This window comes from Dryobates pubescens, chromosome 19, assembly GCF_014839835.1.
Source record: "Dryobates pubescens isolate bDryPub1 chromosome 19, bDryPub1.pri, whole genome shotgun sequence".
Classification (NCBI taxonomy): Eukaryota; Metazoa; Chordata; class Aves; order Piciformes; family Picidae; genus Dryobates; species Dryobates pubescens.
In genome coordinates, this window is record NC_071630.1 from 2,626,163 (window position 1) to 2,758,821 (window position 132,659).

The 132,659-nt window shown below is 62.8% G+C and overlaps 5 protein-coding genes across 6 annotated transcripts in view; 3 read left to right on the forward strand and 2 right to left on the reverse strand.

The window, feature by feature from the left end:
- Positions 1 to 5,873: 5,873 nt before the first annotated feature.
- On the reverse strand, positions 5,874 to 13,090 carry MMP15 (matrix metallopeptidase 15). Its single transcript, XM_054170051.1, has 10 exons — positions 12,950 to 13,090; positions 11,686 to 11,834; positions 10,898 to 11,020; positions 9,756 to 10,063; positions 9,419 to 9,580; positions 9,065 to 9,288; positions 8,801 to 8,939; positions 7,898 to 8,048; positions 7,665 to 7,780; positions 5,874 to 6,368 (listed from the first exon to the last, which is right to left on the reverse strand). Exons 1-10 carry the CDS (start codon positions 13,076 to 13,078, stop codon positions 5,890 to 5,892), a joined length of 1,980 nt encoding a protein of 659 aa, XP_054026026.1. The 5' UTR covers positions 13,079 to 13,090; the 3' UTR covers positions 5,874 to 5,889.
- Positions 13,091 to 16,293: 3,203 nt separating this feature from the next.
- On the reverse strand, positions 16,294 to 22,455 carry USB1 (U6 snRNA biogenesis phosphodiesterase 1). The gene is made up of 6 exons (XM_054170288.1): positions 21,971 to 22,455; positions 21,622 to 21,805; positions 21,007 to 21,060; positions 18,257 to 18,362; positions 17,384 to 17,467; positions 16,294 to 16,743 (listed from the first exon to the last, which is right to left on the reverse strand). Exons 1-6 carry the CDS (start codon positions 22,350 to 22,352, stop codon positions 16,639 to 16,641), a joined length of 915 nt encoding a protein of 304 aa, XP_054026263.1. The 5' UTR covers positions 22,353 to 22,455; the 3' UTR covers positions 16,294 to 16,638.
- Positions 22,456 to 22,821: 366 nt separating this feature from the next.
- On the forward strand, positions 22,822 to 27,392 carry ZNF319 (zinc finger protein 319). Its single transcript, XM_054170228.1, has 2 exons — positions 22,822 to 23,298; positions 25,258 to 27,392. Exon 2 carries the CDS (start codon positions 25,689 to 25,691, stop codon positions 27,384 to 27,386), a length of 1,698 nt encoding a protein of 565 aa, XP_054026203.1. The 5' UTR covers positions 22,822 to 23,298; positions 25,258 to 25,688; the 3' UTR covers positions 27,387 to 27,392.
- Positions 27,393 to 37,684: 10,292 nt separating this feature from the next.
- Positions 37,685 to 84,344, forward strand: CNGB1 (cyclic nucleotide gated channel subunit beta 1). Its single transcript, XM_054170289.1, has 35 exons — positions 37,685 to 37,783; positions 38,004 to 38,061; positions 38,614 to 38,746; positions 38,844 to 38,973; positions 39,199 to 39,241; positions 39,398 to 39,482; positions 39,565 to 39,625; positions 40,115 to 40,172; positions 40,295 to 40,378; positions 41,396 to 41,522; positions 41,637 to 41,712; positions 42,554 to 42,590; positions 49,461 to 49,632; positions 51,022 to 51,082; positions 52,282 to 52,403; positions 53,915 to 54,047; positions 55,454 to 55,496; positions 56,313 to 56,424; positions 56,641 to 56,780; positions 60,597 to 60,723; positions 64,619 to 64,776; positions 65,552 to 65,737; positions 67,987 to 68,195; positions 70,171 to 70,221; positions 70,321 to 70,407; positions 70,745 to 70,809; positions 72,228 to 72,350; positions 72,665 to 72,806; positions 74,083 to 74,242; positions 76,722 to 76,819; positions 78,226 to 78,309; positions 80,372 to 80,490; positions 82,339 to 82,485; positions 82,771 to 82,966; positions 84,138 to 84,344. Exons 1-35 carry the CDS (start codon positions 37,685 to 37,687, stop codon positions 84,342 to 84,344), a joined length of 3,933 nt encoding a protein of 1,310 aa, XP_054026264.1.
- A 33,222-nt stretch (positions 84,345 to 117,566) lies between these two features.
- The window catches only part of KIFC3 (kinesin family member C3), a 20,533-nt gene continuing 5,440 nt past the window's right edge, over positions 117,567 to 132,659 (forward strand). The window contains exons 1-12 of one of the 2 annotated variants that reach the window (XM_054169846.1): positions 117,567 to 117,651; positions 120,790 to 120,986; positions 125,352 to 125,417; positions 126,021 to 126,164; positions 126,315 to 126,515; positions 127,021 to 127,194; positions 127,317 to 127,464; positions 129,099 to 129,229; positions 129,695 to 129,806; positions 131,098 to 131,279; positions 131,698 to 131,802; positions 132,051 to 132,181. In XM_054169846.1, the coding sequence (XP_054025821.1) occupies positions 117,633 to 117,651; positions 120,790 to 120,986; positions 125,352 to 125,417; positions 126,021 to 126,164; positions 126,315 to 126,515; positions 127,021 to 127,194; positions 127,317 to 127,464; positions 129,099 to 129,229; positions 129,695 to 129,806; positions 131,098 to 131,279; positions 131,698 to 131,802; positions 132,051 to 132,181 (1,610 nt within the window). In that variant the 5' untranslated portion in view covers positions 117,567 to 117,632. Of the gene's footprint in view, positions 117,652 to 120,789; positions 120,987 to 122,355; positions 122,622 to 125,351; positions 125,418 to 126,020; positions 126,165 to 126,275; positions 126,516 to 127,020; positions 127,195 to 127,316; positions 127,465 to 129,098; positions 129,230 to 129,694; positions 129,807 to 131,097; positions 131,280 to 131,697; positions 131,803 to 132,050; positions 132,182 to 132,659 lie in introns of those variants that run through there. The other variant, XM_054169847.1, reaches the window with a different exon arrangement.

Here is a 132,659-nt window from a genome sequence, read left to right on the forward strand (position 1 = left end):
CTAGTGGGAGAGAAAAGAACCATTCTTCAACTGGGAGCCCTGGGTTCAGCCTGGCATGGAGCAGAGCCTGCCCCCAGATGAGTTCTCCCTGCCCCCACCAGCTTTCCACCTTCCTCTTCCACTGCCTGGCTCAGGACTCTGCTTTGATCAGGCTGGAGAGGGGAAGGCTCCAGGGAGACCACCTTGCAGATCTGCAGGGGGCTGCAAGAAAGCTGGGGAGGGACTTCTGAGGGTGTCAGGGAGGGCCAGGACTGGGGGGGATGGAGCAAAAGGAGAGGTGGGGAGCTGGAGGGAAACTTCCCCTCCCCCAGGTTAGAGTTTTGCTCTGATTTCACCTGAGAGAAGCCTTCAGGGATTCCTGACCCAGGGCTGCAGTGTTGACTCTCTGCAACTCTTATCAGAGAGCCATGGAATGGGTTGGGTTGGAAGGGACCTCCAAGCTCAGCCAGCTCCAACCCCCTGCCATGGGGCAGGGACCCCTCCCCCCAGCCCAGGCTGCTCAAGGCCTCATCCAGCCTGGCCTGGAACACCTCCAGGCAGGGGGCAGCCACAGCCTCCCTGGGCAGCCTGTGCCAGGCTCTCCCCAGCCTTGTGCTGAAGAGCTTCTTCCTAAGGAAAACCAGAAGTGGGGAGCTGGAGATTGGCTGTGAGGAAGAAGTTGTTGGGCAGGAGGGTGGTGAGAGCCTGGCCCAGGCTGCCCAGGGAGGTGGTGGAAGCCTCCTGCTCAGCCCTGGAGGTGTTTGCAGCCAGGCTGGAGGTGGCTGTGAGCAACATGCTGTGGGGTGAGGCAGTAGTGTAGACCCTGGCACAGGCTCCTGTCCCCTGCCTGTGGCCTTCCCCTTGCTCTTTGTCTCCTTCCTGGATGGTGACAACAAAGCACAGAGCTCTGATGACAGAGGTGATGTGCAGGAGGCTGACATAAAACCCTGGGGCAACCTCTCTGCCTCTGCCTGGATGTCTTGGGGGGTGGTTGGAGAGGGCTTTGTACCTCCAGGGTGATGCTCATCCTCTGCAGCTGCTGCCTCCCGTGGGGTGGGGAAGTGCTGGAGGAAGAGAGGGAAATATTTATGTTGGGTTTTGCTCCTTGGCCACTGCCCAGGGGAAAAAAATGGAGTAACCAGCCTGGGGCCTTGGACAACCTACTGCAGGCAGGGAAAAAGTGAGCTTCCTGCCTTGCTGCTGCCCTGGGGGACAAGGAGGGAGGGAGGGAGGGAGGGAGAAAGATATGGAGGGAGGCAGAAAGATAGGGAGGGAGGGAGAAAGATATGGAGGGAGGCAGAAAGATAGGGAGGGAGGGAGAGACAGAGGGAGGAATGGAGGGAGGGAGGGAGGGAGGGAGAGACAGAGGGAGGAATGGAGGGAGGGAGAGAGAGACGGAGGAAGGGAGGGAGGGAAAGAGAAGGAGGGAGGGAGGGAGAAAGAGGGAGGAATGGAGGGAGAGAGAGAGAAGGAGGGAGGGAGAAAGAGGGAGGAATGGAGGGAGGGAGAGAGAGAGAAGGAGGGAGGGAGAAAGAGGGAGGAAGGGAGGGAGGGAGGGAGAGAGAAGGAGGAAGGGAGGGAGGGAGGGAGAGAGAAGGAGGGAGGGAGAAAGAGACAGGGAGGAATGGAGGGAGGGAGAGGGAGGGAGGGAGAAAGAGCCAGAGGGAGGAATGGAGGGAGGGAGAGAGAGGGAGGGAGGGAGAAAGAGCCAGAGGGAGGAATGGAGGGAGGGAGAGAGAGGGAGGGAGGGAGAAAGAGACAGAGGGAGGAATGGAGGGAGGGAGAGAGAGGGAGGGAGGGAGAAAGAGACAGAGGGAGGAATGGAGGGAGGGAGAGGGAGGGAGGGAGAAAGAGCCAGAGGGAGAGAGAGGGAGGGAGGGAGAAAGAGACAGAGGGAGGAATGGAGGGAGGGAGAGAGAGGGAGGGAGGGAGAAGGAGAGCTCCCCCTGGCAGGCTGCATGCTGGCAGCACCCCCACCCAGCCTTCTTTGGGGTGAGGGGAGAGGGGCTGGTTGTGCACCCTGAGAGGTCCCCTGGGATGTGCTGGGGACAGCCTGAGGGCCTGCAGAGGTGTGAGGACGCTGGATGCCAGACCCTCTACTGCTCCAGGGCTGCCTCCTGCCCTGTCCCTGTGGCCACAGAGGTGTTGGTTTGGGGTTTTTTATGTCCTTCTGCAGCACCCCAAAGCTGCTGGGGCTGAGGCAAGGCGCTGGGCCATGAGCAGAGCATCCCACCCACGGCAGGGCTCTGCTGGCACCCAGCCTTCGCCCAGGCGGCACCCAGAGCCTCAGCCCCGGCTGCAGGGCAGCAGGTTCCGCCCCTCCCAGGGCCCCGCGGCGCTTCCCTCTGCTCCCCAGCATCGTTTCCTCCGGCCTTGGGGACGGCCAGGGGCTGCCCAGCACCTCCCAGCCCCAGCTCTTCCTCCGCGGGGAGCGCTGCTTCCCCTCTGCTTTCCGGCTCCAAGCCTCGGCAGTGCCAAGGGGAATAGGCAGGCAGCGCCCTGGCTGCAGGAGGCAGCGCAGCGTCTCCTGCGACGGTGCCAAGCGGGCAGGGAGCCTCTGCCAGCCCCGGTCCCCCCTTCCCCCCCAGCAGTGTGCGGAGCCCCAGCCCCGCCCCGGCAGGGCACTGCGCTCCCCGCGGGCTTTTCCAGGTCGGGCTTCTCCAGCCTATTTTTGGGAAGCTGGGAGCTGCCCGGGTGTGGGGGTGGATCCTGGCAGGGCTGCCCGGTGCCAGGCCGAGCACCCAAAGCCGCTGCCCCCCCCCCCCCCCCCCTGCAGCGCTGCATCCCTGGGCGGCTGGAGGTGAGCTCCCCCACCCCCCACCCCCCCCCCCCGGGCATTGCGGGGGGCAGAGGGGGAGCCCCCAGCGCACAGCCTGGGCCCTGCCGAAGCGCTGGGGACCCTCGCCGCTGGCCGGGAGCCGTCCCAGATGGCTGCGGGCTCCTGGCACCGGCCCTGCTGCGGCATCCGGGGAAGGGGGGGTGGGGGTGGGAAGCGATGTCCCCGGCTCGGCAAACCCGGGCGGGCCTGGGCCGCTGCTCCCAGCGCTGCCGATTCACCCTGGGGATCTGCTCCCAGATCCTGTCCCACCCCTCAGCAGCAAGGACCTCCTCCCCTTCCCCCCCCCCGGCCCCGACCTCCCTTGCCGCGGCAGGGCTGGTGGCCCCTGGGCATCGCGGGCCGGCTCCGCTGCTGCCCCTCCGAGCCTGGCATCTCGGGGTGGGTACCAGGCTTCAGGGGCTGCAGCCCTGGGCAGAGGGGGAAGCCCAGAGCTGGCGTGGGAAATGAAGCTGCCGTCGGCCGTGCAGCTGCCACGGGAGATGCAGCGGGGTGTGGGAAATGCAGCTGCCGTGGGAAATGCAGCTGCAGCCCTCCGCCGCCGCCTCCTCCTCCTCCAGAGCTGCCTGCGCCGGGGCTGGGGGCAGCCAACCAGGGGCCACTTCCCCCCCTGCCTCATCTTCTGGCCAGCTTCATGCCTGCTGGTAGCTCCGCAGTGAGAGTTTGCCCCCAGGCTGGGACAGGTCCCAGGCTCGGGATGGTCTCAGGGCAGCAGAGCTGGGCGGGGGGGGGGGGGGGGGGGGAGGGTACCCACGCAGGCAAAATGGTCCAAACCAAATTGCAAGGTGCTAAGAGCTGGAGAATGTGACCCAGCAGGGCCTGGCTGATGGAATTCACAACCCAGAGCCCATCTGGAGAGCTCCTTCTGCACCTCAGCTCTTTAGGGCTTTGGTTTTATCCCTCCCCCCACCCCCCCAGCTTTGTCTCCTTGCTTGGCTGCAGCAATGCCCCTGAGCCCAGCAGGTCCCAGGGAATCAGCTCATGGCTGGGCAGGGATGGAAGCCAGGGCAGGAGATGGGTAGCAACCAGTGGGGAGGCAGCTCAGGGCCACTTAGTGCTGGGAAGTGGCTGGAGCAGAGCCCTGGGGGCTCACCTGGTGCCTCTGAAGGATGAGGTGGGGAGAGTGGGGCACAGAGGCTTCACCTCTACCCCTGAAGCAGGGCAGAGATGGAGGCAGAGGGGCAGCTGGAGGCCCAGGGAAGTGGGGACAGGTCAGGGCTGGGTTGATGCTCTCCACAAGCCCTGTGTCAGAGCCAGCAGCCCCATGGGGAAGGGAGGCAGCACTATGCTGGCCCCCTCCTGCTGCAGGGGCTGCTGGAGGAAGCCTGAGGAGGGGTGGGAAGGGGCTGCTGGCTGCAGTCCAGTCCCAGAGGGGAGAGCTCCTCTCACTCCCCAGGCTTGTCCCCACAGGTATGGGTCAGACCCTGCTGGTGCCAGGCCATGCCCACAGCCCCAGAGCCAACCTGGCCTCAGCTCACCACCCCCACCCTGAGCACAGAGCTGGCAGGCTTGGAAGGGACCCCAAGGCTCAGCCAGCTCCAAGCCCCCTGCCACGGGCAGGGACACCTCACCTCACAGCAGGTTGCTCACAGCCACCTCCAGCCTGGCTGCAAACACCTCCAGGGCTGAGCAGGAGGCTTCCACCACCTCCCTGGGCAGCCTGGGCCAGGCTCTCACCACCCTCCTGGCCAACAACTTCTTCCTCACAGCCAATCTCCAGCTCCCCACTTCTCCTTTTGCTCCATCCCCCCCAGTCCTGGCCCTCCCCAGCACCACCAGCAAGGGCAGGGAAGCCACTCTCAGCCCCATGCCACCTCTGCCCATGCCTGGGGTCTGGTTCCTCTGCTCCTGGAAGGCTGAAAGCCAATTTCCTCCACACACTCCCCCTGCCCCGGGGTCGACCTTTCCCACTCCCACCACCACTTCCTTGCCCCTTGCAGTGGTGCTGACTCCCCCTGCAGAGGCAGGATTCAGCCAGCCAGGGAAGCAGCCAGGGGGTTGGGGGGCAGGGATGACAGGAACCCTGCAAAGCAGCTTCCAGAGGGTCCCCCCCAGTGTCCCCAGGCTGCCCCAGGGAGAACAAGGCAGCTGTGTTCCCTGCCAGGCCCCTGCCCCTGCTCTGCCAGCTGCTGAAAGGCAGCTCTGTCTGTGCCCAGGGCTAGGGGGGGGGGGGTGGCAGCTTCTGCTGACCCTCCTCTCTCCACCAGCAACCTCCCAAAGCAGCAGCAGCAGCTGTGAGGACATCACCAGCACTGCTGCCCCCTCCCCCCCTCCTGCGAATGGCACCCAGCACCCGTGGGTGCCAGGCAGGGTGGCACACCCTCACCCCCCCCTCAACTCAGCAAAACCTTTTCTTGCCCCAGCCTGGCAGGGGGTCCTGCTCCAGCTGCAGCACAAAGCATGGCACCAGGGCTCTCCACACACCCCACCCCTTTAATACACGTACAAGGCTGCCCTGCCCCCCAGGCCAGGCATCCCACAGTGCCCACAGCGAGGGCAGGTCACAAAGGTGGCGTCCCCACCCCTCCCCAAGCCCCTCCCCACGCCCTCTGCAGGTGGCACATCCCTTTCTCCCCCCCCCCAGTTCAGCCTGGGCACCGAGCTTGGCCCTCCCTGCCCCCTGGCAGGTGCCAGTTCTGGTAGCACTTGTGAGCAGCCCCCAGCCTGCCCCCTCCAGCAGCACCAAGCATGGCCGGGGGGGGGGGGGGGTCACAGCAGGGTGGAGGTGGGGGGAGGAGACCCTGCTGGGGGCTCCTTGGCAGAGGGGGGGTACAATGTGATGGGGTAAGGAGCAAGGCAGGACCTGGATGCCCTCCAGCCCTGCTCAGTGACCACTCCCCAGGCCCAGCCCAGCTGGTGGGGGGGGGGCCAAGGGGGGGGTGGGCATTGCCCCCCTCCCCCCCTGCCTTTCTTTCTGAAGCTGGAGCCACAGCAAGCAACAAGGAGGCAGAAGGGTTGAGGCTGGAGGCAGGGGAGGGGGGGAGGGGAGGTGAGGTCCATCGTTAGCACCATGGTGGGAGGGGGCGGGGGAGGGGCAGGGCAGCGCGGGCCGGGGGCAGGGGGCGCCCCGGGGGTCAGACCCACTCCTGCAAGGAGCGCTTGCAGTAGAGCAGCATCCGGGGGGCTCCCTTCCTCTGCATCTGGACGATGACGTAGATGAGGCCCAGGATGCAGAGCAGCAGCACCAGCAGCACCAGCACCATCACCACGCTCATGGTCCTCGTGTACTCGTCGATCTGCACCACCACGTCCACGTCCCCGCCCCCGGGGCGCCGCCCTGCCTCCCCGTAATCCTCCTCCTCCTCTTGCTCCGCCTCCTCCTCCTCCTCTTCTTGCTCCTCCTCCTCCTCCTCCTCGCCCCCGGCCCGCCCGTCGCCGTCGGGGTTGAAGGGAGGTCGGTCGGCGTCGGGCCAGCGGGGGTGGGGGTCCGGGGCCAGCTCGGAGTGGCAGCCCATGAAGTCCCGCAGGATGGATTTGGGGTAGCCTGGCTCCGTCTTCAGCCGCTCGTTGTCGAACTTCCAGTACTTGGTGCCGCGGTAGAAGAAGGTGGAGGCTGTGGGGGGGGGAGGTGGAAGCAGCAGAGGCACAGAAGCTTAGAGGCACAGAGGCACAGAACCCAGAGCTGGCAGGGCTGGAAGGGACCCCAAGGCTCAGCCAGCTCCAAGCCCCTGCCCTGGGCAGGGACACCTCACCCCACAGCAGGTTGCTCACAGCCACCTCCAGCCTGGCTGCAAACACCTCCAGGGCTGAGCAGGAGGCTTCCACCACCTCCCTGGGCAGCCTGGGCCAGGCTCTCACCACCCTCCTGCCCAACAACTTCTTCCTCACAGCCAATCTCCAGCTCCCCACTTCTCCTTCTGCTCCATCCCCCCCAGTCCTGGCCCTCCCTCACCCCCTCCAAAGTCCCTCCCCAGCTTTCCTGCAGCCCCCTGCAGCTCCTGGAAGGCCACCAGAAGGTCTCCCTGGAGCCTTCTCCCCTGCAGCCTGCACAACTCCAACTCTCTCAGGCTGTGCTCAGAGCAGAGCAGCTCCAGCCCACTGCTCAGCCTCCTGGCCCTGCTCTGGACACCTTCCAGCCCCTCCAGAGCCTTCCTGGCACAGAGGCTGCAGAGCTGGGCACAAGGCTGCAGCTGTGGGCTCAGCAGAGTGGAGCAGAGAGGCAGAATCCCCTCCCTGGCCCTGCTGGCCACACTTCTGCTGCTGCAGCCCAGGCTCTGCTTGGCTCTCTGGGCTGCAAGTGCTCCTTGCTGGCTGCTGCTCAGCTTCTCCTGCCCCAGCACCCCCAAGGCCTTTCCTCCAGGGCTGCTCTCTCTCCAGCCAGTCCCTGCCCAGCCTCTAGCAGTGCCTGGAATTGCCCTGCCCCAGCTGCAGGACCTTGCCCTTGGCCTTGCTGAACCTCATGAGGTTTTCACAGAATTATAGGATCATAGAACGGTCCAGGCCAGAAGGAACCTCCAAAGCTCATCCAGTCCAAGCTCCCCCTGCAGCAAGCACCTGGATCAGGTTGCCTCATCAAGCCTCACCTTGAGTATCTCCAGGGATGAGGCCTCAAGCACCTCCCTGGGCAACCTGTTGGAGTTCCACCACCCTTATAGTGAAGAACTTCTTCCTGATACCCAATGCAAACCTGCCCTTCTCTAGGTGGGAGGTATGGGGGTAAGCAGGGAGGCACAGGGCCACCCCACAACCTCTGCAGGTTGTGCTCTGGGACTTGGTGAAACCACTCCAGAAGAGATCTTCACCCCTGCCTTCCAGACGCCTCCTGGCCTCCCTCCCACCTGCCCAGGCCACCACAGAGGTGACCCAAACCCTCCTGTGGTCCCCCTTGCTTTTTTCCTCCCCTACTTACAGGCATCTGGACTGAGGAAAGCGCCCTTGGGTGAGGGAGGGATGCCTGCCCAGACAGAGATAGGCTTCGGGTACCCGGGGTCCACCGAGCGGGTGTCCTCGTTGAAGCGCCAGTATCTGGTGAGGGGCAGAGGGAGGCGGTGGGGAGCAGTCTCTGCCACCTCTGCCATGCCCAGGGGGCCAGCAGGTGGCAGAGCTGGGGGGGAGGAGGAGGAGGAGCCCAGAGCCACTCACCTGTCCCCACGGAAGAAGAAGGTGTGCCCCGTGGGCTCCCACCAGACGGCCGTGTCGATGCCGTCGTAGGGGATGCCCTGCCCGTAGGTGACCAGCGGCTGCGGGTACCCAGGCTCCAGGTTGGCCTCCCGGAAGAGCCAGTAGCGGTCCCCTGGGGGCAGAGGGGGTGGAGAAGGGGAGTGAGGGGCAAGGGGGTGGAGAAGGGGAGTGAGGGGGAAGGGGATGGAGAAGGGGAGTGGGGGAGAAGGGGACGGAGAAGGGGAGTGAGGGGGAAGGGGATGGAGATGGGGAGTGAGGGGGAAGGGGATGGAGAAGGGGAGTGGGGGAGAAGGGGATGGAGAAGGGGAGTGGGGGAGAAGGGGAGTGAGGGGGAAGGGGATGGAGATGGGGAGTGGGGGAGAAGGGGATGGAGAAGGGGAGTGGGGGAGAAGGGGAGTGAGGGGGAAGGGGACGGAGAAGGGGAGTGAGGGGGAAGGGGACAGAGAAGGGGAGTGAGGGGGAAGGGGACAGAGAAGGGGAGTGAGGGGGAAGGGGACGGAGAAGGGGAGTGGGGGAGAAGGGGATGGAGAAGGGGAGTGGGGGAGAAGGGGATGGAGAAGGGGAGTGAGGCAGGGAGGGGGAAGGGGATGGAGAAGGGGAGTGAGGCAGCGAGGGGGAAAGGGATGGAGAAGGCGAGTGAGGCAGCGAGGGGGAAGGGGATGGAGAAGGGGAGTGAGGCAGCGAGGCCCAGCTGCTGTGGACAGGGAGGGTGGGATGATGCCTGCAGTCCCTTGGGCGTGAGGCAGCAGCTCCAGCTAGGGAGGAGGGGCAAGACAAGGACCAAGCTCTCAGGAGCTCGGAGGGGCGGCCCTGGGCTGGGATCTTCTCTCTGCCTCAGCCCTCCCAGCCAGCCTGCCTGCTTACCTTTGAAGAAGACGAACCTCCCGTCGTGCCTCTCGTAGGCAGCATCGATGTCCCCAGGCAGGCCCCTCCAGAAGTGCCCAATGGGCATGGGGTAGTTGTCCAGCACCCGGTTGTGCCGGACCCTCCAGAACCACTGGCCCTGGTGGGAAACGGGGTGTTGGCAGAGGATGGGGGCAGGGAGAAGGACACGCTCCCATCTTGCCAGGGGGTCCTCTGAGCCAGGAAAAGGGGCAGGAGGATGGGGGGGGTTGGGCAGCAGGTTACCTTGAAGACAAACATCTCCCCACGCAGCACGGCCACGGTGTCGAAGTCGCCGTCGCAGATGTCGGGGCCGTACTGGTCGGGCCGGTCCGGGCCGCCAGGTTTCGGGGGTCGCTCTGGTTTCCCCCGGGGGGGTGCTTTAGGGGGTCTCTGATCTGGCCTGCCAGGTCTTCGGGGTGTCACAGTGGGCAAAGGCTTGGTGGGCTGAGGATGCCCATCCACGGTACCTGCACGGGGAACGGGGGAGGCGATGGGAGCGAGCGAGAGCGGCGGCGCCCAGGCCGCAGCCTCCCGAGGCTCTGTGCCCGCCCCGGCATCCCAACCCCCCCCCCCGGCCTCGGTGCCCACCCTGCTCACCATACAGCTGCTGGATGCCCTTCAGGTCGTCCTCAGGCAGCTGGAAGTTCTCCGTGTCCATCCACTGGTAGAAGGGAGCCATGATGGCGCTGGGGTTGCTGGAGTGCTCCAGGCCCAGCGAGTGCCCCAGCTCGTGCACGGCCACCAGGAACAGGTTGTTGCCTGCAGAGAAGGGCGCAGGCTGGAGGAGAGGACGCGGCGCAGCTCCCCGGCCCCAGCACCCCGGGAGGTGGGCGCTCAAGCTGGGGGCTCCCACACCTTACAGCCGCTCTCCCTGCCCCCCTCCGCCCTCAGACCCTTGCCCGGGCTGCCCTCCCCCGTCCCGCCGGGCACCCACCGGACACGTCGGCGTTCTCCAGCGTCCAGGGCTCGTCGGAGTCGAAGTGAGCGTCGCCGCCCATGCCGGGGCCGGGGAAGTAGGCGTGAGCCAAGAAGCCGCCGGCGCCGTCGAAGGGGGAGCTGTCCCCGTGGAAGCCGGAGGCGAAGAGCACCATGATGTCGGCCTCCTTCCTCCGCTGCTGCCGGATGTCCTCGTAGGGCACCTCGCGGAAGGCCAGCGGCGTGGCCGCCTCCCACACCCGGAACGCCTGCCGGACCGCCTCGGCCGACTGGTACCGGCCCAGCTTCTCCGTGTAGTTCTGGATGCTGGAGGGGACGCGAGAGCTGGCTGGGGGTTGGGTCCCCGGGGGACAGGATGCGGCCCCGCCCCCTTCCCCTCCTCCTTCCCCTTACCTTCCCTCCTCCCCCATCCCAAGGGAGTCCTGGGCTCTACCTAAAAGGAAGCCGTAGTCGGGGGCGGGGGGGTCAGGCTCTCCTCCCAGGACAAAAGGGCATTGGCCTGAAGCTGTGCCAGGGGAGGGTTAGGTTGGATGTTGGGAAGCAGTTCCTCACATCAAGGGGAAGTAGGCACTGGGGTGTCCAGTGGGAGGTGTCCCTGCTCATGGCAGCGGGGCTGGAACTTGGATAAGCCTCAAGGTCCCTCCCAAACCCTGCCACTTCTGCCATCCCATGAATGGACTGCCCCAGGGAGGTGGTGGAAGCCTCATCCCTGGAGCTTTTGAAGGCCAGGCTGGAAGTGGCTGACAGCAAGCTGCTGGCAGGGGGGTTGGAGCTGGCTGAGCCCTGAGGTCCCTTCCAACCCTGCCACTTCTGCCATCCCATGAATGGACTGCCCCAGGGAGGTGGTGGAAGCCTCATCCCTGGAGCTTTTGAAGGCCAGGCTGGAAGTGGCTGTGAGCAAGCTGCTGGCAGGGGGGGTTGGAGCTGGCTGAGCCCTGAGGTCCCTTCCAACCCTGCCACTTCTGCCATCCCATGAATGGAGGTGGTGAAGTCACCGTCCTCGGGAGGGCACGGTTTGGCTGACGTGGTGCTGTCAGGTCACAGGCCGCGCTGGATGACCCAAGAGGTCTTTTCCAGCCTCAGGAATTGACTGTGTGGTGATTGCCTGGGGGTGGGAAGGGCTGGGGAGGAGCTGGGTACCTGAAGGTGAGCTGGCTCTGGCTCCAGCGCCGCCCCGTCAGCGCGTACCGCTTCCGACGCATGTTGGACTTCATCCGCGCCCCAAACTGGTCCGGGACCCCGCAGCGGGGCCGCTTCATCCACCTGCCAGGAGGGCAGAGAGCCAGGGCTCAGCACCCTGCAGACAGAGAGCCCCCCCCTCCCCCAGCCTGACAGCAGGGAGGGAGACAGCATCCACAGGTGCAGGTGCGGGCAGGGCTCCGGCGCTGGCAGGCAAAGCCAACGATGCCAAGGAGCCACCTGGCACCAAGGGCCAGGAGGATGAGCAGAGGGCTGCAGCACCTCTCTGATGCCTGAGTTCCATCTGTTTGTTTCTTCCTTGCTGCCTAGTTCTGGGACAGACTGAGGGAGCTGGGGTTGTGCAGGCTGCAGAGGAGAAGGCTCCAGGGAGACCTCCTGGTGGCCTTCCAGGAGCTGCAGGGGGCTGCAGGAAAGCTGGGGAGGGACTTTGGAGGGTGCCAGGGAGGGCCAGGACTGGGGGGGATGGAGCAAAAGGAGAAGTGGGGAGCTGGAGATTGGCTGTGAGGAAGAAGTTGTTGGGCAGGAGGGTGGTGAGAGCCTGGCCCAGGCTGCCCAGGGAGGTGGTGGAAGCCTCCTGCTCAGCCCTGGAGGTGTTTGCAGCCAGGCTGGAGGTGGCTGTGAGCAACCTGCTGTGGGGTGAGGTGTCCCTGCCCGTGGCTGGGGGTTGGAGCTGGCTGAGCCTTGAGGGCCTTTCCCAGCCTGCCTGTGAGCGACAGAGGGGAACTCACGCCTTGGTCTCCTCGTCCAGGACGCCGGTGACAGGGATGCCGTAGAACTTCTGCATCTCGGCGAGGGCGGCGGCGAAGGTCTGCGCCGAGCGCATGGTGGACATCTGCCGGCTGGGCTGCGGCAGGTAGCCGTAGAGCCGCAGCCATGCCTGTGCCAGCAGAGCCGGGCGTGAGGTGGGGCAGGGAGCAGCCCAACGGGGGCAAACCTGCAGCTCCCTTGAGACCCCCCCCCAAGCCGTTCAAGAGCTAGCAGACTGCCCCCCGCCCCCAGCCCTGCCCTTCACCCCTGCCGGCTGGCTGGCTGTGCCGGCTGCCAGGGGGCAGAGCGGGCGAGGAGGCAGGGCACAGAGCCCCGGCATTGGGGAGCCACCGACTCGGGGAGGGCTGCACCCCCACCCTGACCCCAGGCAGAAGGTGGCTGGCACAGGGCCCGGCCTGCCCGCGGGCTGCCCGCCTGCCCCGGGACCTGCCCGCCCCCGGCAGCCCCGGACCTCCGCCCGGCCTCCACCCACAAAGGGTCTTCTGTCCTGCGGGGCCGGCAGCCCCCCGGGGGGTGGGGGCCATGCGAGGGGCAGCGGGCAGGAGGGTGCCGGGGCGCGCCGGGGCTCTTCCTTCCTGCACCAGCCCCCACCCCCCTCTCCCGTCTCCTCTAATCGCTGCTCTTGGTCAGTTTTCTCATCTCACGGTTGCTTTACGCATTTCAACCTTCACTTTTTTACCTCTTTTCCACCTTTTACTTCTTCCTTTTAATTAGCACCAATTCCCTTTCCGTTTTCCCAACTCTTTCCTACTATTTCCTCAATTCCCTTTAACTCCCCCCCCCCCCCATTTCCCAGTTTCTTTCACTTCCCTAACACCCATTTCACTGCCTTGAAATTTCAAACCTTTCCCCCCCCCCTTTTATTATAAATATTTTTCTATTCTTTTTTCTTTCCTTTTTTTTTTTCTTGTTACCCTTTTTTTACACACACCCCACCCCCAGGCAGGGTGAGAGCAGAGGCTTTATCAAAGCCCTTTTTCACCGCCGCCCTCCCCCCCCGCCCCGTCGCGGGCACAAAGCGCTTCCTCCCGCCGCACCCGGGAGGGCTGGGGAAGGGGCGACCCGGCTTCCCCGGTTCTCCCCCCCCCTCCCCCGCCACCCCTCTGCCTGCACCTGCGGCCCAGCCCGGGCAGCCGCAGGTGCAGGCAGGGGTGTCCCGGGGTGCTCCCCGCCGCCGCCACCACCACCACCACGATCGCCGCCGCCGCCGCCGCCGCCGCTCACCTCGGCGTTGATCTCCTCGGCCGCCGCCGCCGCCACCAGCAGCACCACCAGCAGCAGTACCGGCAGGGGACACCGGCTCTCCCGCAGCGCCCCGCCCGCCCGGCAGGGGGCGCCGTCACCTCCTGCCATACCGGGCCGCGCCGCCGCCGCCGCTTGGCGGCTGCCCCCACCCCCCCCCCCCCCCCGCCCCGGGGCCGCGCCGGGCCGGGCCGGGCCTAGCGCGGCGGTGTCGGAGCTACGCCGCCCTCATGGCCCGGGTCCGGGCCGCCGCGGGGGGCTGCTCACGGTACATGGGCGGTGCTGCCAGGCGCGGCCCGTCGCCCCCCGACCCGCCTTTGTGTGTGCGTGTGAGATCAGGCCGGCGGCTCACGACACATGGGCGGTCACGGCGGAGCGGAGCGGCGCGGCGCGGCTCAGCTTCCCGGCGCGGCACGGCCCGGCCCTGTCCGGAGCGGCGAAGCGCAGCGGCGGCGAGCGGGGCGCAGGGACGCGGGCGCGGCGGCGGCGAGGCGGGCAGCGGGCGAGGCGGGGCGGGGCCGCGGCTCGGGGGCGGAGCGGCCGCGGCTGTGGGCGGGGCCGCGGGGGGCGAGGCGGAGCCGTGCGCGGCCTGACCCCGCCGGCGGCGGCGGAGTCCTGCGGTGCTCCCCCCCGCCCCGGCTCCACACCTGCTCCGGGAGTGTGCGCGGTGGCCACGGCCGGGCCCCGCCGCGACACCTCTCCCCCGTTGTCACGGCTCGGCCCGGCCCGGCAGCCGCTCTCTCCGGTGTGCACGGACACCGCCAAGCCCGCGCAGACCAGGCCCTGCCCGTGTACGCCCTGCCTGCCACCCCAGCCCGCACCGGCAGCTGCTCTGCACTTTGTCCCCGCGGTCCTGCTTGCCTCCCCGCGTTGCCGGGAGTGGAGTCCCTAACCCGGGACAAAAAGAGGGCAGCGTGCCAAGCTGGGCGCTGCCAGGGCCACTGGTTGAGCATTAACCTGGCCTCGCTGGACAGGCTGCACGGTGAAACCGGTCGTGCTGGGGCTAGTTTCACTGGAAGTCCCCCCCAGCCCCCCCGGGGCTAAATATCTGTTGTTGTCTTCCCTTCCCCAAAAGCGAGCTCGGGCTGTGCTCGCACGCCAGCCACCCACACCCTCCGCCCTGAAACTGGCCACATCCTCATCCCTGAAACCGGCATCGGGTTGCAAAGGCACCCTCCGAGGGCACCTTGTGCAACCCCCCTGCACTCAGCAGGGACACCTCCAACTCCAGCAGGCTGCTCAGAGCCGCAGCAAGTTTGACCTTGAATGTCTCCACCACTTCCCTGGGCAGCCTGGGCCAGGCTCTCCCCAGCCTCCCTCTGCAGAACATCCTCCTCAGCGCCAACCTAACTCTGCCCTGCTCTAGCTCCAAACCATTGCCCCTGGGCCTATCCCCACAGCCCCTTCTCAGCAGTCCCTCCCCAGCCTGCCTGCAGCCCCTTCAGATATTTAAATGCAGCTGTGAGCTCTCCCTGCAGCCTTCTCTTCCCCAGGCTGCACAGCCCCAACTCTCTCAGCCTCTCCCCATAGGGGAAGGTTCTGCAGCTCTCTGAGCATCTTGGTGGCCTCCTCTGGACCCTCTCCAGCAGGTCCAGGTCCTTCTTGTGTTGAGAGCCCCAGAGCTGAACACAGCACCCCAGGGGAGGTCCCAGCAGAGCGGCAGAATCTTTCCTCTTGATCTGGTGGCCGGACCCAGGGCTTCATCCCCTGCCCTGCTCCGGGAGCAAGGAGGACACCTTCAGGAGGTCTCTTTTCAGCACCACCTAACTGCAGCCGAGCTGGGCTCCAGGGGCAAAGTGAGCACCAGCCCCCTGCAGAGCACACTGCTTGTGTCCAAAGCCCTCAGGCTCCCTGGTGTGCAGGGACAGGCAGCACAGCTTCCACCTCCCAGAGGTGCCCGTGGGCATCACCTCCTCTGATGCCTGTGGGAACTCAGCAGGTCTGAAATGAGATGGCTAAAATATCCCACAGGGAGAGTTCCATCACATTGAGGAGACAGATCTTTACTGCTCAGAAGTCCTGAAGTCCATCATCAGACAGAGGTAGGGTGAAAGATTCAAGGTGGGACAGCAGCAGCCTGCTCTGAAGAGCTGAGAGGCTTGCAGCAGCCCTGCCCCCAGGAGCAGCAGGACTGGAAAAGTTTCTCCCAAGGCCCTCAGGGCCCCAGGGCTTGGAACAGGCTGCCCAGGGAGGTGGTGAACTCACCATCCCTGCAGGTGTTCAAGTAGATCTGGCACTTGGGGGACGGTCTAGTGGTCAATGGAGGACTTGAGGTCTTTCCCAACCTTAATGGCTCTGGGAGTCTCACAGGGACACAGCTTGGAGCCTGCCACTCCTTGGGCACTGCCCTCCCAGGTCAGGCAGCAGCTGACACTGCCCTCCCTTGGCACACAGCAGCACACTTCTGAGGAGCAGCAGCTCAGCAAAACCACCCAGGGCTCCTGGCATGCACACCTCTCTTCCCTCCTGGCACACTCCTCTGAGGCCCAGCCCGGGGCACCGAAACACGAGGAGCTTCTAAAGCCTCCCCTCCAGATTTCCTCTTTCCCTGTGTGCACATTGGTCACAGAATTGCAAAATGGGAGGGGATGGAAGGGACCTCTGGAGGTCATCCACCCCAAGCCCCCTGCCAGAGCAGGGTCACCCAGGGCAGGGCACACAGGAACACCCCCAGGTGGGGTTGGAGTCTCTCCAGAGCAGGAGACTCCACAACCTCTCTGGGCAGCCTGCTCCAGGCTTCCAGCACCCTCAACAAAGAAGTTTCTCCTCCTGTTGAGGTGGAAGTTCCTGGGTTCCAGTTTGTCTCCATTGCCCCTTGTCCTGTCACTGGGCACCACCCAAAGGAGCCTGGCCCCTTCATGCTGACCCCCCCCATCCCTCAGGTGTTGACAGACATTGACCTCAGCCTCCTCCTCCCCAGACCAAACAGCCCCAGGGCTTCTCAGCCTTTCTTCACAGAAGAGATGTTCCAGTCCCTTCATCCTCCTCCTCCTCGGCTCAAGACACTGAGATTCCTCTACCAGAGGCAGCTGCAGTGAGAGAGGGCACAGAGGACACGACCCAGGAAGCAGTCTTGAGCTGGCTTGCAGCAGGGAGATGCCTGGGGAGGGAGTCCAGCCCCACGTCCTCACCTCCTTCCCCACTCCAGGCACGCTCGGAGCTCCCCTGACAATCAGGCACTGCTATTTCCAGCCACGTGAGACACTCTCCCCTTCAGCAACAGCTTCCCACGCTGCCTTCTTCCTCCTTCCCACCAGGCAACTGTTGGCTTCTCACAGAGATTGGCTTTTCTGGAGCTTTGTTGCAGGGTTTTTTTTTCACCCCCCCCCCCAGCTCAGCAGAAAAAACAAACCCCCAACAAATCGGTGTCCGTGGGTTGGTTGGAAGCAGCTGGCTGCAGCCAGGATGGAAACTACTCCAAACACCAATTCCTCCCAGCCAGCCAGCAGCTCCCAGCTTGGAAGCAGCCCCACTGGAGGCCACGAGACCTTCCCCCAGCCCCAGAGGTGGTGCTGAGCCAGCCAGAGGAGCCGGGGAGGGGCGGGATGGCCCTCAGCCCCGCTGAGCTGCTGCGCTCCCGGAGCACGGGCCTTTGTTGAGCAGCACAAGCTTAGGGGGGAGAAGGTGGGGAGTGTGGGGGCTCTGAAAGGCACAGCCCCCACCCCTGGCCTCTACCTCAAGGGGAAGGAGAAGTGCTTGTTCCCCGACTTGCAGCGGATCTCCTCCCACGGGAGACGCAGCAGCAGCGCCGAATCCTCAAAGCCGTCCACGATCCCCTGGGAAAGAGATGCAGGGAGTCAGGGAGCAGGAGGCTGGCTTCCCAGAGAGCAGGGCCCTGGAGGGGGAGTGATTTAACTCACCCTCTCCCCACAAGCTGCTCTTCTTTCCACTCAGAGAACCGTCTGGGCTGGAAAAGCCCTTTGAGGTCATCCAGTCCAAGCAGCAGCCCAACCCCACCCTGGGCACCAAACCCTGGCCCCAAGGGCCATGGCCACAGGGCTCTGCAACACCTCCAGGCAAGGGGACTCCACCACCTCCCTGGGCAGCTGCTGGAGCAGCACAGACATTGCTGTAGCCCTTCCACCACCCACAGTTAAGGGATGCAGCCTTGTCTCAGCAGCTTGGACCTTCACAGCCCTCCTTCAGGCCTCGAGATGCAACTAACCAGGCCAGAGGCAACCTGCAGCTCCAGAGGGGCTGCAAGCAGCAGGAGGCTGCTCCTATCTCACCAGCCAGGGGACAAGCAGGAGCCTGACTGTGGGTGCAGCCTCTTCCAGTGCCTGACCCCTCTTGCAGCCAAGACATTTGTCCTAACATCAAATCTCAGCTCACTCTCCACCCTCAGCAGGAAGAAGTGGCTGGACCCCAGCTCAGCAACTCCCCTGCTCTCCACACTTTGGGGGGGGACACACACACCTGGAGCTCCTGCAGACACTGCCCTTCCAGCTTGCCAGACAGGTCCCCAACACACCAGGCCAAGCTGATATGGAACGATGGATCCTGAAGGCAAACCAGGGAGCAGATCATGAGGGCTGAAGGAGGCTGTGATCAAAGCTTGGGGCCACAAGGGGAGGGAAGAAGGATCCTGAAGCTAGGAGCCCCCTCTGCCAGGTCAGCAGTTGCAGAGAGAATGCTGGAGGCAAGAGGAGTCCTGGGCTCCCCATCCCAGCCTGTTTGGACACCAGTGGGCAAGGCTGCCTGGCTCCCAGCCTCCCTGTGGTCAGCTCAGCAGAAGTCTTTCCAGCTGCACAGAGAACTTCTCATGGGCAGTCCTGGAGTGGAGAGGGGGAGGTCACTTGTGCCTAAGCCACAGGACATCCCCCATTCAGCTTTGGAGGGGAAGGAATCAGGGTTTGGCCCTTCCAAATGCAAAAGCTGGTGGCAAGCAGAGAGGCTGGGCAGATGGCCCAGGACACTGCCCAAGCAAGAGGAAGAAGCATCACTCCCAGCCCATTCTAGCCCTGTGTAAGCCTGCTTCCATGCATGGGGGGGGGAGGGGGTCAGTGCCTCTGCCTGGCCCCTCACCCCAGGAACCTGGCTTCCAAGAGGCCACTCTCAGGCATGGGACATGATGCAGAAGCCACTGACTTGGGCTAGTTCCACTCCTGCCAACATCACACTCAGGGTGTTTAGGAAGAACATCACTGGGCAGCCAGAAGAGACCACCCCAGAGTCTTAAGCTCCCTGCTCCTGTCTCTTTGAGGTGTGCATTTGAAGGGCCTCTAACAAGGAACCAGCTGGCACCTTAGGACCAGCAAGGAAGCTTATTTCCCCTGGCAGACCTCTCACCTTATAGAATGTAGGAAGGTCAAACTCCTCCAGGACTCTGTCCACCTCTGAGACCAGCTCCAGCAGCTGGAAATGCCCAGCAGAGACCTCCAGGCCGAGGAAGGTCCTAAAGGAGAGACACAAGAGACACATGGAGACACCATAGAATGGTCCAGGCTGGAAGGGAGCTCCAAAGCTCATCCAGTCCAACCTCCCCTGCACCCAGCAGGGACATCCCCAACTGCATCAGGTTGCCCAGAGCCCTGTCCAGCCTCACCTTGAATATCTCCAGGGCTGGGGCCTCAACCACCTCCCTGGGCAACCTGTTCCAGTGCTCCACCACCCTCAGAGTAAAGAACTTGCTCCTCACATCCAAGCTCAATCTGCTCTGCTCTACTTTGAAGCCATTGCCCCTGGTCCTGGCCCTGCAGGCCTTTGCAAACAGTCTCTCTCCATCCTTCTTGTAGCTCCCTTCAGGTGCTGGAAGGCAGCTCTAAGGTCACTTCTCTTCTCCAGCTCCTTCAGCCTGGCCTCACAGCAGAAAGCAGGATGTGGCAGCAGGGAGAAGCAGCAGTGGATGCTATACTCCATGAACTCAGCACCCCTGGGGGTCAGGAAACCTCCTTTTCCATGCAGAGGATGCACTTGATGGGTAGGGCACACAACCACTGAGTGCCAGGGGTTGGAAAGGATCTCTGGAGGTCATCCACCCCAAGCCCCCTGCCAGAGCAGGGTCACCCAGGGCAGGTCACACAGGAACACAGCCAGGTGGGGCTTGAAAGGCTCCAGGGAAGGAGACTCCACAACCTCTCTGGGCAGCCTGCTCCAGGCCTCCAGCAGCCTCACACCAAATGCAGTTTCTCCTCATGGTGAGGTAGAAGTTCCTGGCTTCCAGTTTGTGTCCATTGCCCCTTGTCCAGGGCACCACCAAAAGGAGCCTGGCCCCTTCCTCACCCCCACCCCTCAGGTGTTTATAGACATTGATCAAATCCCCTCTCAGCCTTCTCCTCTCCAGGCAAAACAGCCCCAGGGCTCTCAGCCTTTCCTCCTCAGTTCCTTCCAGTCCCTTCATCACCCTCACAGTCCCTGTTGGGCTCTCTCCAGTAGTTCCCTGTCCTTCTTCAAGTGGGGAGCCTGGAACTGGACACTCCAGAGGAGGCCTCACTAGGGCAGAGCAGAGGGGCAGGGGAAGCTCCCTCAACCTGCTGGCCACACTCTTTTGAATGCCCTGAGGGGGAGAGCAGAGCACTGAGCAGGGCAGGAGCTGCATGCAGAAAGCAGAAGCTGCTGGAGGGGTGTTATGGCAGGAGAGGAAGCAGAGCAGGGGAAGTCCTAGAGCTGGAGAGACATGACAAATAGATACCTCCCCAAGGACTGCCTGGATGATGCTTTCCAGACTCCAGGAGGGCAGGGGAAGCCAAAGCCCCACCCAGGATCCACTTCATCCTGCTCATGGCTGTCATGGGTGGCCACTCCTGCTACACTCCAGCAACTTCCCCCAGTTTGGATCAGCTTTGCTTTGACACTGCAACTCCTTCAAGCTGTGCCAGGGGAGGTTTAGGCTGGAGGTGAGGAGAAAGTTCTTCACAGAAAGAGGAATTGGCCACTGAAATGTGCTGCCCAGGGAGGTGGTGGAGTCCCCATCCCTGGAGGTGTTCAGGAAAGGCTTGGATGAGGCACTTGGAGCCATGGTTGAGTGGTCAGGAGGTGTTGGGCATTAGGTGCTAGGTTGGACTTGATGAGCTCTGAGGTCTTTTGCAACCTGGTGGATTCTGTGATCCACAAAAACACACAATCACAGCATGCCCTGGGCTGGAGAGGACCTCTTGGAGGCCATCCAGTCCAACCCCCTCCCCTTCATTGTGTTCAACTGGGACCAGGCTCCTGAGCTGGCAGCCAGGAGAATTAGCACCCTCTGAGCCACTTCCCTCCAGCTCTTGGAGCAATGTCACAGCTGCTGCCACAAGAGGTGGCCCCCAGCTCTGCCTGCCCCAGGCTGCAGGAGAGTCTCCAGAACAAAAACAGGTGGGAGATGGCAGCAAACTCAGCTGCCTGCCCCAGCTGCTGTGAAACTCCAACCTCAACCTAACCCTAAGAGAAAGGTCTGCCTCAGGTCATCCTGTGAACAGATCACAAGATGAGGTTTGGCCACCAATGGCTTGCAGAGAATCAGGGTCTTTTACCTGCTGAGATACTGTGTTAGTATCAGTAGAACATCTGAGAGAGAAACAGCTTGGAGAGAATGTGGCCAGGGAAGGGCCAGGAGGGTGAGCAGAGGGCTGGAGCTGCTCTGCTCTGAGCACAGCCTGAGAGAGTTGGGGTTGTGCAGGCTGCAGAGGAGAAGGCTCCAGGGAGACCTTCTGGTGGCCTTCCAGGAGCTGCAGGGGGCTGCAGGAAAGCTGGGGAGGGACTTTGGAGGGGGTGAGGGAGGGCCAGGACTGGGGGGGATGGAGCAAAAGGAGAAGTGGGGAGCTGGAGATTGGCTGTGAGGAAGAAGTTGTTGGCCAGAAGGGTGGGGAGAGCCTGGCCCAGGCTGCCCAGGGAGGTGGTGGAAGCCTCCTGCTGATGCCTGGAGGTGTTTGCAGCCAGGCTGGAGGTGGCTGTGAGCAAGCTGCTGTGGGGTGAGGTGTCCCTGCCCACGGCAGGGGGGTTGGAGCTGGCTGAGCCTCGAGCTCCCTTCCAACCCTGACAATTCCATGACTCTATGACACTTCCCATGCACCCAGCACCTTGCCCAGCCCTCTCCCCAGGCTGCCATGCTGCTGGCTCACCTGGTTTTGTTTTCATTGGTATAAACCTTCACTTGGTCAGCCACACAGAAAAACCTGAAGTGAAGAAAAACAAGAGAGAGATCTTATTTCAGCTGTTAAGGAAGCAAAACCACCCCAGAAGATGGGGAGAGGGCCAAGATTGCCCCCAAGCTGGGGAAAGCAAAGGCAAAAGTGTGCTGCAGTTGGTGCACCCAGAACCTTCCTGGGGTCAAGATGAATCCATTGCCCCCCCTGGAGCTGCCAGCCCTCCAAAGCCCAGATGGCAACTGAAGCCCTGAAGGAGCTGAGCCAGATGCAAGCAATGAAACCAGCCCCGCTTCAGAGGATGGCACATCTCTGCTCTCATCCTTGAGGGCTGAGACTTGACTTGTGCAGTGCTAGATGCTGAGGCAGTGAGGAAAACCCCACGAGGGCTTTACCGGGGCAGCATCAGCTCTCCAGGTGACTTGAGGAGTGGAAGGTGGTGAAGCACAGACCCCCGAAGGCAAGGGAAGGAAGGGTGTGAGGCACAGACCCAGAGAGCAAGCTAAAGGTCGAAAGAAGGGACCCGGGGGGGGGGAGGGTTGGGGCTCGGAGCCCCGGGCAAGTGGAGGAGTGCTGTCCTGGGCTCCCCACCTGTGGAAGGCAGCCAGGCGCTCCTTGAGGCGGCGGACGAAGGGCTCTATCCAGTGGTAGCGCAGCACCACGCACTGCGAGAGGCTGAGGTGGAACTCCTCCATGGCAGCCAGCGAGGAGACGTGGGTGCGGGCGTGCGAGACCAGCAGCTCCAGCAGCTCCAGGAACTCCTCCCGGGCCCTGTCTGCGGGGGCCCCGGGCCGGGTCAGAGCCGGCCGGCTCCCCCCACCGCCGCGCACCGGCGGCTGCCCGCCCCGGGCCGCCGCGCACCGGCCGGCCCCGAGGGCTCGGCGGGCCTCGGCCGCCGGGCTCTCCCGTGCCGCCCTCACCCCGCGGCGCCGTTACCTACAGGGCAGGTAGACGTGCGTGGCCCAGCTGCCCCGCTCGTGGGGGAAGCTGCGGACGCGGCCGCCGTGCCGAGAGCTGTCCTCGCTGAACAGCTCCTCCGGTCCCGGATCGCCCGGCAGCCCGGCGGGGACGGGCAGGCGGGGGCGGCCGCCGCCGCCGCCGCCGCTGCTGCTGCAAGAACCGTGGAGAAGCATGAGGATGAGGAGGAGGAGAAGGAAGAGGAGGAGGAAGGCCGCTCGCTCCCGCTGCCCCCCGCGCCACGGGCCCGTCCCGCCGCTCCGCTCCCACCTGGCCTCGGGGCCAGGACACTGCGCGCCGCCGCTCCGCTGCTCCCCGTCCTCCTCCTCTTCCGAGCTGCTGTACCCTACCAGCGCGGCCTTCATGGCCGGCCCGGCGCCGCCGGCCCCTTCCGGGTCGCTGTTGGCGGCGCCTTTTCCCCGGCCCCCCGCGGCAGCGCCGGTGCCGGCGGCGGCAGGCGGCGCTGCTGTTCCCGGCGCTGCCCGGCAGGGGGCAGCCTTCGCGCCCCGCCCCGCCGCCGCCGCCTCCTCCTCCTCCTCCTCCGCCGCCGCTGCGGCCGGCCCGGCCCGGCCCGCTCCGCTCCCTCCCGCACCCCGCGGCCGCCGCCCGCCCGCCTCCGCCACCGGCGCCGCCGCTTTTCGTTCCCTTCTTCCCGGCTCCCGCCGCCACGCCAGCGCGGGGCTCGGCCGGAGCGAGCAGGCCGCGGCGCTCCCCGCGGGCTGACAGGGGCCTCCCGCCGCCGGTCGGGGTCCCGGCCGCCGCCGCCCTTTGTGTGGGCCTCGCCGGGGTGGGAGCGGCCCCGGACGGGTACAGGACCTCCCCCTCCCCCCCGCCCCAGCTCCTTCCCACGCCACCGCGGGGCCCCCCGGCGCGGCGGCGAAGGCCTCGGGGCGCCGCTTGCGGCGGGCCGGCGGGGCCGTCCCATGGGGAGCGGCGAGCGGCGGGCCGGGCCTGGCCGCGGGCTGCGGCGGCGGCCGCTGCTGCTGCTGCTCCTCTCCGCGCTCCCCGGCCGCCCCCGCGTCCCGCCGCCGCGCCGCGCCGCTCCCTGAGGCGGCCTCCGGCCCCGGCGCTGCCAGGCGAGGCCCAGGCGGGCGGCGAGCCCCGGGCGCGGGCGGGAGGCTGACCGGACCATGCCGGAGCAGGCCGTGCCGGGGGCCGCTTCTCCAGTTTGAAAGTACCTCTCTTCCCTCTCTCCCGCTGCTCTCCCGGCTGCTCTCCTTACATGGTTGTCGCTTCCCACCTCCCACGGAGCGATGAGTTAGGCTCGGAGCCGGCGCCGGGACCCGCGCGGAGCCCTCGCCGAGAGCCAAGGTTGGTGTTGGTTAACTCTTCCCTGCCGGCGGCAGGAGCCCTCCCCGGCCCCGTTAGGCCGGCTGCCGCGGGATGCCGTCGCCGCGGATAACGTTGCCTGGGGGAGCAGGGTGGTGTCTGGGCCGCGCCGGAGTTGTGTCTCCCGCGGAGCTGCTCGGGGGCCGGGGAGGTGCAAGCCCTCAACAGCCCGGGTGAGCCGCAGGAGAAAAGAGGAGGTGCTGCGTACTGCTGGGGGGGACGGTGGAGGATTTGGGGCACTTTGCTGCCCCCCAGACGTGCCAGGGGACAAAGGAGTGCGGTGTCCCCTTAGGGCAGGAGTGTGGTCTGGTGCTCTCCAAGCTGTGCAGCGTGGCTGGGTCTCAGGTGAGCGCAGGAGGAGGTGGGGACGTGGAGAACTGGGCTTCTGTGGTGCTCCTTACAACTCAGTTTCGAATATGACAAACACTGGCCTGCAAGACCGAAGTTGTCCTTACCCTGGGTGAGGACAGGTGGTTTGAGACAGGAGTGGATGGAGCGTGGTCAGAAGGGCTACAAGGGTGAGGCTGGAGCTGCTCTGCTCTGAGCACAGCCTGAGAGAGTTGGGGTTGTGCAGGCTGCAGAGGAGAAGGCTCCAGGGAGACCTTCTGGTGGCCTTCCAGGAGCTGCAGGGGACTGCAGGAAAGCTGGGGAGGGACTTTGGAGGGGGTCAGGGAGGGATAGGACTTGGGGGGATGGAGCAAAAGGAGAAGTGGGGAGCTGGAGATTGGATGTGAGGAAGAAGTTGTTGGCCAGGAGGGTGGTGAGAGCCTGGCCCAGGCTGCCCAGGGAGGTGGTGGAAGCCTCCTGCTGATGCCTGGAGGTGTTTGCAGCCAGGCTGGAGGTGGCTGTGAGCAGCCTGCTGTGGGGTGAGGTGTCCCTGCCCAGGGCAGGGGCTTGGAGCTCACTGAGCCCTGAGCTCCCTTCCAGCCCTGACACTTCTATGATCCTATGAACTCTCTTCCCAGTCTCCTAAGTGCTTCCCAGAGAGGAGGAGATCTTTTCCCTGCCTCCCTTGGGTGATGTGCCTGACACCCAGGCAGAGCTGCTCCCCAGGGCTGTCTCAGCTGTGTGTGGTCAGGTTGGGATTTCCCTTGCTGTGTTCTAAACCTAACCCAGGAGTTTCTTGGCTGCACAGCATTTGGTGTACCTCAGCCTGTGCCCAGAGACTGCTTGGGGGCCCTGAAGATGAGCAGAGGGCTGGAGAAGCTCCCCTGTGGGGACAAGCTGGGAGAGTTGGGGCTGTGCAGCCTGGAGAAGGGAAAGCTCTAGGGAGACCTCAGAGCAGCCGGCCAGGACCTGGGGAGGGTCTTTGGACAAGGGCTGGGAGTGACAAATGAGGGTCAGTGGCTTGGAGAGGGCAGAGTGAGAGTGGAGAGGAGGAAGGAATTGTTGGCAGTGAGGCTGGGGAGAGCCTGGCACAGGTTGCCTAGGGAAGCTGTGGCTGCCCCCTGCCTGGAGGTGTTCCAGGCCAGGCTGGACGAAGCCTTGAGCAGCCTGGGCTGGGGGGAGGGGTCCCTGCCCAGGGCAGGGTGGGGTTGGATCTGGATGATCTTTGAGGTCCCTTCCAAACCAACCCATTCGATGTTGTGAGCCAGCACTCCCAGCAGGGATGGGAGATCCAGCGACCAACAGCTGGCAGAGTGAGGCTGAGCTGGCTGGCACCTGGGCGGCTGTGCCGCCCCTGCTGGGGGCACGCTGCTCAAATGCATGCCAGGCTGGGGCTGGGCAGAGCCTGACCCTTTGCCGGCTGAGCCAGGCCTGCTTGCAGGCCCTTTGCACAGCAGCAAGGGGGCTCTGATTCTGGTCAGCTCCCACAGGCTGGCTGCCTGCTAGCTCTGCAGGGATGCAGGAGAGTTTTCAGAGGAGCTGCTGCTGGGGGAGGGTTGGTTCGACACTTGCCCATCTTCCTCCCCTGACACAACCTGTCTTTTTCCCTTGCAGAGAGAGCTGCTCCCCGGGCTGCCTCCCTTGCCCTTCCCAGGCCTGAGTGCTCTGCAGCCAGCACAGGGAAGGGCCTCCTCTTCGAGGCAGTTGCTTCTGACTCCTGGGGTTTTTTTTGGGTTTGTTTTTCCTTTTTGGTCCAAATCCAACCCGAATCACTCCATAAAGAACTTGTGCTGAGCAAAAGGAGGAGGCTGTGGAGTCTCAGTGACCTCTTTGCTTCCCAGGGTCCTGGCTGTGAGGGTTTTCTGCCCTGGCCTTTCAGGAGGCTCACCTGCAGGGGACTGGGATCTCGGCTCCTTTGGCTGTTCTCTGTTGGTTGGTTGGGTTTGGGGCTTTTTTGGGCCTCCGCTTGAGCCCTTCAGCGACCGAGAAGCCGAAGCTGTCGCTGCTAAAATCCCCTGGGTTTTATTTTTCATCCCCCCCCAAGCATGTCAGACAGCTGGCAGCAGCCACAGCAGCAACCCCAGCAGCAGCCGCCGCCGCCGCCGCCGCAGCAACACCACGCGGGGGCAACCCCCCTCCCGGAGCACTCCATCGCCCCCGGCGCCGCCGACAACCCCTTGGGCTGCGCCGTCTACGGCATCCTGCTGCAGCCGGACCCCGGCCTGCAGCAGCACCACCAGCACTCCTCCTCCGCCTCCTCCTCCTCCCTGCAGGCTGCGGAGCCCTCCCCTAAATGCGGGGTGTGCGGCCACGACCTGGCCCACCTCTCCAACCCCCACGAGCACCAGTGCTTGCCGGCTCATGACCGCTCCTTCCAGTGCACCCAGTGCCTGAAGATCTTCCACCAGGCCACCGACCTGCTGGAGCACCAGTGCATCCAGGTGGAGCAGAAGCCCTTCGTCTGCGGCGTCTGCAAGATGGGCTTCTCCCTGCTCACCTCCCTGGCGCAGCACCACAACGTCCACAACGGCAACGCCATCAAGTGCTCCATCTGCGAGAAGACCTACAAGCCCCCCGAGGCCGAGACCCCCCAGCCCCTGGACCCCGCCGAGCGGCCTTACAGCTGCTCCATCTGCCAGAAGACCTTCAAGCACCTGTCGGAGCTGTCCCGCCACGAGCGCGTCCACACGGGCGAGAAGCCCTACAAGTGCACCCTGTGCGAGAAGAGCTTCAGCCAGTCCTCCCACCTGGTGCACCACAAGCGGACCCACAGCTCGGAGCGGCCCTACAAGTGCACCGTGTGCGAGAAGACCTTCAAGCACCGCTCCCACCTGGTGCGCCACATGTACGCCCACGCCGGCGAGCCGCTCTTCAAGTGCGACGCCTGCGAGCTGCACTTCAAGGAGTCCTCCGAGCTGCTGCAGCACCCCTGCACCCCCAGCGGGGAGCGGCCCTTCCGCTGCGGCGAGTGCCAGAAGGCCTTCAAGCGGCCCTCGGACCTGCGGCAGCACGAGCGGACCCACAGCGAGGAGCGGCCCTTCAAGTGCGACCTCTGCCAGATGAGCTTCAAGCAGCAGTACGCCCTGATGCGCCACCGCCGCACGCACAAGGCCGAGGAGCCCTTCAAGTGCAACCTCTGCGAGAAGGCCTTCGCCCAGCCCTCCCACCTGCTCTACCACCAGCACGTCCACGGCATCGAGAACCTCTTCAAGTGCAACGCCTGCCAGAAGGGCTTCGACCAGTCCTCCGAGCTGCTGCGCCACAAGTGCGCGCCGCCGGGCGCCGCCGAGCGGCCCTTCAAGTGCGCCGCCTGCAGCAAGGCCTACAAGAGGGCCTCGGCCCTGCAGCGCCACCAGCTGGCCCACTGCGCCGAGAAGCCGCTCAAGTGCACCCTCTGCGAGAGACGCTTCTTCTCCTCCTCCGAGTTCGTGCAGCACCGCTGCGACCCGGCCCGCGAGAAGCCCCTCAAGTGCCCCGACTGCCAGAAGCGCTTCAAGTACGCCTCGGACCTGCAGCGCCACCGGCGCGTCCACACGGGCGAGAAGCCCTACAAGTGCCCCTCCTGCGAGAAGGCCTTCAAGCAGCGCGAGCACCTCAACAAGCACCACGGGGTGCACGCCCGCGAGCAGCAGTACAAGTGCATGTGGTGCGGGGAGCGCTTCCTGGACTTGGGCCTGCTGCAGGAGCACAGCGTCCAGCACACGGCCGACGGCGCCTACCAGGTGGCCGCCTGCTTGCCCTGAGCCTTCCCTTCCTTTCCCCACCCCTCCACCCCACCCCCCCCCCCCCGGCCTTTGGCCTCCCCCAGGGCGGCTGGAAAGCGGCTGGCTGGGTGTGGGGGTTGCTCCTCAGCCTCTCGGCCCTGCTTGCCCTCAGCCTTCCCTCCCCTGGCCTCCACGGCAGCTGGAAAGCGGCTGGCTGGGTGTGGGGATTGCTCCTCAGCCTTCCCTCCCCTGGGCTCCAGGGTGGCTTGAAAGCAGCTGGCTGGGTGCGGGGATTGCTCCTCAGCCTCTTGGCCCTGCTTGCCCTCAGCCTTCTCTCCCCTGGCCTCCAGGGCAGCTGGAAAGCAGCTGGCTTGGTATGGGGATTGCTTCTCAGCCTTCCCTCCCCTGGCCTCCTTGGGGTGGCTGGAAAGCAGCTGGCTTGCTGTGGGGATTGCTCCTCAGCCTTCCCTCCCCTGGCCTCCACAGTAGCTGGAAAGCGGCTGGCTGGGTGTGGGGATTGCTCCTGAGCCTTCCCTCCCCTGGGCTCCAGGGTGGCTTGAAAGCAGCTGGCTGGGTGTGGGGATTGCTCCTCAGCCTTCCCTCCCCTGGCCTCCAGGGTGGCTTGAAAGCAGCTGGCTGGGTGTGGGGATTGCTTCTCAGCCTTCCCTCCCCTGGCCTCCTTGGGGTGGCTGGAAAGCAGCTGGCTGGGTGTGGGGATTGCTCCTCAGCCTTCCCTCCCCTGGGCTCCAGGGTGGCTTGAAAGCAGCTGGCTGGGTGTGGGGATTGCTCCTCAGCCTCTTGGCCCTGCTTGCCCTCAGCCTTCTCTCCCCTGGCCTCCAGGGCAGCTGGAAAGCAGCTGGCTTGCTGTGGGGATTGCTCCTCAGCCTTCCCTCCCCCGGCCTCCTTGGGGTGGCTGGAAAGCAGCTGGCTGGGTGTGGGGATTGCTCCTCAGCCTTCCCTCCCCTGGCCTCCAGGGCAGCTGGAAAGCAGCTGGCTTGGTATGGGGATTGCTTCTCAGCCTTCCCTCCCCTGGCCTCCCTGGGGCAGCTGGAAAGCAGCTGGCTTGGTGTGGGGATTGCTCCTCAGCCTTCCCTCCCCTGGCCTCCACAGTAGCTGGAAAGTGGCTGGGTATGGGGATTGCTCCTCAGCCTTCCCTCCCCTGGCCTCCACAGTAGCTGGAAAGTGGCTGGCTGGGTATGGGGATTGCTCCTCAGCCTTCCCTCCCCTGGCCTCCACAGTAGCTGGAAAGTGGCTGGGTATGGGGATTGCTCCTCAGCCTTCCCTCCCCTGGCCTCCCTGGGGCAGCTGGAAAGCAGCTGGCTTGCTGTGGGGATTGCTTCTCAGCCTTCCCTCCCCTGGCCTCCACAGTAGCTGGAAAGTGGCTGGCTGGGTATGGGGATTGCTCCTCAGCCTTCCCTCCCCTGGCCTCCCTGGGGCAGCTGGAAAGCAGCTGGCTTGCTGTGGGGATTGCTTCTCAGCCTTCCCTCCCCTGGCCTCCACAGTAGCTGGAAAGCAGCTGGCTTGGTGTGGGGATTGCTCCTCAGCCTCTTGGCCCTGCTTGCCCTGAGCCTTCCCTCCTCTGGCCTCCAGGGCAGCTGGAAAGCAGCTGGCTTGCTGTGGGGGTTACTCCTCAGCATCAGCCTCTCTCCTTCACCTCGGTTGGAGGTGGCCTCCCCATGCCTCTGGGGGAGTTGGGGAGGAAGGGGGTTGGGGGATAGGTGGGGCTAGGCAGGTGAGCTTTCCTCTGGCCTCTCCAGTGGTGGATGTGTCATCAGGGGGCCTGGGATGGTGTGGAAAGGTCAAAGGGGTGGAGAGGAAAGGGTGGGGGGAGAGAGGAAGTGCTGCCTGTGGTACAATGCTGGGAGCTCAGCTGCCCACCATGGGCACCCTGGTGCCTGGCAGGGTCAGTGGGGAGGGCTGGCTGACTCCTCTTGGAGAGGGCTCAGGAGCAAGGCAGAGCCAGCCCTGCCCCTCCTGCTGGGGCAGGGAGCAGCAGGGTTCTGCTGCTGGCCTCTGCCAGCTCCCTCGGTCCACGCTGGGTCGAGAGGACCATTTTGGCTCCTTAGCATTAATTGATGGCCCCAACCCTCCCCTGCTCTCCCACCTAGAAAGGGAAAAGCCAGGGGGGCTGCACAGCTGCTCCAAAAAGCACTTTGGCCTTGCTGCTTTAGCAGGCACTGGCTGGCACTCCCTCTGCAAGGCTCCTGAGCAAGCCTGCCCGGTGCCCATCCCTGCCAGCAGCAAGGGCAAGAGCAGCGTGGGCAGCGTGGCAAGGAGAGAGCCTCCGTGCCCTGCTCCTGCCTGACAGCCTGGCATTGAAGAGCTGCTTCCTGAGGGACCTCAGCTTTCCCACCAAGACTTCCTGCAGCCCCCCCAGGCCCCTTCCCTCTTTTGTGCAGCTTGGGCCTTTAGTGTACCTCTGGTTGGAGGGGAGGGTGGGGACAGGCAAGGGGCAGTGCCAGCAGTTTGAACACTAGAGGGTGAGACACTACTAACCACCTACAACAGCAGAGGGCACAACCACTGTGCCCAGGGTAACCCACACCTGTGCCAAGGGCTTGGGGGGTGGGGGGGTCTGGTTTGCTGGGGGGGAACCAGGGTGAGCCAGGAGGATTCTTCTTGGTGGGCAGTGGGTACAGGAGGAGTGTACTTCCCCCTCCCCCCCCTCCCCCCTGTTTTGCCCTTGACTCTTTCTTTACCTCTTCTGTACTTTTCAGGTTTTGCACAGTTCTTGTAAACATCACTTCAAAATAAATCTTCCCCTAGCAAGGTCACTGCAGCCTGAGCTCTTTCTCTCTGTAGGGGATTGCTGCCAGGATTCTGGTGACCAGGAGGATCCATTCCCAGCCAGCTGGGGCTTTGGAGGTCTTAAGGCTTGCATTCACAGCACCACAGGGCTGGAAGGGACCCCAAAGGCTCAGCCAGCTCCAGCCCCCTGCCACGGGCAGGGACACCTCACACCACAGCAGGCTGCTCAAGGCCTCATCCAGCCTGGCTGCAATCACCTCCAGGCAGGGGGCAGCCACAGCCTCCCTGGGCAGCCTGTGCCAGGCTCTCCCCAGCCTCACTGCCAGCAATTTCTTCCTCCTCTCCACTCAAGCTGCCCTCTCCCAGCTCCAAGCTCATCCTGGCACTCCCAGCCCTTGGCCACAGTCCCTCCCCATCACTCCTGGAGCCCCTTCAGGTCCTGCCAGGTCTCTTTAAGGTCTCCTTGCAGCCTTCTCTTCAAGCAGGACGTGGGAATGGGAAGGACAGCAAGGAGCTTTTTGGGCTGCCCTGGGCCCATCGTGGGCAGCTGGTGCCCCTGGCTGGTGCCCATCTCCACTCCCAATCTGCCCTCTCCCAGCTCTAAGCCATTCCCCCTGCTCCTGGCACTCCCAGCCCCTGTCCAATGTCCCTCCCCAGCTCTCCTGGAGCCCCTTCAGCTCCTGGAGGGCTGCTCTGAGGTCTCCCTGGAGCCTTTTCTTCTGGCTGAACAACCCCAGCTCCCTTAGCCTGTGCCCATAGGGGAGCTTCTCCACCCCTCAGATCACCTTGGTGGCCTCCTCTGGACCCTCTCCAGCAGCTCCAGGTCCCTCTTATGCTGGGGGCTCCAGAACTGAAGGCAGGGCTCCAGGTGGGGGGGGTCTCACAAGGTCTCCTTGGAGATCCTAAGGTGTGAAATACCCATCTGTGGGGATGCTCAAGCCCTGCCTGGAGGTGGTCCTGGACAAGCTGCTTTAGCTGACTCTGCATGAGCAGGAGGTTGGAGCAGATGATCTCCAGAGGTCCCTGCTGGTTGGCCTTCATGTGAGGTAGGAGTGTTGGGAGGAGGTGTCCTTAGCAAGCAGCCAGCAAGTCCTTGGGTGCTGCAGGGGTGGTTGGAGCAAGGGTAGCAACCCTTGGCCACAGCCAGATGGACCTCCAGGGAGCTGGGCTGTGCCTGAGCTGCTGGAGGGAGAAGCTGGTGGAAGGAGCTGGGCTGTGCCTGAGCTGCTGGAGGGAGAAGCTGGTGGAAGGAGCTGGGCTGTGCCTGAGCTGCTGGAGGGAGAAGCTGGTGGAAGGAGCTGGGCTGTGCCTGAGCTGCTGGAGGGAGAAGCCGGTGGAAGGAGCTGGGCTGTGCCTGAGCTGCTGGAGGGAGAAGCTGGTGGAAGGAGCTGGGGCTTCCCTTTGCCTTCCCACCAAGGAGAGGGGGAGCAGGGAGAGCACTTCCCAGGCTTCCTTTGGGTAGTTAGCATCAAGTCCAGGTGGGAGCTGAGGGAGAGGAGGGGGAGGAGAGGAGAGGGAGAGGAGAGGGAGAGGAGGGGAGAGGAGAGGAGAGGCAGGGAGCAGGGCTGGGGGGGATAACAGCACACACCCAGGTGGAGCAGCCCCTGCAGAGCTGTGCTCAAGGCACTGCAAGCCTCACAGCCCTTCGGGCCAGGACTTCCCAAGCCCCTGGCAGCTCTGCAGGAACCTTCCCAGGCATGAAATGCCTCAGGGCCTCAGCTTGGGAGGCACTCAGAGACGAGCCCAGGGTCCAGCTCCCACCTGTGGTCCTGCTCTCCTCACGGCCAGGTGGAGCTGGCTCTCAGCTGCTGCTGCTGGGGACAAGCCCTGCTGGGCTCCCCCAGAGGAGAGGAGGGGGTGCCCACCGCTTGGGGAAGGGGCAGGACCCCCTTCCCTCAGCTGCTGCTGCCACCAGCTCCTCTGGGGCAGCTTTGCCAGGGAGCAGGATTGTGCCCAGTGCTCTCCTTCCCCCTTCCCAAGTGGATGATCTCCATGGGAGTGCTGAGGAAGGTAAACCACAGCTGCCAGACCTGAGTGTGAGCTCTGTGGTTTGAGGAAACACTTCATGTCCTCAGGGCAGGGGAAAAAAGCCTCTGCTGACACCACCCCCCTGCTCCTGCTGGAGTCTCATCTGTGAGGTAGGGAAATCACAGCAAGGCTGCTTCATTTAATTAATGAATTAATTAATGTCAGCAGCTGCTGGAGGAGCAGCCAGGCTGTGGCTGGGGGAGGACCAGGGGTGCTTGGCTGGAGCAGCATCTTCGTAGCACCATCCTAAGAGGCCAAGGGCAAGGAGATGGAACAAGTCTGAGTGCTGGAGTCTGCACTTTGGCCACAGCAACCCCAGGCAGTGCTGCAGGCTGGGGAAAGAGTGGCTGAGAGCAGCCAGGCAGAGAGGGACCTGGGGGTGCTGGTGGACAGCAGCTGAACAGGAGCCAGCAGTGTGCCCAGGGGGTGAAGGAGGCCAAGGGCAGCCTGGCCTGGAACAGGAAGTGTGGCCAGCAGGAGCAGGGAGCTCATCCTGCCCTGTGCTCAGCACTGCTCAGGCCACACCTGGAGTCCTGTGTCCAGCTCTGGGCTCCTCAGGTCAGGAAAGAGGTTGAGCTGCTGGAAGGTGTCCAGAGAAGGGCAACAAAGCTGGGGAGGGGTCTGGGGCACAGCCCTGGGAGGAGAGGCTGAGGGAGCTGGGGTTGGAGCCTGCAGAAGAGGAGGCTCAGGGGAGACCTTCTTGCTCTCTACAACTCCCTGCAGGGAGGTTGTAGCCAGGTGGGGGTTGGGCTCTTCTCCCAGGCCCCCAGCCCCAGAACAAGAGGACACAGTCTCAAGCTGTGCCAGGGGAGGTTTGGGCTGGAGGGGAGGAAGAAATTCTCCCCAGCAAGAGGAATTGGCCCTTGGGATGTGCTGCCCAGGGAGGTGGTGGAGTCCCCAGCCCTGGAGGTGTTTAAAACCAGCCTGGATGAGGCCCTTGGTGCCAGGTTGAGTTGCTCAGGTGGTGCTGGGTGCTAGGCTGGACTGGGTGATCTCGAAGGTCTTTTCCAGCCTGGTTAGTTCTGTGATTCTGTGAGCCCTGGTTGCTTTTGCAGAAGCCCTGAGCTCCTTGGCAGCTCCTCTCCCGGCAGCTAATCACTTCTGGTCCCTCCTCCCTCGCACCATCAACCGAACCCCCCCAGCCCTCTCCTTCAGACCCTTCCCCAGCTTGGTTGCTCTTCTCTGGACCTGCTCCAGCTCCTCAGTGTCCTCCTTTGTGGTTGCTGGGGCTGGGGCCAGGCAGGTCCAGGTCCTCGCTGCTCGCCGGGGCTGGGACCTCCCAGGGAAGGAGGAGTTGCGCCAGGGAGCTCCAGTGCCGCCCTGGGAAGCTGCCGCCGAGGGCAGGAGCTGCGGCTGGAGGCTGAGCAGCGAAGCCGCAGCAGGGTGCGCCTGAGCCCCGGGCAGCGGCGGGCAAGGCTGGCAGTCATGTGGGGCTGGAGGTAAACGGATCAGGCAGCAATTGGCAGGCTCAGCAAGGGGAGGCTTAGCTCGGCTCGGCTCGGCACAGATTTGCTGCCTCCCTGCCCCAGATCCTGCAGGCTCGGGGCAGAGCCGCAGGTGGAGCATCCCTGGGCAGCTTCTTCACCCTTGGGCACCTCCTTCACCCTCGGGCACCTCACCTTTGCACGGTGGTGGTGGGGGAAGCTTCAGCAGCCAGCCCCTCTCCCCCCTACCCCCCTGCTGCTCATCTACCCACCGCAGCCCCCACCGGTGCCTGGGTGAGAGGACAGCTTTCCATGCAGTGCTGCCTGGCTCCCAGCTGGCTGGTGAGTGCCCGGGGGCTTTTGGGGGGGCTTCGGGGACGCCGAGGATGGCTCCAAGCTCCTCGGGGTTTGGAGAGTTTTCCTTGTCCTGTCCTGCTGGGCTGGCTGCTGGGAGCCAGAGCCTTTGGGGGCAGCTGGGTGCTGCTAATCCCATTTGCAGGCAGTGCTGGGCTAATCCCTGCAGAGCCCTGAGAGGATTGGGGTGGGTTTAGGGGGGGGGTGGTCAGTGAAGAGCTGTGGTGGCCAAGGGGAGCCCACGGACCGTGGGGGTGGCTTTCCAGGAGCGTGGCTGGGGGTAAGTGGCAGCCAGGGAGGAGAGAGGGCAGGGATGTGGCTTGGGGGGTGGGGGGGGTAGGTTCTGTGGGGCCAGCTCCCTGCACCACAGGAGGGTTTGGTGCTCTGGGATGCAGCTGAGCTGTGGTGGGGGTGGCAGGGGAGCAGTGGAGCAACTCTGTGGGGAGCAATGCTGGGAGCTGGGTAACACTGGGAGGTTGGGGGGGGTGGGTGTTTGATCTGATGCTAGAGGGGAGGGAAAGGCCACAGAGCTGCCTGCTCTCAATGGGAGCAGAAGGTCCTCACCCCATTTCTTGCTCCTGGAGACTGGTGCCCTTCACCTGCTGGATGAGTGCCATGGGGCTGGCATGGAGGATGCTGGCACCAGCTGATGCCCGCAACACAGTGGGCTGCCCGTGGCTGCCTGCTCTTCTGTGCCATCACAGCCAAACCCTGGCTGCTCGTTCCTGTTTCTTCCAGCAGCTGACTTCTCTGGGGACCCACAAATCTTTCTGCCCCAAGCTGGTTTGGAGGAACAGCCCTGGACCTCCACTTCCCTTCCTGGGCCGAGGACAAGCTTAAGCTCCAAGGCTTTTTCCAGTGGTGCAAGCTGGTAGTGAGGGAGGAGAAGACCTTGACAGTCCCAGGGCTCTGCTTTAGCCTCCAGACAGCTTTCTCTGGGCTTATTTGGGCTCAGTGCTGTGCCCTGGGCTTCTCTGGGACCTGTGAAGGCATGGCTGGAAATGCTGCTGTGCCCCAGGGTGCTGCTGGCCTTTCCTGGCGTGGCCCTGGGCTGTTTGCAGCTCCTTAATCCCTCACACTCAGTTGGAGGTAAAAGGTAATTTCTTTAATTGGTTTCTGATCATCAAGGCCTCCTCTTGGGAGGTGCTTTCCAGTCCCCCTGTCCTGCTTTAGGGGAATTGAGGGAGAATGGGGGGTGGGGGGGGCTCCAGGAGAGCTGAGCCTGCCTGTGCTGTGCCTCTGGTGATGCATTGGCTGCATCCAAACTCAGCTCCTGGGCTTGCACCAAGTGGGCAGGCAAAGAGCTGAGGCTGCACATCAGCTGGCCCAGGAGCTCCAGCTCAGGACTTGAAGGTGTTAGGGCTTTGGCCAACCCCTCCACGAAGCACCTCGTGGGGGTCTGAAGCCCTCCTGTGTGCCTGAAAGCTGAGTGAGGGCTTAATAGTGCAGGGCACGGAGCAGCTTCCAGCCTGGGGCCACACATTGATCCCTGGGGGGAGCTCAGGGATCTGCCTTTCTCCTGCCCTTCCCAAGCCTCTCCTGTGAGCAGCAGCAATGGGACCCCCCCCCAGATGCTCCTGAGCCCCTCCAGGAGCAGAGCTGGGGTGGTTTTAAAAGGGCCTTTGGGCCAGAGGGGGATCAGCAGCAGCAGACATCCCCAGCTGGAGCTGAGGGAGACCCATCCAACACCCACCCCCCCCAACCCCCCCCAATCCCTTTTCCTGTCCCCCCAAGGTGGGAATTTGGGAATGAGCTGATTGATGCTGCAGCTACTGCAGCTTGGAAGGGGGAGAGGAGGGAGGAGATGGAGCACACAGAGCTTGGGCAGCTGGGCTGCTGCTCTGCAGCATCCCATTTCTGCTTCCCCATCAACATCACAACAGCCCAGGGGCATGGCTGGAGGCTGGAGGGGCAAAGGTGTTGCCTGGGGGAGGGGGAGAAGGAGTTGCTGGATGGGTTGGGATGTGGCTCCTCAGCCAATTCTCCTCCAGGCCTTGGCTTTGCAGTCCTCAAATGAGAAATGAAAGGGAGCAGAGGGGACCCTGAGCAGAGCAGCACTGGTTCTGTGATCTCTCTGCCATGGCTTCAGGAGAACTTCTTGTGTGAGCCAAGCCATGGAGCAAGGCAAAAAAACCCCAAACCCCTCTAAATTATTGGTTCCAGAGAGGAAAACCAAACTGAGCTGAGCCTGCCAGCAAGGTGGCTTAGTGCTGGTGGCTCAGCAGCAGGGCTGGCACTGGGAGCTCAGTGCTTGGGACTGGGAATTGCTCTCCTCCTGCTGTGGCTTCACAGCCCTGCTCCTATAGCCTGGAAAGCACTGGGGTGCTTTCCAGGCAAAGCTGCTGGGGGGCCTGGAAGAGCTCTGCTGGGAGCCAAGGCTGAGAGCATTGAGGCTCTGAGCCTGGGAAGGAGCAGCCTGAGAGGGATCTCAGCAGTGCTGAGCAACACTGCCAGGGGGGCTGGCAGGAGGCTGGCACCAGGCTCAGTGCAGTGGTGCCCAGGGACAGCACAAGGGGCACAGAGCTGAAGGGCAGAAGTTCCACCTCAGCAGGAGGAGCAACTGCTGGGATGGAAGGGTGGCAGAGCCCTGGGGCAGGCTGCCCAGAGAGCTGCTGGAGCCTCCATCTCTGGACCCATCCCAAACCTGCTTGATCCTGCTCCTGGGTCACCTCCTCTGGGTGACCCTGCCCTGGCAGGGGGCTGCACTGCATCATCCCCAGGGGTCCCTTCCAGCCCCTCCAGGTCTGTGGTTGTGTCCCCTCTGAAAGAGCCACCCAGGCAAGGGGGAATTGCTCACCTCCTGCTGTGGCTTCACACCTCTGCTCCTTTGGCTCTGGCTGCAGAGGGACAAGAGGGACAGATGGCTGTGGCACAGCGCTGCCTGCAGCCCCACAGCACCCTGGGCAGGGGACCCACACCAACAGCCTCCCCCTCCTGCCCCCAGCTTGCCTTCCCTGCAGGCTCAGCCCCATTGCAGTGGCAAGCACCAGCTAAGCCCAGTGCCTGTGGCTGCTGGCACCAGCAGGTCCCACATGGAGGTGGCAGCCAGACTGGGGGGGCACTGAGACAGCACCCCCAGGCCTCTGCTGAATGTAGACCCCCCCCCGGAGGTGGTGCTGAGGGAGGTGGTTTGGTGCTGGGGGCTCAGCAGCCCTGGGGGCACTGTGAGCTCTGGGGGAGTGCCTGGGCCTGGGGGAGCTCCAAGGTCTCTTCCAAGCTCTGCAGGTCCAAAATGCAAGGTTGTGGTTTGTCCCCAGCAGCAGGGAGGGGGCAGAGGCTGAGCCAGCTTTGGTTTGCTGTGCTGCAGTGTGGTGTAGAGAGTCAGAGAAGAAGGGGTTGGGTTCAAGACCACCCAGTGCCAGCCCCCTGCCATGGGCAGGGACACCTCCACCAGCCCCCTCCTGGCCTGGAACCCCTCCAGGCAGGGGGCAGCCACAGCCTCCCTGGGCAGCCTGTGCCAGGCTCTCCCCAGCCTCCCTGCCAACCATTCCTTCCTCCTCTCCACTCTCACTCTGCCCTCTCCCAGCTCATCCTGGCACTCCCAGCCCTTGGCCAGAGTCCCTCCCCAGCACTCCTGGAGCCCCTTCAGCTCCTGCCAGGTCTCTTCGAGGTCTCCTTGCAGCCTTCTCTTCAAGCAGGACGTGGAAACGGGAAGGACAGCAAGGAGCTTTTGGGGCTGCCCTGGGCTCATCGTGGGCAGCTGGCACTCCCTGGGGAGTGGGCATCGTTGCTGCTGGCCTCTCAGCAGCAGAGGAGCCCTCCTCACCCCCCGCAGGCAGCGGGATGCTGGCCTGGATCCACCGGGTGGTTCCCCAGCCCCCGCTGCCCCATGCCACGGAGAAGACCTCCCCAGCTCCAGTGCAGGACCCACAGCCACCTAAGGTGAGTAGGGAGCCAGTTCTGGGGGGGGGACACCACAGCCCTCTCAGGCATGGGAGAGAAATGCATCCAGCCCTGGCACCGCAGCAGCCAGGGGTGCCAGGACACATCCCTCCTGCAGACGGCTGGAAGGCAGCAGGAAGGGTGGGGAGTCCCTGGGGGCTGCAGCCAGCCCTGAGCAGGGTACAGCTCACCCTCACACCTTCTGCCTTTCCCCCTGCAGGCACCAAGAGGAAAGGCTGCAGGCACTGAGGATGCTGCTGATCACACAAGAGCCAAAGGTAAGTGCCCCTTGGTGGGACCTGTGCTGGGCTGGGCAGCAGAGCAGTGTCCCCTTGCTGGCTGGTCCCAGCTCTGGAGCCTCTGTGCCAGGAAGGCTCTGGAGGGGCTGGAAGGTGTCCAGAGCAGGGCCAGGAGGCTGAGCAGAGGGCTGGAGCTGCTCTGCTCTGAGCACAGCCTGAGAGAGTTGGGGTTGTGCAGGCTGCAGAGGAGAAGGCTCCAGGGAGACCTTCTGGTGGCCTTCCAGGAGCTGCAGGGGGCTGCAGGAAAGCTGGGGAGGGACTTTGGAGGGGGTGAGGGAGGGCCAGGACTGGGGGGGATGGAGCAAAAGGAGAAGTGGGGAGCTGGAGATTGGCTGTGGGGAAGAAGTTGTTGGGCAGGAGGGTGGTGAGAGCCTGGCCCAGGCTGCCCAGGGAGGTGGTGGAAGCCTCCTGCTGATGCCTGGAGGTGTTTGCAGCCAGGCTGGAGGTGGCTGTGAGCAACCTGCTGTGGGCTGAGGTGTCCCTGCCCATGGCAGGGGCTTGGAGCTGGCTGAGCCTTGAGCTCCCTTCCAGCCCTGCCAGCCCTGGGGTTCCATGATTCCACCACTGGTGGGAGCTTGCTTTGTTTTTCCCCTGCTGTCCCTGGAGAAGTGGAGAAGAAGGTGGAATTTGCAGTCCCTGAGGAGCAAGGCTCTGTCCTTCAGAGGTATCCCTCTTGAAGCCTCCCTTGGGGTTTTGCTCTTGCTCAGGGGCTGGCTGCCTGCAGTGGGAGCTCCCAGCCTGACTCACTCATTCCCTGGCAGCACTGGGAGCAGTGTGCTCTCCTGGCTCTCCCAGGGGCTGGGGAAGGTGATTCCTCAGCCAGCCCAGGCCCCAGAGAACCTGCAGAAGCTTGGGAAGAGCTTTGAGACAAGCATTGACATTCCTGACCAGGTAGGGGACAGCCCCAGGCAGTGGCCTCTGGGCCCTGCTCACCTTTTCTTCTGCTGTTTGATTTTTTTTCCCCCCCTTCCCATCACTCTCCCCAGTGTCAGCTGGGGAGCACTGAGCTTGCCCTGCACCACCTTCTGCCCTCACCCACCCCTGGGATGAGGGCTGGGTGGCACCAGCCCCTCTGCTGCTGCTGCTGGGTGGGTGATAACCTCTTTGGCTTTTTAGACAGAGGTCCAGATCCTGAAAGAGGAGGATGAGGATGCTCTGGGTAAGGAGAGCCAGGAGGCTGCAGCTTCCTGGGCCAGCTTGCTGGGGAGGTGTGGGAGGGTGGTGCTGGCACTGCTGTGCCCTGGAGGCAGCTGGTGGGGGTTGGGGCAGGGAGCCCAGCGCGGGTCCCACGCTCACAGCCCCTCTCCCCTTGCAGAGATAACTCCCTTTGATGCAGAGGAGGAGGAGGAGGAAGCAGAGGAGGAGTCTGAGGCTGGGCCAGCTGGTGGCACAGAGGAGTGGTGGGTGCCCAGGGCAGGCTGGCAGGGAGGGGAAGCAGGGTAGGAGGGGCTGCCCTTGCCCACCGGTGTGCTCTCCCTGCAGGGTGGGAGCACGGGTGCTCAGCTGGCTGGCACAGGGCTTGGAGAGTGTGGTGCCACAGCCAGAGGCACTGAAGAAGCTGGAGGTGAGCACTGCCTGCCTGGGGGAGAGAGGGGAAGCAGCTGGCTGGAGAGGGCTCCCCAGCCTCGTCCTCCCACACAGCCCAGCTGGCAGCTCCAGGAGGAAACCCCCGGGGGGGGAATGAGAGCAGAATCCCAGAGCTGAAGAGACCTTGGAGCTCATGGCATGGGGCTGGCACTGGGTGGTCTTGAACCCAACCCCTTCTTCTCTGACTCTCTACACCACACTGCAGCACAGCAAACCAAAGCTGGCTCAGCCTCTGCCCCCTCCCTGCTGCTGGGGACAAACCACAACCTTGCATTTTGGACCTGCAGAGCTTGGAAGAGACCTTGGAGCTCCCCCAGGCCCAGGCACTCCCCCAGAGCTCACAGTGCCCCCAGGGCTGCTGAGCCCCCAGCACCAAACCACCTCCCTCAGCACCACCTCCAGGGGGGGGTCTACATTCAGCAGAGGCCTGGGGGTGCTGTCTCAGTGCCCCCCCAGTCTGGCTGCCACCTCCATGTGGGACCTGCTGGTGCCAGCAGCCACAGGCACTGGGCTTAGCTGGTGCTTGCCACTGCAATGGGGCTGAGCCTGCAGGGAAGGCAAGCTGGGGGCAGGAGGGGGAGGCTGTTGGTGTGGGTCCCCTGCCCAGGGTGCTGAGGGGCTGCAGGCAGCGCTGTGCCACAGCCATCTGTCCCTCTTGTCCCTCTGCAGCCAGAGCCAAAGGAGCAGAGGTGTGAAGCCACAGCAGGAGGTGAGCAATTCCCCCTTGCCTGGGTGGCTCTTTCAGAGGGGACACAACCACAGACTGGCAGGGGCTGGAAGGGACCCCTGGGGGTGATGCAGTGCAGCCCCCTGCCAGGGCAGGGTCACCCAGAGGGGGGTGACCCAGGAGCAGGACCAAGCAGGTTTGGGATGGGTCCAGAGATGGAGGCTCCAGCAGCTCTCTGGGCAGCCTGCCCCAGGGCTCTGCCACCCTTCCATCCCAGCAGTTCCTCCTCCTGCTGAGGTGGAACTTCTGCCCTTCAGCTCTGTGCCCCTTGTGCTGTCCCTGGGCACCACTGCAGAGAGCCTGGTGCCAGCCTCCTGCCAGCCCCCCTGGCAGTGTTGCTCAGCACTGCTGAGATCCCTCTCAGGCTGCTCCTTCCCAGGCTCAGAGCCTCAATGCTCTCAGCCTTGGCTCCCAGCAGAGCTCTTCCAGTGCCCCCAGCAGCTTTGCAGCCCTCTGCTGTCCCTCTCCAGCAGGTCCCTGGCAGGGAGGTTAGAGCAGATGAGCTCTAAGGTCCCTTCCAAGCTAGGCCATTCTGAGTCCCTGCCCTTCTGGAGCTGGGGAGCCCAGAAGTGGCCACAGTGCTGCAGCTGTGGCCTCACTAGGGCAGAGTAGAGGGAGAGGAAAACCCCCCCTTGACCTGCTGGCCACACTCTGCTTGATGCCCAGCAGGATGCCCTTGGCCCTTTGGCCACAAGGCCACGTTGTGCCTTGGAGCACCCCAGTGCCGGTGGGCACCAGCTCTGGGGCTGCCCAGGGCACTGCCTGTGCCAGGAAGGATGGCACAGGCACAGCAGAGCCTACCCCCCCAGCGCTGCCCCCAAGCCCATCCATGCTCCCCTCCCAGGCAGGGGCCCTGGGGAAGAGGCTGCCAGGGAGGTGTCCCCCCCTGCCCTCCAGGCCTGTCCCCTGGGGGAGGTGACCCTTGCCTGCTTGTCTCCTGTGCTCCTCAGCTTCCCAGGTGATTTCAGCCTTACCTTTTCTCCTTCCCAAACCAAGCAGGCACCAAAGGCACCAGAACTCGTGCAAAGCCCACGAGCAGCACTCAGAGCACCCCAGCAGCAGCTGAGCAGCAGCCAGAGACTGTGGCCACCCTCCCCCCTCGGTCCCTGGCTGGGGATGGCAGCAGGTAGGGGAGGTGGCAGCTTCTGGAGCGTGGGGAGCACGGGCAGGGAGGCAGGAAAGGAGCTCTGGGCTCCTTGGCTCCAGCAGCCCGGGCTAACAGTGCTGTCTGGTCCCCCAGGATGTTTGCCTGGTTTGCCCAGGGGGTGCAGAAGGTGATGCCACAGCCAGTGCCCAGGAAGAAGCAGGACACACAGGTATGCTGCCTGCTGCAGGGAGGGTGCCCTCTCACCAGGCAGGTGCCACCAGCTCAGTGCCAGCACCCTGCTGTCACCCAGCTCCTGCAAGGAGGCAAAGCCTGGGACCTGTCTGGCTGATGGGAACAGGATCTGGCTTCTAAGCAGGGGAGCCAGCCCCCACCTTGTGCTCTCTCTGCCACCTCCTTGCCTTTCTGGGCAGCACTGGCTGGCAGCCAGGCCCTGGCATCCCACCCAGGGCCAGTTCAGCTCAAAGGAGAAGCAGCAGCAGCAGCTTCCCCCTGCCTTCCCCCTGCCTTCCCCCTGCCTTCCCCCTGCCTTCCCCCTGCCTTCCCCCTGCCTTCCCCCTGCCTTCCCCCTGCCTTCCCCCTGCCTTCCCCCTGCCTTCCCCCTGCCTTCCCCCTGCCTTCCCCCTCCCTTCCCCCTCCCTTCCCCCTCCCTTCCCCCTGCCTTCCCCCTGCCTTCCCCCTGCCTTCCCCCTGCCTTCCCCCTCCCTTCCCCCTCCCTTCCCCCTCCCTTCCCCCTCCCTTCCCCCTCCCTTCCCCCTCCCTTCCCCCTCCCTTCCCCCTCCCTTCCCCCTCCCTTCCCCCTCCCTTCCCCCTCCCTTCCCCCTCCCTTCCCCCTCCCTTCCCCCCTCTCCCCTTCCCCCAGATGTGTTCCTGCCCTCCACCATCACCCATGGGCACCCTTGTGCCCATGTCCCAGCCACCCAAGGTGCCCTGAGAGGCCTCAGAGGCTATTTCAAGAGCCTTCTAGGCTGAAACCTGGGGGGTTTGGGGTCAAAATGTGGCTTTGCTGAAAGCAGGCCACGTCTGACACCTCCTGTTCTCCCTCCTGGCAGGGAGAGGCTGCAGCAACCCTGAGCCCTGTGGAAGAAAGTAAGTGGTGGCTCCCTGGCTGCTGGTTGGCCTGGCAGGGGCACAGCGTGCTGCCAGCCTCCATGCCATGGGTGCCAGTGCAGAGGCTCCAGGGCAGGATCCTGGGGAGCATCCTGAGGTCTCCTGTGGGGGCTGCAGGAGAGCTCTGTTGGGGTCTGCCTGGAGAGGTCTGTGGGGACTGCAGAGGGCAGGGGTGCTGAGCAGGATGGTGGTGCTGAGCAGATGAATGATGCTGAGCAGGATGGTAATGCTGGGCTGGGCGGTGGTGCTGGGCTGGATGGTGGTGCTGGGCCGGGCGGTGGTGCTGGGCAGATGAGTAGTGCTGGGCTGGATGGTGGTGCTGAGCCGGGCGGTGGTGCTGAGCCGGGCGGTGGTGCTGAGCTGGGCGGTGGTGCTGAGCCGGGAGCCAGCAGCCGCCCGGTTGGGGCAGCCCTGCCTGAGGGCTTTTCCCCTTGGGTTGGTGCCCGGGGGGCACCGGGGGGCTGCTGCTGTGGACCCTGGCGGGGGGCACCGGGGGGCTGCTGCTGTGGACCCTGGCGGGGGGCACCGGGGGGCTGCTGCTGTGGACCCTGGCGGGGGGCACCGGGGGGCTGCTGCTGTGGACCCTGGCGGGGGGCACCGGGGGGCTGCTGCTGTGGACCCTGGCGGGGGGCACCGGGGGGCTGCTGCTGTGGACCCTGGGGGGGGGCACAGCCTCTGCTGCTGCCTGCCCAGGGCACCCCCAGCCCTGTGCCTGGCTGCCCTGTGGTGGCTGCAGGCACCCCAGGGTCATCAGCCAGCCCCAGGGAGGGAGCAGGGGGGCTGAGGTCTGCCCCAGCAGCAAGCTGCCATCAATCAGGGAGGCACAGAATGGGTTGGGTCGGAAGGGAGCTTAAAGCTCAGCCAGTGCCAACCCCCTGCCAGGGGCAGGGACCCCTCCCCCCAGCCCAGGCTGCTCAAGGCCTCATCCAGCCTGGCCTGGGACACCTCCAGGCAGGGGGCAGCCACAGCTTCCCTAGGCAACCTGTGCCAGGCTCTCCCCAGCCTCACTGCCAACAATTCCTTCCTCCTCTCCACTCTCACTCTGCCCTCTCCAAGCCACTGACCCTCATTTGTCACTCCCAGCCCTTGTCCAAAGACCCTCCCCAGGTCCTGGCCGGCTGCTCTGAGGTCTCCCTGGAGCTTTCCCTTCTCCAGGCTGCACAGCCCCAACTCTCCCAGCTTGTCCCCACAGGGGAGCTTCTCCAGCCCTCTGCTCATCTTCAGGGCCCCCAAGCAGTCTCTGGGCACAGGCTGAGGTACACCAAATGCTGTGCAGCCAAGAAACTCCTGGGCTAGGTTTAGAACACAGCAAGGGAAATCCCAACCTGACCACACACAGCTGAGACAGCCCTGGGGAGCAGCTCTGCCTGGGTGTCAGGCACATCACCCAAGGGAGGCAGGGAAGAGATCTCCTCCTCTCTGGGAAGCACTTAGGAGACTGGGAAGAGAGTTCATAGGATCATAGAAGTGTCAGGGCTGGAAGGGAGCTCAGGGCTCAGCCAGCTCCAAGCCCCTGCCATGGGCAGGGACACCTCACCCCACAGCAGGTTGCTCACAGCCACCTCCAGCCTGGCTGCAAACACCTCCGGGGGTGGAAGCTGAAGGGGAGGATCAGCCTCAGCCTTCTCCCAGCTGCAGGCATCCTGCCCAGCACTCCCTGGGAAGAGCTGCTCCGACTCTAATGTTCTCCTTCTCCTTTTGTTTCAGGGGGCAAAGGGGCTTAGGGCCTCTGAAACAAATGGAAAACGAAGAGCCTGAGGAGCCAGCCCTTCCTCCCCACAGCCACACAGCAGCCAGGAGAAAGCACAGCTGGGGAGCAGAAAGCCAAAGGGGGAGCCTGCAAAATGCTCCTTCCTCGCAGGGCTCTGCTGGGGGACCCGAGGCTGGCTGCTTGTCCCCAGGCACCCAGGGGATGTCCCATGCCAGCCCCTGCTTGGGGTCTGGGGACTGGAGCTATCGGTTTTGCAGCATGGTCTCGCTGAGATGGGAGCTGCAATTCAGAGAGGAGGGTAGAGAAGCATCACCCAGGAGGCAGAAAGCCTCTTGCTGCAGCCTCCAAGCACTCCTGGCCATCTCAACCCCCTCCCCCCAGACCCTGCCCCAGCCTTAGCATCAGTATCTCACCCCCGAGAGCTCCAGCTGAAGCCCCCAGACTTCTTTCAGTCCATTTTTGCCTCTGAGGTGTAACAGCATAAAGAACTTTCAGCTCTTGTCAGGCTGCTTCTCGCTTTTCGTCTGCCCCCTGAGGGTCTGCCCCCAGCTGTGGTTTGAGGCAGCAAATGTAGGGTGGGGGGAGGTCAGTCCTAGGTGGACAGGGACCAGGTGGTGGTTGAAAGCCTTGGCCCGGGCTGTCCTTAGAGGAGAACTCGCCCCCGGCTGCGCTCTCTCCCCCCGGCTCTGCTCAGCCCCCCGGCTGCGCTCTCTCCCCCCGGCTCTGCTCAGCCCCCCGGCTGCGCTCTCTCCCCCCCGGCTCTGCTCAGCCCCCCGGCTCCGCTCTCTCCCCCCGGCTCTGCTCAGCCCCCCGGCTGCGCTCTCTCCCCCCGGCTCTGCTCAGCTCCCTGGCTCCGCTCTCTCCCCCCCGGCTCTGCTCAGCCCCCCGGCTCCGCTCTCTCCCCCCGGCTCTGCTCAGCCCCCCGGCTCCGCTCTCTCCCCCCCGGCTCTGCTCAGCCCCCCGGCTCCGCTCTCTCCCCCCGGCTCTGCTCAGCCCCCCGGCTCCGCTCTCTCTCCCCCCGGCTCCGCTCAGCCCCCCGGCTGCGCTCTCTCCCCCCGGCTCCGCTCTCTCCCCCCGGCTCCGCTCTCTCCCCCCGGCTCTGCTCAGCCCCCCGGCTCCGCTCTCTCTCCCCACGGCTCCGCTCAGCCCCCCGGCTCCGCTCTCTCGCCCCCCGGCTCCGCTCAGCCCCCCGGCTGCGCTCTCTCCCCCCGGCTCTGCTCAGCCCCCCGGCTCCGCTCTCTCTCCCCCCGGCTCTGCTCAGCCCCCCGGCTGCGCTCTCTCCCCCCGGCTCTGCTCAGCCCCCCGGCTCCGCTCTCTCCCCCCGGCTCTGCTCAGCCCCCCGGCTCCGCGCTCTCTCCCCACGGCTCCGCTCAGCCCCCCGGCTCCGCTCTCTCTCCCCCCGGCTCCGCTCAGCCCCCCGGCTGCGCTCTCTCCCCCCGGCTCTGCTCAGCCCCCCGGCTCCGCTCTCTCCCCCCGGCTCTGCTCAGCCCCCCGGCTGCGCTCTCTCCCCCCGGCTCTGCTCAGCCCCCCGGCTGCGCTCTTTGCCCCCGGCTCTGCTCAGCTCCCCGGCTGCGCTCTCTCCCCCCGGCTCCGCTCTCTCCCCCCGGCTCTGCTCAGCTCCCCGGCTGCGCTCTCTCCCCCCGGCTCCGCTCTCTCTCCCCGGCTCTGCTCAGCCCCCCGGCTGCGCTCTCTCCCCCCGGCTCTGCTCAGCCCCCCGGCTCTGCTCAGCTCCCCGGCTGCGCTCTCTCCCCCCGGCTCTGCTCAGCTCCCCGGCTGCGCTCTCTCCCCCCGGCTCTGCTCAGCCCCACGGCTGCGCTCTCTCTCCCCCCAGGCTGCGCTCTCTCTCCCCCCAGGCTGCGCTTTCTCTCCCCCCGGCTGCGCTCTCTCCCCCCCCGGCTGCGCTCTCCCCGCCCCGGCTCTGCTCTACCCCCGCCGGCTCCGCTCTCCCCCCCGGCTCTCCTCGCCCCCAGCTCAGGCTGTTCTCTCCTGTATCTCTCAGCTCCTCAGATGCAGCACTGGCTGCAGGGGCAGTGTCCTGACAGGGCCCCAGGGGCTGTCTCCAGCCCAGAGGTGTGTGGGCAGCTGTAACCACACTGGGATGGGTGAGGTGGGGGCCCCTACACCCTAGATGTTTGCTACCTTAGAACTGCAGAGTGGTTTAGGTTGGGAAGGACCTTTGGTGATGATCTGGGCAGGGACACTGTCCACTAAATCAGCCTGGAGAAGAAAAGGCTCCGGGGAGACCTAACAGCAGCCTGCCAGGACCTGAAGGGGGCTACAAGAAGGCTGCAGAGAGACTGTTCCCAAAGGCCTGCAGGGCCAGGCCCAGGGGCAATGGCTTCAGACTGGAGCAGAGCAGACTGAGATTGGATGTGAGGAACAAGTTCTGCAGCAGGATGCTGCTGGAACACTGCAACAGGTTGCCCAGGGAGGTGGTTGAGGCTCCAGCCCTGGAGACATTCCAGGTGAGGCTGGAGAGGGCTCTGGGCAACCTGCCCCAGCTGGGGATGTCCCTGCTGGGTGCAGGGGGTTGGACTGGATGAGCTTTGGAGCTCCCTTCCAGCCCAGCCCATTAGAGGCTGCTCAGAGTCCCATCCAGCCTGGCCTTCAACACCTCCAAAGCTGAGGCACCCACAGCTCCTCTGGGCAACCTGTCCCAGTGTCCCCCCACTCCTGCTGCTCCCTCACACCCAGTCCAACCCTACCTCCTTTCAGTTTAAAACCATTCTCCCTTCTCCTGTCCTGGTTAAACAAACAGCAAAAAAAAAGATCTTTCCCACCTCTCATTGCATCTCTTCAGGATGGATCTGGAGGGGCTGGAAGGTGTCCAGAGCAGGGCCAGGAGGCTGAGCAGAGGGCTGGAGCTGCTCTGAGCACAGCCTGAGAGGGTTGGGGTTGTGCAGGCTGCAGAGGAGAAGGCTCCAGGGAGACCTTCTGGTGGCCTTCCAGGAGCTGCAGGGGGCTGCAGGAAAGCTGGGGAGGGACTTTGGAGGGGGTCAGGGAGGGCCAGGACTGGGGGGGATGGAGCAAAAGGAGAAGTGGGGAGCTGGAGATTGGCTGTGAGGAAGAAGTTGTTGGGCAGGAGGGTGGTGAGAGCCTGGCCCAGGCTGCCCAGGGAGGTGGTGGAAGCCTCCTGCTGATGCCTGGAGGTGTTTGCAGCCAGGCTGGAGGTGGCTGTGAGCAACCTGCTGTGGGGTGAGGTGTCCCTGCCCATGGTAGGGGCTTGGAGCTGGCTGAGCCCTGAGCTCCCTTCCAGCCCTGCCAGCCCTGGGGGTCTATGAGTTGTGAGTCCAGCAACCAACCTGACATTGAGTCACAGCATGGCTTGAGTTGGGCACAGTGAGAGGGGTAAATGTGGGCAGGGTGGGCACAATGAGGTGGGTAGGCTTGGGCAGAGCTGACTGGGGGGGGGGGGGGAATGTGTTCCTGCCTTTCTGTAGCTGGGTTTGGACCCCTCCTGGCCTCTTCCCCGTGGCAATGCCACTGTGGTGGTTCAGGCAGCCCCCAAAATAAACTGGATTGGCAGTGTGCCCATGAGCTTCCTCCTCCTGATTCTTCAGAGTGAGCCTGGTGCTGCAGGGTAGGAACCCCCTGGAACACAGTTGGAGCCCCCTGGAACATGGTTGGAACCCCCTGGGACGTGGTGGGGTTAGCTCTTTGCTTAGCAGCTGGTCCCACGAGCTGTGGTGGGGAGTGGAGTTGGGTCCAAGTTGGTGGCTGGTCACCAGGGGAGATCCCCAGGGCTCAGAGCTGGGGGCAGCTCTCTGGAGTCTCTTTGTCAGTCACCTGGGTGGGGAGGGAGTTGAGTGCAGCCTCAGTGGGTTTGCAGATGGCACTAAGTGGGGTGGCAGTGGGGATCTGCTGGAGGGCAGGGAGGCTCTGCAGAGGGATCTGCCCATGCTGGATCCATGGGCTGAGGTCAACAAAGCCAAGGGCTGGGTCCTGCACTTGGGCTGCTCCATGGATGCTCCAGGCTTGAGGCAGAGTGGTTGGAAACTGCCCAGCAGAAAAGGACCTGAGGATGCTGGCTGGCAGCTGCTGAGGATGAGCCAGGTGGCCAAGAAGGCCACCAGCAGCCTGGCCTGGAGCAGCACTGGTGTGGCCAGCAGGAGGGATTACATCTCTGTACTCAGCTCTGGTGTGGCCACACCTCGAATCCTGGCTCAGTTCTGTGTCCCTCACTCCAAGAAGGACACCAAGGAGCTGGGGCAGGGCCAGAGAAGGGCAACCAAGCTGGGGAAGGGTCTGGAGAGCAGGGCTGGGGAGGGAGGAGCAGCTGAGGGAGCTGGGGGGGGTTCAGCCTGGAGCAGAGGAGGCTGAGGGAGACCTCCTTGCTCTCTGCAGCTCCCTGAGAGGATGGAAGCAGAGGACCTGGCCTGGAGCTGTGCCAGGGGAGGCTGAGGTTGGAGAGGAGGCAAAATGTCTTTGGTGGCAGAGGGGTCAGGGCCTGGCAGAGGCTGCCCAGGGAGGTGGTGGAGTCCCCATGCCTGGAGGTGACCCAGAGCCCTGTGGCCATGGCCCCTGGGGCCAGGGTTTGGTGCCCAGGGTGGGGTGGGGCTGCTGCTTGGCCTGGAGGATACCAGAGGTCCTTTTCCAACCCAAACTATTCTATGGCTCTGTGATTCTGTCACAAGCTGCCTGGTATCCTGCTGTGAGGTTTTCCCCAGTGATGCCAGGGAGCTGTGGGATGCTGCCAGGGCTGGCTGGGAGGGGGTGTGCTGTGCTGCTCATTGTCACCTGGGCTCTGGGCTGAGCCTTGCCCTGCAAAACCAGGGCCCTCAGGCCGTGCTGGTGCAGTGTTTCACTCAGGGCTTGCAAGTGGAAAGGCTTTGGGCTCTTCCCACAGCTGCTTCTGTTTGCAAGGAGATCCAGGAAGGTGGCCTGGAGGTGGTCCAAAGCATCTGCTGCTGGGGCTGGCTGTGCAGGCAGGCAGGGAAGGCAAAGGGTTCTGCTGTTCATGGGGCTCTGGGTGTGCTTGGCACCAAAAAATGGTCAATTTTCTTCCTCTTCTGGCAAAAAAGCATCCACCTGGCCCAGCTCAGGGCACCAGCAGGGCCACAGATGGGGCAGGCTGAGAGAGGTGCTGACAGTGTGCTGCTTTCACTCTGTCCCTTCCCTTTTCCCTGTTCCCATTCCAGTTCACATTGTCCCTGGGGGGCCTGAGGAGGAGCCTGAGCTCGCCCTGGAAGAGCTGGATGATGGCTGGGTCAATGAAGCCACGGCTGAGAGGGTGGCCTGGGGTTGTGAGCTGGTGGCAGATGCTCACCCCCTGCCCCCCATCCAGGAGGAACCTCAGGAAGAGGGAAACAGGTAGGAGAAGGGAGATGCCGTTGATGCTCTGCATGATCTCCAGCCAGCTGGGTGGTGGCCAGAGGAAGGGAGGAGCACACAGAGTGGTAGAACTGTTTGGGTGGGAAAAGCTCTCTGAGAGCATCCAGGTGGGGACCAAACCCTGGCCCCCAGTGCCATGGCCACAGGGCTCTGGGACACCTCCAGCCGTGGGGACTCCACCACCTCCCTGGGCAGCCTCTGCCAGGCCCTGACCCCTCTGCCACCAAAGACATTTTGCCTCCTCTCCAACCTCAGCCTCCCCTGGCACAACCCCAGGCCAGTTCCTCTCCTTCTGTCCCCTGAGCCTGGGGAGCAGAGCCCAAGCCCCAACCTCCCTGCAGCCTCCTCTCAGGGAGCTGCAGAGAGCAAGGAGGTCTCCCTCAGCCTCCTCTGCTCCAGGCTGAACACCCCCCCCCCCCAGCTCTCTCAGCTGCTCCTCCCTCCCCTGCCCTCTCCTCCAGACCCTTCCCCAGCTTGGTTGCCCTCCTCTGGCCCTGCTCCAGCTCCTCAGTGTCCTTCTTGCACTGAGGGCCCCAAAGCATCCTGAACACACCATCCCTGGGCACCCTTCCCTGGCAGCCCTGGAGCTGGCAGCTGAGGTTTCTGTTGCCAAAGAGGGAGGCACCAGAAGGAGCCCAAAAGGTTCTTCCTTCTGGTGTTGAGTGGTGGTGGAGTCATGGATGTGATGCTTCATGGTGCCCTGCAGAAGACTGCTGGAGGATGCTCTGCTTAGGATGCCCTGCAAGTAGACTTTTGGCCCTAGGGCAGGAAGGTTTTGGCCTCATTTGGGATTGGGAAATGGTTCTCTCTGTGTGATTGATAGTCCAAGGTGCTCCAAAGCCAGAAGCAGGCTGAGAGGTGTCCCTACACGCTCCCCAAGAGCTCCCTCAAGCTCAGGCACATGCAGGGGAGGCTGAGTGCAGAAGTTTCCACCCCCAGCATGGGTGCTGCTCGATGGCACGAGGCACAAGCAATGCCCAGAGCCTCCTTCCCTCAGCAGAGCTCTCTTCTGCTCACCAGGAAGGGCTGGAGGTGTTCCAAAGCAACCTCTGTGCCAGATGGTGTTTTACCCCTTAGGGTAGGAGCCTGAGGAGCTGTGGGTCAAAATTGGCACCAAGGGACCCCCCTGAGCACATCCTCTCCCCGTGCCACCAGTGGGGTTTGCAGGCTTGAGGGCTCTGGGCTCTCCTTTCCCAAGCACTTCCCTGTTCTTCCTCCCACCCACTCGGGGCCACAGTCTGTGCCCTCCCCCAGGTGTTGCCTGAGGGGTGGAGGGAGAGCATCTCCAAGCCAAAGGAGCTGCAGTGCTTCTCTTGTGAGGCTCAGGCTTGCTTTGGGGATTGCAGCTAACGAGTCTCTCCTCTCCAGGCTGTGTTTGTGCTCCCTGAGTGCTGCCAAAGAGGAGGAGGAGGAGGTGGAGGAGAAGGAGGAAGAGAAAGAGGTGGAGGAGAAGGAGGAAGAGAAAGAGGTGGAGGAGAAGGAGGAAGAGAAAGAGGTGGAGGAGAAGGAGGAAGAGAAAGAGGTGGAGGAGAAGGAGGAAGAGGTGAAGAAGGAAGAGAAGAAGGAGGAAGAGAAAGAGGTGGAGGAGAAGGAGGAAGAGGTGAAGAAGGAAAAGGAGAAGGAGGAAGAGAAAGAGGTGGAGGAGAAGGAGGAAGAGGTGAAGAAGGAAGAGGAGAAGGAGGAAGAGAAAGAGGTGGAGGAGAAGGAGGAAGAGGTGAAGAAGGAAGAGGAGAAGGAGGAAGAGAAAGAGGTGGAGGAGAAGGAGGAAGAGGTGAAGAAGGAAGAGGAGAAGGAGGAAGAGAAAGAGGTGGAGGGGAAGGAGGAAGAGGTGAAGAAGGAAGAGAAAGAGGTGGAGGAGGAGGAAGAGGTGAAGAAGGAAGAGGAGAAGGAGGAAGAGGTGAAGAAGGAAGAGGAAAAGGAGGGGGAGGAAGAGGAGGAGAAGAAGGAAGAGGAGGAGGAGGTGGAGGAGAGCTCGGGGTGAGTGGCTCCCGTCGCCTTTGTGGCTGTGCTGGGAACGCAGTCGTGGTTTCAGCTGCGCTCAGAAGCTGGAGAGGCTGCGACGTCCATCCGCGGACGAGCAGAGCTCCCCGGACTGGTGCGCAGCTGGGATGAGCCGGGGAGGGATGCGCCGGGGAGGGAAGGCTGCGCTCGGGAGGGCAGGAGGGGTCGGGGAGGGAGGGATGCATCCTGGGGGATGCTCTGGGGAGGGGTGTTTGGGGGAGGGATGTTCTGGGGAGGGGTGTTTGGGGGCAGGGTCTCTGGGGTGTTTGGGAGAGGGGTGTCTGGGGGCAGGGTCTCTGGGGTGTTTGGGGGAGGGGTGCTCTGGGGAGGGGTGTCTGGGGGCAGGGTCTCTGGGGTGTTTGGGGGAGGGGTGCTCTGGGGAGGGGTGTCTGGGGGCAGGGTCTCTGGGGTGTTTGGGGGAGGGGTGCTCTGGGGAGGGGTGTCTGGGGGCAGGGTCTCTGGGGTGCTCTGGGGAGGGGTGTCTGGGGGCAGGGTCTCTGGGGTGTTTGGGGGAGGGGTGCTCTGGGGAGGGGTGTCTGGGGGCAGGGTCTCTGGGGTGCTCTGGGGAGGGGTGTCTGGGGGCAGGGTCTCTGGGGAGGGGGGTGTTTGCGGGAGGGCTGCTTGCAGAGCCCGGCTCAGCCCAGGGCTGGCCGTGACGCGGTACCTGGTGACGGCGCCGGGAGTGAGTCGCCTGGCGACACAGTTTCCATCTCCATCGCAGCCGCCCGTGGCAACCGCAGCCCCTGGCCGTGCCCTCGCCGGCAGCTCAGCACAGCAGGAGCCCCCAGGCTGTGCCTGGCTAACCCCTCGCAGGGGCTGGGCTGAGCAGGACCCCCCCACCCCCCAGTCTGTGCCTTCATCCCGGGCTGGGAGCTTCCAGCTCCCGGAGCCGGTCCCGGGGGATTTTGGAACCATCTCCATCAATCCACTGCAGCTGGGAACCAGGAGGGGGTCCCGGGGCTCAGTTTAAAGCCAGGGTGATGCTAATACATCGTGAGGAGGCTGAGGGGAGACCTCCTCACCCTCTACAGCTCCCTCAAAGGAGTCTGGAGCCCGGTGGTTGGGCTCCTCTCACACGCAGCAAGGGACAGGACAAGAGGAAAGAGCCTCAAGCTGTGCCAGGGGAGGTGCCAGGGGAGGCTCAGGTTGGAGATGAGGAACAGTTTCATCCCAGGAAGGGTTCTCAGGCCCTGGCCCAGGCTGCCCAGGGAGGTGGTGGAGTCTCCATCCCTGGAGGGGTTTCAGAGCTGCCCGGAGGTGGTGCTGAGGGAGGTGGTTTGGTGCTGGGGGCTCAGCAGCCCTGGGGGCACTGTGAGCTCTGGGGGAGAGGGTTGGGGTCTTGCTGACCTCCAAGGTCTCTTCCCAGCTCAGCACTTCTAAATGCTACTTAAGACAAGGAGGAGGCCCTTGAATTCTTCAGTACAACTTACTGTCAGGACCTAAGTTGCTGTCAGCTCTGCTGGTGGAGACTTTGGGCCAGAGGGTATTTCAGGACAAGCTTCCCCCCCCAGCTTAGAGTTTTGCTCTGATTTCACCTGAGAGAAGCCTTCAGGGATTCCTGACCCAGGGCTGCAGTGTTGACTCTCTGCAGCTCTTATCAGAGAGCCATGGAATGGGTTGGGTTGGAAGGGACCTCAAAGCTCAGCCAGCTCCAACCCCCTGCCATGGGGCAGGGACCCCTCCCCCCAGCCCAGGCTGCTCAAGGCCTCATCCAGCCTGGCCTGGAACACCTCCAGGGAGGAGGCAGCCACAGCCTCCCTGGGCAGCCTGTGCCAGGCTCTCCCCAGCCTTGTGCTGAAGAGCTTCTTCCTAAGGAAAACCAGAAGTGGGGAGCTGGAGATTGGCTGTGAGGAAGAAGTTGTTGGCCAGGAGGGTGGTGAGAGCCTGACCCAGGCTGCCCAGGGAGGTGGTGGAAGCCTCCTGCTGATGCCTGGAGGTGTTTGCAGCCAGGCTGGAGGTGGCTGTGAGCAACCTGCTGTGGGGTGAGGTGTCCCTGCCCGTGGCAGGGGCTTGGAGCTGGCTGAGCCTTGAGCTCCCTTGCAGCCCTGCCAGCTCTGTGACTCTAAGCTCCAGTCTAACCCTGCTCTCCTTTGGCTTCAAGCCATAGCCCCTTGTCCTGTCTCCAGATAACCCTCAGGAAAAGTCCCTCTGCAACTGTGATCCTCTCCTGCTGCTGTGGTGCTCCCCATCCCCACCTCCCACCTCAGAAAGGGCAAAAGTGAGCTCAGGCTCTTCTCTCTGCTTGATCTCTGCCCCCCAGGCCCCTGGGCCAGTCGCTCGCCCCCACCACCAGGGAGGGTGTGGAGGAAGTCTGCTGTGCAGAGGAGGCCCTCAGGAGTGAGCAGCTGGAAGAAGCAGCTGGGATAAGTGATCCTGAAGGTGCTCTTGTCCAGGTATGGCATCACCCCCCCCCTGCTTGGTCTGTGGCAAGGCTCAGAGCTGGGCTGGGGCTGGGTGGCAGGGGATGCAGTGCCCTGCTCCCAGGATGGGCACCAGCAGTGCTGCCCACTGAGGGGTTTGCTGGAGGCTGACTTCCAGGAGGGGTGAGAACAAACAGCCCCTGGTTTCCTGAGGAGGAAAATCCATAGGGAGGTGAAAGGACTTCCCCTGCAACTGAGACCTACAGGAAGAAGGAAGGGGAGGAGGGGGCTGAGGGAAAGACCTCACCGCTCTCTGCAGCTCCCTGAAGGGAGGTCGGAGCGGGGAGGGGGCAGCCCCTCGGGAGCGGGGAGGGGGCAGCGAGGAGGGGGCAGCCCCTCGGGAGCGGGGAGGGGGCAGAGAGGAGAGGGCAGCCCCTCGGGAGCGGGGAAGGGGCAGCGAGGAGGGGGCAGCGAGGAGGGGGCAGCCCCTCGGGAGCGGGGAGGGGGCAGCGGGGAGGGGGCAGCCCCTGGGGAGCGGGGAGGGGGCAGCCCCTCGGGAGAGAGGAGAGGGCAGCGGGGAGGGGGCAGCGAGGAGGGGGCAGCCCCTCGGGAGCGGGGAGGGGGCAGTCCCTCTGGAGAGAGGAGAGGGCAGCGGGGAGGGGGCAGCCCCTCGGGAGCGGGGAAGGGGCAGAGAGGAGGGGGCAGCCCCTCGGGAGCGGGGAGGGGGCAGCGAGGAGGGGGCAGCCCCTCGGGAGCGGGGAGGGGGCAGAGAGGAGGGGGCAGCCCCTCTGGAGAGAGGAGGGGGCAGCCCCTCAGGAGCGGGGAGGGGGCAGCGGGGAGGGGGCAGCCCCTCGGGAGCGGGGAAGGGGCAGAGAGGAGGGGGCAGCCCCTCGGGAGCGGGGAGGGGGCAGCCCCTCGGGAGTGGGGAAGGGGCAGAGAGGAGGGGGCAGCCCCTGCTCCTTGGTGTCACGCAGCAGGCCCAGAGGCAGTGGCTCCAGGCTGCCCGGGGGGGGCTCGGGCTGGGTCTCGGCGATCTCTCTGCGCTGGAAGGGATCTCAGCCGTCGGAATGCTCTGCCCAGGGCAGCGCTGCAGTCCCCGTGCCTGGGGGTGTCCAGGCGGCCGCGGAGCTGGGGCTCAGGGCTGTGGTTTAGTGTGGAGCCTGCAGTGCTGAGTGGAGGGCTGCACTTGGGTGGTCTTGGAGCTCTCTTCTATCCAGCTCTGTTGTGGGGTTCTGTGCCCCCGCCTCTGAACCTGAGGCTGCTGCCCCAAGCAAGGGATGCTTCCCTCCCACCCTGCTGGCACTGAGCAAGGAGCTGAGAGGCTGGGGCATGGTGGGGGGCTGTGGGGTGCCCCCTCCTGCTCCTCAGCGTGCTTTCTTCGGGCAGAGCAGGGCTTGGTCCTCTGAAAATGCCCTTTTTCCCCCCTTTCCCTTCTGAAGGTGGAGGAGGGGAGAGCTGAAGCTGCCGGAGCCGATGCTGAAGGTACAGTAACCAGCAGCATGCTGCCAGGCTGGGGGGGCTCTGAAGCAGGAGATGCTTGGCCAGGGCAGGTGCAGCTTCTCCCTTCCTGCTGCTCACTGGCTGGGAGCAGGCAGCTGAGTTTCCTGCAGCCTGGGCACCTGGGGGCTTTCCCCTGGCTCCAAGCACCCCGGGGTGGGGGCACAGCCTGATGGCAATGTTGTCACCAGCTGGAGCCAGCTCTGCCAGGCTGGGGCTGAGCCATGTTGGTTAAGCAATCTGTGATGTGCAGGAAGAGTTTCTGCTGCAGCTGAGCAATGCAGGGAGTGGGGGGTGGCCAAAAAAGAGTTTTCCTCACCACTTGGCTCAGTTTGGGCAATACCCAGGGGTGGAAAGCGCAGGAGGCAAGGGGTTGGTAATGAAAGTGAGGTGGCACAGGCTGGAGGTGTCTCTGCTCACCCAGCCCTGGCACAGGCTGGAGGTGTCTCTGCTCACCCAGCCCTGCCACAGGCTGGAGGTGTCTCTGCTCACCCAGCCCTGGCACAGGCTGGAGGTGTCTCTGCTCACCCAGCCCTGGCACAGGCTGGAGGTGTCTCTGCTCACCCAGCCCTGCCACAGGCTGGAGGTGTCTCTGCCCATGCAGCCCTGGCACAGGCTGGAGGTGTCTCTGCTCACCCAGCCCTGCCACAGGCTGGAGGTGTCTCTGCTCACCCAGCCCTGCCACAGGCTGGAGGTGTCTCTGCTCCCGCAGCCCTTGCAGAGCCCCTAGCTGCCCAAGGTCTGCCCTGGCACAGGCTGAAGAGGTCTCTGCAGCCCTCTGAGGGCACCTCCACCTTGCAGACCGCTCAAGGCCCCAGGGCAGGACGCTCAGCACCCACGGCCCCGCGGAGAGCCGGGAGCGGGCGGGCCAGCCCCGGGCCGGGCCCCGCAGCCTCCCCGCGCCGCCGGAGCGGTGCCGTCTGACACCACCGCTCTCTCTTTCATTTGCAGCTTCAGATGTCTTGCCCTTGCTTGAAGCATCCTAAGCGCCTAGCAGCATGCCCAAGCCCACCCGAGACGTCGAGCTAGCCCGGCTGGTGCGCCACAAGCCGCTCGACGGCGGGGAAGCCTCCTCCTCCTCCTCCTCCTCTTCTTCCTCCTCCTCCTTTTCCTCCCCCCCTGGCTGCAGCGCGCTGCGAGAGCAGCTCCCCAACGTCCCCAGCCGCCGAGCCGCCGCCGCCTGCCGCCTCCCCTCCCTTCTCCTCGCCAGCAAACCCAAGGCCGGGGTGGTCAACCCCAACTTTTGCCACGAGGAGCAACCCCCCTTAGGTATTAGAGGCTTTGAGGAACGGCTTTGGATAGCTGGGGAAGGTTGGGATGGGACTGGGGGTGGGGGTGGGGGTGGCTGGGGAGGGCAAGGAGTTCATCCTGGAGGTTTTTATTGCTTGGGTTGGGGGGGTGATAAAAAAGCACTAAATAAAAGCATCCTTCCTGTTGCAGCACAGAGGCTGGGGGGACACACACACCCCCCACCCCCCACCCCTGAGGGCTCTTTCCTTCTGCTTCCACCTCACCACTCTGTGCCTTTCTAGCTGAGCCTTGGAGAGAGTTTGCAAGGGTCCAGCGATGACCTTTTATCTTTGGACCTCCTTCTTGAAGGGAAGCTGCAGGCAGAAGGTTAAACCTCTGCTGCCCACCAGCAGATTCTTCCTCCCCAGCAGATTTTGGGTCCCTTCTCCTCCTCAGCACTCATGCAGCCTGCTCACCCCCAGAGCAGGGTGAGAGGGATGGAGCTTTGCTGTCCCACAGCTTGCCTCTCAGCCCAGGAGGACAAATCCACCCCCCTGCAGCTTTGCTTTGCTTTGTTTTCACCCAGCCCAGATCTGCTGCTTTGTCTTTCCCAACAGGATTTGGACTTTGCAACCCAAACAGGTTGACTCCATTGGCCTCACATCAGCCTGTGGGGACAGGAGGGGACAGCAAGGGTGTGAAACCCACCCCAGCTGCCCCCCAACCCCCTCAGAATAAATCCTGCCTTCTGTTCTGCAGCTAAGGGATGGCACTGCCCAGCCCAGCTGGGGATGTAGCCAAGAGGACCCCAATGCCACTCCTCTGGGACTGTGCCCAGCTCTGGAGCCTCTGTGCCAGGAAGGCTCTGGAGGGGCTGGAAGGTGTCCAGAGCAGGGCCAGGAGGCTGAGCAGAGGGCTGGAGCTGCTCTGCTCTGAGCACAGCCTGAGAGAGTTGGGGTTGTGCAGGCTGCAGAGGAGAAGGCTCCAGGGAGACCTTCTGGTGGCCTTCCAGGAGCTGCAGGGGGCTGCAGGAAAGCTGGGGAGGGACTTTGGAGGGTGCCAGGGAGGGCCAGGACTGGGGGGGATGGAGCAAAAGGAGAAGTGGGGAGCTGGAGATTGGCTGTGAGGAAGAAGTTGTTGGGCAGGAGGGTGGTGAGAGCCTGGCCCAGGCTGCCCAGGGAGGTGGTGGAAGCCTCCTGCTCAGCCCTGGAGGTGTTTGCAGCCAGGCTGGAGGTGGCTGTGAGCAACCTGCTGTGGGGTGAGGTGCCCCTGCCCATGGCAAGGGGCTTGGAGCTGGCTGAGCCTTGAGCTCCCTTCCAAGCCTGACAACTGTGAGCTTCTCTGCCCCCCCTGTGTGCCCCCCTGACACTCACAGCATTAGGGGTGCTCCATGGCCTCCTTGGCTGTCAGCCTCTGTTGACAGCCTCTGAGCCTCGAGGTCCCTTCCAGCCCTGACAGCTCTATGATTCTATGGCTGGAGTTGTGCCAGGGGAGGCTCAGGTTGGAGAGGAGGCAAAATGTCTTTGCTGCAGCAGTGGTCAGGGCCTGGCAGAGGCTGCCCAGGGAGGTGGTGGAGTCCCCATGCCTGGAGGTGCTCCAGAGCCCTGTGGCCATGGCACTTGGGGCCAGGGTTTGGTGGCCATGGTGTGGTTGGGTTGCTGCTTGGCCTGGATGATCCCAGAGAGCTTTCCCAGCTCTGTGATTCCCCCTTGGGCCACTGGCATCTCTCTGTACCCACCCTGAGCATCCTCCCTTCCAGCTTCTAAGCTGGTTTATGGCAGGAATCTGCTGCTGCTGCTGCAGAAGAGAGAGGACCTAGGTCCTGTTGTTTGAAGATTGCCTTCTGGTGGAGGAAAACCAAACACCCACTTCATTGGGAGCTTGCATGATCCATGTGGTTCTGTTCAGAAGGCCCAGGAGAGTTACTGGGAGGCAGGTTTGCAGCTGGGCTCCTGCAGAACACCTCTGGCTGTTAATCCTCACGGGAAGGGACCTTAAAGATCATCAATTTCCAACCCTCCTGCTATGGGCAGGGACAGCTCCCACCAGAGAGGGCCTGGAGCACCCTGGAGAGGCTGAAGGAGCTGGGAGGGGTTCAGCCTGGAGAAGAGGAGGCTGAGGGAGACCTCCTTGCTCTCTGCAGCTCCTTGAGAGGAGGCTGCAGGGAGGTTGGGGCTTGGGCTCTGCTCCCCAGGCTCAGGGGATAGAAGGAGAGGAACTGGCCTGGAGCTGTGCCAGGGGAGGCTGAGGTTGGAGAGGAGGCAAAATGTCTTTGGTGGCAGAGGGGTCAGGGCCTGGCAGAGGCTGCCCAGGGAGGTGGTGGAGTCCCCATGGCTGGAGGTGTCCAAGAAATGAGTAGATGTGGCACTGGGGGACACAGTCTAGTGCTCTGCTCATGGTTCTATGATTCTATGGTCTGGTGGAGGTGTCCCTGCCCATGGCAGTGGGGCTGGAACTGGATGATCTTGAAAGTCCCTTCCAACCCAGCCCCTTCTGGGAGTCTATGAAAGTACCCAAGGGCTCAAGCAGATGGTCCTAAAGATCACCTCTAAGTGGTGCCAGGGAATGGCTAGTAGGGTTCTGCCAGCCCAGGAGCTCCAGGATCTCCTTCCTCTGGGATGCAGCACTGCCAGCTCAGGAGCTCCAGGAGCTCCTTCCTCTGGGATGCAGCACTGCCAGCTCAGGAGCTCCTTCCTCTGGGATGCAGCACTGCCAGCTCAGGAGCTCCAGGAGCTCCTTCCCCTGGGATGCAGCACTGCCAGCTCAGGAGCTCCAGGAGCTCCTTCCTCTGGGATGCAGCACTGCCAGCTCAGGAGCTCCAGGAGCTCCTTCCCCTGGGATGCAGCACTGCCAGCTCAGGAGCTCCTTCCCCTGGGATGCAGCACTGCCAGCCCAGGAGCTCCTTCCCCTGGGATGCAGCACTGCCAGCCCAGGAGCTCCTTCCCCTGGGATGCAGCACTGCCAGCTCAGGAGCTCCAGGAGCTCCTTCCCCTGGGATGCAGCACTGCCAGCTCAGGAGCTCCAGGAGCTCCTTCCCCTGGGATGCAGCACTGCCAGCTCAGGAGCTCCTTCCCCTGGGATGCAGCACTGCCAGCTCAGGAGCTCCAGGAGTTCCTTCCCCTGGGATGCAGCACTGCCAGCCCAGGAGCTCCTTCCTCTGGGTTTCAGCACTGCCAGCTCAGGAGCTCCAGGAGCTCCTTCCTCTGGGATGCAGCACTGCCAGCCCAGGAGCTCCAGGAGCTCCTTCCTCTGGGTTTCAGCACTGCCAGCCCAGGAGCTCCAGGAGCTCCTTCCTCTGGGATGCAGCACTGCCAGCCCAGGAGCTCCAGGAGCTCCTTCCCCTGGGATGCAGCACTGCCAGCCCAGGAGCTCCTTCCTCTGGGTTTCAGCACTGCCAGCCCAGGAGCTACAGGAGCTCCTTCCCATTCTAGGATTCTGATTGTGGGGATCCAACCCATGGGGATCCAACCCATGGGGACTCAGTGCTTGCCTGGAGCAGCTGCAAGCTGGGAAAGCAGAAGGGAGGGAGGTGTGGCCCTGCCTACAGTGATAAAAACTGGGCCAAAAGGGGAGAAAAACCAAACCAAAGGAGGGACAGAAATGCACCCAAGTGTCAGGAGAGGGAAGCTGGAACCAGATGATCCTCAGGGTCCCTTCCAACCCAACCCATTGTAGGAATCCAGGTCATGAGTGTTGGGTGAGAAGGGAACAGAGGGGGAGAGGAGAATCCTTCCAGTACACTGTGGGGCTTGAGGGAAGCTCCCTGGAGAGGATGGAGCCTGGGGCTTCATCCTGGCTGCAGGCTGGGCCCAGCACCCCTCTCACCTGCAGCTGTTGTCCTTCTGCACGGGCCAGGCAGTGACCCCTCGGTGGACGCCGTGGAGAGCGATGCTGTGGAGAAGGATGGCACCCACCTCCTGCTGCCCACCAGCCATGCTTCCAGCATGTTGGCAGTGCCCAGCATGGCACCAGCATCCCCCAGGTATGCCTCTGGCCTAGGCATGGTCCTCCAGCTCCTGGGGAATCTCACCCCCTCCCGGTGGTGCTGGGGCAGGAAAGCTTCTGCCAGCACAGGGAGCAGGCTGCCCCTGGCAGGTCTGAGCCAGGGGGGGGAGGGCTGTGGTGGTGGATGTCACCTCCCTTGCCAGGATGGGTGCCAAGGGCACCCTGGCCTGCAGCAGGCAGAGTGTGGCCAGCAGGAGCAGGGAGCTCATCCTGCCCTGTGCTCAGCACTGCTTAGGCCACATCTTGAGTCCTGTGTCCAGCTCTGGGCTCCTCAGTTTAAGAAGGACATTGAGATGCTGGAAGGTGTCCAGAGAAGGGCAACAAGGCTGGGGAGGGGTCTGGGGCACAGGGCTGGGGAGGGGTCTGGGGCACAGCCCTGGGAGGAGAGGCTGAGGGAGCTGGGGTTGCTTAGCCTGGAGAAGAGGAGGCTCAGGGGAGACCTTCTTGCTCTCTACCTGCAGGGAGGTTGTAGCCAGGTGGGGGTTGGGCTCTTCTCCCAGGCACCCAGCACCAGAACAAGAGGACACAGTCTCCAGCTGTGCCAGGGGAGGTTTAGGCTGGAGGGGAAGAGAAAGTTCTTCCCAGCAAGAGGAATTGGCCCTTGGGATGTGCTGCCCAGGGAGGTGGTGGAGTCCCCATGGCTGGAGGTGTTGCAGAGCCCTGTGGCCATGGCACTTGGGGCCAGGGTTTGGTGCCCATGGTGGGGGTTGGGTTGATGTTGGCCTGGATGAGCTCAGAGAGCTTTCCCAACCCAAACAATTCTCTGCCTCTGTGATCCTGAGCATCTTTGGAGCCCAGAATCCAGCAACTGAAAGGCACAACCTCAGTCCAGTTAGGTCCATTGGGACACTTCTGTCCCCAGCAGCATCTCTTGTTGTAAGCAGACCTCCCTGTGGCCTCTCAGTCTGTGAGGAAGAAAGGCAGAGAAAGACATCTGGCCAGGTGCTGTGGGACAGGCAAGGGCCAAGAGGCTCAGGGCAGGACTGCACTGGGCAGAAGGTGGGGTGGGGAGGCACCAGAGCAGGTTGCCCAGGGAGGCTTGTGGCTGCCTCCTCCCTGGACATGTTGGAAGCCAGGTTGGATGGGACTTGGAGCAACTTGATCTAGTGGAGGACATCCCTGCCCTCAGAAGAGGGCCTGGACTTGATCTCCCAAGGCTGCTTCCAACCCTACCCTACCCTACCCAACCCAACCCAACCCCATCCAACCCCACTCCATCCAACCCAGCTCCACCCCATCCAACCCAACCCCACTCCATCCAACCCAGCTCCACCCAGCTCCACCCCATCCAACCCAACCCCACCCCATCCAACCCAACCCCACCCCATCCAACCCAACCCCACCCCACTCCAACCAACCCCACTCCATCCAACCCAGCTCCACCCAGCTCCACCCCATCCAACCCAACCCAACTCCATCCAACCCAACTCCACCCAGCCCCCACCCCACCCAACCCCACCCCACTCCATCCAACCCCACTCCACCCAACCCTCCCAACCCAACTCCATCCAGCCCAACCCCACCCAGCCCCACTCCACCCAACCCCCCCAACCCAACCCCATCCAACCCAACCCTACTCCATCCAACCCTCCCAACCCAACCCCATCCAACCCAACCCAACCTCACCCCAGCCCATCCAACCCCACCCCATCCACCCCAGCCCCACCCAACCCCACCCAACTCCTGTGCTCCTCTGGTTCCCAAGTCAAACCACTCTTTGGAGCACCTCCCTTTTCTCCTGCTGCTTTCAACCACTCTCTCCAAGCAGTTACCTGCTGAGCAGCTTCCTGCTGTGGTCCTTCACCCCCTGCTTCCCAACACACTGCTGGAGCTGGCATTGCCTTTCCTGGGTAGCTCCTGCCCTCCCCCCCCCACCTCTGCACCTTGTTTGGGCACTGCAGGCAAGCTGCAGGCAGCACAGCCCCTCAAGGGGGACAATTCTTCTGCCTCTGAATTTGCAGCCTCCCTTGGGGGACCTTCATCTCCTTCTACAACCTTTCCTTGGAGGCTGTCAGGGAGGGACAGGACTGGGGGGGGGATGGAGCAAAAGGAGAAGTGGGGAGCTGGAGATTGGCTGTGAGGAAGAAGTTGTTGGGCAGGAGGGTGGTGAGAGCCTGGCCCAGGCTGCCCAGGGAGGTGGTGGAAGCCTCCTGCTGATGCCTGGAGGTGTTTGCAGCCAGGCTGGAGGTGGCTGTGAGCAACCTGCTGTGGGGTGAGGTGTCCCTGCCCATGGCTGGGGGTTGGAGCTGGCTGAGCCCTGAGCTCCCTCCCAGCCCTGACATCTCCTGCTGCTGGCTCAGCATTTCCAGGGCAGTGTTTCTGGGACTCCTCCTGAACCTGGAGCCACACTTGGCTTTGCAGGGCTCAACAGCCATTGGAGAGTCTATCAGAGAGCTGCTCTGCACTTCACTCCTCATCTTGGTGGTTTAAGGTGCTCTGGGGCCAGCTCAGAGCCAGGTTGGTGTCCCCAGAACCTTCTTTCTTCTGTCCAGATTCCACTTTCTTGCTGCTGGCACTGAGTTCTCCAAGTTTGCCTCTCCTGCTGCAGGGGGGCACTGGGGAGCAGCACAGAGTGGTGCCTGCCCTCTGTGCATCTTGCCAGCTGCTGACAATGGGTTTCAGAAGGGACCAAGTGGCTTGCTTGGGGGGTGCCCAAGAAGAGAGAGGGCAAAGGAGCAGGGTGGTTTGCTCCCCTTGGCTTCAGGCAGCACCAAGAGCTGGAGGAAAACTGACACTGGGTGGAGAAAGGGGAATGGAAACCAAAGAGTCCTGGAGGAGAAGGAGGCTGAGGATGGGGAAGAAGCTAAGCTTCAGCTGCTGTGTTTGTGTCCACAGGAGGAGGCTGCTGGCTCCAGAGGATGCTCTGGAGCAGGGAGCAGTCAGGCAATTGCCCACCCGAGCACTGCTGGACTGGGACAAGGAGCACAGGAGGAGGTGTGTGGTGGTACCAAGGGTCTGAGGGGTTGGGTGGAAGCAGCCAAGGTGCTGGGAACGCTGGGATAGCAAAGGCAGAGGGAGCTGCACCCACACTGGAGCGGTGCTGTGCAACAAGAGATGCCCAACACCCCTCCCCTCCCCAACCCTCCTGGGGAACAACTTCTTCCTCACAGCCAATCTCCAGCTCCCCACTTCTCCTTTTGCTCCATCCCCCCCAGTCCTGGCCCACCCTGACCCCCTCCAAAGTCCCTCCCCAGCTTTCCTGCAGCCCCCTGCAGCTCCTGGAAGGCCACCAGAAGGTCTCCCTGGAGCCTTCTCCTCTGCAGCCTGCACAACCCCAACTCTCTCAGGCTGTGCTCAGAGCAGAGCAGCTCCAGCCCTCTGCTCAGCCTCCTGGCCCTGCTCTGGACACCTTCCAGCCCCTCCAGAGCCTTCCTGGCACAGAGGCTGCAGAGCTGGGCACAGAGCTGCAGCTGTGGGCTCAGCAGAGTGGAGCAGAGAGGCAGAATCCCCTCCCTGGCCCTGCTGGCCACACTTCTGCTGCTGCAGCCCAGGCTCTGCTTGGCTCTCTGGGCTGCAAGTGCTCCCTGCTGGCTGCTGCTGAGCCTCTCCTCCCCCAGCACCCCCAAGGCCTTTTCTCCAGGGCTGCTCTCCAGCCAGTCCCTGCCCAACCTCCAGCAGTGCCTGGGATTGCCCTGCCCCAGCTGCAGGACCTTGCCCTTGTTGCTGCTTCCCAACTGCCTTTGAGGGCATCTCACACCCCCAGGGCAGGGATGAAGCTCCAGATGGCGCTTTCCTGAGACCACCTTAGCCTTTTCAGCCGCATGCAGGTGGGGAAATCCCACTTTCAGGAACCTGGAGGTGAAAAGTGGGGTTGGGAACCTTGCCCTCGGGCTTCCCTCCCTGCATGGAGCCTCTGCTGGTCTCCTTTGCAGCCTCCCCGAGCGCGTCGGCTCAGCCACCAGCACCAGCAGCGCCCTCATCAACAGCCGGCTCCAGGAGCTGGTGAAGCTCTTCAAGGAGAGGACTGAGAAGGTGAAGGAGAAGCTGGCTGACCCTGATGTCACCTCAGATGAGGAGAGCCCTGTGGCATGTGAGTTCCAGCTGGGGAGGGCTCAGCTGGTGGCTCCAGGTGCAGGGAGAAAGTTGCTGTAAGAGGCTTGGGGGGCAGCGTGGTTGGAAAGCTGCTTGATGGAGAAGGGCCTTGGGGGTGGGGGGGGAGGGATGACTGATGGCCACCTGAAGAGGAGCCAGCAGCGTGCTCAGGTGGCCAAGGAGGCCAGGGGCAGCCTGGCTTGCATCAGGAAGAGTGTGGCCAGCAGGGCAGGGATGTGGTTGTCCCTCCCTGCTCGGCATGGGGGAGGCCACACCTCGAATCCTGGGCTCAGGGCTGGGCTCCTCGCTCCCAGAAGGACATTGAGGGGCTGGAGAGGGTCAGGAACACAAATCCTGTGAGGAGCAAATGAGGCAGCTGGAGCTGGGGGTGTTCAGTGTCTTCAGAAGGGGAGGCTGAGGGGGGGAGACCTCACTGGCCTCTGCAACTCCCTCAAAGGAGGCTGGAGACTGATGGGGGGTTGGGCTCCTCTCACATGCAGCAAGGGCCAGGAGAAGAAATGACTTCAAGCTCCTCCAGGGGAAGGTTCAAGTTGGAGATGAGGGAAAATGCCTTCCCAGGAAGGGTCCCCAGGCCCTGGCCCAGGCTGCCCAGGGAGGTGGTGGAGCCTCCATCCCTGGAGGTGGTGCAGCCCCGGTGGCACTGTGAGCTCTGGGGGAGAGGGTTGGGGTCTTGCTGATCTCCAAGGTCTCTTCCCAGCTCAGCAGCTCTGTGGTTCTGTGATTTTCCTGCCCTGTCCAATGACCTCCCCCAGCCCCAGCCAAAGCAGCGCCTGCAGCAGCGCCGCCGCCGCCCCCTCCCCCAGGAGGGGCTCCGGGGGGGGACAAAGCAGCAGGAGCTGAGCACTACTGCCAGATGCTGTGCTGCACCTTCAAGCACCCACCCTGGCTGCAGCGCCTGAGGAGCTACCGGTTCCCCAGCAGCATCGACCCTCTCACCAGTGAGCCGTGGGGCAGGGGCAGCAGCCCAGGCTGGGCACGGGTGGGGAGGGCAGGGGAGAGGGGTGGGGAGGGCAGGAGGCTGGGCAGACGAGAAGGGAGGGTAAGAAAGGAAGCTTTAGACCCCCCCTGCAGTGCACAGGCTTTTCCCAGCCCCCGAGCTGCTGACCTCCCTCCTGAACTGCTGATTCGCCTTCTAAGTTTCCAACCTTCCGCCTGAAGTTGGTACTTTCCTCCTGCCTTCCCCCTCTCCCCCTCCTGCCTTCCCCCTCTTCCCCTCCTGCCTTCCCCCTCTTCCCCTCCCACCCTCCCTCCCTTCCCCTCCCTCTCTTCCCCTCCCTCCCTTCCCCTCCCGTGCTCCCTCTCTTCCCCTGCCGCCCTCCCATTCTCCCCCTCCCACCCACCCGCTCTCCCCCTCCTGCACTCCCACTCTTCCTCTCCTGCATTCCCACTTTTCCTCCTTATTTCCACTTCCCCCCCTACTACTTTCCACTTTTCCTACTGCATTCCTTCCTCTCTTCCCCGCTTCCCCTCCCTCTCTTCCCCGCTTCCCCTCCCTCCCTTCCCCTCCTGCGCTCCCTCTCTTCCCCTCCTGCCCTCACATTCTCCCCCTCCCACCCACCCGCTCTCCCACTCTTCCTCTCCTGCATTCCCACTTTTCCTCCTTATTTCCACTTCCCCCCCACTACTTTCCACTTTTCCTCCTGCATTCCTCCCTCTCTTCCTCTCTTCCCCTCCCACCCTCCCTCTCTTCCTCTCCTGCACTCCCACTCTTCCTCTCCTGCACTCCCACTCTTCCTCTCCTGTGCTCCCACTCTTCCTCTCCTGCATTCCCACTTTTCCTCCTTATTTCCACTTCCCCCCTACTACTTTCCACTTTTCCTCCTGCATTCCTCCCTCTCTTCCCCTCCCTCCCTTCCCCTCTTCCCCTCCCTCCCTTCCCCTCTTCCCCTCCCTCCCTTCCCCTCTTCCCCTCCCTCTCTTCCCCGCTTCCCCTCCCTCCCTTCCCCTCCTGCGCTCCCTCTCTTCCCCTCCTGCCCTCCCATTCTCCCCCTCCCACCTACCCACTCTTCCTCTCCTGCATTCCCACTTTTCCTCCTTATTTCCACTTCCCCCCTACTACTTTCCACTTTTCCTCCTGCATTCCCATTTTATTTCCTAAACTTAGGAGGGCTGGGAGTGCCAGGACCAGGGGCAATGGCTTGGAGCTGGGAGAGGGGAGACTGAGGCTGGAGATGAGGAAGAAATCCCTGGCAGTGAGGCTGGGGAGAGCCTGGCACAGGCTGCCCAGGGAGGCTGTGGCTGCCCCCTGCCTGGAAGGGTTCCAGGCCAGGCTGGATGAGGCCTTGAGCAGCCTGGGCTGGGGGGAGGGTTGAACTGGATGACCTTTAAGGCCCCTTCCAACCCAACCCATTGGAGGATTCTATGATCTCAGAGGTCTCTCCCAGCCTCAAGAGTGCTGTGATTCCGTGAGGGCTTTGGACACAAGCAGTGTGCTCTGCAGGGGGCTGGTGCTCACTTTGCCCCTGGAGCCCAGCTCGGCTGCAGTTAGGTGGTGCTGAAAAGAGACCTCCTGAAGGTGTCCTCCTTGCTCCCGGAGCAGGGCAGGGGATGAAGCACTGGGTCCGGCCAGCAGATCAAGAGGGAAGATTCTGCCGCTCTGCTGGGACCTCCCCTGGGGTGCTGTGTTCAGCTCTGGGGCTGAGAGAGAGACCTGGAGCTGCTGCAGAGGCTCCAGAGGAGGCCACAGAGATGCTCAGAGGGCTGCAGAACCTCTGCCCTGGGGCCAGGCTGGGAGGGTTGGGGCTGTGCAGCCTGCAGCAGAGAAGGCTGCAGGCAGAGCTGAGAGCTGCAGCTGCAGAGCTGCAGGGCAGCTGCAGGCAGGCTGGGGAGGGACTGCTGAGAAGGGGCTGTGGGGATAGGCCCAGGGGCAATGGTTTGGAGCTGGAGCAGGGCAGAGTTAGGTTGGAGCTGAGGAGGAAGCTGTGCAGAGGGAGGCTGGGGAGAGCCTGGCCCAGGCTGCCCAGGGAGGTGGTGGAGGCTCCATCCCTGCAGCCCTTCCAGCTCAGCCTGGCTGTGTCCCTGGGCAGCCTGCTGCAGCTGGAGCTGGCCCTGCTGCCTGCAGGGCTTGGGCAGGAGGCCCTTGGAGGCTGCCTTCCAAGCCAGTTGAGTGTGTGATTCTGTATCTGTGTGGTGGATTGCCAAGGCTGAGGTGTGCCCAGCTCACCCTGCTGTGGTGCCCTGTCTGCAGATCTGATGTATGTCCTGTGGCTCTTCTTCGTGGTCCTGGCCTGGAACTGGAACTGCTGGCTGATCCCTGTCCGCTGGGCTTTCCCTTACCAGACCCCAGCAAACATCCACCTCTGGCTGCTCATGGACTACCTCTGTGACCTCATCTATCTGCTGGACATCATCATCTTCCAGACTCGACTGCAGTTTGTCCAAGGAGGAGACATAATCGTGAGTGGCAGCCTCCTGCCCCCCACCACCGGCACCGGCAGCAGGGACCTCTCCCATCCCCAGCACAGCCTGGATGGTGCTGGGCACTGAGCTCTGACCTGAGCCCCCCAAGCTCTCCCAGCACTGCAGGTTTGACCCAGATGGCCTCCAAGTGTCCCTTTCAACCTGAGGAGGCCCTGAGCAACCTGGGCTGGTGGGAGGGGTCCCTGCCTTGGCAGGGGGCTTGGAACTGGATGATCTTTTAAGGTCCCTTTGAACCCAAAGCATTCTGTGATTCAGGGATTCCATTGATTCAGGGATTCCATTGATCCATGGATTCAAGGATTCCACTGATTCAAGGGTTCATGGATTCAAGGGTTCAATTAATTCATGGATTCAAGGGTTCATTGAGTCAAGGATTCCATTGATCCATTGATCCAAGGATTCCACTGATCCAAGGATTCCATTGATCCATGGATTCAAGGATTCCATGGATTCAAGGATTCCATTGATCCATGGATTCAAGGGTTCATGGAGTCAAGGGTTCAATTGATTCATGGATTCAGTTGATTCATTGATTCAGGGATTCCACTGATTCATGGATTCAAGGGTTCAATTGATTCATGGATTCAAGGGTTCATTAAGGATTCAGTTGATCCATTGATTCAAGGATTCCATTGATTCAAGGATTCCATTGATACATTGATTCAAGGATTCCATTGATTCAAGGGTTCAATTGATTCAAGGATTCAGTTGATTCATTGATTCAAGGATTCCATTGATTCAAGGATTCCATTGATTCAGGGATTCCATTGATACATTGATTCAAGGATTCCATTGATTCAAGGATTCCATTGATACATTGATTCAAGGATTCCATTGATACATTGATTCAAGGATTCCATTGATTCAAGGGTTCAATTGATTCAAGGATTCAAGGATTCCATTGATTCAAGGATTCCATTGATTCAAGGATTCCATTGATTCAAGGATTCCATTGATTCAGGGATTCCATTGATCCAGGGATTCAAGGATTCCATTGATTCAAGGATTCAAGGGTTCATTAAGGATTCCATTGATCCATTGATTCAAGGATTCCATTGATTCAAGGATTCCATTGATACATTGATTCAAGGATTCCATTGATTCAAGGGTTCCATTGATTCAACTGATTCATTGATTCAAGGATTCCATTGATTCAACTGATTCATGGATTCAAGGGTTCCATGGGTTCATGGATTCAAGGATTCAGTTGATTCATTGATTCAAGGATTCCATTGATTCAACTGATTCATTGATGCAAGGATTCATGGATTCAATTGATTCATTGATTCAAGGATTCCATTGATCCATTGATTCAAGGATTCAATTCATTCAAGGATTCCATTGATTCAGGGATCCATGGTTTCATGGATTCAAGGGTTCAATTGATTCAAGGGTTCAATTGATTCAAGGGTTCAATTGATTCAAGGGTTCAATTGATTCAATGATTCTGTGACTCGAGGATTCTAAGATTGCTGTGGCCATGAAGGGAGTGTGTGGCAGTTGGGTTACAGTTGGACTCCTGGGTTACAGTTGGACTCCTGGGTTACAGTTGGACTTGGGCTTAGAGGTCTTTTCCAACATTAATGATTCTGTGTTGATCATAGAATCATCCCAGGGCTGGAAGGGAGCTGCAGGCTCAGCCAGCTCCAAGGCCCTGCCATGGGCAGGGACACCTCACCCCACAGCAGATTGCTCACAGCCACCTCCAGCCTGGCTGCAAACACCTCCAGGCATCAGCAGGAGGCTTCCACCACCTCCCTGGGCAGCCTGGGCCAGGCTCTCACCACCCTCCTGGCCAACTTCTTCCTCACAGCCAATCTCCAGCTCCCCACTTCCAGTTTTGCTCTGTGCTGGTGACCATGCTGGCCATGACTTTCCTTTCTGCAAGGCAATGCTCAGTCTTCCTCCCTCTCTCTCTCTCTCTCTGTGTCTCCTTCCCCTCCCCAACCAGACAGAGAAGAAGGCCATGAAAGAGAACTACCTGAGATCGCAGCGCTTCAAGGTTTGCCACCACTCCCTGTGCTCAGCTGAACCTCCCAGCTTGAACCATGGCTTGCAGGTCACCTCAGCCAGGCTGTTCCTCTCCCTCTGTGCCTTTCAGATGGATGTCCTCTCCCTCCTGCCCCTGGATTTCTTCTACTTCAAAGTGGGAGTCAACCCTCTCCTGCGCCTCCCTCGCTGTCTGAAGGTGAGGCAGGGCTTACAAACCCAGGCAGGGCACCGAGGTGCAGTGCTGAGGAGGTCTCCCACACTGCCTGGGGGTAAGCTGTGGCTTGCCAGGCTCATCAGCCACAAGAGGATTGTCAGCTGGATGGGAAGCCTTGGCCCCACAGCCTTGCAGAGCTGCTGGCCAAAGGGCTCAGTTCGACCCCGAGCTTCTGAAGAGCATCACTTTGGGACAGAGGTGGAGCCCAGCCTGGGCCTGGCTCTTGGTGCTGCAGAAGGGCAGTGGAGGGGCACTGGGGGGGTCGTGCCAGGGGGGGTCTGCAGGCAGCTGGAGCATGCTGCTTTCCTTCCCCTCCCAGTACATGGCCTTCTTCGAGTTCAACAACCGTCTGGAGGCTATCCTGAGCAAGGCCTACATCTACAGGTGAGGGCAAGGGAAGGAGGGAGGGATGGAGGGAGGCAGGAGAGGAGGCAGGGAGGCACAGAGGCTGTGGAGCTGCTATTTGCCACCAGAGAAGGAGGCTCACCCTGCTCTCCACCCAGCCTGGGTTTCTGATTTGTGGTCCCACTCTCCCTGGACCAGCTGCTCTGCTGCAGGTGGAGCATGGAGGGCTCTGGACCCTCCATGGGTAGGATCACCTCTCCCTCAGCCAGCAGGGACAGAGGTGCTGGGAGTGAAGGGGAACCACCAGTGGCAAAGATGCTGCTTCTTGTCAGACCTCACCTCCAATCCTGCCTCCAGCTCTGCTGTCCCCAGCAGGAGAAGGACACAGAGCTGTGGAGGAGGCCACAAGGATGCTGCCAGGGCTGGAGCAGCTCTGCTGGGAGCACAGGCTGAGGGAGCTGGGGCTGTGCAGCCTGCAGAGGAGAAGGCTCCAGGGGGAGCTCAGAGCTGCTGCCAGCACCTGAAGGGATCCTGCAGGGAGGCTGCAGAGAGACTTTGGCTGAGGGGGTCTGGAGCCAGGCCAGGGGGGAAGAGTTTGGAGCTGAGGCAGAGCAGGGTCAGAGTGGAGCTGAGGCAGAAGTTGTTCAGCAGGAGGGAGCTGAGGCTCTGGCCCAGGCTGCCCAGGGAGGCTGTGGCTGCCTCCTGCCTGGGGGTGCTCCAGGCCAGGTTGGAGGAGGGCTTGAGCAATGTGGTCTTGTTGAGAGGTGTCCCTGGGCATGGCAGGGGGGTTGGAGGAGATGACCTCTGAGGTCCCTTCCAACCTGAGCCATTCTAGGATTCTCCAGGCACTCCTGGAGCTGCAGGGCTGCAGGGGCACACGTTTGGGTGCTCTGTGGTTCCTGCACTGGCAGGACCTCCCTGGGCAGCACTCAGCTCTGTGGTGCTGGAGGGGATCTGATGTGTTTGCAATCACAGCATGGGAGGCTTGGAAGGGACCTCTGGAGCTCACCCAGTCCCTTCTAGAGCAGGGGCACCCAGGGCAGGGCACCCAGGAGCACATCCCAGGGGGGTTTTGCAAGCCTCCAGAGCAGGAGGCTCCACAGCCTCTCTGGGCAGCCTGCTCCAGGCCTCCAGCAGCCTCACACAGTGAAGAAGTTTCTCCTCCAGTTCAAGTGAACCCTCCTGTGTTCCAGTTTGTCCCTGCTGCCCCTTGTCCCATCCCTGGGCACCTGAGAAGGGCTGAGCAGCATCCTCCTGGCCTCCACCCTTCAGCTGTGCTGTTTTGATCAGCATTGAGAAGGATCCCCTCGAGCCCCTCTCTTTTCCAGGCTGAAGAGCCCCAGGTCTCTCAGCCTCTCCTTGTAAGGAGGGTTCTCCAGTCCCCTTAAGCACCTTGGTGGCCTCCCCCAGGCAGAACTCAGATCACCTCCCCTCCTGCTCTCTCCTTTTCCTTGCAGGGTGATTAGGACCACTGCCTACCTGCTGTACAGCCTGCATGTCAACTCCTGCCTCTACTACTGGGCATCAGCCTACGAGGGGCTGGGCTCCACCACCTGGGTCTATGATGGAGAAGGAAACAGGTAGCAAGGCAGGGCTTGGGTCCTCCTGCATCACAGCTTGCTGCTGAGGAGCTGGAGCAAGAAAGGAGGCGTAGGGAGGCAGCTGGGAATCGATAAAGCAAAGCCCTGAAGCCAAGGGCTGGGGATGCCAGGGGGGGAGATGGTGGAGCCAGGGAGGATGAGGTGGACAGGAGGGGTGGGATGGGCAGCAAGGTGTGGTGTGGTGCTGCAGGGGAAAGCAAGGCTGCAGCTGGGCTGGGAGGGGAGGAAAGTGAGGTGAAAGAGGCCTTCATGCCTTCCAACCACCCTTGAGAGGTCTTCTCTTTGCCTGCCAGCTACATCCGCTGCTACTACTGGGCAGTCAAAACCCTGATCACCATCGGGGGCCTGCCAGACCCCAAGACCCTCTTTGAGATCATCTTCCAGCTGCTCAACTACTTCACAGGGGTCTTTGCCTTCTCTGTCATGATAGGGCAGGTGAGCAGCAGCCATGGGGGTGCCCAGCCTCAGCTGGGGAAGGGTTTCACAGAATCAGAGAAGAGAAGAGGTTGGAAGGGAGCTCTGGAGCTCACCCAGTCCAAGCCCCCTGCCAGAGCAGGGCACCCAGACCAGGGCACCCAGGAACACAGCCAGGGGGGGTTGAAAAGCCTCCAGAGAAGGAGGCACCACAACCTCTCTGGGCAGCCTGCTCCAGGGCTCCAGCAGCCTCACACCAAACAACTTTCTCCTCCTCTTGAGGTGGAACTTGCTGGGCTCCAGCTTGGGCACCACCCCAAGGAGCCTGGCACCTCCATCCTGCCCCCCAGCCCTCAGCTATTGATCAGATCCCTCTCAGCCTTCTCCTCTCCAGACCAAACACCCCCAGGGCTCTCAGCCTGTCTGCACAGCAGAGCTCTTCCAGGCCCTTCAGCATCCTCACAGCCTCTGTTGGACTCCCTCCAGCAGTTCCCTGTCCCTCTGGAACTGGGGAGCCCAGAGCTGGCCACAATCCTCCAGCTGTGGTCTCAGCAGGGCAGAGCAGAGGGGGAGGAGAACCCATGGGCTTGGTCCACAGGTTTGCACCTCCAGGTTTGTTTCCCCTGTGGGAGCAGCTGCTCAGCATCAGTGGAGGACAAGAGGGATTTGGCAGATGCTACAAGGACTCAGCATAGCAGCTTGAGGCTGCTCAGCCTGGAGGATGGATGGATGGATAGGTGCCAACAACTCAAACAGCTCTCCCACCTGCAGTACTGTGGCCAGCTCTGGAGCCCTCAACACAGGAAGGACCTGGAGCTGATGGAGAGGGTCCAGAGGAGGCCACAGAAATGCTCAGGGGCTTGGAGCAGCTCTGCTGGGAGGCCAGGCTGAGGGAGCTGGGGGTGTTCAGCCTGGAGAGGAGAAGGCTCCAAGGAGACCTAACAGCAGCCTGCCAGGACCTGAAGGGGGCTACAAGAAGGATGGAGAGAGACTGTTTGCAAGGGCCTGCAGGGCCAGGCCCAGGGGCAGTGGTTTGAAATGAGAGCAGAGCAGATTGAGCTTGGATGTGAGGAACAAGTTCTGCCCCAGGAGGCTGCTGGAGCCCTGCAGCAGGCTGCCCAGGGAGGGGGTTGGGATTCCAGCCCTGGAGGCATTCCAGGTGAGGCTGGAGAGGGCTGTGGGCAGCCTGCTCCAGCTGGGGATGGCCCTGCTGGGGGCAGGGGTGGTTGGACTGGATGAGCTGTGGAAGCCCCTTCCAACCCAAGCCCACTCTGTGCCTCTCTTGCTCCCCTCTCAGATGAGGGACGTGGTGGGCGCCGCCACCGCCGGCCAGACCTACTACCGGAGCTGCATGGACAGCACCATCAAGTACATGAACTCCTACAGGATCCCCAGGGCCATCCAGAACAGGGTCAAAACCTGGTATGAGTACACATGGCACTCCCAAGGCATGCTAGGTGAGACCCCCTGCCCCACGGGGCAGCTCTTCACACCCCTCCCCCTGTGTGCCCTGGGGCAGCACTCCCAAGGGGCAGCTCTTTGCCCTTCTCCCCCTGTGTGCCCTGCAGCAGCACTCCCAAGGGGCAGCACTTTGCCCTTCCCCCTCTGTGTGCCCTGGGGCAGCACTCCCAAGGGGCAGCACTTTGCTCTTCTCCCCTCTGTGTGCCCTGGGGCAGCACTCCCAAGGGGCAGCACTTTGCCCTTCTCCCCCTGTGTGCCCTGCAGCAGCACTCCCAAGGGGCAGCACTTTGCTCTTCTCCCCTCTGTGTGCCCTGGGGCAGCACTCCCAAGGGGCAGCACTTTGCCCTTCTCCCCTCTGTGTGCCCTGCAGCAGCACTTTGCCCTTCTCCCTCTGTGTGCCCTGGGGCAGCACTCCCAAGGGGCAGCACTTTGCCCTTCTCCCCTCTGTGTGCCCTGCAGCAGCACTCCCAAGGGGCAGCTCTTTGCCCTTCTCCCTCTGTGTGCCCTGCAGCAGCACTCCCAAGGGGCAGCACTTTGCCCTTCTCCCCCTGTGTGCCCTGGGGCAGCACTCCCAAGGGGCAGCACTTTGCCCTTCTCCCTCTGTGTGCCCTGCAGCAGCACTTTGCCCTTCTCCCTCTGTGTGCCCTGCAGCAGCACTCCCAAGGGGCAGCACTTTGCCCTTCTCCCTCTGTGTGCCCTGCAGCAGCACTTTGCCCTTCTCCCTCTGTGTGCCCTGCAGCAGCACTCCCAAGGGGCAGCTCTTTGCCCTTCTCCCTCTGTGTGCCCTGCAGCAGCACTCCCAAGGGGCAGCACTTTGCCCTTCTCCCTCTGTGTGCCCTGCAGCAGCACTCCCAAGGGGCAGCACTTTGCCCTTCTCCCTCTGTGTGCCCTGGGGCAGCACTTTGCTCTTCTCCCCTCTGTGTGCCCTGGGGCAGCACTCCCAAGGGGCAGCACTTTGCCCTTCTCCCTCTGTGTGCCCTGCAGCAGCACTTTGCCCTTCTCCCTCTGTGTGCCCTGCAGCAGCACTTTGCCCTTCTCCCTCTGTGTGCCCTGCAGCAGCACTCCCAAGGGGCAGCACTTTGCCCTTCTCCCTCTGTGTGCCCTGCAGCAGCACTCCCAAGGGGCAGCACTTTGCCCTTCTCCCTCTGTGTGCCCTGGGGCAGCACTCCCAAGGGGCAGCACTTTGCCCTTCTCCCTCTGTGTGCCCTGCAGCAGCACTCCCAAGGGGCAGCACTTTGCCCTTCTCCCTCTGTGTGCCCTGCAGCAGCACTCCCAAGGGGCAGCTCTTTGCCCTTCTCCCCTCTGTGTGCCCTGGGGCAGCACTCCCAAGGGGCAGCACTTTGCCCTTCCCCCTCTGTGTGCCCTGCAGCAGCACTCCCAAGGGGCAGCACTTTGCCCTTCTCCCTCTGTGTGCCCTGGGGCAGCACTCCCAAGGGGCAGCACTTTGCCCTTCTCCCTCTGTGTGCCCTGCAGCAGCACTCCCAAGGGGCAGAACTTTGCCCTTCTCCCTCTGTGTGCCCTGGGGCAGCACTTTGCCCTTCTCCCCTCTGTGTGCCCTGCAGCAGCTGCTTTGCAGAGCCCAAGCTGCTGCTGTTGGATGAGAGGTGTGGGGGCTGGGGGGGGCTTATTTTGCTGTAGGGGCTTGTTTGGCCACCTATTGAATCACAGACTGGGTTGGAAGGGCCCTTGGAAGGTCATCTGTGCCCTGCAGTCAGCAAGGACATCTGCAGCTAGAGCAGGTTGCCCTGAGCCCCATCCAGTCTCTCCTGGAGTACAGGGGACGCCACCAGGTGGTGGCACCTTGGTGAGCCAGCATCCCTTAGAGCTCTCTGACTCCAGCATCCCACCTGCAGCTCCCAAAGCAGGGGGCAGTGAGGGGCAGTGAGGGGCAGAGGGGGTCCAATGGCAACCCCAATGTCTCACCCTACCACTACATCCAGGAATGCTTTGGCTTGGAAAAGCTCTCTGAGAGCATCCAGGCCAAGCAGCAGCCCAACCCCAGCCTGGCCCCCAAACCCCTGCCCCCAGTGCCATGGCCACAGGGCTCTGGGACACCTCCAGCCATGGGGACTCCACCACCTCCCTGGGCAGCCTCTGCCAGGCCCTGACCCCTCTGGCACCAAAGACATTTTGCCTCCTCTCTGACCTGAGCCTCCCCTGGGCAGCTTGAGGCCATTTTCTCTTGTCCTCTCGCTCCCCAGGCAGGACCTCTGTGCCCTCTGTCCTGGCTTGGTCTCCCTGCTCTGTCCCTGGGAGCTCTCAGCACGGCAAAGGGAGGCTCCCCACCAGCCCTTGGCTTTAGGCTTGCAAGCTGGTGGCTGCTGACAGGCTGGAGGGAGACCCTTCTGAGCGAGCTGGCTCCTGCCCTCTGCCACCAGAGCAGGCTAACTCTGCCCCAGGCTGCTCTGCCAGTGCCACCCCAAGGCCATGCTCTTGGGTGCAAGGCAACAGGCAGCTCTCTGCTGTGCCCCCCAGATGAGACAGAGCTGCTGGTGCAGCTGCCAGACAAGATGAGGCTGGACATTGCCATCGATGTGAACTACAACATTGTGAGCAAGGTGGCCCTCTTCCAGGTACCCTCTGCCATGGGGGTGCCCAGCTGGCACAGCCTTGGCACCAGGGGGGCAGGGGGAAGGGGGCTGGAGGCTAATGAGGACCACTGTGGGTCTGGGGGGGGGGGGGGGGGGGGGTCTGTGGAGTTGGGGAGGGGGAGTCTGGGGGGTTCTGGTGGAGTGTGTGGGGCTGGGGTTGGGATCCCTTGGGGCTGAGGGCTGTAATCAGGATCCTTTGGGGCTTAGGGGGTTGGGGTTGGGATCCCTTGGGGCTGAGGGCTGTAATCAGGATCCCTTGGGGCTTAGGGGGTTGGGATTGGGATCCCTTGGGGCTGAGGGCTGTAATCAGGATCCTTTGGGGCTTAGGGTGTTGGGATTGGGATCCCTTGGGGCTGAGGGTTGTCATCAGGATCCCTTGGGGCTTAGGGTGTTGGGATTGGGATCCCTTGGGGCTTAGGGGGATGGGGTTGGGATCCCTTGGGGCTGAGGGCTGTAATCAGGATCCTTTGGGGCTTAGGGGGTTGGGGTTGGGATCCCTTGGGGCTGAGGGCTGTAATCAGGATCCCTTGGGGCTTAGGGTATTGGGATTGGGATCCCTTGGGGCTGAGGGCTGTAATCAGGATCCCTTGGGGCTTAGGGGGTTGGGATCCCTTGGGGCTGAGGGCTGTTATCAGGATCCTTTGGGGCTTAGGGGGTTGGGGTTGGGATCCCTTGGGGCTGAGGGCTGTAATCAGGATCCTTTGGGGCTTAGGGGGTTGGGATTGGGATCCCTGAGGGCTGTAATCAGGATCCCTTGGGGCTTAGGGGGTTGGGATTGGGATCCCTTGGGGCTGAGGGCTGTAATCAGGATCCCTTGGGGCTTAGGGGGTTGGGGTTGGGATCCCTTGGGGCTGAGGGCTGTAATCAGGATCCCTTGGGGCTTAGGGGGTTGGGATCCCTTGGGGCTGAGGGCTGTAATCAGGATCCCTTGGGGCTTAGGGGGTTGGGGTTGGGATCCCTTGGGGCTGAGGGCTGTAATCAGGATCCCTTGGGGCTTAGGGTGTTGGGATTGGGATCCCTTGGGGCTGAGGGTTGTCATCAGGATCCCTTGGGGCTTAGGGGGTTGGGGTTGGGATCCCTTGGGGCTGAGGGCTGTAATCAGGATCCTTTGGGGCTTAGGGGGTTGGGGTCCCTTGGGGCTGAGGGCTGTAATCAGGATCCCTTAGGGCTTAGGGTGTTGGGATTGGGATCTCTTGGGGCTGAGGGCTGTAATCAGGATCCTTTGGGGCTTAGGAGGTTGGGATTGGGATCCCTTGGGGCTGAGGGCTGTAATCAGGATCCTTTGGGGTTGATGGGGTTGGGATCCCTTGGGGCTGAGGGCTGTAATCAGGATCCCTTGGGGCTTAGGGGGGTGGGGCTGGGACCCACTTGGCTGTGTCTGGGCTCAGGGCTGTGACAGGCAGATGATCTTTGACATGCTGAAGAGGCTCAGGTCCGTGGTCTACCTGCCTAACGACTATGTCTGTAAGAAGGTAAGGAGATGCCCAGGAGGGCATCTAAGGGCCATGCAGGGTGGGGAAAGCCAGGCCTGGCTCAGCACTGTGCCTGGAAGGGAGTCCAGAGCAGAAGCCTCCTGCAGCTGGCCCTGAGCAAAGGCTGACCTCGTCTGCTGCAGCCATGTACAGCAGGAGGCAGCCTGCAGAGCTGGGGGAGGCTTTGGGACCAGGGGATCCTGAAGGCTGGCAGTGCTCTCTGAGATCATCCAGACCACGCAGGGTGGAGGGTGCCCAGAGAAGAGCAACAAGAGAAGGCTGAACTCTGAGTCCAGCATCCCACCTGCAGCTCCCAAAGCAGGGGGCAGTGAGGGGCAGAGGGGGTCCAACAGCAACCCCAATGTCTCACCCTACCTGTACAGGAGTGCTTTGGCTTGGAAAAGCTCTCTGGGATCCTCCAGGCCAAGCAGCAGCCCAACCCCACCCTGGGCACCAAACCCTGGCCCCCTGTGCCATGGCCACAGGGCTCTGGGACACCTCCAGCCATGGGGACTCCACCACCTCCCTGGGCAGCCTCTGCCAGGCCCTGACCCCTCTGCCACCAAAGGAATTGTTCCTCCTCTCCAACCTCAGCCTCCCCTGGCACAGCTCCAGGCCAGGTCCTCTCCTTCCATCCCCTGAGCCTGGGGAGCAGAGCCCAAGCCCCAACCTCCCTGCAGCCTCCTCTCAGGGAGCTGCAGAGAGCAAGGAGGTCTCCCTCAGCCTCCTCTGCTCCAGGCTGAACCCCCCCCAGCTCCCTCAGCTGCTCCTCCCTCCCCAGCCCTGCTCTCCAGACCCTTCCCCAGCTTGGTTGCCCTTCCCTAGCCCTGCTCCAGCTCCTCAGGCTCCTGCTGGGGGTGAGGGCCAAGTCAGCAACAGCAGAGGCAGAGGATCACATTGGACAGATCCAGAGACCTCTGAGGATGTAACAGCTTGCCATGAGCTCTCCCTGTCCTGGGCACCTGGATGGCAGAGCCATGAGCTCTCCCTGTCCTGGGCACCTGGATGGCAGTGCCATGAGCTCTCCCTGTCCTGGGCACCTGGATGGCAGAGCCATGAGCTCTCCCTGTCCTGGGCACCTGGCTGGCAGAGCCATGAGCTCTCCCTGTCCTGGGCACCTGGATGGCAGAGCCATGAGCTCTCCCTGTTCCTGGGCACCTGGATGGCAGAGCCATGAGCTCTCCCTGTCCTGGGCACCTGGATGGCAGAGCCATGAGCTCTCCCTGTCCTGGGCACCTGGATGGCAGAGCCATGAGCTCTCTCTGTTCCTGGGCACCTGGATGGCAGAGCCATGAGCTCTCCCTGATCCTGGGCACCTGGATGGCAGAGCCATGAGCTCTCCCTGTTCCTGGGCACCTGGATGGCAGTGCCATGAGCTCTCCCTGATCCTGGGCACCTGGCTGGCAGAGCCATGAGCTCTCCCTGATCCTGGGCACCTGGATGGCAGAGCCATGAGCTCTCCCTGTTCCTGGGCACCTGGCTGGCAGAGCCATGAGCTCTCCCTGTCCTGGGCACCTGGATGGCAGAGCCATGAGCTCTCCCTGTCCTGGGCACCTGGATGGCAGAGCCATGAGGTGTCCCTGTTCCTGGGCACCTGGATGGCAGAGCCATGAGCTCTCCCTGTTCTTGGGCACCTGGATGGCAGAGCCATGAGCTCTCCCTGATCCTGGGCACCTGGATGGCAGAGCCATGAGCTCTCCCTGATCCTGGGCACCTGGATGGCAGAGCCATGAGCTCTCCCTGTCCTGGGCACCTGGATGGCAGAGCCATGAGCTCTCCCTGTTCTTGGGCACCTGGATGGCAGAGCCATGAGCTCTCCCTGATCCTGGGCACCTGGATGGCAGAGCCATGAGCTCTCCCTGATCCTGGGCACCTGGATGGCAGTGCCATGAGCTCTCCCTGATCCTGGGCACCTGGATGGCAGAGCCATGAGCTCTCCCTGATCCTGGGCACCTGGCTGGCAGAGCCATGAGCTCTCCCTGTTCCTGGGCACCTGGCTGGCAGAGCCATGAGCTCTCCCTGATCCTGGGCACACACAGAGCACTCCTCCTCCTCATTGCAGGGGGAAATTGGCCGTGAGATGTACATCATCCAGGCTGGACAAGTGCAGGTCCTGGGGGGACCTGAGGGCACAACAGTGCTGGTGACTCTGAAGGCTGGATCTGTGTTTGGGGAGATCAGGTGAGTGAAGCAGTGCCAGGGAGCCAGAGGGAATCCCTGCTGCTGGGCTCTGGGGGAGCTGGGTGGGAGGTGGAGACACCAGCACCAGCCCAGCCAAGAGAGGCAGGGAACTGCTGGAGGCAGTCCAGGGCAGGCTGCAGAGCTGCTGAGGGGCCTGGGGCAGCTCTGGGAGCAGCAAAGGCTGAGAGAGCCCTGGGGCTGAGAGCCTGGAGCAGAGCAGCCCCAGAGGGCAGCTGAGCAATGCTCAGCAAGAGCTAAAGGAGCTGTGGGGGGCAGGAGGCTGGGGCCAGGCTCTGCTCAGGGGTGCCCAGGGGCAGGACCAAGGGGCAGAGGGCACAGACTGGCAGCCAGGAGGAGAAAGTTGTTTGGTGTGAGGCTGCTGGAGGCCTGGAGCAGGCTGCCCAGAGAGGTTGTGGAGCCTCCTGGTGTGGAGAGCTTCCAACCCACCCTGGGCACTGTGCCCCTGGGCACTGTGCTGTGGGTGCCCTGCTGGGGGCACCTGGGGGGGGGGGTGGGGGGGGTTGGACTGGATTCACAGATCCATGGAATGGGTTGGGTTGGAAGGAACCCTTCAAGCCCAGAGAGTGGTGGTGAATGGTGCCACAGCCAGCTGGCAGCCAGGCACCAGTGGTGTGCCCCAGGGAGCAGTGCTGGGCCCCATGCTCTTTAATATCTTTATTGATGATCTGGAGGAGGGCATTGAGTCCATCAGCAGGAAATTTGCAGCTGACAGCAAGCTGGGGGCAGGAGTTGATCTGCTGGAGGGTAGAGAGGCTCTGCAGAGGGACCTCAACAGGCTGGGCAGAGGGGCAGAGGCCAAGGGCAGGAGATTGAACACAGCCAAGTGCCAGGGGCTGCACATTGGCCACAACAACCCCAGGCAGAGCTGCAGGCTGGGGGCAGAGTGGCTGAGAGCAGCCAGGCAGAGAGGGACCTGGGGGTGCTGGTTGATGGTAGGCTGAACATGAGCCTGCAGTGTGCCCAGGCAGCCAGGAGGGCCAATGGCATCCTGGCCTGCATCAGGCAGAGTGTGGCCAGCAGGAGCAGGGAGCTCATCCTGCCCCTGTACACTGCACTGGTTAGGCTGCACCTCGAGTCCTGTGTCCAGCTCTGGGCTCCTCAGGTCAGGAAAGAGGTTGAGCTGCTGGAAGGTGTCCAGAGAAGGGCAACAAAGCTGGGGAGGGGTCTGGGGCACAGCCCTGTGAGGAGAGGCTGAGGGAGCTGGGGCTGCTTAGCCTGGAGAAGAGGAGGCTCAGGGGAGACCTTCTTGCTCTCTACAACTACCTGAAGGGAGGTTGTAGCCAGGCAGAGGTTGGTCTCTTCTCCCAGGCAGCCAGCACCAGAACAAGAGGACACAGTCTCAGGCTGTGCCAGGGGAGGTTCAGGCTGGAGGTTAGGAAGAAGTTCTACACAGAGAGAGTGATTGCCCACTGGGATGGGCTGCCTGGGGAGGTGGTGGAGTCCCCATCCCTGGAGGTGTTCAGGAGGAGACTTGCTGGGGTGCTTGGTGCCATGGGTTAGTTGTTTAGGTGGTGTTGGATTGGTTGATGGGTTGGCCACGATGATCTTGAAGGTCTCTTCCAACCTGGTGTATTCTATGTATTCTAAGCTCATCCAGCTCCAACCCCCTGCCAGGGACCCCTCCCACAGCCCGGCTTGCTCCTGGCTGCATCCTGCCATCCGGGGAGGGGGAGGGGGACGGGGGGGCGGCCACTGGATGGTCTCCAGGGGTCCCTCCCACGCTGGGATTCCATGCTAAGGGTGATCTGAAGCCATGCTGGGGCTGTGTGCCCCCCACCCTCCCCCAGCACTGACCTCCCCCCCCCCCCTCGCCCCCGTCCCTCCCAGCCTGCTGGCGGCCGGAGGGGGCAACCGGCGCACGGCCAACGTGGTGGCCCACGGCTTTGCCAACCTCTTCATCCTCGACAAGAAGGACCTGAACGAGATCCTGGTGCACTACCCGGAGTCCCAGAAGCTGCTGAGGAAGAAGGCCAAGTGAGTGCGGGGCTGCTGCTTGCTGGCAGGGGCTGGGGGAGGCAGGGAGAGAGCAGAGCCCTGGGTTCCGGGGGGCGAGGGGAGGTGGAGGTGGGGTCCCTCTGTGCTAATTGCTTCAAGCATCACTTCCATCACTTCCATTTGTTCCTCTGCCCTCCCTGGGCGGGGCCAACAGGTCCTTTGCTCTTAAACATCTGCTTTTTCTCCACTGAAAAGAAACAACACCCCCCTACCCACCCCCCCCCACCCCCGGGCTGGACTCATCTCCCCCTCCCCTTGCTCCAGGAGAATGCTGAGGAACAACAAGAAGCCCAAAGAAGAGAGGGCAGCCCCTGGGGACTCGCTGATCATCCCCCCAAAACCTGAGACCCCGAAGCTCTTCCAGGCTGCCATGGCTGCCACGGGGAAGCTGGGAGGCAAAGGGCCACTGGCACAGCTCCGGTGGAGGCTGAGGGAGCTGAAGGCCCTGCAGGTGGCACAGGTGAGCCTGGCAGGGTGGCAGCCCGGGTGCCAAGGCACTGCTCCCCCTCGCTGCCTGCAGAGTGGCTGGGCAGCTGCCCTGCAGAGAGGGGGCTGGGGGTGCTGGCTGGCAGCTGGCTAAGGGTGAGCCAGCGGTGTGCCCAGGTCACCAGCAGCCTGGCCTGGAGCAGCAATGGTGTGGGCAGCAGCAGCAGGGCAGGGATGGTGCCCCTGGGCTGGGCACTGGGGAGGGCACAGCTTGAGCACTGTGCTCAGGTCTGGGTGCCACAGGATAGGAAAGAGGCCTTGGAGGGTGACCAGAGAAGAGCAAGAAGGCTGGTGAGGGGTTGGGAGGGCAGGGAGCAGCTGAGTCTGGAGAAGAGGAGGCTGAGAGACCTCATTGCCCTCTACAGCTACAGAGGAGGCTGCAGTGAGCTGGGGGCTGGGCTCTCCTCCCTGGCATCAGCTGATAGAAGGAGAGGAACTGGCATCACAGAATGGTTTGGGTGGGAAAAGCTCTGTGGGATCAGCCAGTGAAGCAGCAGCCCAACCCCATCCTGGCTGCACCAAATCCTGGCCCCCAGGGCCATGGCCACAGGGCTCTGGGACACCTCCAGCCATGGGGACTCCACCACCTCCCTGGGCAGCCTCTGCCAGGCCCTGACCACTCTGCCACCAAAGACATTTTGCATCCTCTCCAACCTCAGCCTCCCCTGGCACAGCTCCAGGGCAGTTCCTCTCCTTCCATCCCCTGAGCCTGGGGAGCAGAGCCCAGCCCCAGCCCCACCTGTCCTTGGCTGCAAGCTGGCATCCAGGTCATAGTTTCATAGAAGGGTTGGGTTAGAAGGGACCTCAAAGCTCAGCCAGCCCCCAGCCCCCTGCCATGGGCAGGGACCCCTCCCCCCAGCCCAGGCTGCTCAAGGCCTCATCCAGCCTGGTCCTCAGCACCTCCAAGCAGGGAGCAGCCACAGCCTCCCTGGGCAGCCTGTGCCAGGCTCTCCCCAGCCTCCCTGCCAACCATTCCTTCCTCCTCTCCACTCTCCCTCTGCCCTCTGCCAGCTCCAAGCCATTCTCCCTGCTCCTGGCACCATGAGATGCTGAGGTCCAGTGTGGCACCGTGGCTGAGGGCAGAGGGCAAAGGCTCTGCTGAAGATGGTTGCTGTTTTAATTTGCCTTTTGTTTCTGGCTCCCAGGGTCCCACCTCCAGCCCAGCACCCTCCAGATCCCCAGGGCACCAGAGATCACCTCCCACCTCCCACCAAGCTCAGCAGGGAGGAGCAATAGTCTCCAAGTCTGCTGATAACTTGGTCACCATCCAGGTGATTGCTGCTGCTCAAGGGGAGGAAGAGATCCTTGCTGCTGAGATTGCAGAGAAAGAAGAAGGCAAAAAGGAGAAGTGAAAACCCCCAGCAGGTCCTGGAGCCAGGCAAGGACAGGGGGGAGAAGTCTTTGTCCTTAATCCCTTCCCACCGTGGCTGTAGAGCTTTGTTGAGTGCTGCAGGTAGGATCTGCCTCAATTGTTTTCTGCCTAGAGCCTCACCCAGTGGGGACAGAACCTGCTGCCCCCTGCCCCAGCACCACAAAGTGCCCAGGAAGAGGGAGACCTCATGGCTCTGCCATCCAGGTGCCCAGGAACAGGGAGAGCTCATGGCTCTGCCATCCAGGTGCCCAGGACAGGGAGAGCTCATGGCACTGCCATCCAGGTGCCCAGGAACAGGGAGACCTCATGGCTCTGCCATCCAGCTGCCCAGGACAGGGAGAGCTCATGGCTCTGCCATCCAGGTGCCCAGGACAGGGAGAGCTCATGGCAAGCTGTTAGATCCTCAGAGGTCTCTGGATCTGTCCAATGTGATCCTCTGCCTCTGCTGTTGCTGACTTGGCCCTCACCCCCAGCAGGAGCCTGAGGAGCTGGAGCAGGGCCAGGGAAGGGCAACCAAGCTGGGGAAGGGTCTGGAGAGCAGGGCTGGGGAGGGAGGAGCAGCTGAGGGAGCTGGGGGGGGGTTCAGCCTGGAGCAGAGGAGGCTGAGGGAGACCTCCTTGCTCTCTGCAGCTCCCTGAGAGGAGGCTGCAGGGAGGTTGGGGCTTGGGCTCTGCTCCCCAGGCTCAGGGGATGGAAGGAGAGGACCTGGCCTGGAGCTGTGCCAGGGGAGGCTGAGGTTGGAGAGGAGGCAAAATGTCTTTGGTGGCAGAGGGGTCAGGGCCTGGCAGAGGCTGCCCAGGGAGGTGGTGGAGTCCCCATGGCTGGAGGGGCTGCAGAGCCCTGTGGCCATGGCCCTGGGGGCCAGGCTTTGGTGCAGCCCTGGTGGGGTTGGGCTGCTGCTGGACTGGATGACCTCAGAGGGCTTTTCCAAACCGTTCTGATTCTCTCTCTGTGTTTCTTGTGGAGGTCCTTTGTCTGCTTTATTTCTTCCACTCTGTTTCCAGGCATGGTTACTAAGGAAGGTAGAATTCCCTCCTCCCTCTCCCTCTCCTCTTTCAAAAGAGAGAAACAGAAGATCCTGGGGGCCAGGGTTTGGTGCTCATGGTGGGGTTGGTTTGCTGCCTGGGCTGGAGGATCTCAGAGAGCTTTTCCCAGCCCCTAGGAGTCTCTGAGGTAAAGCTTTCAGACAAATAGTTGGCTGTGGTGGCTTTGGTCATTTGCTGTATCTCCAATAAACCTCCCTAGATCCTCATTCATCTGCTGTGGGTTTCCTTCACCCTTCCACTCATTTCCCATCCCTTTCGTTGTGTTTGCTGCTCTCTGATGCCCTGGCAGAGGCAGGGAGAGCCCCACAGGGTTTGCAGTGGGCTTGCCAGGGGGTCAGAGGTCATCTAATGCCAGGAGAAGAATGGTAAATGGTTTGATGTCCAGAAGGAGGTAGGGGGAGGGGGAGGGTAAGCTCTTCTTGGCTGGCCCTCAGCTGTGTGGAGACCTTGGTGTGTTCAAGGTGCAACATTAGATGGGGATGGACAAGTCTGGAAGGGCAGGGAAGGTCATAGTGTCATAGGATCAGTCAGGGCTGGAAGGGACCACAAGGATCAGCCAGCTCCAACCCCCCTGCCATGGGCAGGGACACCCCACACTACCTCAGGCTGCCCACAGCCTCATCCAGCCTGGCCTTAAACCCCTCCAGGGACAGAGCCCCAACCACCTCCCTGCACAACCCATTCCAGGGCTGCACCACTCTCCTGGGGAAGAACTTCCTCCTCCCCTCCAGCCTCAATCTCCCCACCTCCAGCTTCATTCCATTCCCCCCAGTCCTATCACTGCCTGAGATCCTGAGCAGTCCCTCCCCAGCCTTCTTGGAGCCCCCTGCAGATCCTGGAAGGCCACAATGAGGTCACCTCAGAGCCTTCTCTTCTCCAGACTGAACAGCCCCAACTCCTTCAGTCTGTCCTCACAGCAGAGCAGCTCCAGCCCTCTGCTCATCCTCCTGGCCCTGCTCTGGACACCTTCCAGCCCCTCCAGATCCCTCTTGGGATAGGGGCTCCAGAACTGGAGGCAGGACTCCAGGTGGGGTCTCCCCAGAGCTGAGCAGAGGGGGAGAATCCCCTCCCTGGCCCTGCTGGCCACACTTCTCTTGCTGCAGCCCAGGCTCTGCTTGGCTTTCTGGGCTGCAAGTGCACACTGAGAGCTCCTGCTGAGCTTCTCCTCCCCCAGCACCCCCAAGGCTCTCTCCTCAGGGCTGCTTTCCAGCCAGTCCCTGCCCAGCCTGCATTTGTGCCTGCCATTGCCTCCACCCAGCTGCAGGACCCTGCCCTTGCTCTTGGTGAACCTCCTGAGGTTGGCTTGTGCCCACCTCTCCAGCCTGCCCAGCTCCCTCTGGATGGATCCCTTCCCTCCAGCTGTCTGCTGCCCCACACAGCTTGGTGTCATCAGCAGCCCTGCTGAGGGTGCCCTCAGTGCCACTGTCCATGGCACCCACAGAGATGTTGAGCAAGCCTGGTCCCAGGAGTGATCCCTGAGGGACTCTGCTTGTCCCTGGCCTCCCCTGGGCCATGGACCCATGGACAGCCACTCTCTGGGTGCAGCCATCAAGCCAGTTCTGTATCCATCCAGTGGTCACCCATCACCCCCCTGTGTCACCAGCCTGGAGAGCAGGCTGTGGTGCAGGACAATGCTGAAGGCTGTGCTCAGGCCCAGGTAAATGACATCAGCTGCTCTCCCCTCAGCTATTGATGTTGTAATGTTAAGAGCCTCCTCCTCCTTCTCCTCCTCCTCCTCCTCCTGGCTTTAGTTCTTTAGAGAGATTATTCTCCAGGTAGTGATTAAGGTCAAGGTAGGGCTGGGCTTACCAGGGCTAGGTTGGAGAGTTGAACCCAAGGGCTGCTGGCTCTGCAGGAGCATTTGGAAACGGTAGGTTGGGGTAAAGGAGCAACCTGGGCTGATGGGAGGGGTCCCTGCCCATGGCAGTGGGGGTGGAACTGGATGATCTCTGAGGTCCCTTCCACCCCAACCCCTTCTATGATTCTCCTTTCCTGCCTCTTGCTTTGTTTTGTGCCTGCTGAGGTTTGCAGTTCCCTTCCCACAGCACTTTTGTTGCCTTCCCACTGTGCTCACAGGCTGGAAGGGGCTGGAAGGGACCCCTGGGGATGATGCAGTGCAGCCCCCTGCCAGGGCAGGGTCACCCAGAGGGGGGTGACCCAGGAGCAGGACCAAGCAGGTTTGGGATGGGTCCAGAGATGGAGGCTCCAGCAGCTCTCTGGGCAGCCTGCCCCAGGGCTCTGCCACCCTTCCATCCCAGCAGTTGCTCCTCCTGCTGAGGTGGAACTTCTGCCCTTCAGCTCTGTGCCCCTTGTGCTGTCCCTGGGCACCACTGCAGAAAGCCTGGTGCCAGCCTCCTGCCAGCCACCCAAAATGTCTTTGGTGCCAGAGGGGTCAGGGCCTGGCAGAGGCTGCCCAGGGAGGTGGTGGAGTCCCCATGGCTGGAGGGGCTGCAGAGCCCTGTGGCCATGGCACTGGGGGCCAGGGGCTGGTGCCCAGGCTGGGGTTGAGCTGCTGCTTGGCTTGGCTGATCCCAGAGAGCTTTTCCCAACCCAAACACCTGAGTGGAGGAAGATGTTTCCCCCTGTGGCTGGGAGCAGGCCAGGTAGCTTCTCTGTATTCACAGCCAGCCCAAGCTGCTAAAAGGATTTGGTGTCCCTGCAGGTTAATCACTGGGGAGGTCCCAATGAAAGTCAGAGCACAATACAAACCAAACCCCCCAGCAAGTGATCAGGTCTGGGGATTAGACTCAGGCCTAGGGAGAAGCTGCAGGCTAAATGGAAAGCTCAGCTCCATGTGGTTTCCCTGGGAGCACCTGAACCTTGGGAGCAGGAGACCTCAGCCAGCAGGACAGGCTCCTGGTTCAGGCAGCAGCTTGGCAGCCACTTTCTCTGCCTCTCTCTCTGCTTTGAGTCATGGAGCAGTGAATCCCCCTGAAGCCCTTTGCCTTCCTCTGAACAGGAGCTTGTGCAGGGCAGCTTCCCCCTGCCCTGAGCACACAGCTCCTTTGAAGGGCAGTGATGGCCCCACTGGGGTCAGCTGGAGCCACACCACCCTCTGGGAGTCGTGGGATGGCTCAGCTTGGAAGGGACCTCAGAGATCAGCTGCTCCAATCCCCCCTGCCAAAGCAAAGCCTCTGCTGCTGCTGCTGCCTGCCTGCCCAGGGCACCCCCAGCCCTGTGCCTGGCTGCCCTGTGGTGGCTGCAGGCACCCCAGGGTCATCAGCCAGCCCCAGGGAGGGAGCAGTGGGGCTGAGGTCTGCCCCAGCAGCAAGCTGCCATCAATCAGGGAGGCACAGAATGGGTTGGGTCGGAAGGGAGCTTAAAGCTCAGCCAGTGCCAACCCCCTGCCAGGGGCTGGGACCCCTCCCACCAGCACAGGCTGCTCAAGGCCTCATCCAGCCTGGCCTGGAGCACCTCCAGGGTGCTCAGCCCCCCTGGGCAGCCTGGGCCAGAGGCTCAGCTCCCTCCTGCTGCACAACTTCTGCCTCAGCTCCAAACCCTTTCCCCCTGGCCTGGCTCCAGACCCCCTCAGCCAAAGTCTCTCTGCAGCCTCCCTGCAGGAGCCCTTCAGCTCCTGGCAGCAGCTCTGAGCTCCCCCTGGAGCCTTCTCCTCCCCAGGCTGCACAGCCCCAGCTCCCTCAGCCTGTGCCCCCAGCAGAGCTGCTCCAGCCCTGGCAGCATCTCTGTGGCCTCCTCTGGCCTCCCTCCACAGCTCTGTGGCCTCCTCCTGCTGCTGGGGACAGCAGAGCTGGAGGCAGGGCTGGAGGGGAGGTCTCTCCTCAGGCTGGATGACTTTTTTCCTCTCCTCATTTTTCTTCCCCTATTCCTATTTTGGGCTGAAACTTTCCAGCTTTGGTCCCTGGCCCCTGGGGGGGGTGGGGTGGAGGGGTGAATGTCTGAGGGAGAGCTGAGCAATAGCCAGCAAGCTGAGTTTGAGTCATCTGAAGAGCTAAGCCTGGATGCCCACATTACCTCATGAGCATCCTCTGCTTTTAGAGGGCATCTGATGCAGGAGAAGAGCTGGAAGTCAAACAGCTGAAGGAGGGGAAGAGGAGGGGAAGGGGGGGGAAAGAGGAGGGGAAGGGTGGGGAAAGAGGAGGGGAAGGGGGGGGAAAGAGGAGGGGACGGGGGGGGAAAGAGGAGGGGAAGGGGGGGGAAGAGGAGGGGAAGGGGGGGGAAAGAGGAGGGGAAGGGGGGGAAAGAGGAGATGTTTCTGAGGTCCCTTCCAAGCTCTGATGCTGGAACCTCCCTGGGGTGAGCACTGCTCTGCCTTTGCAGCAAGTGGAGGAGTGAAGGCCAGCCCGGGCAGTGACTCACCCCAGATAAGAGGCTCCTTTGTGCTGCAGAAATACCAGCACCACGTGAAGACCTCTCTGCTGCCATGGCTACCAGCCAGACGTGGCTGGGGGCACTGGCAGGGCTGCTGGGCTCCCCCTGGCAAGGGGAAACTCCGGCCACCACCCCCAGCCGGTGGCCCAAACAGGAGAGGAGATGCCTGCGAGGGCTGCCTGACCTTCTGCAGGGGGGGAGGTGAGCACAGCGGAGCTCTGATGCTGAGAGCATGATGCCTGCAGTGGCTCTGCCCTCTCATGGAGACACAGAACTGCTGAGCTGGGAAGAGACCTTGGAGATCAGCAAGACCCCAACCCTCTCCCCTAGAGCTCACAGTGTCCCCAGGGCTGCTGAGCCCCCAGCGCCAAACCACCTCCCTCAGCACCACCTCCAGGCAGCTCTGCAGCCCCTCCAGCCATGGGGACTCCACCACCTCCCTGGGCAGCCTCTGCCAGGCCCTGACCCCTCTGCCACCAAAGACATTTTGCCTCCTCTCCAACCTCAGCCTCCCCTGGCACAGCTCCAGGCCAGGTCCTCTCCTTCCATCCCCTGAGCCTGGGGAGCAGAGCCCAAGCCCCAACCTCCCTGCAGCCTCCTCTCATGGAGCTGCAGAGAGCAAGGAGGTCTCCCTCAGCCTCCTCTCAGGGAGCTGCAGAGAGCAAGGAGGTCTCCCTCAGCCTCCTCTCAGGGAGCTGCAGAGAGCAAGGAGGTCTCCCTCAGCCTCCTCTGCTCCAGGCTGAACCCCCCCCCCCAGCTCCCTCAGCTGCTCCTCCCTCCCCAGCCCTCTCCTCCAGACCCTTCCCTCCCCAGCTTGGTTGCCCTCCTCTGGCCCTGCCCCAGCTCCTCAGGCTCCTGCTGGGAGTGAGGAGCCCACAGCTGACCCCAGCAAGCTGTCCCTGGAGTGCCAGGCTCTGGATCTTCTGAATTCCTCACCACTGACCTGAACATTCTGCCCAAGGTGAGGAGGTGGTGCCAGGGCCTGGGTGGGCAGAGAGCAGCTCTGCCTCTTTTCCTGTTTGTTTTCCTGCTATTTAGGAGCAATTTGACCTCTTGGTGCTCTCTCTCTCCCTCCCCCCCCCCTTTTCCTTTTTTAACACTAATGGATTTCTCATTAAACTGCTTTCCTGAGCACTAATTAGGGTGGTTTTCCTTTGGTTAATTAGCCCTGATACCATCAGTGTCTGCTGGCAGCCAGCCTCCCAGAGCAGGAACCCAGCTCTTTGTGTTTGCTCACTGTTTAGTTAGCAAATCTCTGCCCCCACCCCCCTCACACCCCCCTGCTTTTACAGTTCTTGGCTGCTCCCTGGAGAGTGCTGGCAGGTGGAGGCTGCTGGGAGGGGGAAGATGAAGCCTTCCATCTTCCCTGCCTTGAGAAGCAAGCAGAGGGCTTGGTGTGCCAGGAGCCTGCCAGCTGGGGAGGCTCGAAGCGGGGGGTGCTGTGGGCAGCTCCTCCCCACCCCAGCATCCTTCTGCACTGGGTGGTGATAGGCTGGGAATCACCTCCCAGATCAACCCAGTCCAAGCAGCAGCCCAACCCCACCATGGCCACCAAACCATGGCCCCCAAGTGCCATGGCCACAGGGCTCTGCAACACCTCCAGCCATGGGGACTCCACATATCCACAGAGCTGCTCAGGGGGCTGCAGCACCTCTCCTACAGGGCCAGGCTGGGAGAGCTGGGGCTGTGCAGCCTGCAGGAGAAGAGAAGGCTCCAGGGAGACCTCAGAGCAGCCTGCCAGGACCTGAAGGGGCTCCAGGAGAGCTGGGGGGAGGGACTTTGGACAAGGGCTGGGAGTGCCAGGAGCAGGGAGAATGGCTTGGAGCTGGGAGAGGGGAGGCTGAGACTGGAGATGAGGAAGAAATTGTTGGCAGTGAGGCTGGGGAGAGCCTGGCACAGGCTGCCCAGGGCCAATTTCTTTGCTGCAAGTGAGGTCAGGGCCTGGCAGAGGCTGCCCAGGGAGGTGGTGGAGTCCCCATGGCTGGAGGGGTTGCAGCAAGCTGTGGCCATGGCACTGGGGGCCAGGCTTTGGTGCAGCCATGGTGGGGTTGGGCTGCTGCTTGGCTTGGCTGATCCCAGAGAGCTTTTCCAACCCAAACCATTCTATGATGCCAGTTCCTCTCCTTCTGTCAGCTGATACCAGGGAGCAGAGCCCAGCCCCCAGCTCACTGCAGCCTCCTCTCAGGGAGCTGCAGAGAGCAAGGAGGTCTCCCTCAGCCTCCTCAGCTCCAGGCTGATCACCCCCAGCTCCTTCAGCTGCTCCTCATACTCCATGCCCTCCAAACCCCTCACCAGCTTAGGATTTCCTTTCCTCTGCCACAGTTTCCCAAGGGGTTGTGGGTGGTGGGCTGGAGGTGCAGGCAGCTGAATGGAGATGTGTGAGCCCTGGAGAGCTCTCTGCTTCCACCTCACCTTGGGTTGCTCAGCATTCCTCGCTCCCCCCCCTCCCCCCCTTGTGTCTCATTCATCTCTTTCTCCATCTCATCCTTATTCTCCTCACTCAGCACCTCTCCAGGAGCCTCAAATAAACTTGAGAAAGCCCAGGAAGGGTTTTGCATGCCAACAAAAAAGAGCAAGCTGGCAGCTTTTCCAGGCCAGCCTGCCAGCTCGTCCTTAATGGCTCCTGGTTTTTCCAGTTGTTATTGCTCAAGGCAGCTCCTGGCAGAGGGCAGGACTCAGGTTCACCCTTCACATCCCTGTTCATCCCCCTGGAATATGCATGGAGGATGCAGGTGTGGGGCTGCTCCTCTTCCCCAGGACAAAGGCAATGTGCTCTGTGCAGGCAGCAGAGCTGAAGCCTGTGGCTGTTCAGTATTCATTGGGCAGAGAGGTAACAAAAGTTTTGCTTTCTTAAGGCAGCCTTGCACAGCTCCCTGCTGCTCCACTTCCCCTCAGCCTTTGGCAGGAGGCTGGGATTTAGCATTTCCTTTGATTGTGAGGCTCAGCTGAGAAGCAGAAAGTCCTTCACTGGGTGCAAAACCTGCTCTGGAGGACAGATCCTGCCTCTTCATTCGGCGTTTTCAGCTCTGCTGCCACAGAATGATGGCTTTGAAGCACCAACACAGCAGGCAAGCAAAGACACAGCAGCCTCCCCTTCTCCTGCAGGGAGAGCAGCCAAGCCTTGCTCACCACCTTCCCTGAGGTGGGCAAAGTTTGGATGGGAGAAGGGAATTAGAAAGGGAAGATCTCTGGAGGCTCAGAATCACAGAATGGGTTTGGGTTGGGAGGGACCTCAGAGATCATCCAGCTCCAACCCCCTGCCACGGGCAGGGACCCCTCCCCCCAGCCCAGGCTGCTCAAGGTCTCATCCAGCCTGGCCTGGAGCAGCCTCCAGGCAGGGGGCAGCCACAGCCTCCCTGGGCAGCCTGTGCCAGGCTCTCCCCAGCCTCCCTGCCAACCATTCCTTCCTCCTCTCCCCTCTCACTCTGCCCTCTCCCAGCTCCAAGCTGTTGTCCCTGGTCCTGGCACTCCCAGCCAGCCCTTGTCCAAAGCCCCTCCCCAGCTCTCCTGCAGCCCCATTTAGAGGCTGATTCCCAAAACAAAGAGAGGGAACCCAAACCTTTGCTTTGGTTTTGAAGCAGTCCAGTGGGAAGGGTCCCTGCCCGTGGGAGGTGTCCCTGCCCATGGCAGGGAGGTTGGAACTGGATGATCTTTAAGGTCCTTGCCAACCCAAACCATTCTGTGGGTTTCTGTGGTAGTTTTGCAGCTGTTTGTGTGTTAAGAGGGGGGGAAAGTAGGGTTTGGGCAGGGAGATTCAGGGATCTCTTTGGTGGCTCTTCCTATGAGCTGAGGAGAGTTTGCTTCCCTGCCTCAGTTTCACCTCAGGTGTAAAGCAAATGAGAAGCTGGTCCCAGCTGGGTCTCACAATGCCATGAACTACAGAACCACAGAGTGTTTAGGGGGTTGGAAGGGACCTCTTGGAGAGCATCCAGTCCAACCCCCCCCGCTGCCAGAGCAGGGTCACCCAGGGCACAGGAACACAGCCAGGTATGGCTTGAAAGTCTCCAGAGCAGGAGAGTCCACAGCCTCCCTGGGCAGCCTGCTCCAAGGCCTCCAGCAGCCTCCCAGCAAAACTTTGCCTGATGAAATATGGTTGCAGTCAGCCGAACTTGGAAGACCTCAGCCTTTTCCCCTGCTCCCCCCTCCCCCCCCCCACCCTGCCGCGAAGTGTGAGGTGCAGGAGAGGTTGGCACGCTCAGGGGTAAGGGGAGAGCAGGGCAGGGCTGATGGTGTGGCCGTCTCAATGGATTGGCCGGAAAGAACGATCTATTAGCAAGCCAAATTGCTTTCCCGAGCCGATCCGGTCCAGCTCCGTCTGGCCGGCCGCTGGCAGGCTGCTCACGCACGGGGGAAGGCTGAGGAGCAGCAGAGCAGCAGCCTGCAGCAAGCGGAGCTTGGACCGCAGAGGAACCGACCGCAGCCTCCCCGCGCACGAAAGCGAACGGCGCAGCCGCCTGGGCTGGTGGGCACGGAGCCCCTCGAGGTCCCAGCGCAGCTAACCGAGGGGTAACCAGCTGCAAAAACCTCAGCCGCAGCCGGGTGGAACGGCCTGTCCTACCCACGAACCGCCGGGCGGCTGGCCACCAAAACCTTTGCCGGGTGAAGAGATGGTTTGGGTTCCTAACCCGAAGGGCAGCGCCCACAGACCAGAGGCAATGAGAGGGCAGCCGCTGCAGTGGAGGCTAACTCCAGCACCGTGCCGCTAAAACAAAGGAAGCTAATTGCCCCCGAAGAGAGGACCCAGCAGGGTGCTAATTGCCCCCGAAGAGAGGAGCCAGCAGGGTGCTAATTGCCCCCGAAGAGAGGAGCAAGCAGGGTGCTAATTGCCCCCGAAGAGAGGAGCAAGCAGGGTGCTAATTGCCCCGAAAAGAGGAGCAAGCAGGGTGCTTGTCGCTGCCTGGAATCCCCTTAAGGAGCCGGGGAGAGAGAGGGGAGCGTGCGAGGGATGAGTGTGACGAGCAAGGAGGTCTCCCCCTATCAATTGCCTCTCTGCAAAGGGAAGGGCCCGATGGCACATCAGCCATCCCACATCCCACCCAGCAGCCTGAGCACAGCCTTCGGCACTGTCCTGCACCACAGCCTGCTCTCCAGGCTGGTGACACAGGGGGGTGATGGGTGACCACTGGATGGATACAGAACTGGCTTGATGGCTGCACCCAGAGAGTGGCTGTCCATGGGTCCATGGCCCAGGGGAGGCCAGGGACAAGCAGAGTCCCTCAGGGATCACTCCTGGGACCAGGCTTGCTCAACATCTCTGTGGGTGCCATGGACAGTGGCACTGAGGGCACCCTCAGCAGGGTTGCTGATGACACCAAGCTGTGTGGGGCAGCAGACAGGCTGGAGGGAAGGGATCCATCCAGAGGGAGCTGGGCAGGCTGGAGAGGTGGGCACAAGCCACCCTCAGGAGGTTCAACAGGACCAAGGGCAGGGTCCTGCAGCTGGGTGGAGGCAATGGCAGGCACAAATGCAGGCTGGGCAGGGACTGGCTGGAAAGCAGCCCTGAGGAGAGAGCCTTGGGGGTGCTGGGGGAGGAGAAGCTCAGCAGGAGCTCTCAGTGTGCACTTGCAGCCCAGAAAGCCAAGCAGAGCCTGGGCTGCAGCAAGAGAAGTGTGGCCAGCAGGGCCAGGGAGGGGATTCTCCCCCTCTGCTCAGCTCTGGGGAGACCCCACCTGGAGTCCTGCCTCCAGTTCTGGAGCCCCTATCCCAAGAGGGATCTGGAGGGGCTGGAAGGTGTCCAGAGCAGGGCCAGGAGGATGAGCAGAGGGCTGGAGCTGCTCTGCTGTGAGGACAGACTGAAGGAGTTGGGGGTGTTCAGCCTGGAGAAGAGAAGGCTCTGAGGTGACCTCATTGTGGCCTTCCAGGATCTGCAGGGGGCTCCAAGAAGGCTGGGGAGGGACTGCTCAGGATCTCAGGTAGTGATAGGACTGGGGGGAATGGAATGAAGCTGGAGGTGGGGAGATTGAGGCTGGAGGTGAGGAGGAAGTTCTTCCCCAGGAGAGTGGTGCAGCCCTGGAATGGGTTGTGCAGGGAGGTGGTTGGGGCTCTGTCCCTGGAGGGGTTTAAGGCCAGGCTGGATGAGGCTGTGGGCAGCCTGATCTAGTGTGGGGTGTCCCTGCCCATGGCAGGGGGGTTGGAGCTGGCTGATCCTTGTGGTCCCTTGCAGCCCTGACTGATCCTATGACACTATGATTATGTGGTGAGTAACCTGCCCACGCTGCCCCTCGCGGCTCCTGCAGTCGCCTCTCCGAAACGAGAGGCTCAGGGCTCAGCTTCCAACCCCCCTCCAGGCAGCCTTACTGGTGCCTGCCTATCAGGCTCCTCCACCTCAATCCAGACCCTGCACCAGGGAGGGAGGAGAGAGGGGCAGTGGCTCAAAACAGATTTAGGCTGTCTTGCTAATGCCTCGTCCAGGACATTCCACCCCGATGGCGTTGGGCAGCTCTGAGTTTGGTAAGCTGGGAGTAACTACTGTGACTTAACTGCCTCTGCAGGTGCCCTCTGTGCCTGCAACTGGATTAGCTATGCAGACAACCACACAACAACCACCAAGCCTGCAGCAGGGTCTTGGAGTCACATAACTCTGAGTCCAGTCAGGTCTTGTCCAGTGCTGAAGGGGTCTCTGATGGGGAGCTGGCTCTTCTGTGCCAGGCAAGATCATGGAGCAGGTCATCCTGAGTGCAGTCACACAGCACTTACAGGATGGCCAAGGGCTCAGGCCCAGCCAGCAGGGGTTTAGGAAGGGCAGGTCCTGCCTCTCCAACCTGATCTCCTTCTATGCCCAGGGGACTGCCTGGGGGCTGTGGGGCAGGCTGTGGATGTGGTCTGCCTGGACTTCAGCAAGGCCTTTGCCACCATCCCCCCCAGCAAGCTGGTGGCCAAGCTGCCAGCCCCTGGCTGGGACAGCAGCTCTCTGAGCTGGGTGAGGAACTGGCTGGAGGCTGAGCCCAGAGAGTGGTGGTGAATGGTGCCACAGCCAGCTGGCAGCCAGGCACCAGTGGTGTGCCCCAGGGAGCAGTGCTGGGCCCCATGCTCTTTAACATCTTCACTGATGATCTGGAGGAGGGCATTGAGTCCATCAGCAGTAGATGTGCAGATGACAGCAAGCTGGGGGCAGGAGCTGAGCTGGGAGAGGGGAGGAGAGCTCTGCAGAGGGACCTCAACAGGCTGGGCAGAGTGGCAGGGGCCAAGGGCAGGAGATTGAACACAGCCAAGTGCCAGGGGCTGCACTTTGGCCACAGCAACCCCAGGCAGTGCTGCAGGCTGGGGGCAGAGTGGCTGAGAGCAGCCAGGCAGAGAGGGACCTGGGGGTGCTGGTTGATGGTAGGCTGAACATGAGCCAGCAGTGTGCCCAGGGGGGCAAGAAGGCCAAGGGCAGCCTGGCCTGCATCAGGAACAGTGTGGCCAGCAGGAGGAGGGAGGTCATTGTGCCCCTGTACACTGCACTGGTTAGGCCACACCTTGAGTCCTGTGTCCAGCTCTGGGCCCTTCAGGTTAGGAAGGAGGTTGAGCTGCTGGAAGGTGTCCAGAGAAGGGCAACAAAGCTGGGGAGGGGTCTGGGGCACAGCCCTGGGAGGAGAGGCTGAGGGAGCTGGGGTTGCTTAGCCTGGAGAGGAGGAGGCTCAGGGGAGACCTTCTTGCTCTCTCCAACTCCCTGAAGGGAGCCAGGTGGGGGTTGGGCTCTTCTCCCAGGCCCCCAGCCCCAGAACAAGAGGACACAGTCTCAAGCTGTGCCAGGGGAGGTTTGAGCTGGAGGTGAGGAGGAAGTTCTACACAGAGAGTGATTGCCCATTGGGATGGGCTGCCCAGGGAGGTGGTGGAGTCCCCATCATTGGAGGTGTTCAGGAGGAGACTGGATGGGGTGCTTGGTGCCAGGTTGAGTTGATGAGGTGGTGTGGGATTGGTTGATGGGTTGGACTCAATGATCTTGAAGGTCTCTCCCAACCTGGATTATTCTACTCCATTCTATTCTGCTTGTCCATCGCCAACAAGCCTCTGGAGGAGCATCCTCTCAGGTTGTCCACCCTGACAGCCTTCAGTCCCTGGGTGGCTGGCCTCCCTCCTTCCCAGCCTCGGCCTCCCTGTGCCCAGTGCTGGTTGGAACTGGACTGCATGCTGTATGGAGGCAGAAGTGGCCTGGGTGTGCAGCAGCCGGGCAGGGTCAACCAGCGGCCGGGAGCCGTCCGTCGCGCCCCGAGGCCACGGAGCCCTCCGCTGGCACCCAGCGCTCCCCAGGCCTGTAGCCCCCGGGGCTTGGCCAGGGTCAGGGGCACTGTGCCCACTGATGGCAACCTCACTGTCACAGGTTCACAGGTTGGCCCACTTGCAGCTGTAGCAATGACTGTGTTGCTTTGCCCGCCCTGTTCCGGCACCTCGATGGTCCGGACCCCGGCGGCACCGCCGGTGGCTGTGGCCAAGCCAGGTCCCACTTCCACACCAGCCAGTGTGTATTTCTGCAGGTGTGGGGGTTTGAGTGGGACCAAAGCCATCAATCTATCAGGTGCCCCACAGAGTTTTCTCCTGGCTAGTATGGCCTGGGAGCCCCCCTGGGGAAACAGAGCCTCGGGTGTAGATGGATGCCTGAACCAGCGCGCCCCCGGGGCTGCGTCCGAAGGGCTCTGCTGTGATGCCCACCCAGGAGCTGGGGGCAGGCACTGCTGCTGCCACGCACTGGGCTGCTCTTGCTGGTGCCAGGCTGGGGGACATCCATTATCTAGAAGCAGTGTCAATAATGCACAGCAGGATAATGTTTCCATGCTGCTCTCAGAGCCTTCTAGAGTGTCAAAGCGGTGCTCCAGCAGCCCCACACACGCTGGGGGGGTGGGGGGGAGCAAGCAGAGTGGCTGGGTGGTGCCCACTGAACCATACCCCCCCCCAGGGCAGGTTAAAATCTATAGGGGGGGACACAAAAGTGCAGAAGCATCACTGGAGCAGCAGGCCTGGATCAGCTCCCAGAGTTTGCAGGCAGTTCAATCTCCAGCAGGCAAAGCTCTTTAGTGGGGAAGGCTCTTGCCTGCCACCAGGCAACATCCCACCTTGTCCTGCACTTTCACCTCTTCAGCAGGGTTGCAGTGAGGATGACAGCTCAGCCACCAGCAGGTGGGCAGCAGGTGGAGAGAGGGGATCCTGCCCCTCTGCTCTGCTGGGCTGGGACCCCCAACAGAAGAAGGACCTGGAGCTGCTGGAGATGGTCCAGAGGAGGCCACAGAGATGCTCAGAGGGCTGCAGGACCTCTGCTATGGGGCCAGGCTGAGAGAGTTGGGGCTGTGCAGCCTGCAGGAGAGAGGGCTCCAGGGAGACCTTAGAGCTGCAGCTGCAGAGCTGCAGGGCAGCTGCAGGCAGGCTGGGCAGGGACTGCTGAGAAGGGGCTGTGGGGATAGGCCCAGGGGCAATGGTTTGAAGCTGGAGCAGAGCAGAATTAGGTTGGACATCAGGACGAAGCTGTGCAGAGGGAGGCTGGGGAGAGCCTGGCCCAGGCTGCCCAGGGAGGTGGTAGAGGCTCCATCCCTGCAGCCCTTCCAGCTCAGCCTGGCTGTGTCCCTGGGCAGCCTGCTGCAGCTGGAGCTGGCCCTGCTGCCTGCAGGGAGCTTGGGCAGGATGCCCCTGGAGGGTCCAGGTTGCCCAGGGAGGCTGTGGCTGCCCCCTGCTTGGAGGTGCTCCAGGCCAGGCTGGATGAGGCCTTGAGCAACCTGTGCTGGTGGGAGGTGTCCCTGCCCATGGCAGGGGGCTGGAACTGGATGATCTTGAAGGTCCCTTCCAACCCATGCTATCAAGCAGATGGTCCTGAAGTGCTGGCCAGGGAATGGCTAGTGGGGTTCTGCCAGCCCTGGAGCCCCAGGAGCTCCTTGCTGGGAGGCAGCAATCTCTCCTGTACAGTCTGATTTTATTTCCTTGCTGACTAAACCTTCCTGGATGGAATTTATTCGGTGCCAGGCTGCCCTTGCAGTGGCTTCACTCAAGCCAGCACAGGCACCCCTCAGCCTGAGCCTGAGCTGGGGCACCTCGTGCTTATTCTTAGCCTTGTTTCTAAGAAGGGGCTGATTAGCAGGAGCCTGCCTGGGCTAATGCCATGAAACATTAATGACTTTAGCAGGTAAGCTGTGCCCTCCTGCAGAGCAGCTGCCAGCTCCCCAGCCTGGCACAGGATGAGCCTGGCAGCCTCTGGCTTCGGGCAGGCAGGAGCAGCGAAGCCCAAAAGCAAGTGGCACCTGAAACCAGCTGAAAGAAGAGGATGAAGACCAAAGGCAAGGGGGAAAAAAAAGGGAGATGTGGAGGTTTGGGTTAGAGAGGCTGGCAGGGAGCTGCCTGAATCCCCTGCCCTGCAGGGGTTTCAGAGAGGTGGTGATATGGTGCTGAGGGCCATGGCTTGGCACCAGGCTTGGAAGGGTGAGAGAATGGTTGGGCTTGAGGAGCTTAGAGGCCTTTGCCAGCTGAAGTCATTCTGTGACTGTGACTCTCTGAGTCTCTGATCCTATAACTCTGTGTTTCTTGATTCTTCTGGGCTCTGAGTCCACACTTCTCTGATGCTGTATTTCTCTGGCACTATGATTTCTGCTGCTGTGCTGCTGGGTTTGTTGGATGCTGCATGTCTGTGCCTCTATGATTCTGATCCTATAATTCTTTGAGTCTCTAACTCTGTGGTGCTGTGATTCTATGATCCCATGATTCTGAATCCACAGTTCCAGGATTCCATCATTCTCTGGCTCTGATTCTGTGACTCCCTGATTCTAATGGTGCCATGATTCCATGATTCCATGGTGCCATGATTCCATGCTTCTGTGATTCTGCCCCTGCAACCTAGCCCTGCAAGGCAGGGAATTCCCAGGAGAGGGAATTCCCTCTCCTGGCTGGTGGCTGCCACATCTCACACCACCCTGAGCCAGAGCACAGTTTTCCCTCAGCCGGGACACAGCAGAATGACCAAGCTGTGGCTTCTGTCCTTGGCTGCACGGAGAGGAGTTTTTCCTGGGGAGGGACAGCAGCAGAGCTGAGCCCTGGTGTGCAGTGCAGCAGAGCTGAGCCCTGGTGTGCTGTGCAGGGCAGCTGAGCCCCAGTGTGCAGTGCAGCGCAGATGAGCCCCGGTGTGCTGTGCAGCGCAGCTGAGCCCCAGTGTGCAGTGCAGTGAAGCTGAGCCCTGGTATGCAGTGCAGTGAAGCTGAGCCCTGGTGTGCAGTGCAGTGAAGCTGAGCCCTGGAGTGCTGTGCAGCGCAGCTGAGCCCCGGTGTACTGTGCAGCGCAGCTGGGTCCCGGTGTGCTGTGCAGCGCAGCTGAGCCCCGGAGTGCTGTGCAGCGCAGCTGGGTCCCGGTGTGCAGTGTAGCAGAGCTGAGCCCCGGTGTGCTGTGCACTGAAGCTGAGCCCTGGTGGGCAGTGCAGCAGAGCTGAGCCCTGGTGTGCTGTGCAGGGCAGCTGAGCCCCGGTGTGCAGTGCAGCAGAGCTGAGCCCTGGTGTGCTGTGCAGGGCAGCTGAGCCCCGGTGTGCAGTGCAGCGCAGCTGAGCCCTGGTGTGCAGTGCAGTGAAGCTGAGCCCTGGTATGCAGTGCAGTGAAGCTGAGCCCTGGTGTGCAGTGCAGTGAAGCTGAGCCCTGGAGTGCTGTGCAGCGCAGCTGAGCCCCGGTGTGCAGTGCAGCACAGCTGAGCCCCGGTGTGCTGTGCAGCACAGCTGAGCCCCGGGGTGCTGTGCAGCACAGCTGAGCCCCGGTGTGCAGTGCAGCGCAGCTGAGCCCAGGTGTGCTGTGCAGGGCAGCTGGGTCCTGGTGTGCAGTGCAGCGCAGCTGAGCCCCGGTGTGCAGTGCAGCGCAGCTGAGCCCCGGTGTGCAGTGCAGCGCAGCTGAGCCCCGGTGTGCTGTGCAGTGCAGCTGAGCCCCGGTGTGCAGTGCAGCACAGCTGAGCCCCGGTGTGCAGTGCAGCGCAGCTGAGCCCCGGTGTGCTGTGCAGGGCAGCTGAGCCCCGGTGTGCAGTGCAGGGCAGCTGAGCCCCGGTGTGCAGTGCAGCGCAGCTGAGCCCCGGTGGGCTGTGCAGCGCAGCTGAGCCCCGGTGTGGTGTGCAGCGCAGCTGAGCCCCGGTGTGCAGTGCAGCGCAGCTGAGCCCCGGTGGGCTGTGCAGCGCAGCTGAGCCCCGGTGTGCTGTGCAGCGCAGCTGAGCCCCGGTGTGCAGTGCAGCGCAGCTGAGCCCCGGTGTGCTGTGCAGGGCAGCTGAGCCCCGGTGTGCAGTGCAGTGCAGCTGAGCCCCGGTGTGCAGTGCAGCGCAGCTGAGCCCCGGTGTGCTGTGCAGCGCAGCTGAGCCCCGGTGTGCAGTGCAGCGCAGCTCAGCCCAGGTGTGCAGTGCAGCGCAGCTGAGCCCCGGTGTGCTGTGCAGCGCAGCTGAGCCCCGGTGTGCTGTGCAGCGCAGCTCAGCCCCGGTGTGCAGTGCAGCAGAGCTGAGCCCCGGTGTGCTGTGCAGCGCAGCTGAGCCCCGGTGTGCAGTGCAGCGCAGCTGAGCCCCGGTGTGCTGTGCAGCGCAGCTGAGCCCCGGTGTGCTGTGCAGTGCAGCTGAGCCCCGGTGTGCTGTGCAGCGCAGCTGAGCCCCGGTGTGCAGTGCAGCGCAGCTGAGCCCCGGTGTGCAGTGCAGCGCAGATCAGCCCAGGTGTGCAGTGCAGCGCAGCTGAGCCCCGGTGTGCTGTGCAGCGCAGCTGAGCCCCGGTGTGCTGTGCAGCGCAGCTCAGCCCCGGTGTGCAGTGCAGCAGAGCTGAGCCCCGGTGTGCTGTGCAGCGCAGCTGAGCCCCGGTGTGCAGTGCAGCGCAGCTCAGCCCCGGTGTGCTGTGCAGCGCAGCTGAGCCCCGGTGTGCTGTGCAGTGCAGCTGAGCCCCGGTGTGCTGTGCAGCGCAGCTGAGCCCCGGTGTGCAGTGCAGCGCAGCTGAGCCCCGGTGTGCAGTGCAGCGCAGCTGAGCCCCGGTGTGCAGTGCAGCGCAGCTGAGCCCCGGTGTGCTGTGCAGTGCAGCTGAGCCCTGGTGTGCAGTGCAGTGCAGCTGAGCCCCGGTGTGCTGTGCAGTGCAGCTGAGCCCCGGTGTGCTGTGCAGTGCAGCTGAGCCCCGGTGTGCTGTGCAGCGCAGCTGAGCCCCGGTGTGCAGTGCAGCGCAGCTGGGTCCTGGTGTCCAGTGTAGCGCAGCTGAGCCCCGGTGTGCTGTGCAGCGTAGCTGAGCCCCGGTGTGCTGTGCAGCGCAGCTGAGCCCCGGTGTGCTGTGCAGCGCAGCTGAGCCCTGGTGTGCAGTGCAGCGCAGCTGGGTCCTGGTGTCCAGTGTAGCGCAGCTGAGCCCCGGTGTGCTGTGCAGCGCAGCTGAGCCCCGGTGTGCTGTGCAGCGCAGCTGAGCCCCGGTGTGCAGTGCAGCGCAGCTGGGTCCTGGTGTGCAGTGCAGTGCAGCTGTGCCCCGGTGTGCTGTGCAGCGCAGCTGAGCCCCGGTGTGCTGTGCAGCGCAGCTGGGTCCTGGTGTGCAGTGCAGTGCAGCTGTGCCCCGGTGTGCTGTGCAGTGCAGCTGAGCCCCGGTGTGCTGTGCAGCGCAGCTGAGCCCCGGTGTGCTGTGCAGCGCCGCTGAGCCCTGGTGTGCAGTGCAGCGCAGCTGGGTCCTGGTGTCCAGTGTAGCGCAGCTGAGCCCCGGTGTGCTGTGCAGCGCAGCTGAGCCCCGGTGTGCAGTGCAGCGCAGCTGAGCCCTGGTGTGCTGTGCAGCGCAGCTGAGCCCCGGTGTGCTGTGCAGCGCAGCTGAGCCCCGGTGTGCTGTGCAGCGCAGCTGAGCCCTGGTGTGCTGTGCAGCGCAGCTGAGCCCCGGTGTGCAGTGCAGCGCAGCTGAGCCCTGGTGTGCTGTGCAGCGCAGCTGAGCCCCGGAGTGCTGTGCAGCGCAGCTGAGCCCCGGTGTGCTGTGCAGCGCAGCTGAGCCCCGGTGTGCTGTGCAGCGCAGCTGAGCCCCGGTGTGCTGTGCAGCGTAGCTGAGCCCCGGTGTGCTGTGCAGCGCAGCTGAGCCCCGGTGTGCTGTGCAGCGCAGCTGAGCCCCGGTGTGCTGTGCAGTGCAGCTGGGTCCCGGTGTGCTGTGCAGCGCAGCTGAGCCCCGGTGTGCTGTGCAGTGCAGCTGTGCCCCGGTGTGCAGTGCAGTGCAGCTGAGCCCCGGTGTGCTGTGCAGTGCAGCTGTGCCCCAGTGTGCTGTGCAGCGCAGCTGAGCCCCGGTGTGCTGTGCAGCGCAGCTGAGCCCCGGTGTGCAGTGCAGCGCAGCTGAGCCCTGGTGTGCTGTGCAGTGCAGCTGAGCCCCGGTGTGCTGTGCAGTGCAGCTGAGCCCCGGTGTGCAGTGCAGCGCAGCTGAGCCCCGGTGTGCTGTGCAGCGCAGCTGAGCCCCGGTGTGCAGTGCAGCGCAGCTGAGCCCTGGTGTGCTGTGCAGTGCAGCTGAGCCCCGGTGTGCAGTGCAGCGCAGCTCAGCCCCGGTGTGCTGTGCAGTTCAGCTGAGCCCCGGTGTGCTGTGCAGTGCAGCTGAGCCCCGGTGTGCTGTGCAGCGCAGCTGGGTCCCGGTGTGCTGTGCAGTGCAGCTGTGCCCCAGTGTGCTGTGCAGGGCAGCTGAGCCCCGGTGTGCTGTGCAGCGCAGCTGAGCCCCGGTGTGCTGTGCAGCGCAGCTGAACCCAGGTGTGCAGTGCAGCGCAGCTGAGCCCCGGTGTGCTGTGCAGCGCAGCTGAGCCCCGGTGTGCTGTGCAGGGCAGCTGAGCCCTGGTGTGCAGTGCAGCAGCGCTGAGCCCCGGTGTGCTGTGCAGCGCAGCTGAACCCAGGTGTGCAGTGCAGCGCAGCTGAGCCCCGGTGTGCAGTGCAGTGCAGCTGGGTCCCTGTGTGCTGTGCAGCGCAGCTGAGCCCCGGTGTGCTGTGCAGCGCAGCTGAGCCCCGGTGTGCTGTGCAGCGCAGCTGGGTCCCGGTGTGCAGTGCAGCGCAGCTGAGCCCCGGTGTGCAGTGCAGCGCAGCTGAGCCCCGGTGTGCTGTGCAGCGTAGCTGAGCCCCGGTGTGCTGTGCAGCGCAGCTGAGCCCCGGTGTGCTGTGCAGCGTAGCTGAGCCCCGGTGTGGTGTGCAGCACCTCCCAGCCATCCTGGCCGGCTCCTCGGCTCTGCACCGGCTCCCCGGCTGTGTACCGGCTCCTCGGCTCTGCACCGGCTCTGCGCTGCCCTGGCTGCCCTACCCCTCTGGCAGCCCAAACCCGACCTAACCGGCTCCTGGCATCTGGCCAGGGAGGGGCTGCGCCGGGCAGCTGCAGCCGGAGCCCCCTGCCACCCTCGGGGGTCGGCAGCGTCCTGCTCTGTTGGGGTTCTGGCAGGCATCCTTGCAAACTCCCTCTCCGGCTCCTCCTCTCCGACCCAGCGCCAGCCGACCTTATCTGAGGGATCAGAGCCTCGGGGCCGAATTAATTCAGTTGATGAACTTTAAAATGAGTATTCAATTTCTCAGGAGCATGCTAAGGCTTCATGAGAGCTCCTGGCTTTTGTGTGAGAGGGCAGGGCAGGAAGGTGGGGGGGTGGGGGGGGGGTCCATCCCTGCTCCGGTGTCAGTGCTGCAGCGCTGAGAACTCTCCTCGGTCGCAGCAAAATTGCAGCCATGGGCTGGGCTCTCGTGGGCTGGGCTCCAGGGGCATCTTCTCCCCACTCTGGGGCTTAGTCTGGGGAAGAGGAGGCTGAGGGGAGAGCTCTTGGCTCTCTGCAGCTCCTTGAAAGGAGGTTGGAGCCAGGTGGGAGTTGGGCTCTTCTCCCTAGCCTCAGGTGATAGAAGGAGAGGAACTGGCCACAAGCTGTGCCAGGAGAGGCTCAGGTTGGAGAGGAGGCAAAATGTCTTCCCAGGAAGGGTGCCCAGGCTGCCCAGGGAGGTGGTGGAGTCTCCATCCCTGGAGGTGCTGCAGAGCTGCCTGGAGGTGGTGCTGAGGGACGTGGTTTGGTGCTGGGGGCTCAGCAGCGCTGTGAGCTCTGGGGGAGTGGCTGGGCCTGGGTGAGCTCCAAGGTCTCTTCCTAGCTCAGCACTTCGAAGGTCCTGTGCTTCCTCTCAGCGTGCCTGGAGGTGTTCCAGAGACGTCTGGACACAGCACCTGGGGCTGTGGTTTAATGGCCATGGTGGTCTGAGGCTGCTGGTTGGGCTCAGAGATCTCAGAGGACCTTCCCAGCTCAAACAGTTCTATGATGCTCTCCTGCTCTGGAGACTTTCGAGCCCCACCTGGACGTGCTGCTGTGTGACCTGCCTTAGGTGACCCTGCTTTGGCAGGGGTGGGAGGGAGGCTTGGCCTGGATGATCTCCTGAGGTCCCTTCCAGCCCTTAGTGTGTTGTGATCCTATGACTGCCACGATCCTGGCTGGAGTTTTCTACAGGGACCACCAGATCCAGGGCAGGCTTCAGGGATGCTCCTGCCTGCATTGCTGGACTGCAGGGTGAGACTGCTTGAAGGGAGAGGAGGAAGGGCTAAATCCTTGCTGGGATTTGGGGTTTGGGTTGGGTTTGTTTGGGTTTTGGGGTGGTTGGGGGGGGGGGGGGGGGGGGGGGGGTTGAGCCTTCTTACAGTTGTAGGTTGAATATTTGCTGGGGGCAGAGCCAATGCCTCACGCAAGAGGCTCCACTCAGCGCTGCCTTTCGACTGCTGGAGCTTCCCCTTCAGCCAAGCAAGAGAAACAAAGCTGGGTTTAACCTGCCTGACTGCACAGCAGCCCCCAGAGCAGGCTGGGGCCACAGGCAAGAAGAAGCTCAACCCCCCGACCCCGGGGGCCACCCAGCCCCCTGGCAGCCTGCCCCCCACGGCAGGACGGTGCCAGCCGGGAGGGCAGGCTGGGGTTTAGGTGCTGCTGGCTGGTTGGGATCTGGGGAGCCTTTGCCACTTGCTACCTGCTAGGTGCTGGGCAGGGGGACCGGGGGGGGTGGGGGCTGCCTGGCACTCAGCCCAGCTGCCTGGGCACTGCCTTCTCTCTGCCTGCAAAGCGGCGACTCCAAAAATAACCTCCGGTCGTCAGCACAGCCCCTGCTGGCCTCAGGTCACCGAGATGTGGCAGCCAGGAAGGGAGCAGGAGGGCAGGAGCACTGCTGAGGGACCAGGCTGAGATTCCCCCCAAAGCAGGGGAGGTGAATGCCTGCAAGAGGGGAGGTGGGGGCAGTGAGCAGGGTGCCCGCTGCCCGCAGCACCCCCAGGCCCAGCCGGCAGCAAGTGAGCGTCCCTGGGATGTACAGCACTCAGGGATCCAGGGAATGGTTTAGGTTGGAAGGGATCTTAAAGATCATTCATTCAGTTCCAACCCCCCTGCCACGGGGAGGGACCCCTCCCCCCAGCCCAGGCTGCTCCAGGCCTCATCCAGCCTGGGCCTCAGCACCTCCAGGCAGGGGGCAGCCACAGCCTCCCTGGGCAGCCTGTGCCAGGCTCTCCCCAGCCTCCCTGCCAACCATTCCTTCCTCCTCTCCACTCTCCCTCTGCCCTCTGCCAGCTCCAAGCCATTCTCCCTGCTCCTGGCACTCCCAGCCCTTGCCCACAGTCCCTCCCCAGCTCTCCTGCAGCCCTTCAGCTCCTGCAAGGTTGCTCTCAGCTCTGCCTGCAGCCTTCTCCCCTGCAGGCTGCACAGCCCCAAGCCTCCCAGCCTGGCCCCACAGGGGAGGCTCTGCAGCCTCTGAGCATCTCTGTGGCCTCCTCTGGAGCCTCTGCAGCAGCTCCAGGTCCTCCTTGTGCTGGGGGCCCCAGAGCTGGAGGCAGTGCTGCAGGGGGGCTCTGAGCAGAGCAGGGCAGAGGGGCAGAATCCCCTCCCTGTGCTGCTGCTCTCCCTGCTCTGGCTGCAGCTCAGCACTCAGCTGTCTCTGGGCTGCCAGGGCCCAGTGCTGGCTCCTGGGCACCTTGGCACCCCCTGGCACCCCCAGGGCCTTCTCCTGCAGGCTGCTCTCCTGCAGCTAAGCACCATCACAGCCAAGGGAAGTGGAGCTACCACCCAGCCACCAAGTGTTCACCCATCCCTAAGTAACCCACTTCTGGATCCTGGGGGATTCTGTGCCTGCTGTGCTGTGCTGTCCTTGCTGAAAGCCAGCTCCACAGCTCACAGGGATGGGGGTTCCAGTGGCTGCTCTTTGAATCACAGAGTGGTAAGGGGTTGGAAGGGACCTCTGGAGATCATCCCCACCCCCCCCTGCCGAGGCAGCCTCACCTAGAGAAGGTCACACAGGGACACAGCCAGGAGGGTTTTGAAGGTCTCCAGAGGTGGAGGCTCCACCACCTCCATGGCAACTGTGGCTGCTGGCACAGCTCCCCCCCCCAACCCCCCTCACACACACACCTTCCACAGCTCAGATTTTTGCTGCCTGCTTTATTCATGAAGCTCTTTCTCTCTAAGCTGGGGGAATTCACACCCAGGCCTGATTAATTTAGCCTGATTTGATGTAATTGAGCCAACTTAGATGCATTGCATAATGGCAAGCCCGTTGCAAGCAACAAACCTGCAGCCTTCCAAGAGCCAGGAGATGACTTCCCAGCTAAAACCCTCCCCATCAATATTTATTTCCCCCTCCCAGCTTGCAAATGAAGTGGGTGATGAGCTGGCACCACAGCTGCTGCCAGAGAGCAACTTTTATCTCTCAATCTGCTCACCAGAGGAGCTGCACAGATAGTGATGCAGAGCAACACAACTGCTGCAGGCCTCCAAAGGGTCCCTCTGAGCCCGTGGAGAAGGTGGGGAGGGACTGCCTGGGGTGGGACAAGGGGCAGTGGTTTGAACCTAGAGCAGGGGAGGGTTAGGTTGGGCAGCAGGAGGAAGCTCTTTGCTGTGGAGGTGCTGGAACGGGCTGCCCAGAGAGGTGGTGGTGGTGGAGGTGCCCATCCCTGGAGACACTCAGGGTCACACTTGATGGTGCCCTGAGCACCCTGATCTAGTGCAGGATGCCCCCATGAAGGGTGGCTGCCTAAGGGGGGAGACTCCCTTTTGCCAGGGAGGAGAGCAGGGCTGAGGAGGGCAAGTTCCTGCTGGGGAGACTCCCCTTGGGCTCCAGCAGGAGAGGTTTGCCCCTGGGCACAGCCAGGCACTGGGATCAGCTCCCAGGGCCAGCACTGGAGTGCCCAGCAGTGGGCACTTTCAATGCCCAGCTTGCCAGGTTGCAGGGCAGCTCACTGCAGCTCCCCCATCACCTGGAAAGGTTGGTCCCTGGGGTCCCACCCAAGCTGGCACTCTGGGATTCTGTGATAGTTGGAGGTGTCCCTGCTGACTGCAGGGGGGTTGGGAAGAGCTGACCTTAGAGGGTCCCTTCCAAGCCACTGCACTCTATGGCTGTGTTTGTCCCCAGGCACAGCTGGCCCTCTCCAGCCTCTCTGCAGGCTCTGTGCTGGGGAGGATGAAACAAAGGGCTGGCATCGATCTGCAGAAGCTGGAAGGGTCTCTGGGGGCTTTCCTGCTGTGCTGGCTGCGTGGGGACAGCAGCCAGGGCACAGAGCAGGAGGTAGCTGTGGGGCTAGGGCAAGCATTTGCTTCCCAGGGACGAGGCACTGTGCCTGGGGCTTGAGGACCTGTTTTGGCAGGAGGGGTGGACTCAGTGATCTCTGGAGGTCCCTGCTGTGATACTGTGGCATGGAGGTGACCCTTCCCAGCCCTCCTCTCTGGAGTGAGTGGCTGGAGCAGCTTGTTCTGCCTGGTGGCTCCCTGTCAATGCCATCCCTGGGGCTGGCAGGGCAGGGGGTGGTGTGTTGGAAGGTCTCTGAGGATGCCAGGAAGGAGAGGGCAGGGCCAAATCCTGCTCCAAAGCCTGCTGGGAGTGAGTGAAAGGCTGTGACAGAGCATGGCTGGGTGGGGGGTGACAGCCCCCTGGCTCAAAGGGAGCAGACCCCACTGGTGGGCAGAGCCATCTCCTGGCCAGCCATAGAACGGCTCAGGTTGGAAGGGGCTGCAGAGGACATCTACTGCCCTCAGCCTCCTCTGCTCCAGGCTGACCCCCCCCCCAGCTCCCTCAGCTGCTCCTCCCCAGCCCTCTTCTCCAGACCCTTCCCCAGCTTAGTTGCCCTGCTCCAGCCCTCAATGTCCTTCCTGCAGTGAGGGCCCCAAAGCTGAGCCCAGGATTCAAGGTGCAGCCTCCCTCACCGGTGCCCAGCACAGGAGCACAATTGCTTCCCTGGTCCTGCTGGGCACACAAAGCTCTCTCCCTCCAGCTCCATTAGTTAGAGAGACTCCCAGCCCCAGCTGTGCTCTTGGGTTCATAGAATCATGGAATGGGTTGGCTTGGAAGGGACCTTACAGATCATCCAGTTCCAACCCCCCTGCCATGGGTAGGGACCCCTCCCACCAGCACAGGTTGCTCAGAGCCTCATCCAGCCTGGCCTGGAACACCTCCAGGCAGGGGGCAGCCACAGCCTCCCTGGGCAACCTGTGCCAGAGCCTCCCCTCCTATTCCAGAGTCTCTCTCCCCTCCTATTCCAGAGCCTCCCCTCCTATTCCAGAGCTTCTCTCCCCTCCTGTTCCAGAGCCTCTCCCCCCTCCTGTTCCAGAGCCTCTCTCCCCTCCTGTTCCAGAGCCTCTCCCCCCTCCTGTTCCAGAGCCTCTCCCCCCTCCTATTCCAGAGCCTCTCTCACCTCCTATTCCAGAGTCTCTCTCCCCTCCTATTCCAGAGCCTCCCCTCCTGTTCCAGAGCCTCTCTCCCCTCCTGTTCCAGAGTCTCTCTCCCCTCCTATTCCAGAGCCTCCCCTCCTATTCCAGAGTCTCTCTCCCCTCCTATTCCAGAGTCTCTCTCCCCTCCTATTCCAGAGCCTCTCTCCCCTCCTGTTCCAGAGCCTCTCTCCCCTCCTATTCCAGAGTCTCTCTCCCCTCCTATTCCAGAGTCTCTCTCCCCTCCTATTCCAGAGCCTCTCTCCCCTCCTGTTCCAGAGCCTCTCTCCCCTCCTATTCCAGAGTCTCTCTCCCCTCCTGTTCCAGAGCCTCTCTCCCCTCCTGTTCCAGAGCCTCTCTCCCCTCCTATTCCAGAGTCTCTCTCCCCTCCTGTTCCAGAGTCTCTCTCCCTTCCTATTCCAGAGTCTCTCTCCCCTCCTGTTCCAGAGCCTCCCATCCTATTCCAGAGCCTCCCCTCCTATTTCAGATCCTCCCCACCCTCCTACTGAAGAGCTTCTTGCTAAGAAGCCAGAAGGAAGAACTTCTTCCTGAGAAGCCCCAAGGCTGGCACCCAACCTGCATCCCACGCAGGGTCGATCAGCAGCAGGCCAGGGCGAGCCATCAGCGCAGGGCACCCTCCGCCGCCAGCAGGGATGCCAAGGTGGAGTTTGTTTGTTGTGGGAAGCATCCAGCAGTGCCAGTTAATCACCCTGAGCAAGCCCTGAGTAACTTGGGGCACCCAAAGCAGCCACCAGCGTGAGGGCTGAGCGTGTGTGCAAGGCAGGCAGGGCAGACAGGGATCACACCCCGAAAGTGCCTCCACGGGAGGGTTAATGCAGACAGGTTTGGAGCCTTCCTGACACCAAGCAAGGCCTTTGGAGAGGTGCCAGGGCACGCTGTGAGCTTCTCCTCACACCCAGGGCTGAGGGTTCCTGCTGCAATCTGCCTCCCCAGGGGCTCCTGCTAGCCTGGGGGTGTCACTCGGCATCGGTGCCAGCGGCTGTGCCAACCCTCGGAAGGCGCTTTGGTGGTGGCAGATGGTGAGGGCATGGGTTGGCATCGCTGGTCCTTCAGTGGGTGGGTCACTGGCACTGTGATCATCTTCACAGTGGTGCCAGTGCCTCTGCCCACGTTGTCCCCCAGGCAAGAGAGCAGCAGACAGAGTTCTGCTGGGGTTTGGTGCTGGGGAAGAGGGCTTCAGAGAGCCATGCCAGGGGGTGTGGGCAGGATGGGGGTAGGAGCTCCCCAGAGAGCCATGCCAGGGGGTGTGGGGACAGGATGGGGGTAGGAGCTCCCCAGAGAGCCCTGCCCGGGGGTATGGGGGCCGGATGGGGGTAGGAGCTCCCCAGAGAGCCATGCCAGGGGGTGTGGGCAGGATGGGGGTAGGAGCTCCCCAGAGAGCCATGCCAGGGGGTATGGGGGCAGGATGGGGGTAGGAGCTCCCCAGAGAGCCATGCCAGGGGGTGTGGGGGCAGGATGGGGGTAGGAGCTCCCCAGAGAGCCATGCCAGGGGGTATGGGGGCAGGATGGGGGTAGGAGCTCCCCAGAGAGCCATGCCAGGGGGTGTGGGGGCAGGATGGGGGTAGGAGCTCCCCGAAGCGGACAGGGATGTCAAGGACGTACCGGGGGGGGGGTGGTGTCTCGGGGGGAGACTGCGATGCCCTGTGAGCAGCTGGGGGGACGCCAGCGCTCCCCGGAGCTCCGCAGGGCTCCGGCAAGAGGGGCTGGACTCCCAGGGGATTCACCGGGAAGTCCCCGGGGGCAGTGTGCCCCGGGACCGCCGGTGCCGGGGTTGGGATGTGAGGAAGGGGAGAGGGCAGCCCTTCCTCCGCCGCCCGTCGGGGGGTTTCGAGAGTTTCCGTGGCAACGGGAGCGGGGCGGAGCTCGGCGTTTCCGTTACCGAAGTGCCCAGGAGGGCGGGGCCGGGGCCGCCGCTGGCTGCCCCGCCGGTGCCGCCACCGCCGCCCCGGTGAGTGGCCCCGAGGGGCCAGCACCGGCACCACCGGGGTGAGGCGGGGAGAGAAACGGGGCTGGCCCGGCCCGGCCCGGCCCGGCTCGGGGCTTCCTTTGTCTGAGGGATTGACGGGTGGCCGGCACGGAGCCGGCGGGGCGGCGGCCAGAGCGCGGTTCCCCGTTAGCCTGCAGCGGGCGGCGCCGCCGGCACCGGCTCCGCGGTCGGCACCGGCACGGGGACCGGTGGGGTGGGGCGGGGTGTTGCCGGGCTCCGCTCACCGGAACCCTCTCCGGCACCGGGACCGGCACCGGGCGTGTGCGGGGCGGGGCTGCACCTCCTGCGCACCAGGACCGGAACCGGGCCCGGGATGTGGGACCGGGAGCACCCAGCCCTGCCGGAGCGGCCGTTCTCATCCTCCCCGGGGCCACCGGCTGGGCGAACAAGGACCCTCCGCGGCGGGCGGGGCGGCACCGGGCGGCTCCGCGCCGCTTCCCACGCCGAGGCAGCCCCGGGCCCGGCTGGGGCTGCGAGCGGTGCTGGAGTTCATCGGTGAATAACCCCCGAGTGGCAGCGAGGAGGAGCCTGGAAGGGCTTCAGGAATGAGTAAATTAATGTCAGACACGCTTTATGTCACATCCGCCGGGAGCACGGAGGGAACCCGGGGCTTCCACCGCCCAGCCCCGCCACTGGGATTCGGGATTGATGCAACTTTCCACGGGATCCGGGAATCGGGGCCGGGATTTGCTCCAGCGCCGTCCCCTTGGGCTTGCGGGCTGGCACAGCGGAGACAAGGCTGAGATGTTTCTCCTTGCCCTTGTCCACAGAGGAGTCGCTGCCCTTGGGACCCCCGTGCCATGATCGCATCCCACCCAGCCTGGGATCTGGGATCCGTACCCTCTGCCGGATCCGCCTGGAAGACCAAGGACCGGCCCCTGGACGGTGAGTAGGGCTCGGCGGCTCGTCCCCTGCCCGCCTCGGGCTCAGCCTGCCCCGCTCCCGCCCGGGGGAAGGAGAGGCCAGGAACAGGCCAGCCTGCATTTTTCACATTGCATTCCGCGCCGAGCTCGGCCTTTGGGAAACGGAGACTCCTCCGAGGGAGGCACGAAGCGGTAGGCAGCTGTGCAGGGCGGGGGAAGGGGGTGCGGGGTGGTGCGAGCAGTAGGCAAAGCTCCGTTGCCCCCTCCTTGCCTTTCCCCTAAGCTTCCCGCGGCAGGGAGGAAGGTTAACATTTAACGAGTAAGAAAGAGACCGCAGCGATACGCAGGGCAGGGACGGCCGGGGGGGGGGGGGGGCCCTCCCTTCTCCCCAGCCTCAGCTCTTTGGGAAGGGTCCCTCCTCCCTCCCCGCTGCGCAGCCCCCCGGAGGTGAGTTTAGTCGAGGGCTTTTCTCCGCAGTGAGCTGCTTGGCAGGCGACCGCTTGCCCCAACCTGCAGCTGCTTGTCGGGAAACAGCTTTTCCCTCCTCCCTCCCTCCCTCCCTCCCTCCCTCCCTCCCCGGTGGTTTCGGCAAAGGGAGAGGGTGAACCTCCCCTCTTTGGGCTTTTTTTGGTGGTGGTTGTTGGCCATCCCTGTGCGCAGAGGGACACTTAGCCAGGCGCTTGCTTCTTCCCTGGCGTTTGGGCCGGCCCGGGTGGAGAACTGGTTGAGATCGAACCCTCCAAAAGAGACCGGAGGGAGGTACTTCAGCCTCTTCCTCTGCCCGGCGGCTGCTGCCTGTGCCGGGGCGAGGAGCTCAGCGTCTTTTAGCCGGGCATCCGCTGAGCGTTGTGGCTAATTACAGCCTGGGAAGAAGTCCAGGGCAATGGACTGACTTCATCAGGGCACATCTCCCTCCAAACGCTGCTGCTGCCTCCAGCCCCAGCCCCCCCGGAGGATTTTGGGGGGGGAGAAGACAGCGTTAAGAGGGTTTTCTTTGTGGCTCGTTTGGGGGTTTGGTTTGGTTTGGCTTTTTTCTTGCCTGCTGGAGAATCCGTTTGAATGCCTGTGGTGGTTGCCTCCTCTTTGAGTGCCCATGGCGGTGGCAGAGCTTGTGGCGGCGGGAGGGGGATGATGAGGAGGGCAAACTGGGATCCTCCCCCCCACACACACCCCCCCAAGCAGTTCTTATCGGGGCACAGCTTTTTGCCAGCTTCTTTCCTGGCCGCGGCCGTGGGGGGTGGGGTGGGGAAAGCTCCTTGAGATGCGGTTTTGCTTCTGTACGGCTCAGAAGGGCAGGGAGCTGCCGGCCTTGGCTGCACGACAAGCAAAGGAAACATTTGAGGGCAGTGGAGGGAGGGAGCTGAGGCTGGCAGGGGCCGGAGCGGCTTGGCGAGGCGGGGGGGTGGTGCTTAGGATGTCCCCAGCCGAGGGGACAGATCGAGCCCTGCAAAGGGCAGCCGGGGATGCTACACCCTGCGATCCTTCATCACTAGTCACCGGCAGCCAGCCTCCGCCCCCTGAAGGGCTAATTGTTCCTAATTAACATAATTATCATATTTTTTTTTAATCGTTATTAATCAAACCCCTGGAACGTCTCTGCCACAGCGGCGCCGTGGCGGGAGCCGGGGGGGGAGGAGGAGGAGGAGAGTTTGCTGAGCGAGGCTGAAGGCTGTGTGTTGTCCGTCCTGAGGGGAGGATGAGGTTGATGGCGGTGACGCTCTTTGCTCCACCTCAGGCCAGGGGCAGGACACGGTCGTCACCGGGAGCGGGGCAGACGCCTCCCGCCGGGAGCCGCCGCTGCTGCTGCCGGCGCTGCTTCAGCGTAAAATCCTCGGCGTGAGCTGGCAGGACGCTGCCAACCCCCGCGGGCTCTGCCTGGCTCTCCAGGTGAGGAGCACTCAGCTGGGCCGCAGCTTCGGGTAGGGAGGGTGTTGGTTTGGTTGGTGTTTTCCTGTGGGGCATGAAGGACGCCCCACGCCTCGCTCCCCCATCCCCCTGCCCCACGCCTCGCTCCCCCATCCCCCTGCCCCACACCTCCCTCCCCCGTCCCTCGGTGGGAGCTGACAGGTCCCCTGGCATCACCACAGCCGGTTTCCTCCTCAAGCCTGGCACCACAGGCTTTAAGAAGAGCTGCTGCCCGGATTGGAAGGGAAGGAGAACCTCTGGGAAGTCAGAAGGCCTTAAAAGAAGGGGAAACAATTTCCAAGGAACAGCCTGGAATAACAGGCGATTTTTCTGGGGCATTCCAGGGTCACGTAGGCAGCAAAGATCAAGGCAGAACGGTGATAAGAAAATGCAGTGCCAGGAGGTGGTGTGGGATGGAGGAGGAGGAGGAGGAGAAGGAAGGAGGCCACTTGGGCCGGGCCGGTGGTGTGGGGCCACTGCGTGCCGCTGGTGCTGCCATCAGTTCACGCTGGGCTTCAGGCAAATCATTCAAATTCCTCCCCCCCTCCCCGCGCTTTGAAAAGAAGGAAAACATCTCCTTATCTCCCGGCAGCCTTGATGGGCTCCCTCCGGCGAGCATCCTCCCCGGAGCTCTCCAGCGAGAGAGAGGAGCGGCACAGCCGCGGCTCCTCCGGGAGGGCGCTGCCTCCCCAATTAACCCTCGGAAATGCTTGGCGTGTGCCACAGCGTTCTACCCCTCTGCCCGGGGTGAGGCAGCTTCCCCTGGCAGCGCCAGCCCGTGGCTTGGTGCCAGGGGCCCTGAGATAAGATAGGAGAAAAAGGGACTTCTGAGCAGGGCAGGGGAGAGTGGCAGCTTGCCCAGAACCATCCATGCCGGGCTGCTTTCTTAAACTGGGGTTAAAAACCAACAAACCCACCCCAGCAGTCCCTTCCCCCTTCCCCCTTCCCCCTTCCCCCTTCCCCCTTCCCCCTTCCCCCTTCCCCCTTCCCCTTCCCCCTTCCCCCTTCCCCCTTCCCCCTTCCCCCTTCCCCCTTCCCCCTTCCCCCTTCCCCCTTCCCCCTTCCCCCTTCCCCCTTCCCCCTTCCCCCTTCCCCCTTCCCCTCGACAAGGAGTAATGGGCACAAACTGGGGGCACAAAAAGTTCCATCCAAACATGAGGAGAAACTCTTTGCTTTGAGGGTGGCAGAGCACTGGGGCAGGCTGCGCAGGCTGGTGGTGGAGTCACTTCAAAACTCACCTGGGTGCCATCCTGTACAACCCGCTCTGGCAGGGAGGTTGGAACTGGATGATCTTTAAGGTCTCTTCTCATCCAAACCACTCTATGAATCTCCAGAGGTCCCTTCCAGCTCCTGCCAGGGTGGCCTTCTCTGTTCCATGCCATGGGGCATGGCACTGCCCGAGCTGTGGCTCACAGCTTTACTTCCCACCCTGCCTGCAAGCAGAGGGCCTTTCCTTTTTAGACCCCAGAGAGACAAACTGAAGCTGCTGAGTGCTAACTGCATGCCCAGGCTGAGGGAAGGAGTTGCTTATGGGGGGACAACTGAAAGCCACACAGTAAGTTCCTGACCAGCAGCTTCCCAAGGCTGAAATCCCTCAGGAAGGGTTCTCCGAGGTCCCACTGTCCTGCCCTCTGCTGGCTCTTCCTGGCCAGCCTGGTGAAATGCCATCTTGCTGGCACTGTGCCCACCACATCTATGAATACACCTGCATGGGGTGGGGGTTGGGTTGGGAGGGACCTCAAAGCTCAGCCAGCTCCAACCCCCTGCCATGGGCAGGGACACCTCACACCAGACCAGGTGGCTCAAGGCTTTGAACACCTCCAGCCAGGGGGCAGCCCCAGCCTCCCTGGGCAGCCTGTGCCAGGCTCTCCCCAGCCTCCCTGCCAACAATTCCTTCCTCATCTCCACTCTCAATCTGCCCTCTCCCAGCCCTTGTCCAAAGTCCCTCCCCAGCTCTCCTGGAGCCCCTTCAGGCACTGGGAGGTTGCTCTGAAGTCTCCCTGGAGCCTTCTCTTCTCCAGGCTGCACAGCCCCGACTCTCCCAGCCTGTCCCCATAGGGGACAGCCCTCTGTGCATCTTGGTGGCCTCCTCTGGCTCCTCTCCAGCAGTCTGATGTCCACGACAGAAATCAGAACAGAGGAGGTTCCACATAACTATAAGGACAAACTTCTCCCCTTTGAGGGTGGCAGAGCTCTAGAGCAGGCTGCCCAGAGTTGAGGGCTCTCCTTCTCTGGAGGCATTCCAAATCTGCCTGGACGTGTGCCTGGGTGCCCTGCCTCTGGGTGCCCCACTCTGGCTGCCCCTGCTCTAGCAGGGCAAGGAATGGGGGTTGGACTGGATGACCTTCAGAGGTTCCCTTGGCTCTGTGGTTCCATGGGTTGCTGATCTCATATCCTGCTTCTTCCCCACAGCCACAGGCCCTGCAGGAGACAGCAGGTGAGCAGCAGCAGCAGGAGGAGAGCCACCCCCAGAGCCCAGTGCCAGCCACGGAGGCGCCAGCAGTGTGCCCCCCGGAGCTGGCAGCTGCCACCCCAACGCAGGCAGCCTCCGCCATGAACCTGGAGAAAGCAGGTATGGGGGGATGGGAAGCCAGGGTGCAGGGAGGGATGCTATGGGCTGGCTGCCCCAGTACCTGCAGGGGGGACCTCTCCTCTTTTGGGGTGCACACAGACAGGTGGCTGCAGCCCACGGGGCTGGGGGTAGCAAGCCCTGGGAGCAATCAAGCAGCAGGCAGCTGTTGGGTGGCAGCAGGCAAGCCATGAATTATTTAAGCAGGTGAGCACCAGCAAAGCCACCTCTCTGGCCTCCCTCTGCAGGGAAACCTAGGCCTTGTGCTGCCATTCCATGGTTCCATGATTGGCACTGGCCCAGGCTGCCCAGGGAGGTGGTGGAAGCCTCCTGCTCAGCCCTGGAGGTGTTTGCAGCCAGGCTGGAGGTGGCTGTGAGCAACCTGCTGTGGGGTGAGGTGTCCCTGCCCATGGCAGAGGGTTGGAGCTGGCCTGAGCCTTGAGATCCCTTCCCACCCTGCCAGCTCTGGGATTCTCTGATTCCATGAGTCCCTGGATTCCATGAGTCCATGAAGTGCTTGCTGCAGGAGTGGCTGTGCTGAGCAGGTGGAACCCTTTGGTTTCCCATCCCTCCCCATCAGGACTGTGCTGGGCAGGGTGCATCCCTGAGCAGCTCCTGCTGGGAAGAGGCAGGGATGCAGGAGGGGGTGGGGGGGTCTGTGTGGCAGTGGCAGAGCTGGGGCAGGGGTTGCCTTTCCCAAGGGGCCTCCTGGAGAGCAGGCAGGGGATCAGTGTGCTGCACCTGCCCTGCGCAGCTCCTGCCAGCAGCGCCTCTGCCCGGGGCAGAGGTAACGCAGGTCTGGCCGGCAGCTCCTCTCCCAGGGCTCCTCCTGAAGGAGGAAGGTGCTGGAGCCAGGAGAGGAGTGTGGTACCCACGTGGGGTCACCCCTGCCCTGCAGTCTGCCCTGCAGGTGGTGTGGCTGCAGGAGCCTTAGGTGCCAGGCTGGGGCTGGTGGGTGCAGACAGGCAGGCTCCACGCAGGAGCCCTGTGGCTCCTCTAACCTTGGGCCTCACCCCTGCAGGCTCCCCAGGGGCTGAGAGCTGCTTTTCTTGGTAACTCGAGGAGTTTGGGGTTTAAAGGGGACATGGAATCATAGAATGCATTGGGTTGGAAGGGACTCTCAAAGGTCATCTTGTCCAACCCCTCTGCAGCTAGGAGGAACGTCTCTGACTAGAGCAGGTTGTTCAAGGGCCCCATCAAGTCTGACCTTGAAGGGCTGCAGGGATGGAGCCTCCACCACCTCCCTGGGCAGCCTGTGCCTCACCACCCTCATGGGGAAGAACCTCTTCCTAATGTCCAACCTAACTCTGTCCTGCTGCAGCTCCAAACCATTGCCCCTGGGGCTATCCCTACAGCCCCTTCTCAGCAGTCCCTCCCCAGCCTGCCTGCAGCTGCCCTGCAGATCTTCAGCTGCAGCTCTCAGCTCTGCCTGCAGCCTTCTCTCCTGCAGGCTGCACAGCCCCAACTCTCCTAGCCTGTCCTCGCAGGAGAGGTTCCCCAGCCCTCTGATCACCTTTGTGGCCCCTGCCTGAGCTGGGCCAGGCTTTAGGCATGGAAAGAGAAAGCTGTGTCCCCACCAGCACCCTCCCAGGGTGTCCTGCCCGAGGCAGGAAGCCAAACGCCGGCGAGCACTGCTGCAGACCTTTGCCACTCTCCTGACTCCTTAACTCCTTTTAAAGGCAGAAAGTCTGACTCCCAGGCCAAAACACCCCCAAAGTCCCATCCCTTTCCTATTCAGGACAGGCAGGCAGCATCTGCCTGGGAGCAGCAAAGCCATTCCCAGCATCACCTCCTGCTTGCACCACCTCAGGCTGGGCAGGGCTGGGCGCTGGGCAGCCAGGATCCGGCTTTGCCCTCCGCCGCCTCCGTGCCTCATCCCCACGTTGGCAGTGAGTCAGGGCCAGCTCATTTCTTCTCAGGAAAAGTCATTCAGGGTTTCAGCTGGAAGGGCTCTGATGTTAGGGCCAGCTTGAGTGCTGTCAGCACTCGGTGGCTCTATTAAAGCAGGCAGAAGCGCCGTGGTTAGAAAGCAAATCACGGCAGGGCAGCTCCAAAGCCCAACGCCACGAGGATTGGGCAATCCAGGGGCCTCTCAGGGTACCCAGTGTCACTTTAATTTGGCTTCCATCATCTTTCTGGGCAGTGATGCACTCTTTAATAAGATGATCACACAGCAGCTTCCAGCAGCACCTGCTCATTCAAGGGGAAAAAACCAGAAAGCCAAAGGATGCTGGGGGTGAGTCAGAGCAGCGTGGCCGAGGTGGTTGTTATCTGAGTGAGGCGGCAGCAGCTTGCAGAGGGCTTGGAGTGATAGGGTGAGAGGGAAGGCATTGAAGCTTGAGGTGGGGGGCAGATTTGGATTGGAGCTCAGGAAGAAGTTCTTTCCAGTGAGGGTGCTGAGACAGCAGTTCTGGAGCCCCCAGTGTAAGAACGAAGGATGTGGAAGTGTTGCAGCAGGTCCAGAGACTTTAGAGCAGCCCTCCAGTGCCTGAGGGAGGCTACAAGAGAGCTGGGAAGGGACTGGGGACAAGGGCTGGGAGTGCCAGGACGAGAGACAATGGCTTGGAGCTGGGAGAGGGGAGACTGAGACTGGAGAGGAGGAAGAAATGGTTGGCAGTGAGGCTGGGGAGAGCCTGGCACAGGTTGCCCAGGGAGGCTGTGGCTGCCCCCTGCCTGGAGGTGTTCCAGGCCAGGCTGGATGAGGCCCTGAGCAGCCTGTGCTGGTGGAAGGTGTCCCAGCCCATGGCAGGGGGCTTGGGGCTGGGTGATCTCGAGGGTCCCTTCCAACCCAAGCCATTCTATGAATCTCTGGCTCTCAGTGTGTGGTGGGGCTGGGTCCCCATGCCGAGGGCAGGAACTCGGTGTTAGGGTCTAGGATGCTCTGCTGGGATCAGCTTCCTGCCCCCCACAGGGTCTCCCCCAGCCAGCTCCCCACCATTAGCCTGGCAGGCTGTGGCCAGCACCATGGCATTCGAGATGCACCCCCTGGCATGTCACAGCTCTCCAGGGACCTTTGCAAGTCCCACTTCCCACTCTCCCATCCTCCAGCCCAGCCCCTGGGGGCTCCTCCCCGCGGCTGGCATCCCGGTCCCCAGCGAGGCAGCCGGGTGCTGACCGGCTCCACCTTTGCTCCTGCTGCAGGAGGGAGGCTGTGTGGTGGCAAACGTGCCAGCTTGCCAGCAGTCAGGCCCTTCCCAGTGATCCAGAAGGTGGTGGCCTCCATGGCACATCTGCAGGAGGAGAAGCTGCGGCTGCAGGAGGAGCTGCTGGGGCTGCAGGAGAAGCTGGCTGCCAGGGAGAACGAGGAGCTCTCCCGCTCCCTCCAGCTGCAAAGCCAGGTAAGATGAGGGAAGAGGGGGCACAAAGGGGGTCCCCTGGGGGCTCCAGCTTCAGGCTGTGGCTTGGCCAGAGTGCTGTGGCCTGCAGTTGGTCAGAAACGTTCTTGGAAGGTGCTAAGGACCTCCATCAGAGAGCATCTTCTCCAGTGGGGTGCATGGGGATGATCAGTGCAGGGGAGGACACAAAGATGCTGCCAGGGCTGGAGCAGCTCTGCTGGGAGCACCGGCTGAGGGAGCTGCAGCCTGCAGAGGACAAGGCTCCAGGGGGACCTCAGAGCTGCTGCCAGGACCTGAAGGGATCCTGCAGGAAGGCTGCAGAGAGACTTTTGCTGAGGGGATCTGGAGCCAGGCCAGGGGGGGAATGGTTTGAAGCTGAGGCAGAGCAGGGTCCCAGTGGAGCTGAGGAAGAAGTTCTTCAAGAGGAGGGTGGTGAGACTCTGGAGGAGGCTGCCCAAGGAGGTCATAGCTGCCCTCTCCCTGGAGGTGTTCAAGGCCAGGCTGGATGAGACCTTGAGCAGCCTGGGCTGGTGGAAGGTGTCCCTGCCCATGGCAGGGGGTTGAAACCAGCTGATCTCTGATGTCCCTTCCAACCCATTCTATGACTCAGGAATTCTATGAGCTGGGAGCCAAATGCTGCTGAGCACCAGCACCATCCCAGCTGGCTTCCTCTGCACCATCCTTGAGATCCTCTATAGAATCACAGAGCTGCCAGGGCTGGAAGGGAGCTCAGGGCTCAGCCAGCTCCAACCCCCCTGCCATGGGCAGAGACACCTCACCCCACAGCAGGTTGCTCACAGCCACCTCCAGCCTGGCTGCAAACAGCTCCAGGGCTGAGCAGGAGGCTTCCACCACCTCCCTGGGCAGCCTGGGCCAGGCTCTCACCACCCTTCTGGGGAGGAACTTCTTCCTCACAGCCAATCTCAAGCTCCCCACTTCTAGTTCTGCTTCATCCCCCCCCAGTCCTATCCCTCCCTGACACTCTCAGAAGAGCTGTTCCCTCCCTGCTGGTGACACCACACCACCACCACCGGGGACATTGTGGCTCCTTGGCCACGATGCAGCCAGGAGGGCTCTCAGCTCCGGGGCTGGAGCCATCCTCCCGGCACAGGGCTGCCGTGGCAGGCTTAGCTCGTTAGACCAACCCAGCAGATCCCTTTCGAGGAGTCAGGAGGTGGAAAAGGAAGGGGAAGGCCTAAAGCTGCCCACTGGATGGGGGAGAGCCCTCTGAGCTGCGGAGCAGAACCACCCCCTCCCCAGAAACCATCCCCGCAGCCGCATCCTCCCGGGCGCGCGGGACCCGAGTCCCTCCCAGGGGAGATGGAGGCTCTCAGCTGCTTCGTGGAAGGGATTTGCATGTGGGAAGCTGTTGTGGAAGCTGCTGCTCGCAGTCAGGTTCTGCTTGTTCCACGGGTGTCAAAAAGGCGGAGGCAATTGTCCTGCACTCGCTCCGCATGACACAAGCGTGAGCGCCGGCAGGATCCGGCCCCGCGCCGGCCGCCTGGGCTGCGAGCCCGCGGCTTGACCCACATTTCCCAGAGCCTGGGCATGGCTGGGCCGAGGCTCCAGCCAGAGCAGGCTGCCAAGGAGTCCCTGGCACCTCCAGACAGCAGGATGCAGCTGGAGAAGCCCGAGCAGGTAGGGGATGGCGGCGGGGCGGCGGCATGCCTGGGCAGCGGTGGGCAGCCGGGGTGGCAGCTCCTCCGTAACAAGCTGAGGCTTTGTCTCCTTGTAATAATCCCCTGAGGTGTCTCCCTGGCTCAGCTGGGGAACGGGACTGGGGTTTCCCCCACTGGAGTGTGAGGTGGGGTGAGCTGGGAGCACGCTGGGACCCCTGGCCGGGGCAGAGGGTCCAGGTGCCAGCGTGGAGCAGCAACCATAGAATCACAGAGTGGGTTGGGTCGGAAGGGACCTTCAAGAGCATCCAGGTCCAAACCCCTGCCATGGGCAGGGACCCTTCCCACCAGCCCAGGTTGCTCAGAGCCTCCTCCAGCCTGGCTTTTAACACCTCCAGGCAGGGGGCAGCCACAGCCTCCCTGGGCAACCTGTGCCAGGCTCTCCCCAGCCTCCCTGCCAACAATTCCTTCCTCCTCTCCACTCTCAAGCTGCCCTCTCCCAGCTCCAAGCCATTGCGTGTCACTCCCAGCCCTTGTCCCCAGTCCCTCCTCAGCTCTCCTGTAGCCCCCTTCAGGCTGCTCTGAGGTCTCCCTGGAGCCTTCTCTTCTCTCCCAGCTCGCAGCCCTCCGCAGCCGGAGCTGTCCCGCAGTACCCCCGGCCCTGCTGCCCTCCCTCCCTCCCGCCGCGCTGCCGGCTCCACAAGGGTGTGGCTTTAATAACTTATCATCATTAATTACAGCACCCTGGCAGCACAGCTGCAGTTGGCATTAATCAGCAGCTCCTAAATTATGGTCCACAGAAGCCTGGCTGCTTAGGGAATGCTGGCTCTTGGGATGGGGAATCCACTGACGCTGCATCCGGGAGGGAGGTTTGGTGGAGCAGGGAAAGCTGGAGCTGGCCTGGGAGCTGGGGGACAGTGTGGCCAGGCCTGGCTCTCTTCCAGGGGAAGGTTTGGAGAGGTGGTGGTGTGCACTCAACAGACATCAAGTTTTGGGCCTGGGACTGAGTAGGTAAACTCCATGGAATGGCCTGAATCACAGAATGGGACCCTCCAAGGGTCCCTGCAGGCAGCAGGGACGGCTCCAGCTGGAGCAGGCTGCCCAGGACCTCATCAGGTTTGACCTTGAGTGGCTGCAGGGATGGAGCCTCCACCACTACCCTGGGCAACCTGGGCCAGGCTCTGCCCAGCCTCTCTGTGCAGAACTTCCTCCTTATGTCCAGCCTAACTCTGCCTTGCTGCAGCTCCAAACCATTGCCCCTGGGCCTATCCCCACAGCCCCTTCTCAGCAGTCCCTGCCCAGCCTGCCTGCAGCTGCAGCTCTGAGCTCTCCCTGCAGCCTTCTCTGCTGCAGGCTGCACAGCCCCAACTCTCCCAGCCTGTCTTTGCAGGAGAGGTTCTCCAGCCCTCTGACCATCTTTGTGTCCCTCCTGTTGACACGCTCCAACGAGTCCACATCCTTCTCGTGTTGGGGTCCTCAGAGCTGAAATTGCACCAGGGGAGGCTTAGGCTGGAGAGGAGGCAAAATGTCTTTGGTGCCAGAGTGGTCAGGGCCTGGCAGAGGCTGCCCAGGGAGGTGGTGGAGTCCCCATGGCTGGAGGTGTCCCAGAGCCCTGTGGCCATGGCACTGGGGGCCAGGGTTTGGTGCCCAGGGTGGGGTGGGGTTGGTGTTGGACTGGGTGATCCTGGAGAGCTTTTCCAACCCACACAGTTCCATGATTCTACGGAGCACAGCCCAGGAGGCTGCTGCCGCCCCTGCCGCCCCTGCCGCCCCTGCCGCCCCACTGCCCCTGCCCCCCACTGCCTCTGCCCAGTGCTCTCCCTGCTGCTGCTCACTCGAAGAGCTGCCCAGAATTTTTTTGGGGGGGAGAGGGGAGCCCCACTGGTGCCTACCCCCCAAAACAGAGGAAGAAGTTATCACAGTATCACCAAGGTTGGAAGAGACCTCAAAGATCATCGAGTCCAACCTCTCGCCACAGACCTCACGACTAGACCGTGGCACCAAGTGCCACATCCGATCCCCTCTTGAACACCTCCAGGACCCTAAAGTCCTGGAGGTGAAGTCCTTTCCTGTGTAATGTGGTGTAGGTGATCCTACTCTGGCAGGGGGCTTGGTCCAGACGATCTTCTGAGGTCCCTCCCAGCCCCTGCAGTTCTGTGATTCTGTGAAATCCATCAGGTTTTGCAGCCTGGCCCTCAGGGGAGGGTTGCTTCCCATCCTCCCATGGGCTTCTTGAAGAGCTCCTGCTCCTTCTTTCTCCCCCAAATAAGACTCCTAGAAGTCAAAAATGAGGGCAGGCAAAGCAGCCTGCCGTGGTGTGAGGTGTCCCTGCCCGTGGAGCTGGCTGAGCCTTGAGCTCCCTTCCAGCCCTGACAATCCTGGTGATAAAGCTGTGTTGCAAGAGCAGGGTGAGCTGCCTCTGGCCCTTTAGAAGCACTCAGGGGTAGGCTGAGGTTTTTCCCCTTCTCCAGAGATGCTGCTTCGTGTTTGGTTTGGGGTTGTGTGTGTGTGTGTGTGTGTGTCTTCACTAATAATGGTTTCTGCTCAACGTGGACAAATTACAGCTGTGGCTGAAGGAGGTCAGAGCGAGGCTTTCATTAGGGCTTTAATCAGCTCCTGTGAATCAGGTCCTCTAGAGCCAGGCTGCAAAATGAAGGGCATGACAAAAGCCTGAGCCAGCCTGGAGGTTGCTTGGTTGGCCCTGCAGGGTCTCCTCCAACAGCTGCTAAGGTGCTGCCTGCTCTTTGCCCAGGTGGAGGCTCTGAAGGCGAAGCTGCTGGAGCAGGCGCAGGAGATCAGCAGGCTGCGCTGCGAGCTGGTGAGCTGCCGCCAGGCTTGGCCTCAGCCAGCCTTGCCCTGAGGGGGCACCAGACCTCTGGGCCCTGAGGAAGGGTGGGGAGGGCGTGCAAAGGTTGAAAAACAAAACCAGAACCTCCCCATGGTCATAGTTTGGCCCCTGAGATGCTGAGGGGTGTGGGATTTTCTGCCCCACCCCAGTGTGGCCGCGGGGCACAGCTGGCAAAGTCTCCCTGGCACCATCAGCCTCAGGGAGGGGAGAAGCAAAAGCTGGGGCTCCCCTTGGGACAGCAGAGTTGGGGGAGCCCTCAACATGACAGCCTGGGAGGCTCCTCTGAGAGCAGCAGACTGGGGGCTCCCTGAGTGGGGCAGGTCAGAGGCTCCCCTGGGTGCAGGAGACTGGGAGGGGGCTTGGTACAATGGGCTGGGGGCTCCCAGGGGTGCAGCTCCATGGGGGCAGTAACTGGGGGTCCCTGGGCAAGGTCAGCTGGAGGCTCCTCTGGCAGAGCAGGTGGGGGCTCCATGGGGGCAGAACTGGGGGTCCCTGAGCAAGGTCAGCTGGAGGCTCCTCTGGCAGAGCAGGTGGGGGCTCCCTGGCACTGGCTGCGTGCCCTCCCGCCGGCAGGCTGGCACGGAGGCGGAGAAGCACCGGGCGCTGCTGGCAGCCGAGAACGAGCGCCTGCGGCAGGAGATGAAGACCTGCGAGGGGGAGCTGCTGGAGCTGCGGCGGCGGCAACAGGCGCCGTGCCAGGACTGTGCCCACCTCCAGGTGAGTCGCCGGCGGCGCCGCCAGCGGGGCTGCCCTGCTGCCAGGCGGCCGCGGGTGGCATAGCCTTGACCGTGGTGTTCTGGGGGGGGCGCCGGGGCGGGGGGCGTCCAGGAGAACGCCGAGCTGCAGGAGCGGCTGTGCCAGCTGCAGCGGGAGGCGGAGGAGACCCGGGGCAAGCTGGCAGAGCTGGAGCTGGAGGTGCAGCAGAAGACCAACCGCTTGGCAGAGGTGGAGCTGCGCCTGAAGGACTCCCTGGCTGAGAGGGCTGAGGAGGAGGAGCGGCTCAGCCGGCGGCTGCGGGACAGCCAGGAGACCATCGCCAGCCTCAAGTCCCAGCCCCAGCAGGTCAAGGTGAGTGCCTCGGGGCTCTGCGCCTCTCCTGGCCGGGCAAGGGGAGCAGAGATGTGTTCCTGGCAGTACCCAGGGGGTGCCCTGCCGGTGCCACCCAACCCCTCTGCTCTGCGTGCGGCGAGCACAGCACCGGGACCTGGCACCTTGGATAAGGGCTGGGAGTGCCAGGACCAGGCACAATGGCTTGGAGCTGGGAGAGGGCAGATTGAGACTGGAGAGGAGGAAGAAATGGTTGGCAGTGAGGGAGGGGAGAGCCTGGCACAGGCTGCCCAGGGAGGCTGGGGCTGCCCCCTGCCTGGGGATGTTCAAAGCCTTGAGCCACCTGTGCTGGTGGGAGGTGTCCCTGCCCATGGCAGGGGGTTGGAGCTGGATGGTCTTTGAGGTCCCTCCCAACCCATCCCATTCTGTGAGTCGATGAAACCAGGGCCCTCAGGCCAGCCCCAGCCCCGTCCTGGGCCCTCAGGTGCTGTGCCCTCATCTCCTGATGCTCTCCTCCCCCCCCCAGTACATCATCAAGACGGTGGAGGTGGAGTCGGCCAAGGCGAAGCAAGCGCTGTGTGAGAGCCAGTCCCGCACCCAGTACCTGCAGGAGCAGGTGGGGATGCAGAGGCAGGTGCTGAAGGAGATGGAGCAGCAGCTGCAGAGCTCCCAGAAGACTGTGGCTCAGCTCCGGGCGCAGGTCTGGGGGCCAGGGGTGGGAAGCGGAGGCCACCGCGGGGCCCGGCCCCCTGCCCGCTGCTGCGGCGCGGCGCGGCCCGGGCTGGCCGCCGGCTCAGCGCCCCTCCCCCCCGCCCCCTGCAGATCGTGATGTACGAGGCCGAGCTGGAGCGAGCCCAGGGGGAGATGCTGGAGGAGATGCAGGCCATGGAGGAGGAGAAGAACCAGGCCATCGAGGAGGCCTTCGCCCGTGCCCAAGTGGAGATGAAGGCAGTGCACGAGAACCTGGCGGGTGAGGAGGGGGCTGCCTGGAGGGGGCACGGGGGGGTTGTGCCCCTCCCCTGGTAGGCTGATACAGCAGCTGCGATCACAGAAGCATCACACAACCAACCAGCCAGGCTGGAAGAGACCTCAGAGCTCACCAAGTCCAACCTAGCACCCAGCACCTCCTGACCTCTCAGCCGTGGCTCCAAATGCCACATCCAATTGCCCCTTGAACCCCTCCAGGGGTGGGGACTCCACCACCTCCCTGAGCAGCACACCCCCAGGGCCAATCTCTCTTGCTGGGAAGATCTTTCTCCTCACCTCCAGCCCAAATCTCCCCTGGCACAGCTTGAGACTGTGTCCTCTTGTTCTGGTGCTGCTTGCCTGGGAGAAGAGCCCAAACCCCACCTGGCTCCAACCTCCCTTCAGGGAGTTGGAGAGAGCAAGAAGGTCTCCCCTGAGCCTCCTCTTCTCCAGGCTAAGCAACCCCAGCTCCCTCAGCCTCTCCTCACAGGGCTGTGCCCCAGACCCCTCCCCAGCCTTGCTGCCCTTCTCTGGACACCTTCCAGCAGCTCCAAGTCCTTCTTAAATTCAGGAGCTGTCCTCCATACACTCTAAGAACCTTCCAGACTGCCTCCTCTCTGCTGTGTTAAGATCCCAGCAGACACCTGGCAGGTTAGAGTCCCCCACAAGAGCAAGGGCTGGGGACCTCCAGACAGCATCCAGCTGCCTATAGAATAAGTCATTGACCTATCCTCCAGGTTAGGTGCCCTGGTTGGGTTGGCTGGATGGTGCTGGGTGATAGGTTGGGCTTGATGACCTCAAGGGTGCCATGGTTGGGTTGGTTGGAGGTGCTGGGTGATAGGTTGGGCTTGATGACCTCAAAGGTGCCATGGTTGGGTTGGTTGGAGGTGCTGGGTGATAGGTTGGTCCTGATGACCTCAAGGATGCCACGGTTGGGATGGTTGGAGGTGCTGGGTGATAGGTTGGGCTTGATGACCTCAAAGGTGCCATGGTTGGGTTGGTTGGAGGTGCTGGGTGGTAGGTTGGTCCTGATGACCTCCAAGGTGCCATGGTTGGGTTGGTTGGAGGTGCTGGGTGCTAGGTTGGTCCTGATGGCCTCCAAGGTGCCATGGTTGGGTTGGTTGGAGGTGCTGGATGATAGGTTGGTCCTGATGACCTCCAAGGTGCCATGGTTGGGTTGGTTGGAGGTGCTGGGTGATAGGTTGGGCTTGATGGCCTCCAAGGTGCCATGGTTGGGTTGGTTGGAGGTGCTGGGTGGTAGGTTGGAGTTGATGACCTCAAAGGTGCCATGGTTGGGTTGGTTGGAGGTGCTGGGTGCTAGGTTGGTCCTGATGGCCTCCAAGGTGCCATGGTTGGGTTGGTTGGAGGTGCTGGGTGGTAGGTTGGGCTTGATGACCTCAAGGATGCCATGGTTGAGATGGTTGGAGGTGCTGGGTGATAGGTTGGGCTTGATGACCTCAAAGGTGCCATGGTTGGGTTGGTTGGAGGTGCTGGGTGGTAGGTTGGTCCTGATGACCTCCAAGGTGCCATGGTTGGGTTGGTTGGAGGTGCTGGGTGGTAGGTTGGTCCTGATGACCTCCAAGGTCTTCTCCAGCCTGGTTAAGTCTGTGGTTCCTGTTCCCCCCCCGGTGCCTGCAGGGGTCAGGACCAACCTGCTGACGCTGCAGCCGGCCCTGCGCACCCTCACCCACGACTACAACAGCCTCAAGCGGCAGGTCCGAGACTTCCCCCTGCTGCTGCAGGAGGCCCTGAGGAGTGCCAGGGCCGAGGTGAGGACCCCCCAGGACCACCCCCACCCTGCAGAGCTGGGGGATGCTAAGGGGTTGGGTCACTGAGCCAGTGATGAGCTGCTCGGCTGAGAGGGGATCTGAGCCACAGCTGGAGGTGTCTGAGGGGTAGGCGTCAGGAGGAAGGCGCCAGGCTCCCTTTGGGTGGTGCCCAGTGACAGCACAAGGGCCAATGGGCCCAGACTGGCACCCAGGAGGTTCCTCCTCACCGTGAGGAGAAACTTCATTTGGTGTGGGGCTGCTGGAGGCCTGGAGCAGGCTGCCCAGAGGGGCTGTGGAGCCTCCCCTCTCCGGAGGGAGGCCTCCCACCCCGGGGCACATTCCTGCGTGCCCTGCCCTGGGCGATTCTGCTCGGGAAGGGAGGTTTGAAGTGGGTGACCTCCAGAGCCTGCACCCCAACTTCACCACGAACCTGTGACCCCCCTCCCTTCCCTTGCCCCTCCCCAGATCAGCCAGGCCATCGAGGAGGTGCACAGCACCAACCGGGAGCTGCTGCGCAAGTACCGGCGCGAGCTGCAGCTGCGCAAGAAGTGCCACAACGAGCTGGTGCGGCTGAAAGGTGCCCCGGGGGGGGTGGCAGCTCCCACCACGGGGGTGGCAGCTCCCACCAGGGGACAGCAGGGCCCTGGGTGGGGGGAGGGGGGGAGCAGGAGACACAGTGGAGCATCATCACCCCTCTGCACCCCCACACCGTGCCTTGGATGCTCCATGTCCACAGAAGATGGTCGAGCTGCCATGGCTTGTGTGGGCCACGGCCCCAGAGCATGGTTGGCTTGGTGCTGGTGGTGCTTCATGTCCCCAGAGCATGGTTGGCACTGGAGATGCTCCACGTCCCCATACCATGGTTGGCTTGGTGCTGGAGGGGCTCCACGTCCCCAGAGCATGGTTGGCTTGGTGCTGGTGGTGCTTCATGTCCCCATACCATGGTTGGCTTGGTGCTGGAGGTGCTTCATGTCCCCAGAGCATGGTTGGCACTGGAGATGCTCCACGTACCATGGTTGGCTTGGTGCTGGAGGGGCTCCATGTCCCCAGAGCATGGTTGGCTTGGTGCTGGTGGTGCTTCATGTCCCCATACCATGGTTGGCTTGGTGCTGGAGGTGCTTCATGTCCCCAGACCATGGTTGGCTTGGTGCTGGTGGGGCTCCATGTCCCCAGACCATGGTTGGCTTGGTGCTGGAGGTGCTCCACGTCCCCAGACCATGGTTGGCTTGGTGCTGGAGGTGCTCCATGTCCCCAGAGCATGGTTGGCTTGGTGCTGGAGGTGCTCCACGTCCCCAGAGCATGGTTGGCTTGGTGCTGGAGGTGCTCCATGTCCCCAGAGCATGGTTGGCTTGGTGCTGGAGGTGCTCCATGTCCCCAGACCATGGTTGGCTTGGTGCTGGAGGTGCTCCACGTCCCCAGAGCATGGTTGGCTTGGTGCTGGAGGTGCTCCACGTCCCCAGAGCATGGTTGGCTTGGTGCTGGAGGTGCTCCACGTCCCCAAACCATGGTTGGTTTGGTGCTGGAGGTGCTCCACGTCCCCAGACCATGGTTGGCTTGGTGCTGGAGGTGCTCCATGTCCCCAGAGCATGGTTGGCTTGGTGCTGGAGGGGCTCCACGTCCCCACACCTTGGTTGGCTTGGTGCTGGAGGTGCTCCACGTCCCCAGACCATGGTTGACTTGGTGCTGGAGGTGCTCCATGTCCCCAGACCATGGTTGGCTTGGTACTGGAGGTGCTCCACATCCCCTGGGCTGGCAGTGGGGCTCTTCCCTTCAGCCACTCCGGTGTTTGGCGGTGCCCTGGGGTGGCAGGGGGTGGCAGTGGGGCTGGCCCCGGGGCTGGCCCCATCTCTGCATCCCCTGCCCCCCAGGCAACATCCGAGTGTTCGGGAGGGTCCGGCCCATCACCAAGGAGGACGGCGAGGGCCCCGAGGCTGCCAGCGCCGTCACCTTCGACGCCGACGATGACTCCGTCCTGCACCTCCTGCACAGGGGCAAGCAGGTGTCCTTCGAGCTGGATAAGGTCTTCCCCCCTCAGGCATCCCAGGAGGAGGTGTGTGGGGTGGGGGTGTGCTGCTGCATGCTCGTGGAACCTGAACTGGCAGGGCTTGGAAGGGACCTCAAGGCTCAGCCAGCTCCAAGCCCCTGCCACGGGCAGGGACACCTCACCCCCACGGCAGGTTGCTCACAGCCACCTCCAGCCTGGCTGCAAACACCTCCAGGGCTGAGCAGGAGGCTTCCAGCACCTCCCTGGGCAGCCTGGGCCAGGCTCTGCTTGGCTCTCTGGGCTGCAAGTGCTCCCTGCTGGCTGCTGCTGAGCTTCTCTGCCCCCAGCACCCCCAAGACCTTTGCTCCAGGGCTGCTCTCCAGCCAGTCCCTGCCCAGCCTCTAGCAGTGCCTGGGATTGCCCCAGTGGGGTCATGCTGCCAGCCACCTTCCCCTGACTCCCCCTTGTCCTATTCCCCCCCAAGGTGTTTCAGGAGGTTCAGGCCCTGGTCACCTCCTGCATCGATGGCTACAACGTCTGCATCTTTGCCTATGGACAGACAGGGGCAGGAAAAACCTACACCATGGAGGTGAACTTGCCTGATGTGTTGCTTCCCCTCTTCCTTCCCACCTCCTGGTGCCCTTCCCCCGCCCCAGGATGGTGGCCACCCCGGACCCAGTCTGTGCCAGCCGCTGCTGCCAAGGGGCTGCTGCAGCCCTCTGGGTCCTGCTGCTGCTTAGGGGGAAAGAACAAACCACGAAGGAGGGGGAGAAAAAAACGATGCCAGAGGGTGTTGGTTTGTTTCTGTTTCTCCCTTCCCTTCCCCCAAACCGTCAGGGGACGGCAGCCAACCCTGGGATCAACCAGAGGGCCCTGCAGCTGCTCTTCTCCGAGGTGCGGAGCAAGGCGGCCGACTGGGACTACGCCATCAGCGTCAGCGCCGCCGAGATCTACAACGAGTCCCTCAGGTGGGGGCAGGGGGAGGTGGGCAGCAGCTTGCCAAGGGCCGATTGGAGCTGCTGGGGAGCTGCCCTGGATGGCTACCACCCCTCCCTGCTCTCCTCCCTCTCCTCACCAGCCCTGCTGGCCGCCAGGGCTGTAAGGGGCTGGGTTCAGCCAGGCGCGGAGGATTTGGGTGGGAGCTGCTGGTGGGTTTGGGGTTTCTTTGGTGCATGCCACTTGTAGAGGGGTTGGGGTTGGAAGGAGACCTCCCAGATCATGCAGGCCAAGCAGCAGCCCCACCCCACCCTGGGCACCAAACCCTGGCCCCCAGTGCCATGGCCACAGGGCTCTGCAACCCCTCCAGCCATGGGGACTCCACCACCTCCCTGGGCAGCCTCTGCCAGGCCCTGACCCCTCTGGCACCAAAGACATTTTGCCTCCTCTCCAACCTCAGCCTCCCCTGGCACACCTCCAGGCCAGTTCCTCTCCTTCTGTCCCCTGAGC

What these genes read in the sequence shown, in the direction of transcription:
- USB1 (XM_054170288.1), bottom strand. Translation starts at nt 22,352, where the DNA reads ATGAAGGCCGCGCTGGTAGGGTACAGCAGCTCGGAAGAGGAGGAGGAC. An exon ending in ACCAATGAAAACAAAACCAG is followed by an intron (nt 18,363 to 21,006) that starts GTGAGCCAGCAG and finishes TCTCTCCTTTAG; the next exon opens with GACCTTCCTCGGCCTGGAGG. An exon ending in AGTGTCTGCAGGAGCTCCAG is followed by an intron (nt 16,744 to 17,383) that starts GTGTGTGTGTCC and finishes TCTCTTTCCCAG; the next exon opens with GGGATCGTGGACGGCTTTGA.
- MMP15 (XM_054170051.1), bottom strand. Translation starts at nt 13,078, where the DNA reads ATGGCAGGAGGTGACGGCGCCCCCTGCCGGGCGGGCGGGGCGCTGCGG. An exon ending in CTGGACGAGGAGACCAAGGC is followed by an intron (nt 11,021 to 11,685) that starts GTGAGTTCCCCT and finishes CCCTCCTGGCAG; the next exon opens with GTGGATGAAGCGGCCCCGCT. An exon ending in TTCTTCTTCCGTGGGGACAG is followed by an intron (nt 7,781 to 7,897) that starts GTGAGTGGCTCT and finishes GCCCCTCACCAG; the next exon opens with ATACTGGCGCTTCAACGAGG.
- CNGB1 (XM_054170289.1), top strand. Translation starts at nt 37,685, where the DNA reads ATGCTGGCCTGGATCCACCGGGTGGTTCCCCAGCCCCCGCTGCCCCAT. An exon ending in AGAGTGTGGTGCCACAGCCA is followed by an intron (nt 39,626 to 40,114) that starts GAGGCACTGAAG and finishes GTGCTGTCTCAG; the next exon opens with TGCCCCCCCAGTCTGGCTGC. An exon ending in AGGCCCTGCAGGTGGCACAG is followed by an intron (nt 82,967 to 84,137) that starts GTGAGCCTGGCA and finishes TCTGGCTCCCAG; the next exon opens with GGTCCCACCTCCAGCCCAGC.
- ZNF319 (XM_054170228.1), top strand. Translation starts at nt 25,689, where the DNA reads ATGTCAGACAGCTGGCAGCAGCCACAGCAGCAACCCCAGCAGCAGCCG.